Source organism: Hemibagrus wyckioides, linkage group LG06 (genome assembly GCF_019097595.1).
Source record: "Hemibagrus wyckioides isolate EC202008001 linkage group LG06, SWU_Hwy_1.0, whole genome shotgun sequence".
Taxonomy (NCBI): Eukaryota; Metazoa; Chordata; class Actinopteri; order Siluriformes; family Bagridae; genus Hemibagrus; species Hemibagrus wyckioides.
The window spans coordinates 31,483,565-31,607,542 of record NC_080715.1 but is presented as its reverse complement, the minus strand read 5'-3'; the positions used below and the strand labels follow the sequence as shown (position 1 = coordinate 31,607,542).

At 37.6% G+C, this 123,978-nt stretch overlaps 7 protein-coding genes across 28 annotated transcripts; 3 read left to right on the top strand and 4 right to left on the bottom strand.

The window, feature by feature from the left end:
* Window positions 1-10,738: 10,738 nt before the first annotated feature.
* On the bottom strand, window positions 10,739-27,693 carry LOC131355305 (high-affinity choline transporter 1). 4 transcript variants are annotated; one of them, XM_058393688.1, is made up of 10 exons: window positions 27,555-27,693; window positions 24,271-24,355; window positions 22,310-22,517; window positions 21,659-21,772; window positions 21,030-21,185; window positions 20,150-20,298; window positions 18,652-18,795; window positions 17,591-17,744; window positions 14,117-14,334; window positions 10,739-13,393 (listed from the first exon to the last, which is right to left on the bottom strand). In XM_058393688.1, the coding sequence occupies exons 2-10, from the start codon at window positions 24,349-24,351 to the stop codon at window positions 12,743-12,745; spliced, it is 1,875 nt and encodes a 624-aa protein (XP_058249671.1). In that variant the 5' UTR covers window positions 24,352-24,355; window positions 27,555-27,693; the 3' UTR covers window positions 10,739-12,742. The 4 variants fall into 4 exon arrangements, with proteins under 4 accessions (XP_058249671.1, XP_058249672.1, XP_058249674.1 ...); XM_058393689.1 differs by having other exon boundaries at window positions 14,117-14,295; XM_058393691.1 differs by lacking the exons at window positions 20,150-20,298; window positions 21,659-21,772; window positions 22,310-22,517; window positions 24,271-24,355; window positions 27,555-27,693 and adding an exon at window positions 19,252-19,395 and having other exon boundaries at window positions 21,030-21,130.
* LOC131355306 (claudin-14-like) lies at window positions 25,249-30,151 on the bottom strand. Its single transcript, XM_058393693.1, has 2 exons — window positions 29,920-30,151; window positions 25,249-28,329 (listed from the first exon to the last, which is right to left on the bottom strand). The coding sequence occupies exon 2, from the start codon at window positions 28,152-28,154 to the stop codon at window positions 27,402-27,404; it is 753 nt and encodes a 250-aa protein (XP_058249676.1). The 5' UTR covers window positions 28,155-28,329; window positions 29,920-30,151; the 3' UTR covers window positions 25,249-27,401.
* Window positions 30,152-35,655: 5,504 nt separating this feature from the next.
* rpe (ribulose-5-phosphate-3-epimerase) lies at window positions 35,656-49,660 on the top strand. The gene is made up of 6 exons (XM_058392974.1): window positions 35,656-35,841; window positions 37,135-37,214; window positions 40,107-40,246; window positions 47,206-47,340; window positions 48,427-48,513; window positions 49,451-49,660. The coding sequence occupies exons 1-6, from the start codon at window positions 35,720-35,722 to the stop codon at window positions 49,571-49,573; spliced, it is 687 nt and encodes a 228-aa protein (XP_058248957.1). The 5' UTR covers window positions 35,656-35,719; the 3' UTR covers window positions 49,574-49,660.
* Window positions 49,661-57,606: 7,946 nt separating this feature from the next.
* Window positions 57,607-88,400, top strand: LOC131353922 (uncharacterized). Of its 18 annotated transcripts, XM_058391032.1 has the most exons (21): window positions 57,608-58,111; window positions 64,751-64,837; window positions 66,945-66,962; window positions 67,861-67,917; window positions 69,103-69,147; window positions 69,635-69,685; window positions 70,021-70,053; window positions 71,854-71,931; window positions 72,046-72,087; window positions 73,313-73,369; window positions 75,114-75,191; window positions 76,003-76,101; window positions 78,129-78,164; window positions 78,260-78,385; window positions 80,646-80,717; window positions 80,887-81,057; window positions 82,999-83,091; window positions 83,247-83,339; window positions 83,480-83,572; window positions 83,759-83,867; window positions 84,632-88,400. In XM_058391032.1, exons 1-21 carry the CDS (start codon window positions 58,022-58,024, stop codon window positions 87,709-87,711), a joined length of 4,608 nt encoding a protein of 1,535 aa, XP_058247015.1. In that variant the 5' UTR covers window positions 57,608-58,021; the 3' UTR covers window positions 87,712-88,400. The 18 variants fall into 18 exon arrangements, with proteins under 18 accessions (XP_058247020.1, XP_058247024.1, XP_058247015.1 ...); XM_058391037.1 differs by lacking the exon at window positions 83,247-83,339 and having other exon boundaries at window positions 57,607-58,111; XM_058391034.1 differs by lacking the exon at window positions 70,021-70,053.
* A 765-nt stretch (window positions 88,401-89,165) lies between these two features.
* LOC131353924 (leucine-rich repeat flightless-interacting protein 2-like) lies at window positions 89,166-93,039 on the top strand. Its single transcript, XM_058391052.1, has 4 exons — window positions 89,166-90,906; window positions 91,310-91,389; window positions 91,542-91,646; window positions 91,784-93,039. Exons 1-4 carry the CDS (start codon window positions 90,900-90,902, stop codon window positions 91,889-91,891), a joined length of 300 nt encoding a protein of 99 aa, XP_058247035.1. The 5' UTR covers window positions 89,166-90,899; the 3' UTR covers window positions 91,892-93,039.
* A 1,959-nt stretch (window positions 93,040-94,998) lies between these two features.
* plbd2 (phospholipase B domain containing 2) lies at window positions 94,999-107,864 on the bottom strand. The gene is made up of 12 exons (XM_058393365.1): window positions 107,615-107,864; window positions 104,691-104,784; window positions 104,389-104,541; window positions 103,911-104,011; window positions 103,074-103,288; window positions 102,890-102,984; window positions 100,279-100,439; window positions 100,023-100,118; window positions 97,388-97,459; window positions 96,075-96,227; window positions 95,780-95,942; window positions 94,999-95,603 (listed from the first exon to the last, which is right to left on the bottom strand). Exons 1-12 carry the CDS (start codon window positions 107,782-107,784, stop codon window positions 95,433-95,435), a joined length of 1,644 nt encoding a protein of 547 aa, XP_058249348.1. The 5' UTR covers window positions 107,785-107,864; the 3' UTR covers window positions 94,999-95,432.
* A 1,921-nt stretch (window positions 107,865-109,785) lies between these two features.
* On the bottom strand, window positions 109,786-117,381 carry LOC131354813 (leucine-rich repeat flightless-interacting protein 2-like). Of its 2 annotated transcripts, XM_058392858.1 has the most exons (10): window positions 117,237-117,376; window positions 115,968-116,060; window positions 115,720-115,812; window positions 115,487-115,579; window positions 115,192-115,300; window positions 114,044-114,093; window positions 111,914-112,034; window positions 111,431-111,510; window positions 111,173-111,277; window positions 109,787-111,047 (listed from the first exon to the last, which is right to left on the bottom strand). In XM_058392858.1, exons 1-10 carry the CDS (start codon window positions 117,267-117,269, stop codon window positions 110,940-110,942), a joined length of 885 nt encoding a protein of 294 aa, XP_058248841.1. In that variant the 5' UTR covers window positions 117,270-117,376; the 3' UTR covers window positions 109,787-110,939. The 2 variants fall into 2 exon arrangements, with proteins under 2 accessions (XP_058248842.1, XP_058248841.1); XM_058392859.1 differs by lacking the exon at window positions 115,720-115,812 and having other exon boundaries at window positions 109,786-111,047; window positions 117,237-117,381.
* Between the last annotated feature and the right edge of the window lie 6,597 nt (window positions 117,382-123,978).

The following is a 123,978-nucleotide window of genomic DNA, read 5'->3' as shown; positions in this document are numbered from 1 at the left end:
AGCAATTTCAGTTGTATGGTGTTCCTGTTCAGTTAAACAGGCTTAGAAATGTGAAAAGGAAAACTCAACATTGTACTCAAGCCATAATGTAAAATGCATACACTACCGCTCAAAAGTTTGGGATCACTCAAAAATTGTATTGTTTTCCAAGGAAACACACACGAAATTAGTCTGAATAGAAAATATAGCAAAAGAACAGGACATGCTGACATGTCAGAGATATCAATAATGATTTTGATGGAAATGGTGAATGTTTTCTTCAAATTCTGCCTTTTGCAGCAATTACAGCCTGGGCATTCTAGCTGTAAATTTTTCAAGATAATCTGATGAGATTTTACCCCATGCTTCCTGGAGCATCTCCCACAAGATGGATTGGCTGATGGAGTCTTCCTCCGTAGCTGAAATCAAGCTGAAATATGCAAGTGATCCCAAACTTTTCAGCGGTAGTGTACTTTATGAAAAAAGCTAAGTAACATTTAAATGGGATGCTTCCAAATGTTTTGTACAATTTTAGGGGTGCCAAAGGTTATGACATGGCTGTGTTAAATATTTTCATATAAATAAACTACTTACTTACAAGTAATTGTTAAAAGTTTGGGGTTAAGCTAATGAAGTCCCTTTTCAGAACTTTAACCCATGGTCCCAGTAATATCTGAAATGGCATTTCATTCTTCAGATTTTTGTCTGTGGAATATTAAATGTTGTTTGGGGAGGAGAGACAGGCTCCCCTAAATGACTTTCTCTTTATTTGACAAGCAGCCATGTGTCACTACCCAGGACGTCCGAAGCGTCTGTCTGGCAGGCTTCTGATTTTCAAAGCACCACATCAACCCCCCCCCCAATTTATAGATACCATAACTGTGGGACATGGCAGCTGATGTTTCATTTAAGCTTTCATTTTGTTAGCCCTCACCCTCTGTGCACATTTATGCATGGTGCATGGTGTGGTGAGAGGAAAGGGACATCAGAATTAACAAACCAAATGAACAACACTTTATGCTAATTTTAGTAACTGTGATGGAGAAACTGGAGGTCCTTCTTGCCACCAGAATTGCCTGTTTGTGATCAGTGATAATGAATAATCAGCTCAGAGCCATATGAATTTGAGTCTCTGGCAGAGGGTGAAATATTTATAGTCAACATTATTGCACTGCCTGGCCCAGGCCAACATCTTTCAACAAACCAAAGACACAGATCAAATTCCCGCAGCCAAACCATATACCTAGTAGCTTACAAAAATTTACAAACACTGCAATACTTGTACAATATGAATAGTCTGTGACCTAATTTTTCTGCTAGGGATTTTGCTGCTCAGACAAAGCTCAATGTTGCCGGTGTTGCAGCAATTTGCTCTGGTCCCTTATTCTTCTAATGAAACACTTTCAGTATTTAATCACAGCAATTTACACTGATCAGGCATAACATTATGACCACCTGCCTAATATTGTGTTGGTCCCTTTTTGCTGCCAAAACTGCCCTGACCCATCATGCCCTGCGTATTCTGACAATCAGAACCAGCATTAAATTCTTCAGCAATTTAAGCAACAGTAGCTCGTCTATCGGCTCGGATGAATTGCTGCCTAATATATTTCACCCACTAACAGGTGCCATGATGAGATAATCATTGTTATTCACTTCACCTCTAACTGCTCAGAATGTTACGCCTGATCAGTGTACATCTCACATAGCTATGCTTGTTAGCCTTTGATATTTTTTATGGGCTTGCATCACTTGGCATTTTTAAGCTGGACCATAAGGAAGTAAAATATATAATTATCATATAATATAGGGAACACCGATTACTTTCATGAAACAAAAATGACCCTTTACACCTTTCATACTCTCGTTTTAACATTTCATCTGTTGTGTTTTGTGCTGTTACTGTTACTTCTCCATTTAATCTTCATATTGCTGTTATAAATTGTACCCTACCCCTTAGTCGTCTTTCATATTTCAGAGCAGCGTTCCCTTCTCTTGGTTCTCTTACTCTACAGATGTGCTATAGTGCAATCAGAAAGAAGTAAGAGCAGCTGAGATTAAACGGAGAAACCACAACTTGATGCTGATCTCCTCTCCTACATACTCCTCTTCTTATATTTGTATGGGCATTGTCTCAAAGCAGCTTTACAGAAATCTAAAAACACAGAAAAAAAAAATTATGGAGTTAAGTTACTTGAAAACCTTGAGAGGAACCAGGCTCAGAAGGGAACCTCATCCTCATTTGGATGACACTGGACAGAAAATAATGGAACTGTAAATAATGTCCTTTCTACAAGATCAACCAAGAGCTCCTTTCTTCTTTAATGTAACTGCCAATGTCTTCAACCTATAAGAAAATTAAGAAAATCTATACCTATCACTATAACAATTTTACGCCCTCTTTCCTTTCTACCAATATGTTTGTTTTTTGACAATCCCATTACTGGATCCTATGTAAATGACTCAATAACATCTGATAACATCTGATAACATCTGATCATGTAGATGTCTATCTACAGCAAGTGGTGCTGGACCAAGGTGAAGAAGATAGTAAAAGAGCTCAGCCATCCCATCATCTGTTCTCTCTTGTGTTCAGGGAAACCCTGTACTGTATATGATTGTGTATGTGACAAATAAAATTTGAATTAGATTACCTCTATGCTTCTCCTCACCAGTCTTCTTGTCCATTCCTCAGGGCATTGCTTTCTGTTTTTCATCGTTTGATTAAAAGAATTTGAGAATATGAGGAGAATAATAACCAGTTGTGATGTAAGACTAGCAGTTTCATTATTTTTAAACCAGTTGAGAGAATGCAGAATTTGTCAGTCACTCAGCAGCATGGAAATCTCTCGAAAACAAGCCAAGCAACCAGGATTTCTCTCCTTATGGACAAGCCAGGCCTGTTCTGCCAGGTGAATGAGATTGATGCTCTTGATTTAGCAGAGAGGCAGATGCCTGTTGAATCTCTCTAGGGCACTGCACATTTATAAACATCTCTTCATTCCTATTGGAGTTGCTAACCAGCTGTGTCAGTCAGTCAGCTCTGCTCTGATGGAGCACTGTGTTTTTTCCCCTGACTGTCAGGTGGCAAAGTAAACGCAGCACTTCTGTCAGAGAAACATCTCTCTCTCTCTTACAGTGTTGTGCAATTCACTAGGCCACACTAATTAACAGAAAAATTCTACCTCACTAAATGGTTTCTCTGCTCTGAGGCCTGCTCTCTGATACAGTGATTCAGTGCTGAAACATAAAAAGACATGAGAGAGCATAAGAGAAGTCTATAATACATCATGCAAAAAGTTTACATTGCTAGATATGCAGAATGTTTCACTGTAAATTGTCTGTAGCATGGAAATAACCTGATTTCACAAACACTCTTTCATTTTTCCTTTCGTTTCTAACTAAAATTGAGGTGTTCTCCTCAACTCTATGCTGTTAGTTTGCTGTACATTGAAAATATAACTTTTAGCCCTACATAAGCGCAGCATTTTTGTATATTTCTGTTATGAATGTTTGGGTGAAAAGACATTTTGAGCTAGAGAACAAAGCAATAAAGGCAGTCCAAGGGTTAGGGACATAAGAAAAAGTTAAGCAAAAGTTGAAAAGACATGTGAGTGTTAGAACAAAGAGGTATATGAATTGTTACGTATAACAGTATTATGTACAATGAATTAACTAACCAGTACTGAAAATAACGCAGAATGAAACTGAGTTTCTATATTCAATAATAAATGAAACTCCCATGTGTAATCTTCTAATTATAAAATTAACTCTTACAGCTTCAGCAAAGTAATGAGTAGACCTGATACTTTAGACATAAGAAACATACAAACCACTGGGAGAATTGGCCAACATCTAAATTCATTTATTCAATTTAATTCAATTCAATTTATTTGTAATGCACTTTTAACAATGAATATTGTCTCAAAGCAGCTTTACAGAAGTATAGAAACACAGAAGAAAAAAATGATAAGCTATTTTATCCCTAATGAGGAAGCCTGAGGCGACATTTTATTGTTAAATAATTACATTGCTAATCATAAGTTCATAAAGAAAGTACTATGGGAATGTTGCTTCATATTTCGCAAAACAGCTTTGAAGGTCAACTTGGTCTCATGTTAGCCATCCATTGAAAAAGGTGTTTTACACAACAGACCTGGTCTGAACACAAGTGTAATAGCACATGCATCTGTGAATTACATTTGGTGTACACTACCAGTCAAAAGTTTGGACACACCTTCTAATTCCATGGTCTTTCCTGATGTTTCAATGCTGAAGGCGGCTGAAATACACAGTAATGTCGTTTGAACAGTTGATATTGAGATATGTCTGCTACTGATGCTCTGTAAAGCCTTCATAACGGCTCTAATCTGAGGTGCTGTTAATTGGTGATTTCTGAGGCTGGTAACTCTAAATGAACTTCTCCTCTGCAGCAGAGGTCAGTTTTGGTCTTGCTTTACTGGGATGGTCTTCATGTGAGCCAGTTTCATCATGGTGCTTGATGGGTTTTGCAAATGCACTTGACAATACTGTTCTTGCAAGAACTATTCCAGAACACCTGACCTTCGTGTCTTAAAATAACAACTGACTGTTTTTTGTTGTCATTACATATGGATTACTTAAGTCCATGTGTGTTATTTCATAGTTTTGAAATCCCCAGTATTGTTCTAGAATGTAGAAAATAAATCCCTAAACAAAAAACACTGAATTAAATGGTGTGTCCAAACTTTTGACTGGTAGTGTATGTGTACCTAGAAACATACAGGAACACATCATAAAACATTAGATTGAATTGAAATAGATATCAGTTACCAATTCAATGAGAAAATAGGAGAAGCTTTGGTTAACTGTTGTGAAGGGATTTTTCTTCATTGGGAAAATAACTCTTATTCTTCAGGTGTTCCTGAGCTCACCATTGATCTCACACTTATTTAAAAAAACCAAATGTTTATACTGATTCTTTCTGTTCTGCTTCACTAGCAGTAAAAGCTCTTTGGACTTTATATTTAGAGTTAACAGCAACTGATTTCAGATTTCAAATGCCATACTTGAAAGCACACAAGTGGCCATGGAACAACTAAGTTCATGTTTATTATGTAATTTCAACTCCACTTGTAGAAGAAAATTATTGTCTCTATTCAAATATTTATAGACTGGACTGTTTATGTATATACATTTATATGTATATGTGTATAGAGTATGTACAGTGTATATAAAACAACAGACAACAGACAAAACCGGTATTTAATTTAGCTGCAATGCCTCTGATGGGACTGCTAAGGCAAGAAAATAATTATTTGCAAACCTATACCATCTGCTGCTCTTCCCACTAACACACCTCCTCTGTGGTCATTAATGTGGCTGGTTTTAATCAACTCAAGGATACTCCATCCTCACAACTGGGGCTTCATTTTTCTCTTGATCCACCCAGCAATTTCTTTTTCATTTAAGAGAGTTCACTGACTGCTTCCTACCATTTTAGTGACTCAACATCCTATATTGGCAATCACACAGGAAGCCTTGGGCTTACTGTGTGTGTGTGTGTGTGTGTGTAGGTGAGAATCAATGAAAATCAATAGCTTGAAAAAACTATACAGCTCACTGCTGTGGTCTTTGCACACACTATTTCTCTTCATAATCTCAGAAAAAAACCTTTCTTGAATAGCAACCTCCCCTATGCATATAAATAAATAAATGTAGGGAGAAACAAGCACATGGTTGGATCTGTTTAGGGTTTATCAAGAGGCCAAACAATATGACTGACTGACCTTCAAAACACTAATTGCTATAACGTGTTGACAGAGGAAGGTTGAAAGCAATTGTTCCTACAATGATGATATTAATTCTCATCTTTAGGGGATGGAGGGAGCTGGACATTTTAGAGGTCCATGCATGTCAGTTACAATATATGAAAAAGGTACTATGATAGTTTAACATTAAAGTCACTAAGTATCAATTGAATAAAAATGTGCAAAAACAGAACAATATTTGTACATCCCAATCTTCTGTATTTTCTGTAATTCCCAGTTTATGTTATGGTCATAGACTAACATCTACCTATATAGACGCATAAATTAATTGAAAGAAGTCCATAAACCAGCCTTTCTACAGACAAAAAAATCACATGTACCAAGTATTGTAGCCTTATGTCAGACTTATTGTAGCATTCGGCAGTTATCCGATCATTTTCTGCCTTAAACACAATTTTGTTGAGAATCACTGAATCTCCTGTAGCTACACCAATGGATTGTGGGCTCGGAATCAAGATTAACTGTAGAGCAAAATGTTTTGCTGAAATGATTTTTTTTTCTTTCATGTACTTTTTGGTGGAGAATGAAAAGAACACCTCTATAGCAGCAGTTCATTCATCCTGCTAACAAACCTGCTGCCAGTGGGCTTTTTCGTGGCGCTCCATTTGTGCTTTACAGGAGCATCATTTAAAAATGACTCATGATGCTGCAAGATGCGGAGGTGGACGTGATACTTCTGATGGATTGGTTGCCACTGAACGGTTATTTATGTGATTATTTTTCCAAGTTTAACTCAAGCATAAATCACAGGGAGGCCAGACTCGGGTGCTACACTGTCACACTTTTGCAAAAAATAAATTGAGCTGATATGGCTGGGGCTGATCCCAGTTTGCATATATATATATATATATATATATATACACACATATATATATATACACACATATATAGATATATATAGATATATATATATATATATATATATATATAGAGAGAGAGAGAGAGAGAGAGAGAGAGAGAGAGAGAGGTCTTGCTCAACCTGAGAAACCATTATTTAGACTTGTTACATTGTGTTTGTATTTTATTTTTAAAACTATTAAATTAAATTAACTATTAAATTATAATGTTTGTTACATTGCAAAAGGATACAACATTGTGTCTAACTGTTCTCATTTCAATACTTTTTGCGACTTCTGTCTTGTAGATTGGATAGCACACTGTATTCACAATGTTTCATGTTGCCATGGTAATGCATAGACTGACCTTAGCAAGTGTTGTAATAATTTTAACATTACAGACTAAATAATAAATGAATAAATAAAACGGGAGTATAAAAGATTTAAAAGCATGGGAATGTTTTCAGCAAATTATCCACACCATGGAATTGTGTGAAATAAAGCCTTTTGTGCAGTGCAGTGCATGAATAGTCAACAAATGTTGCTACAATCCAGTCCAGATGATGTATAATGTAAAATCATATTAATGCTAACAACTTTTTCTACATTTATTTTAATTGGAATTGCAAATGAATTTTTCAATAAGTGACCATTTAGTCAATACTTGTCGAAGATGCTGTGTATATCACAAGCAACCGTGTGATATTACAATGCCATATATTGTCAGTTTTGGGCTGGAAAAGTTAACAAAGCACAAATACAGATGATTATGGCTATTGTTTTATACTGTCTTATAATACCATGTAGGGTAAATAGCATCTATTGAATGGCTATGGGAGAAATTAATGGCAAACTTTTGCGAATGAAATGTGTCTGACAAGCTGTCACTAGTGCTGATTTTGCACAGAAGGCTTGTCACAGCTTCACTATTGCTGGCAGGGTCCTGAGACGAATTACTGAAGTCAATAATTTGCACCAGCTCACCAGTCCCCAATGTCAGGAGGGTAAATTGAGTCAGCTTTATTACTTCAGTCAACATACACAGTATTGAATACAAGGTATAATCCAAAGGAAAAGGATCCCAGTAAAAATATTTTGCTATATCCATTCGGCTTAAAAGTGACATACGCGTTCTATGTTGTAATTATGATCATGAACCACTTCTAAATTGATATTTTATTTATTCTCTGTTGATGCACTTTTTAAAGTATGAGTAAGAAGCATAGAGTATTCTAATAACTCTACATCAAACCATTCTGTGTTTGCTGGTTTGTATTATTTGGTACTGCCCTCTGTCTTCTGTTTTACATCAGGAGATTTATAAAGGCTCAAAGCACCTTTGAGTCATCAATCTGTAACTGTCATTATGCAGTTCCTTAATTATACACAGCATGGCACACCAAAACAATTCCTTACATTTTGAATTTCATAACAAATTCATTATCTGCCCATGTAGTAATATAATCAGAGATGCCTTTACACTTCCATCCAGCATCTTGAAACAGTATCTTGTCTGTTTAGGTTTATTGTCTGCCAAATCCAAACTAATAAATCTCTGAAGGATTTATATTGCCTGCATTCACACTTCCTAATAAACTGTCCAGCATTGCCCGTGGGCTGTAAAGGAAAGCGCTCAGCAAATCAATGGTCAATTATTGTAGGCAATATTTCAGATATTTCTGAGATTTTTGCTGCAAATAAAATTTATTTGTGTTTGTCATACATCATAAATGGGTAAGTGTGCAGGAATCATATTCACCCATTTTAGCTCAAATAAACAGCCCTATCCAAATGTCTTGAAACAGTAAGACCAATTCTTTGGTTTTTGCCTGACTGACTGGTGTTTCTTGTGACTTATTCATGCCATGATATTTTGATTGCTTAAACAATTGATACTCTTGATATCTAGGTTCTGGGTTTCAACTGTGAAGACTGCATTTTTGGTTAAAAATGATCAAATATTATGAAGACCAGAGAGCTGTCTATGGGAGAAAAGCTAGCTCTCTTAAAGATAAGAAAAGAGGATAAATCTATCAGAGCAACCTATCTTGAAAAATAAAGACACCACTGGTATACTTAAAACCAGACATCAACAGTTGATGACAGAAACATTGAGAGAGCTGTAAAGAAAAAACCCAAAACAACAGAAAGTTGCATCACCAACAACCTTCACAGGGCAGGGGTGAAGTAGTAGTTAAAGCAGTAGCCTTGATAAAGTTATTTGTCTGAAAATTGATGGTGTATTATGTAATATGTAATATATTATGTAATATGTGGCTTACATTGCTGACCTGCAAACATATTTCTCTAATATTAATTTTTTTTGTTGGACAACTAGTGTTTGGAAGCAAAATATTACACTTCAACGTGAAAAGCATTTTAAATAAGAAAGTTAAATATTAAAGGGAATATGATATGCACAGAGACTACTGGAAGGATTCAAAAAGACACAGATGAAAAATAAGTAACATTCATATTAAAAATTCAAGAAAAAATAAATCTCATGTCTCGAGCATGGCCCCTAGGTATACACTGAATACAATGCAGATACATCTTTACAGAATGATCTTTAAATACTTTATAGGGACATTGGAATGTTAATCTTAATTAACATGCTGCAGTCCACAATGCTTCATTAACCATGAAGAATTTAGGTTTAGCTTTGTTAATTATTATTATTGTGACTTTATTAATTATTATTATTATTTATACCTCGCAATATGCTGCACACATTATTTTCCAAATAATGATCTACTGCAGGTGTAATTGTTTTCTCATAATATCTAAGAGTACCTTTGATTATCTCCTTCTGCTTACACATGACCTCCTTCTGCTTACACATGACCTCCTTCTGCTTACATCATGACCTCCATCTGCTTACACATACCCGTGTGTGTCCATGCAACCTGCAGTGCCTGCAGAAACTGAAATCAAATAACTCTTCCTGTCCATGTTTAACCATACTTCCATGTAGATTCACATATTTGTCTTCGTTTATTAAAATGAAATTGCAAATTACAAATAATTTAATTGTTTAATGTGCCTATCTCTTCTTATGATATATAATATATAGTCAAAGTATGTGGACTTCTCACCATCACTACTATATGTGGTAATCCTACTGTTGCCACAAAACTGGAAGCACACAACTGTTTAAAATATCTTTACCTGTTACCTGTTCCAGCATAACAATGCCCCTGTGCACAAAGCAAGCTCCATGAAGACACAATATGTTAAGATGAGCTTGATTGTCAGCACCCTGTCTTTAACTCAAAACTACTCTGAACACCTTTAGGATGAACTGGAACACAGACTGAAGCCTCTTTACAGAACATCAGTATCAGATCTTACTAATGCCCTTTTAGCTGAGTGAACACAAATCCCCATAGCCATGCTCCAAAATCTGATGGAAATTGTTCCTAGAAAAGTGGAGGCTATTATATCAGTGAAAGGGGAATAACGCTGGAATGGGATGATCAACAAGCACATATGAGTGATTGGTCAATTGTCCACATACCTTTGGTCATACAAAGTATTCTATTTCTTCTTTAATCATTATTTTGTTACTATTCAATCGAAAACAGTGGTAAACTTTCATTAACTGGGCCACAGCTGTGAATCAAGGCAAGTCTTGTAGGCTGCACATTACGCACTACCATCTAAATATTCATTAGCTAGATTAGGATGCTAAACTTTTTAAAAGTCAGCTCTTGTGTGATGGATATTCTAGGAGAACATAAATATAACCCTAACATTCTAAACTTCCACAATCTATTAGACCAGGCTGCACATTAATAAGATTTTATATGCTAAAGGTGATTTAAAGTAGATGAAACAGATCATTAACTCCTCCTCACTTTTCTTTCCTGTCCTCTGTTGCATTCTTAAACAAAGAAAATCATGAGAAGGTAAGTAATGTCATCATTTTATAATTTACTTGAATTCATTTGTACATGTTTGTTCAATTGTTTTTCAGGTACAATGAATTTGTCTTGGTGTATTGGTGCATGGGATATGAAGGGACAGACAGCTTGTATGTGTTTGGGTAAAATGAACATTTTTTGTTTTATTATATTCTTTTTTTTTTTTTAACAACCAACAACATTTCTCAGAAATTTTAATTTTTAAACAGCTTTCATGCGTCTTAACCTGCTCTCCAATGATCTGTCACATTGCTGTTGGGTGACTTTATGTCACTTCTGCCACAAAAATTTAAGCAGCTCAGCTTTGATGACTTGTGACCATCCATCTTCCTCTTGATCACATTCCAGAGGTTTTCAATGGGGTTCAGGTCTGGAGGTTGCCATTATTTTTGGAGGTCACTTGATGTCATCCTATGGTTGTTGAGCAACATTTGAATGAGTTGGCGGTCATCCCGGTCAGTGGAGAGTCGTTTTCACCATCTGCCAGTCTGTAGCTTTGTTGTCTTCAATGCTTGCAGCTTGATCTTGTTCTTATGAAGCGCTGTCTTTGACATTTTAAGGATGGACACAACCTGACACTCACTGTATCCCTCTGCCTGTAAAACCAGTGTAAATCCCTTTTTTCCTTACTTTACTTTTCAACTCTCTTGGCATGGTCAATAGTTGACTCTGATTACTTTTGAGGTACTACTAACACTGTTTTTGCCATTCACCTGGTCCTGTTGGAAGAGGATAGTGATGACAACAGCAGTGGTCTTTATACTTTTCCTTGTTAAATAAGATTTGGTTCAGGTGAAGATTTGGTTTTGGTTTCATCTCAGTCAAGTTCCTCCACTCCAAAATGGTGTGCAGTCATGTTGGAACAGGAAGGGGTCATCCCCAAACTGTTCCCACAAAGTTGGGAGCATGAAATTGTCCAAAATATCTTGGTATGCTGAAGCATTAAGAGTTCCTTTCACTGGAACTAAGGGGCCAAGCCCAACCCCAAAACCTGAATTCAATGATTTGGAGGAGTGTCCCAAATCCTATTTTTTAGATGAAAACCAGAAAGAAAATGTCCATATTTGTCCTGATGCTGTGAGAAATACATTGTGTGATATCAAGAAAGGTTTGCAAGAAAAGAAATTTAACAGCAAATTCTTTATCAACATAAACACACTGCATGATACCATTTTTAAATACGTTTTTAAACTTATTCCATCACCAAAACAACTATTTTTGGTAATTGATCACAGCGAATATTATATCGTTCTCATCATAGCACAAGATTACAGAGAGAACATATACACCACTAAATTTGCTTCTCTAGTGAAATCAAGTTTCTTTTAATCACTAGTTTCTTTTAAAAATCTTTTAAAGATTTTTGATTTTTGAAATCATTTACATCAACATCCACACAATTTAAGACCCAACACTACTGAAAAAAATGTCTGCTGTAATGACAGAACAGTATAACAAGCCATTGTCTGGGGATTGATCGATCACAAGAAAGCTCTACTACTCACTGTTAGAAACACTGTAAGAACAGTAATATGTTTTTGATCTTATATATATATATTACAGACATAAATGACAAAAATGAGTTTCACGCAATCTGTCTTGAAATTCCTAATAAATGACTTGTGACCACGCTCCCGCCAACTCTAAACAAACTTGACAGAGGCATAGAAAACGAGCAAAATATGGAGAACACTGAAGAATTTAACAAGAGCCTTTTTTTAACTGAGGAGGATTTGTCACTCACCTTCTGTCATGCCCATACACTTTAATGAGGAATATATACTAAATATTTGTGTCCTGTGTTTATGCTGCACATTTAATCTGAGGTTGATCACTGGCATTGTTTCTGTACCTGTGCATTAACCTAGTGCATTAACTATTAACTGTTTAAAAGAATGAAATTAAAATTTCTGAACTGAAAAATGTTTTCTACTCCTAAAGCACCTGAAAAGCATAAAAGCATAAAAACTATAAACAGTTACTAATTATATCAAAACATTATGAGGAAACAGAATATAAATAATGTATTATAATTGCTCTTATTTTATTTTCAGTTGACTCACCCTTTTTATTATGGTTTGCAAAGCTGCAAAGACATTTAGCTTCAACATGCCACATATTCATTTTAAGAATTACTTTCTTAACAGATGTTAAAAGATGTTCCACTCAATCAAACATCAGTGACAGAAACTCCCTATTCACATTCATTATTCAGTTCTATACTGATTTCTCCTTCATCAATAAGCACTTCCGTGTTTATGAATGTTCCTGCCAAGGAGGATGCAGTCCTTGGTTTAACTGGAGTCATTTCTGACATTATGATGTTGTCATTGCTTACAAGAATTGTCTTGTCCATGATTTCCTTGCTGTGCTTGGCAACCACAGCATTCAGAATGTCATACTTTGGAGAGAGTGTGCCACTCTCAAAGAGATACTTGGCTGTGTATGACAGGACAGCATTACCCAAAAGTGAAGCTAGCATGGCTACAGTCTTGAAAGGGAACTTCTGCACCACAACATGCTCCACCTCTTTGGTCAGATGGTGCACCTTCTCTTCTTCATACCAGCCTGGATAGTAGATGAAAGGTGGAAGCTTGAGGTAGGGTTCCCCACCACCGATTCTCAGAAGCAAGCCAAAGATGTAGCCAGATACTGAACCATAAGTATTGGTTCCTTTAATGAAGAGCACACTAATTAGCTGAGGAAAGATGATTACGTAGACAAGATCTGAGCTCAGGTACCACAGGCCGTAAACTGTTCCGGTCAGGAGAGCCATGGCTGTGGCCAACGCACCAAATACAAAGATTGTGATTCGCATCACCCAGACAATTTCTCGGTCAGATGCCTACACAGAAAGAAATGACAGCTGAGTTACTCCAGCTGAGTTGCTCTCAGAATATTACTGGAGATGTATACCAATACCATGTACAAGTTTATGCCAAATCACTTAAAGTGAATTATATGTAATGAGCAAAAAAGCAAAGCATTTTATTTCTGAATCGAAACAGAAACAAGAGATGAATGAGGAAAACAAGAAAGAATATGGTGGATTTTACTGGTCATAAAACTTTGGGACTATGGTAATTTGGTCTTAGTTAAAATATAACAAAATAGTAGAATAGGACATCTAAATTCCCATTAGAATATATGTTAAATGTGAAATTTTATATATATATATATATAATTTAACATTTAACATTATGACCACACTATACGGCATTTCAGTAGGGTTAAAGTCAGGAACAAAATTCACCTGCTGCTGCCATAGAAAAAAGTAAATAAACTCAACTCACAAGTATTCAATGGATTACCTTTGATTTTTGAAAATTTATAAACTGTTCAATATCTAAAACGTATTATAACAATTGGAGTTAAAAAGACAAAATAAGTTCACATAATTTAATAGGGATAATTATTTAAAGCAATTTTGTTTTGACACAGACACACAAATAAAATAAAATAAAATTGTACTGCTGTACAATCATGGTCTTGGTCTGAGAGACAACACATACTAAGCACTGAATACAAGTGGTGAGTGTGTGTGCCCTGGTCTGTTAGCTGTCCTTACCGACTGACGGAAAGCAAGCTGGTATATGTTGCGTGCAAACATTGAACTTGCTGAAAGAATTGACGAATCTGCAGATGACATCACAGCAGCTGAAACGGCCCCCAAGCCAAAGAACGAGATGAAAGGTGGGCAAAGATGTTGAAGCACAATAGGCAGAATCATGTCGGATTCATCTTTCTCTGTCGGTGGCACAGAGCCATATGATGTCTGGTTCCAGTCTGACAAATGTCCATTATTGATCATAATGATTAAAATGTTTGTTGTTAAACACATTTACCACTGTTTTAATGAAAAGCACCAGCAGTGCAAGTTTCATGATATTACACAGAACATAGCACGAAAGTCATTTCCATGCAACATCTATAGTAACCATTATTATATATATTATATTAGTATATAATATTTAGTACTATATAGTTTAGTATTATATAGTATTATATATTAGTAACTTTTGCTTTATACTTGCTTCTGGCTTATCCTTGGATCAAAAGCTTATATTAAGCAAAATTAATTAATTTTCTGGCCACTTCTGAAGCAATGTTTAATCACTCTCTATGCCTACTAAGTTTATGTTTGGTGTTCCACAAGGTTCAGTTTTAGTTCCACTGCTTTTCTCCTTATATATGCTACCCCATGGTGGAATTATTTGCAAACATGGTATTAGTTTCCACTGTTATGCCGATGACACACAGCTATATGTTTCAGCTAAGTCAGATGACAGACAATGGCTTATTAAGACTGAAGAATGTGTAAAGGACATTAGACAGTGAATGCTCACTAACTTTCTCCTGCTTAACTCTGACAGACAGAGGTGCTTGTACTAGGACTATTCAGCTGGAGGTAAGCTTTCTGATTACAGAGTGACTGTGGATGGTCTTTCTGTTTCATCATGTGCAGTGAAAAAACCTTGGTGTGATTATTGACTTCATGCTTTTGTTACCTCTAGGTTGTAAACTGTAAAGTCTTACTGTCTGGATGTTCCAGTAGGAGCATAAACAAGCTCCCGTTAGTCCACAACGCAGCTGCTAGAGTCCTAACTAGAACCAGAAGATATGAACACATCACTCCTATCTTATCCACACTGCATTAGCTCCCAGTCCCAATTTCACATTGATTATAAAATCCTGTTACTGACCTATAAAGCACTGAATGGTCTTACGCCACAGTACAAGAGTGAACTTTTGGTTATTTATTATCTGCCATGCCTACTTCGATCAAAAGGTGCAGGCTATTTGGTAGTACCTCAAGTAGCAAAGGCTACAGCAGGGGCATAGCTTTTTCTTACAAAGCCCGACAGTTATGGAACAGCCTTCCAATTAGTGTTGGGGATTCAGACACATTCTCAGAGTTTAAGTCCAGGCTGAAAAGACATTTATTTAGTCAAGCTTTCAATGTATAGTTTTTCTTAGGTAAAGGAAATTACCTAAATTTACATTATTTACTGTCCAGTGCTACCCAAATGAAGATGGGTCTCCTTCTGAGTCTGGTTCCTCATATCATTTCATAAAAGCTTCAGATTCCTGTTTTAGCTCATCCACCTTCAAGCTTCAATGTTTTGTGCATGCTGAGATGCTTTTCTGCTCAGTTGTATAAACAATGATTATATGAGTTACTATATACTTCCTAGCAGCCCCAACCAATATGCCCATTCTCCTCTGACATCTCTTATCAGCAAGGTGTTTCCAACCACAGAACTGTCACTCAGTCTGTAATTCTTTTGTTTTTCACACCATTTAGTGACTGTGTTTAAAAATATCAAAAGATCAGCGGCTTCTGAAATTCTCAAACCAACTCATCTGGCACCAATAGCAATGCCACTACTAAAGTCTCTTTCTCTCTCTCTCTCTCTCTCTCTCTCTCTCTCTCCCTTTATCTCTCTCTCTCTCTCTCTCTCCCTTTCTCTCTCTCTCTCTCTCTCTCTCTCACACACACACACACACAACAACTATTGAAAACTACAGAAAACTAAAAAATGTTTTCAATGTCACTTCAAATTATATTTATCACAACAACCTCAGTGAAAGTAGAATCTTTTAAAATTCACATGAATTTCAGAATTGCTTAGTATTTGGAATTTCCCTTTTTTGCTGTATGCAGAGTGCTTCTGAGGCAACAGTGAAAGCATTGGATATTGATGTAATAGCTGTATTCAGAAGAATGCATTCATTCCTTGTAGTTCTAAAGACCAGAGAGTATGAGCTCTTTCTCCTTAATGTTCCATCATATCACTGCTCGCATAACACTTTGAGATAAACTCAGACACCCAGCACATGTGGCAGGGCATTCACTAACTACAGGACAACCTAATTTGACTGAGACAGTGAAGCCTCCATTCCAGGTGTACTGAACTAGATCTGTGCTCAGTTTGAGGAACACAGCTCCATCACCAAAAAAGCCCAATTGTGTCTCTACTTTCTGCAAAGGCCGAGAAAAGTCCATCTCCCACCCCCTCGTCCTGACTGTGTTTTACAGGAGGAGTATTGAGAGTATCCTGAACAGCTGTATCAATTTAATTCAATTTATTTGTATAGTTCTTTTAATGGACATTGTCTCAAAGCAGATTTACAGAAGTATGGAAACATAGAAAAATTATAAATTTAAAGATAACCCTAATGAGAAGCCCGAGGCAATGGTGGCAAGGAAAAACTCCCTGAGATGATATGAGAAAAAAAAACCTTGAGAGGAACCAGGCACAGAAGGGAACCCATCCTCATTTGGGTGACAGTGGACAGTAAATAATATAAATTAATTATCACTGCCTGGCTGGGAAATTTGCACTCTCTTGGACTGCAAGACCCTGCAGCAGAAAGGGAGTACAGCTGAAAACATCACCTGTGTCTCTCTGCTCTCTATCACAGTCATTTACATCACATGTTGAATCTGCCAACGGCATTGTGGATGACCCCATGCATCCCTCATACAAGTTCTTTTTTCTATCTTTACCCTCCTGCCAGCTTAAAAAAGCTACCAAAGCATCTGGACCCTAACAACCAGATTGTTTCTCATCCCACAAGCCATCAGACTCCTTAATTTCTCCTAAACACACAGACAAGCATAGCATTGTGTAACAACGATAATACTATAATACATATAATACAATGTATTATAGACAATTAAATCACTTACAGGAAAGACAATAAAGAACTCCTGCTGTGATGCACAAGGCATTATGGGTCATGGGTAATGATAATAACATAATCCTTTAGGGGCCTTGATTTTAGTTTGTTGTGTCTGCATGTGGAATATCTCAAATTGCTATATGCAAGAGTGCCACAGATTTTAGCCCTTAGGTTCCTTATAATTCATCCTGGAAGTAGACCACTGTTTAGTGCTAACACAGGCTAACATTGTCTTTCTTACTTCTACTGTAACTAAAGGGCCCAAATCTGTTTCAGCATGGCACTGACCAGTTGCACAAAGCAAGCCACATAAAGTCATGGTTGGCTAAGGTTATGACCAGGTTAAATGCCTTACCTGTAGATGCCCCTATGGCACCAATTAGAATGGAAGGAAGTGCCATAATAAGGCAGCCAAAGGCAGCCAGGAATGAGAGTAATTGAGCGTAAGTAGCTGAAGAAGCAGAAAGAACTCGTTGAAAATAGACCTGCCAGGGAATCCCCCCCAACATCTATAAAACACAAAACCACTATAGTAAATACCCAGTGTTAAAAATATTTGAAATAAAGAAAATGCTTCTGTGTGTAAGGGTCTCAACAGTCTCAACAGCCTCAGCCCATACACACACAAGCACTTTATTTCAAATATTTTTAACATTTTATACAAAATTAAGAATCATAATTATAGGGATCAAAATATGAAATTATGTTTTCACCAAAAATAATATTAAAATTAAGTTTTAATTTTAATTCAAAATATCTTATCTTGTCTGAAATGCAACTTCTAACAGAATTAAATTCCAGCAGTAAAGCACTGCTCTGCTGCCACCATTGGATTATATATGGTCAGCTACAGGTTAAAGATTACTGGAATAAATAATTTCAGAATATTCTTTTTTTTTTAACTTTCTGTCTAGTTCTCCTGAATCAGAGGTGTCCAATCATATCCTGAGATTGTTGTTGTGGTTTAAGATTTTCATTCCAACCAAGCGGAAGACTTTACAGATAAGATTTGACAACCCTGTTCTGAATAAAAACTTTTGACTGTATACCTTTGTTTAAAAGTAGAAATTGGAAACATCTAAACTTAAAGAACGTCTCTACCGTGTTTCCATACTATTTAATTTTGCCCTCTTCTAAAAAATTCAAGTATCAATTTTTTTATGTTTTTAGTTTAAGACAGTGAAAAAAATAACCTGTTTTTGAATGCTAATTGTAACTACAAAGAATTGCAATGGTATAAGGGGAATGAAACATACTGGGATGTGCTGACATGGATGTGCTCTGGGGTGGTGACAGTAACTCCACTTCATCACATCTCCCTGTCACTGATCATTTCTAAAATACTATGCTCTATTCTATTAATAGTACCATACCCTGTTCTATTAGTTTAGATTAGATTAGATTAGATTAGATTACCAGAAGGCAAAAGTTATCTGCCCACATCCAGCCATCTGAAGAATGAATTTTTCCCAGCCACGGGGTCTGAAATACTTTTGTCACTGCTGTTACACTGATGTCTGACACTGCAGGGTTGGCTAAAGCAAAAGGCACACTCATCCACTGCAAAACAAGAAAACATTCTATTAGAATTACAAATAAATTCACTAGTACACTTAAAACTTGTGAGTGTATTTTGTTCTGAAATAAAATTTGATTCTTAATCAGAGCTTCAGTTAACGTGCTGTTGTTACCATTCGAAACCACAAAATAAAATCCTACAATATAGTTTACAGGTTTTCCCCAGCTTTTGGCAATATACGCTAGCTGTCAAAAGTATAAACACACCTTCTTATTCAATGTTTTTTCTTTATTTTTTTATTGTTTTCAACATTGTATATTAATGCTGAAGACATGGAAATGATGACAAATATGGAATTATGTAGTTAACAAAAAGTAGTTTAAAAAAACAGAATATATTTTATATTTTTGATTATTTAAAATATTTGATGACAGATTATTTGATGACAGCTTTGCATACTCTTGGCATTCTCTCAGTCAGCCTCATGAGGTAGTTACCTGCAATGGTTTTCCAACAGTCTTGAAGGAGTTCCCAGAGATGTTGAGTACTTGTTGACTGCTTTTCCTTCAAACCATCTCAGCTGGATTTAGATCAGGTGATTGTGGAGGCCAGGTCATCTGATGCAGCACTCCATCACTCTCCTTCTTGGGCAAACAGTTATAGTAATAGCAAGTACAACCAGATGGGATGGCATGTCGCTGCAAAATGCTTTGGTGGCGATGCTGGTTAAGTGTGCCTTCAATTTTGTCACCAACAGTGTCACCAGCAAAGCACCCCCACACCATCACATCTCTTCCTTCATTCTTCTCAGCCAGTTTCATCATAGCATTTGATGGTTTCATCAACTGCACTTGGGGTTACATTCAAAGTTCTTGAGATTTTTTTGGATTGACTGACCTTCATTTCTAAAGTAATGATGGACCATTTTTTCTCTTTTCTTAACTGGGTGTTTTTGCCATAATATGGATTTGCACAATAGGGCTATTGACTCTGTACCCATCCTTCCTCTACACAAGATAACTGATGTCTAAAGCACATTAGGAAGGCAAGAAATGTCAAAATTAACTCTTGACACGGTGAACTTGCGAATCTGATGAGAGAATGCCAGGAGTGTGCCAAGCGGTCATCAAAACTAAATGTAGCTACTTTGGACATCTAAAATGTAAACTATTTTCTGGGGTTTTTAACTTAAATTTAAGATAATGTTGGTGCTGTTCTGCAATAAAGCTACTACACATTACGCACATTAACACATTACACAAAAAACACTATAAATATTATACAATATTGTATAATGTATAAACCCACATATTCCATATTTTTATAACTACATTAGTTTTAATTTATTTACTGAATAATTAGCTGAGACTTTAAAAACATGCTGTAGGGACTCACCAAGCCTACAAAAATGCAAAAAAGCTGAACCACATCTGTGTAAGCCACTGAGTATAACCCGCCCACCAGTGTATAAAAGATGGCAATCAGCGCTGATATTATAACAGACATGTTGATGTTGATGTCCACTATGACACTTAAGGTGGCACCTATTGAGGAATGACAACATTCAACATATTGAGGAATGACAACATTTGAGCATACTTACAAATATGTATAAAATTCATGTAATATTTAAATCATCCTGTCATTCTAAGCACTTCTTTTTATGTTTTTGCCTGTCTGAATCATCTGTTCCATCAGTCCATCTGGGTGTCACTCCAATTTTTCCAGTCCTTGTTGCCTGTGGGTCTGGGCCTCTTTCTCCTGTGTTAGTTTTAGTTAGGTCTCATTAAGAGACCTGATTTAAGATGTTGGTAAATTAAATGGAATGGCTTTTTCCTACTTACATGGATTTGTACCACTGTTTTGCTTATGTGGCTTTCTTGAACTGAGATTAATCTGGCATTACCATATTTGAATATTGCTACCCTAGTTTTCTTGTTTATTTATTTTTTATGTATTACTTGTAGATTTTTCTGTTTACTACCTCTAGCAGTAGTTAAGGGTATGGGGTCTGTCTATTGTATCTGCAGCAATTTACTATAAATTAGACTTAGTCACATGTAATCTTTTACCAGGTTCAGTTTATCTTTTGATTACTGTCTGTTTACACTTGAGTTTGAACTGTAATTATACCAATCTTGAGATATAAACAGTGCCAGGTTACACTTAAAAGTCTTTTAGCTACTCTTCAGACAAATGAGAATGTTTTACTTCATCTTGTGGGAGGGTGAACAATTATTAAGCATTTACAGCTATAACATAGCTTTTTACATACCCAGCGCGGACAAAATGGCTGCTGACCAGAAGATTTCCCCCATCAGTGCAGGTATAAAGAGAAGACCACCCATTCTTTTCCCATAAAGCTGCTGAAAGGGATCAAGCATGGTCACGTATCCCCTAGACCGCATCGGCTTGGCAAAGAACAAACCACCTAAAGCACAAAGACAGAAGAGATTCATAACACCTAAAGCACAAATATGTTAATCATGAACCTTGTTCCTTGAATTGCATACATGCTAACCCTATCAAAGGCAAACATGAACATTTAATTTTCTAATTAAAATTAGATTTTAATTACTAAAAACACTTGCTGACTGATTCTGCCTAAAGTTCTTCTGGGATTCATCCCTTTACTTTTTCCAATAATAGGGCTATTAATAAAATGTTTGACTCAGCAACATGGCTCTGTGGTTGAGTATTGGCTATATATCCTGACAAAATCAATATTAGACAGTTGAGTTATTTCTAGAAAGTGTCAACTGAAGTGAGGAGCCTAGGCAGCAGCAACTTGCATTAGCAACAGACATTGATGTGCAAAAATAATAATAATAATAATAATAATAATAATAATAATAATAATAATAATATTTAAAAAAAATCAGGAGAGTAATGTGTGAGACGTACCTACTACCAGGCTAAGTGCATAACCAAAGGGTGCCTGTGCCCATGCCAGCCCATAGCCAGGCAAATACACATATTCTGCTGTTCCATTGATATATCCACCACCAACCCACGTGGCTAGAATTTTTCAGAAAAAAAATAAAACATGCATACAAATCACTATACTTGCATACAGTGCAATTACAAAGTGTGTGTGTGTGTGTGTGTGTGTGTGTGAGTGTCACTAGTCTGTATTCTATTATATTCTTCTTGTATATTATGCTAAATAAATGCACTTCAGATACAAACAATAATACATTTGCTATAATTATCTTCCCATTAAAACCAAATAAAAGTTCGAAAGTATACGGGGCCTGAATGATGTTTTATTTGCATGTATTTTTCTCTTTACTTTAAAAATCCATTAATAAACAAACCCTTAATAAAAATCTAAAAAAAAAAAAAATTAAAAATTAAAAATCCATTAATAAACCCTTTTTACCCACAGTGTAGACTACTACAATACATTAGAGTCGAACATAATATCTGTCCAATATTATTTAAACAAAGGAATACGACCTATTAATAATAATAAAAAAAAAATCAGAACATCAACCCCATTTCTAAAGGAGATTTTTTCCCCCAGCCTCAATTCCAAAGTCGTATTGAACTTACCGGTCATAGTAAATCCACCGACAAACAGCCCAATGTCCCGTCCTCCCACCATTATAGATTCACTCTGGTCTGTACTGTCTCCAACCCCAGACTTTTTGTTTTTCCAGGCTGCCCAAATCCCAACAAATAAGATGAGTAGGTAAAAGAGCGCGATCGCCACCAGTCCTTCCACATGGATGGCCATGTTCAGGTGCACTTCATGGAGGAGCTGCAGGAAAAATACGCACAATGAAGCGCAGGCAAAAAGCAGAGCGCATTCACACCCGACACTCCGGCTTAAAGAGCTGACAGTTTCAGATGCTTTAAAAAGCTCACCTTCTCACATTTATTCAGACTAAGAAATGTAGGTTTGATTTGGAAGAGAAAAAAAAAACCCTGGCATGGTAATACATATGGATATCCATCTGATTTCGTCAGAAGTCTGCAGACGTCACTGAGCTAGGCGATATGAAATGTGGAAATTTAACTTTTATGACATGTACATAAAAGCGTAAACACATAAGGATTAAGGATTACAGATCAGGGCCAAAATTGTGCATAACACAAACAAAGTTAATTGATTTCTGTATTCGATGAATGAACGTATCAGGGTCTGTTTAACTGTGTATTAAATACTAATTCATGTACTAAACTATGGTCTGGATAGATGTGCAGTTTTACACAGTGAAAATGAGCTTTTTCCATGCTGTGTACCATATTCACATATATGAATAGTGACACAGGACTTTTATAGTTGCAACATATTAGTTGTAGATAAAAAATAGGTTAAAAAAAACCCCAAACTATCACACTTTATTTATTTAAAGTGCGTAGAGCTCAGAAAAAAAATGTGGACCTCCTTTTTCTTCTTGGTAGAAAAGAACTATGCAAATATAAAAATCTTTGGACCACACAGGCACCATATCATTCAGAAAGAGGCACAAAAAAAATAACTGGATGATAACCTTGGTTTGAAAGGTTCAACTAAACCGAAGACAACAAGAAAATAACTGGTAAAGAAGTTGGAGGCATCAAATGCCAGAATATGCATATCCACTATTAAGATAGTCCTACATTACCTTGACCTGAAAGGTTGTTGTGCAAGAAAGATACCCCTGCCTCAAGAGTAGTATAGCAAACCAGTCGGAATCTTGCAGGTTGAACTGTTCACCATAATGATCAGTCTTATGCAGGATAAAAAAAGAGTGAGGTGTTTAATCTGAAGAACATCATTCCAACTGTGAAGTATGGGGATGGCAGCATCGTGTTGTAAAAATAAATGTCCATATAAAAATCCACTTTACTTATTTTAAATGCCTAGTTATGTCTAAGGCTAAGGGTGCTGCAGAATCTCAGCTTTTTTCCAATTTAAACAGCCTAAAATATCTATCATTCCATATAATAAGGTCAGCTTTGAACAAAGCAAATGAGATACTAAAGGAATTATTAAAAGAGTTAAGTATCAATCTTTAAATGTGTTTTGTTCCAATGATTCCCACATACAGTAAATGGTCCAAATCAGTCTGTTGATATGCATCATCCAGCTGTAAAAGACAGACGGTTCATTTAAATGGATTGTTTCGGCTCATATTATGTCTATTATGGCTTTTATAATACATTCATGTTGCTGTTTATGCTTCATTTGTTGTTTGCTCATCTGGATTAAATTTTATATTTGTATGTACGCATGTATATTTAGTTTAATTGGGTTGGGGTTGCCGTGGAAAAAAAAAAAATACAAAGGGGTGCCATGCTTTCAAACAGTTTGGGAACCACTGGTCTAGGGGGCACTGTGCCTTATAGATTAGCCTACTCATCTAACACCTCTGGGGTTGGGTTTGTTTCCTGTGCTTTGGGGTCACCTCCGGGTACTCTGGTTTCCTCCCCCAGTCAAATGACATGCTTTGTAGACTGACTGATATCTCAGTGTGTGTGTGTGTGTGTGTGTGTGTGAGTGTTTGTGTGTGTATGTGTAATTGTACCCTGTCGTGGGTTGGCAAGTTGTCCAGGGTGTCCGCTGCTTTGTGCCACAAGTCCCGTGAGATAGGCTCCAGGCTCCCCATGACCCTGTGTAGGATATGTGGTACAGAAAATAAATTGATGAACAGATAGGATGCAATAATTTAGTGGAAATTCTAACTAGCTTTAATGCTGGTGACAATCCACTGCATGGCATAATCACACATACACTCACACACCCATTCACACACTACAAACAGTTTACACACAGCTTATAAATGCAGCTTTTCTGTCCCTACTCCTACTCATGATCAAGCTTTTGTTGGTCAGAAACTAATGAATAAATATGACTAGGGCAAAACAAGATGATCACCACATATTAAACTGATTCCAGGAATACAACACTTCACATCAATACATTTCCTTAATTTGACACCTTCTGTGTCCACAGGGTAAATATAATTGTACAGAAATCTCATAAAGCCATTGCTGCCACCTTGTGTTGATCACTACGTAAAGAGTGAATGCACAAGCGACCTCACACACACACACACACACACATACAATTTCAGCTCATCTCTTCACATCTTATTTCATTTCATTTCATTCTATGATTAAAGTTTTGAAACATGACAATGGTCCATCCTTGAATTGTTAAAGCCAGTGAATGTCTTAAAAGTCACAAATCTGAGGTTAATGTTGTTTACATACAACTTTACTGCACTAATCAGAAAATCTGAATTCAGTTGGTTTATGACTTCATGATTTGTTCTAGGACAAACATTTATTTATTTTAGTTTCATTGAAAAATTGCTGAAAATTAGTACACTGTTTTTTTATATGAATAATTAACTGGTTCATTTAAGTAAAGTTAAAGTTAGTGGAAGTGAAGTTTCCACTAAAAATGCACCAGATGCTTCTTTAATTAGAATTTATATGTAAATAACCCAAATATTGTATACAGTGTATATGTACTTGAAAACACACAACCAAACAAAATAAAACTTGCATGTCAGAGCTATAAAATCCACACACCCCATTTCTCTGAACAGGTTGCAGACTTTGCCGTCCCATATTACGCTCCCCCAGAACACCTACATCCAATCATCAGACTTCTGTTCACACAAACCTGCTCCTAGTCTGACATACACTTTAAACCTGGAACATTCATTCACAAAACTTTGTGAAGTAAATTCTCAGGTTGTCCTGTGCTACTGACTTTACCAAGCCTTGTTGTGACATGTTTGGTACTCTGGTTCTTGATTCTGCCTGTACATAGATTCCTGTGTTTTTGCCTAATCTTGTTTGCAATGTTTGTTGATTGCCTGACATAAGCCTGTTTCTTGTCCTTGCTGAGTGATTTCTGGATTTGTCTGTATTGCCTCCATTAAAGTCTTTAACTGCACCTGGATCTGTCTCAGCATACTGTTCATGTCAAGGTGGGATGGGCATATATTATTTTTGCACATTAATTAATTACTGGATCTTAAAATAGAAGTAATATACAAATATAACATGTGTATGTGTTTTAAATCACTGCATTCTTTAAAACCTCTTAGAACCTCTTTTTATGCTACTGCATCATTAGTTGATGCCATTCTTGTGTTCATATATTTTGTTGATTTGTTTCGACTCAATCTGAGTCACTGTGCATGCTCTCTGTGGGATAAATTTAAATAATAAACACAGCTGTGTTCAGATAATGACATACACAAGGCATATGGTGTCTGAATGACAGTTTTATATTTATTAAAATTCTGACAAAGAAAATCATTGTAATTAGTTCATTTGGAATATTTCCTTGGCTCATTCAGCAACAATACTGAAACTAGAATGAACATAAATTTACCTCATGATCTGAAGATCTATAATATTTAAATATACTCTAGTACTAGCATTGAGTACTGACATGGCCCTGCTCTTAAACAGCCATGGTAATTCCTTCAATATACGTAAAATGCATTCCATTTCAAGTGATCCATTTATGCAATTGTTAGCATTTGTGGAATGATTACAGTAGTTATTTTTGTTTTAAACTCTATGAAATGTGTGGTTGCTTGTAGGGGTGTAATGATACACAAAATCCAAATTTAATGTACGATACTCTGGGTTATCATTCAATGTTCAGTTGATGAAAACAGTCAACATTATAAAAGTACTATAATTTAAACTTAATAATGACAGTTTGTATGATCCATATAGACTATTAAGAACATATAATAGCATTAGTATTAAACAAGATTAAACATGACTAATTAAACCTTAACACACTGGCCAACATTACACGTTAGTATACAAGCATATTGGCTCGTGAAATCATTGTGCTTCCAAAAGCCATTTTTTTAAACCTCCATAGCCTCACCCGAGATTAGGAGTATGCTACTGTTTCAGAGATGGGTGTGAGTGCTTGAATATATTTTTCACCTCAAGCAATGTAAATGTTCTTTTATGCTGAACAGCCAAAATTATGCAGTCTGTTGAAAGTCTTGTGCATTTACACTATATTATTATGCTTACTTGTTTGCACAACTATTGTGTATATTGTTTACACTATTGTGTCTGTTTCTTTTATGTTAAATATATTTATCCATCTTTCTATTTGCGTTGCCAATTCTTGTGAGCTGCTAGACAGGAAAGCTGGACAGATAATTGGAACAATATAGACGCCCTATAATCAATTTTGCAGGACAGGATTCTGCCTAAACTGCCACTCATCATGACCAATGACTGTCACCCCCTCCATGAACACCTCATCATTCAGTGGAGCTCTTTCAGCTTCAGACACAGCTATGGTGCAGCAAAGATACCCACAGCTACCACACTGTACAACTCCCTTGCCCTGTGTTAGTTGTTCAATAATAACATTCTTCCCCTCACACTCCACCTCAATGTATTTATTATAATGTATTCTTTTTCTAATAGATATTGTAATTAATTATCAACACCAACTTTACTTACTTTTGTTGCTACGATCTCATTTTAATCTGACTTAATTTAGTTTACTAAGCATGGGTATTGTAATGTTATTTAAAATTAAAAAAAAAAAAAAATTTTGCTGTTTTTTTTGTATTATATATTTTTATTTATATAATTGTATCAATGAATGCTATTCAATTTTGTCAGAACCTTTACCATTTTTACTGCAATTTTTACCTCAAGTTTTACTTTTAATACTACTTTCACTAATGCTATCACTGAACCTATATCCACTGCTGGAGGATAAAGTTGGTGATGATGAATGATCATTTTCAAAGCCAGTGTTTGTTTGATAGGTTGTCACATGCTGTAGTAAATTTGGGCCTGGTACCTGTGGATCTGCCACCTTGTGGCTTACATAACTTCGTACATCCCATGATGCAACACATAGCATCCCGCCGCCGAAAATACTGAAAATAGCTGATGAGAAAGAGATGTACACAGCCAAGCCGATCTCATACTTCATCCCAGCAGCAGAAAGGAGATCATATGCATCTATGATGACATCACAGGTTGTCCAAGATGTAGTGATAAGGCAGAAAATGCCAGCGAGGATGAAGAATAACCCCCCACTCACAGCTATGTAGCCCTTGGCATGGGACTGTTGGGCACAGCGGGTACATTTCATGCCTACAGCTGAAACTATGGCAGCCAAAATTGAGGTGTTGCAGGAAAGCACCATTAAAATCCGTGCAGCCAGCAGACCTTTAGGCAGAGAAAGCATTGATCGGTGGAATTCACACTGATAAATTCCAGCTGTGTGGCTAACACACTCCATCCATAGACCTTTCATATAGTATGAAGCAGTGATCAAATTAGTGCTAAAATAAGCTGTTTGGCGCCATTGAGGAAGCACTGTTGATATCAGAGTACCAACCAAGCCCAGGAGTCCCAGGAAGAAGCCTAGGAGCTGTTGTGCCATGGTTTTCATCACTGCTGTGTAATGTGTAGTGGCATTACTTGGAAAACCCTCCTTATTAATGGCAGAATTGTCTCTTAAATAAAGTTCAATTCCCTGATGAGTGTGGAGTCTTGTCAACTACTGCTTGTCTGTGTGACTCTAGTGATAAGTCTTTATGTTCTCTGGTGAGTAGGAACAGCAGAACCTGAGAGGCAAAGAAAAAAATATTAAATGTACAAAATAATGCTTATTGTATTCTTCAATGCTCTCAAATAAAATGTATATAATAACACATGAAAGCAATCCTCACTGAATATCATATACATAGCAATATTAGTTGAAATCTTTTCTAATGCTCGATCATATACTGCTAGTCGAATGGGTCAAAACTGGCTGATTTCCCTGCTACTGCTGTAAGTTTGGAGATTGCAAGGAAGCCTACTGCCTGGATCAAAGCTCCAGCTGATGCAATCCATCAACCAATTATCTTCTGAAAAACTAGAATAGGATCTGGGGAGATAGAGCTGAAGCATGCCATTTTGCTGCTGTAAATGAAACATGCTTATAAAACAAGATTATGCTAGACTTGTTGACTTTCGGTGCAGCTTACTTTCCTGAATTGGAGGGTGTTTTGTGATATGAAGCGAGCTAATTAATGGGATGGAAAATGGTTGAAATTGTTTGGCTATTAGACAATACAAGTGAATGTGCTAAAATATTATATGATTATTCAATTTACTTGCATTTGATAGATTCATATGTATATCAGAGCTCTGGACAAATCCTGTAGCTAGTCTGTTTACATAGCAGTTTAATCATATGCCCAAATGTCAAATGATTTTTTTTATATATTAATCTATTTATAATCAATTATAACTGATAACAATCCATTTGTAATTGTTACCTCGATTCAATTCAGTTGTTGACTTTAAATTAAAGTGTTGGTAAAAATCATTCAACTGTTGCACCTCTAGATAATAGTAATAAAAATACTGGGTAAAACATGCTAATAAATATATTTTTTTTTTAAAAATATCTGTGAGATTTCTAATGCTAAATGCAATACACAAAAAGCACCAGTCTGCTTAATAACCTACTTAAATAACAATGCCATAATGACACTCATTTTAGCTCATAAAATAATCTATACCAGCATGAATCTTCTTACATGCACAGCCTATTTATCAGCACACACAGTACACAATAGCCCAATAGTCTTCCATAAATAATTTCATGAGTGGGCTACTTATGTGCCACTGTGGGCAATTTCTAGTTTGCCCAAAAGGTCTAAGGCTAGAAAACTAATAAAGTTTTAATACTAAGATAAACAAGAAATTCGAGAACTATTTTTCCATGTGTTGAGTCGATCTGGAAGTCCTGATTTAGATGTGAAAAGCTCCATACAATCATCACAGTAAAAACAGAAAACAATCAACCCATTGTTTCTAACTGGGTCATACCAAAGTAAAAATGTCCATTCTGCAGGACATGGAGAACATGCAGATCATAATAGCTCAGTTTTAATTAACGCATACAGCATACTAAAACTCAGGATGATGAATTCATCTAGACCAAAAAAATAAATGGTTGCACACATTATCAATGCCATAAGGGGGAAATGTGGTCTTTGTTATAAGAGCCTAGTCCAACTAATATAGGGGACACAATAAATACTATTTGAAAAACAATTACATACAATGATTAACATCATAATGCAGGTTAATGATACTAAAGTAATTAAACTAAAGATAAAAAGATTATATAACTCTGAAACACAAAGTAGTTTTTTTCTTACCAGCAACACAGCCTCTGGCAATAGATATAAAGTGTGTCCACCTCTCAGTGAATGTAACATTGCCTGTTAGTTCTTGTACTGTCTCCTTAGATAAAAAAAATTATTGAGCTTTTGTTTGTTTCATTCATTCCACAGCTAGGCGGAAGAGCCACGCCAACATTGCCATCTGAAAGAAAGGCTCTGCCTAGACTATGAATGCCCATTTATTTCTATTGCTGCCCACTGAACAATGCTGTACAGGGGTATATCTTTCACTGCTGTGACTGATGTGCACTGGCTTTTAATAAAACTTCCGTCCCTATTAGAGGAAGCCTGCTCAGTATTCTCGTTATGAATAACACGTTCTGTTTCAATTACAATGTCCTATTTCTTTAAATAAACTGTGTATATTGCTCATTTTTTTAAACAGTTAAACACAGAAGCTTTAACCTCCATTGAGGACCTGACAAGGGACAGTGCCAATAGGAAACTGTCCAACAAGTTGGAGCCCAGAGAAAAAAATTGTCAAGAACCATGACTTTGCAAAAAGGTTTAATTTAATATTAAATAATCTGAATTCTAGTCTAAAATTCTATTACGTTATGTTTTACATTAAGGATATTAATATGGTAGTTAGCACATAGATAACATCCATATAACTGTTTGGTAAAGGAACTGCGTATGTAGGCAAGAGTCAATACTTATTCCACAGCACATCGGAAGTCTCCAATCTGAAGGTGATAATATTTTCGGGGAGCACGGATCTGAATATTTAACATTGGATCAAAATAAACAGTTATATTAATGCAATTGGATGCAAACACAGGGTATATTTTTATAATAAAAAAAGGTCACAGGACAGAAACAACAAAACAGTCACAAAATTAGAAACATGCAAAAGTATAGGAACATAGAAACAGGGACAATGATTGCCAGGCACAAAACACTAGTCAAACCGGCAAGGTCAACAGAAAAACCTGAAGCACAAGCACGGTCACAAACCAGAAACACTGGCTCAAGACAGGGGTGTGTCCTCAGCCCCCTCCTCTATTCCCTCTTAACCCATGACTGCTCCCCCACCATCCTACCAACATCATAAAATTTGTTGATGGTACCACCACAGTAGGACTAATTACAGACAATAATAATGAGCCTACAAGGACAGCATCAGACAGATGCTGACATATGCTGAGATGCATGATCTGTGTTACTCTTTGTGTCTCAGAACTACTGGAAGACAGTGAAAACAATGCTCCCTATATTCGCTGCACCCTGCAAGCTCGAAAGGGTCATCATGGAGCGGTTCTTACAAGCTCTGCTGGGGGACCCAATGTCAGTGAGCCCATGCTGGCCAAGCCTGACCCTCCAATGATCCGAAGAGCAGACAAGCCCTGGTTAGCAGGATGTGCCCTCCACAACGTGACCCCACCCAGGGCATCCACTGTCACCACTGAGGAAAATAGCAAGCTCATCTCGGACCTCCTGTTCTTTGGGAGCACTGTAACCTTGGCCTGGCCTGCAATCCTGACCCACACAGCAAAGCCAGTGCGGATTTTATCACTATAGTGTGTTCATGTCAATGTCTGTGAAATTCCTGTCGCACAGGTCAGAATTTAGAAGCGGTGGGGGGTAGGTGGGAGTGGCTGCCCCTCGTGGGACTGATCCCTGAACTTCCCATCCTGCTGCTCCTGGGGAAAGACTGGCCCAGTTTTCCTTTGGCCCCTAATTCAAAGAGCAACAAGGCACGCTGTCAATGGAAATCAGCAGCTGCCCGAGTTCAGAGGGTCTGCAGAGCCTGAAGCAGAGGGGATGTCTGGACCATATGAGGTCAGACATGAGAAGAGCTTTGGGCATGAGCAACTGTAACTATACAAATTGAAGGAGCAACTATACAAATTGAAGGAGATGATGTGGATCCTAAACAATCACAGGATCCTACTTCCTGGTCCAGGGTGGACTGTGGTATCACCACACAGGGCGACGGGGCCAGCTTTTAACTTTTTGTACTTACAAGCACAAGAACACCTTGCATGTAAGGTGAGTTTTCCCAGAACTCGAGTTTTCCCAGAACAGCCTGTCGCTCTGCAGCGCGCTGCATTCTTCAGGTTCACCACCTCTGGACTGAGCCTATCTGTGGACTGAGATGTGGGGCACTTCCTTCACAAGGCGCTTTTTCGCTGGCTCTGATGGCTCAGTATTGTCTTCCTGTTCTGGGAGGTCTGTACTGTCTTCTTGTGCATTGTTATACTGGGCCAAGAATGTCTTAGCCACTTCCATTTGGAATTCAAGAAATTGCATGATGCCCTTTCTTGGTGCACAATGTGAATACAGCAGCAACTGAATGCTCCCCCAGATAGTCGTGCAGTGTGAAAACATTCCATGGCTGATGTGAAGAGAACTCTTCAGAGTGCAGAGTTAACCAATGAAAGTCTGCTGGACCAGACAACATTCCTGGCAGAGTGCTCAGGGAATGTGCAGATGTCTTCACTGACATCTTCAACATTTACCAGAGTAGCGTCGTTGTTCTCACGTCCCTCAAGACTGCGACCATCATCCCCGTGCTGAAGAAGTCTACAGTTTCCTGCTTCAAGAGGCTTGTTATTAGGCACATCAAGACCCTGCTACCACCCTCACTGGACCCCTCGCAGTTTGTGTATCATCCTAACCATTCCACAGATGCCATCACCACAACCCTCCATCTGGCCCTCACCCTCCTGGACAATAAGGACTCATGCATACAAATGCTGATCATAGACTTCAGTTCAGCATTCAATACAATCATCCCTCAGCACCTGATAAAGAAGCTGAGCCTGCTGGGCCTGAACACCTCCCTCAGCAACTGGATCCTAGACTTCCTGACTGGGAGACCTCAGTTAGTCCGGATCAGGAACAACATCTCGAGCACCAACACACTGAGCACTGGGGCCCCTTAGTGCTGTGTGCTCAGCCCACTGCTGTTCACTCTGCTGACTCACGACTGTGCAGCAATGCACAGCTCAAACCCACATCATCAAGTTCACCAATGACACAACCATGGTAGGACTCATCAGCAAGAATGACAAGTCAGCACATAGAGAGGAGGAGCAACAGCTAACAGCCTGGTGTAGAGCCAACAACCTGTCTCTGAATGTTGACATAACTAAAGAGATGGTTGTTGACTTCAGGAGAGCACATAGTGGCCATTCTCCATTGTACGTTGATGGATCCTCTGTGGAGATCATCAAGAGCACCAAATTCCTTGATGTTCATCTGGCAGAGAACTTTACGTGGTCACTCAACACCAGCTCCATCAGCAAGAAAGCCCAGCAGCATCTCTACTTCCAACAGTGGCTGAGGAAAACCATCTCCCTCCCCCCATCCTCAACGTGTTCTACAGAAGGACCATTAAAACATCCTGAGCAGCTGAATCACTGCCTGGTTTGGGAATTGTCTCGGATCTCAAGACCCTGCAGCGAATAGTGAGGACATCTGAGAAGATTATTGGAGTCTTTCTCCCCTCTATCATGGACATATACACCACACACTGCATCTGCAAATCTAACAGCATTGTGGATGACCCCACACACCCCTCACACACACACTCTACCCTCCTGCCATCTAGAAAATGCAAGTCAGTGATTCAGATCACTGCTGTTTAGGCCAGCAGAGAAGGCCTTGCTGGCCCTGATGGCCCACCACTGCTTAATACATTATTTCTTATCTAAACTCTTGGCATATTTTTTTATATTGTGATTAATGCATTGTTTATTTTATTATTGTATAGTTAACTGGGGGCAACATGGTGGTTTAATGGTTAGCACTGTTGCCTTACAGCAAGAAGGTCTTGGGTTTGAATCCCTTTCTGTGTGGAGTTTGCATGTTCTCCCTTGTGTGGGTTTACGCTGGGTACTCCGGTTTCCTCCCACAGCATATACATTAGGTTGATTGGTAATTCTAAATTGCCCATAGGAGTGAGTGTGTGTGGTTGTTTGTCTATACGTGGCCCTGCGATGGACTGGCAAACTGGACTATACCCCTGCCTTTTGCCCAATGTGCGCTGGGATTGGTAAATTTAATACTAGTAAAACTAGTAACAACATTGCGCATGAGCGCCCTCTACTGCCTGATTATGGTAATATAGCATTTTCCCAGGCTTGTGGAACTATAAGTAACTGATTGTAGTTCGGGTGAATGAAATGAAACTCAGTTTTAAGCTTTTAATTGTACACACTATTTCGTTGGAGGACTGTATGTGTGTACGTCAAAATAATATAAATTATTTTCAGCTCTGAAAGTTTGGATTTTTAACGTCTGTCATTAATCTATGTTTACCTCAAATCGCATACATTTAATGTTTAAGGTGAGTTTCCTTTATCAAAAACTCCCTAATGGTCATTTAAACAAAACCTAAAAATAACCATTAGAGAACGTTCTGTATAGGTTCTCTTTAGGTTGTAACAAAAAAAAAAACATCCTGCAACGTTCGTGGAAGGTTATTTTTTGGTTACAAAAAAACCCATTAGAGAACGTTCCTAAAACGTTATTATTTGGTTCCCCCCAAAAAATAACCAAACGGGAACCATATGCTAACGTTAGGGGAACGTTCTGTGTTTGCTGGGGTATTGTGGCTGGTTATGTAAAGACAATTATAATAAGTGATGTTGGTAGACAGAAATTAACAGGGAATAAAGAGAGATGGAATTAAAACACAAATAGATCTATTTAATCTCGAGATGGACTGCAGGAAAGCCTATTTTAAACACTTTTCTTTAGGCTGTGGTTGGAGGTGGCCCGAAGCCAAGAATGAAGACATGCATTAAAATGGTAGAGCTAAAATTTATTTTTTTTAAAAGTAAAATACTAAATGCAAAAATGCATAAAAGTTTAAAACTGCCTCTGAGTAGAAAGGAAGATTTTTTTAAAATGCCTTTGTCCCTATAAATATATATATATATATATATATATATATATATATATATATATATATACAGCTCTGGAAAAAAAAAACTAAGAGACCATTGCAAAATAATCAGCTTCTTATGTTTTTTTCTTACAGGTCATGTATTGGTGAGATGAAGAGTTTTGTTTCATTTTTTGTGAACTTCTGACAATATTTCTCCTAAATTCAAAATATAACTATTGTTATTTAGAGTGTATATTCAAAGGAAATGACAACACATCAAAATAACCCAAGATCATGCAGTATATGCAGAGCTTTAATAACTCAAATAAAACAAAATGCAAATCATTTGTAAACAAAATGTGTTAATGCTTTGGCTAAATAACATTAAGAAATCGGTATTTGGTGGAATAACCCTGATTTGCAGGCGTTTTAGCTCCATGCTCTCCACCATTTTTTCACATTGCTGTTGGGGAACTTTATACCACTCTTTTTGCAAAAAAGCTCAGCTTTGCTTGAGCGTTTGTGACCATCCATTAATTGTTAACTAACTGTAGTTAGTTGGTTCACTTTTGTACGTCACTCTGGATAAGAGCATTTACCAAATGCCAGAAAATGTAAATACAATGGTTCAAAATTCAAGTCTCTTGTTTGTGTGTTTTTTTGTCATATATGAGGGTTCAACTTATTGGTTACTGCTGTCTGGTGGACATTTACTGCATATCTTTCTCTGCCTTTTTTAAAGAAAAAAAAAACAAAAACAATAAATGCCAAATATGAGCATTTTGTTTTGACCGGAACCGCGAGAACAGCACTATTTCGAAACGGAAACGAGTCATAGCACTGAGTGCAGTCACCGCGGCAGTTTACAGCGCGCATGCGCAGATCGCGAAACTAGCAGCGTGTTGTACTCGGTGAGAGAGAGAGAAGAGAGAGAGAGAGATGGCATACACAGCTAAAATTGGGCCCTCGATTTTGAGTAGCGATCTTTCCCAGCTGGGGAGAGAATGCGAGCGGATGATGGAGTGCGGCGCTGACTATTTACACCTGGACGTCATGGACGGGTGAGCTGTAACAGTTTGTTCATTTTTTGTTCAGTGTTTTTTAAGCCTGCTGAGTATCCCTCCGAAACACGAGCAAGTTAAAAGTCCAACACGAGCAAGTTAAAAGTCCAACGTCCAACGTGTTTAAGGTTGATTTAATAAAGTTTTGCTGTATCAAAAGCGAGGAATTTAATTTTATCAGTCTCTTCGGAGATGCTTATATTAGTTTTTTATTTATTTTTTCATATATATATATATATATATATATATATATATATATATATATATATATATATATACACATATTTTAGAACAAATTTTTCAAGAGTGTGTGTTTTAATATAAACCTATTGCATATACGACAGGGTGTAAAGTCAAAATGTTCCTCCATGTTTTACATTAATACGGTTTTAATATTTTAGATATATTAGGACAATTGAATTTGCAACTTCCAAACTTTCTTGCCATCTATATCCCCAAGTTGTTGAATATTTACATTTAAAGGAAAAATGGCTTATCTTGTTTTAGGTTTTTATTTTTAGGTGGCACATTTACATCAACATCATCTAATATTATGTTGTCTAAGGAATAGTATTCAAAAAATAGTAACAGGGTTATTAACCAATATATTCAAAATTCATTTTTTGTTAAACTCCAGATTAATTACAGATTAAGTAAAATTGTAATAAAAAAAAAAACACTGTTGTTTGCTGGTGTTTCATATTTCGCCCAATATTTTAGAATAATAAACACTGATCTCAATCATATCAAGACCAGAACCAGTACATGAAGTTAAAAAAATCTCTGCAATAATCTCTTAGCTTACATCCGTGGCTCAATATTTCACTTATTCCCCTCCTCCTTGAGATGTTTTTCAGGGGAAAATAAAACATTTAATCTACCTACAATCCTGCAGTACATCATTTAATCATAGTTGTGTTGTGTTTTATGCGTCCATTGTTTCGTTTAATTTATTGTAATTTAAGATTGTAACTGATGAACTCAAACCATGTTTCATAATTTAGAGCATCTTGAAAATATATTCCTTCTGAACATGCTGTACCCAGTGCATGATTTGAGCCATTTTAATACTTGTTTTGTAAGAGTAGTACATCTTAGCTATATATGCATCTTAAATAATATTTAGTACAATATGTTATGGTGTAGTATAATATACTATAACATAATATAGCAATCATGAAAATGTTATAACCCTTATATCTCTGAGATTTATTTTGAGATTTATTTGGGCTCAAAACAAAGTAGGACTAACAAGTAAGCGATCTAACAAGCAATTCTCCAACCTATCTGAAGGCATTTTGTTCCGAACATCACGTTTGGCCATCCGATGGTAGAATGTCTCCGGAAAGCTGTGGGCCCAAATCCTTTCTTTGGTAAGTTGTAGTTTGAGCATTTATCATTAAACTCTTTAATGCGGTGTTGCAGTGTTACTCGTATGTTACAAACGGGGAACTTCGTAATATTGACACATCCACCTTCCTGCATACAAAATGGATGCTTTTGGTATTCTCTTGTTTTGCCTAGTGTTATTTCTAGAAATATGATCAAGCAACTGAAGTATGAAAGGCATAAAATAGCCGTTATAGTCAGGTAAGATCATATACAGTCAGGTAAGATCATATACAGTGGATATAAAATGTTTTAAGAAAGAATAATGTTACATTCTAGCTTAATACCAATCCAAAGCACAAGATGGTCAACATTTCAGAATGACCCAGTCTTAGCCCAGATCTAAATCATATACAAAACCTGTGGAATAATTTGTACAGGGGAACTCCTTTACCTTTGATAGATCTGGGGTATTTTTCCAAAGAACAATGGAATAAAATCACCTAATCAAGATATGCCAATATTTTGACATAAAATATGCTGTATTACTAGCAAAAGGTACACATTAGAGGTTCACATTAAAGGTGGAAAAGGTCAGGTTTGATCTGAGTTTAATTTTTTTTTTATTGCAAAAGCCTACAATTTTAATAAGGAGATATGGACTTTTTTTTTTAACGTCCACTGTAGGTCACTTTATAGATTTTTCTGATTTCTGTATCCCATTTGATTTTCTAAATCTTTTTGGCTGCTCTCTTCACGAAAGCCAGAGAACCAGCACCACTGAGCAGATATTATTAATCTCATTACATTTTGTGGTGCTGATTCAAGTAGATCAGGTATGGTGGTTCAAGTTTAATTGCAATTAATAGCTGGAGAGATGAGTATGCACACTGTGTACTTCCATGCATTTCTGACCCCTAAGGCAAGCAGACATTTTGGACACTTGATGCTTACACAAGCTCTCATCTGCTCACTTCAGTGTCCTTCCACATCAAGCTACACAAAGTATACTCTTTCTCAGCACTTTTAAGTGTTGCACATACACCACACAAGTTTACTTACACACACACACGACATAAAAGATTAGTACAAATGATTAAATATTGATTATTACTTAATGCTAAGGTTGATAAATGCATACTTTACTTCCACAAGTCTCATGACCATGATAAAGCTCATATTTTCTTTTTTAACACTCAAAGCATACCAACAAAAAAAATTGTTTCTGAAAATACTGGTGTGTTGCCAAGTTAAAGCTTGATTTGTCTGCATGCTAAATCTCCAATAATGGATGCTAGTGGGCAGTCAGCAGCTATATGGTTCAGGATACGTGACAGGTCTTCTGACAAGGGTCTTTGACTGCATAGAGAAGTCAAAAGTAGGGGATCACTATGCCTTTTTTTAGGCATTTAGATGCAAGCTCCACATTTTAAAATTGTAGTACTATGCTATAATTATGTACTGGTAGTAGCAGTGGTTGCCATATAACCACTTCATAACCAATTTTTCCTGTGCATTTCTGCTCAACAACATGAAAGCCAAACATTTTTATTTGTGTAATAAACATTACTGCTGAATCCATTAAATTCAACCATCTAGCTAATATTATTACTATTGGAGATTGGTTTAAATTTCTAGCTGTCTGTTTTTGGGAAAAAGTTACGGATGATTAATTCATTTATGCAATCATTTAAAATGGGAATGCTTTTGATCATCAGGGACTGGGAAACTGGTCAAAGTGATGGGTGCAATGGATCAATCCAAACACTAGAAGAAAACTAAGAACCATCAGCAGGAATCTGGAGACTGAGGCAAGAGGTTCAACTTCCAAAAGCACATTGGCATGCTGTCATAGCAACATTGATCCAAGAACCTGAATATTATACAATAACCCAGTCAAAGTCCAGAACTAAATTAGATTTAACCTCATGCTGACCTGAGAAATGTTGTTTACCAAAATGATCTCCATTCAGTCTGATAGAGCCTGAGCAAAATTGCTGAGAAGAAAAGGGCAAAAATATCAGCCTCAGGATGTGCAAAGCTGACATAGCTTGACAATTGGAGTCTGGCGTGTGGGTGTAAATTACTGTGAATTGATTTTATTGTAGCATATTAAGGCATTATCCAGCCACTTGGTTGGTTGCCATGAAAGTTGTTATTTGCATGCATGGAAATATCATGATGGAATACTGACCTACTGTATCTTCTGCAGGTTTTAAAGTCATATTTTTTCCAAATGCAGCTTGAGTGCAATAAATACAATTTTAGGCAATATAATATAAACAGTAAAACAATCCCTTCCAGTATTCCCTACCATCCAGTTCTTTTGTTTTCCATTGTGCTCCCCCTTTTATTCTTGTGTATAAATGCAACAGAAATGGTTGAAAAATGCTTCAGGTTTTTCCCACTGCATCTTGTGCTTGAACCACACACATAATTGCATTAGTGTAAAATTGATTTTATGTAAGGTAAAATTGAGACTGTAGTTGCCATCATAGTTATGCAGTATATTGAATTTATACTTTTTTTTTCTTTTACTCCCAATTAAGATACAACCTTAGGTGAGGTAAATAATAGGAGCTCAATAAAAAAACTGTGCAGTAAATTTCCATAAAGGAAACAAGGAGTTTGCACTTGTATGCTTTATCAGTTCATTTGCAGTTGCCTGTGTTGCTGTACTGTTCAGAGCATTTGCATTTTTACTGTTTGCCCTCCTTTGGATTTCAGAGACAACTGAGCAGTTGTTTTTCCCTTCTCATTTCTTTTGCAAATATCACATTTAAATATAAAATTCTGTGATTTAGTGCTAGTAGTGCTTACCATACACTGCTGTTTTCACAACATTGCAAGTAAAAAAAAAAATCTAATGTGTGCAATGCAATTATTTTGAAATGCCTACATTTGCATAAAATGAAGTTCCTTTTTTTCCCCCCTAGACATGCACATGATGGTTTCCAGACCAGAACAGTGGGTGAAGCCAATGGCAGCAGCAGGAGCCAACCAGTATACATTTCATTTGGAGGCCACTACGAATCCTGGAAACCTCATCAAGGAAATCCGTGAGAGTGGCATGAAGGTTTGGGCTTCAAGTTTTTAGTGTTTTTACTTTTTTTTGTATGAGCTGTACCCAGTCCTGTTAAATTGCACCTGAAAAGGCTTCACTGGCACAAAGTCAGTTCATCAATTTGAACACCTCCGTGTTACAGCAGTTTAATGATGATAATCCATACATGTTTTGTATGCAAAGTGGAAGAGGGAACTTCACTTAATTGTATGTCACATTTTTGTAAGATTTTTAAAAATCTGTAGTAATGTAATACATATTTTATTCTGAATAATTTTGCAAAGTCACTGACAAATGCCCAAAATCGAAGGCAAATCTTTGTGACTTTGTGGGAACAGTTTGAGGATGACCCCTTCCTCTTCCAACATGACTGCACACCAGTGCACAAAGCAAGGTCCATAAAGACAAGGATGAGCATGTTTGATGTGTAGGAACTTCACAGAGTCCTGACCTCAACCTGATGGAACACCTTTGGGATGAATTAGAGCGGAGACTGCGAGCCAGGCCTTCTCATCCAACATCAGTGCCTGACCTCACAAATGCACATCTAGAGGAATGGTCAAAAATTCCCATAAACACGTTCCTAATCCTTGTGGAAAGCCTTCCCAAAAGAGTTGAAGCTGTTATAGCTTCAAAGGGCGGGCCAACTCCATATTAAATTCATGTGCAAACTGGGGCAGATGTCCCAGTTTTGGCCTGGGTCACAGTCTCCACTCTAATTCATCCCAAAGGTGTTCTATTGACTCAGGACTGAGTCAAGTTCCTCCACACCAAACTCTCTCATCCATGTCTTTATGGACCTTGCTTTGTGCACTGGTGTGCAGTCATGTTGGAACAGGAAGGGGTCATCCCCAAACTGTTCCCACAAAGTTGGGAGCATGAAATTGTCCAAAATGTCTTGGTATGAAGCTGAAGCATTAAGAGTTCCTTTCACTGGAACTAAGCGGCCGAGCCCAACCCCTGAAAAACAACACCTGAATTCAGTGATTTGGAGGTGTGTCCCAAAACTTTTGGCAATATAGTGTAATTTTCTTCAAAATTTCTTGCAATGAATAGCCTTCATTTCTAAGCACATCAATAGACTGGTGTGTTTCCAAAGAAAGTTCTTTCTTTCTTGCCATTTTGAGCCTGCAAACAAACTCACAACTCCTAATGCATCAGATACTAAACTACCCTAAAGAATGCCTCTTTTATTGCTCCCTTAATCAGTTTTAAGCCTTTCTTGCACAATTGCAAAAGGGTTTTCTAATAATCAATTAGCCTGATGAAATGATTAACTTTATCAAACATAACATGAGATTGAAACAAAGGACAGATGGTTGTTGATAATGGGCATCTGTGTGATAATGTATATTTGATGTTAAAAGGATAAAAATTGGTTTTTCTTTGGAGAACAAGGAAATTTCCAAGTGATTCCAAACTTTTAAACCTGTGTGTGTAAATACATTACATTTACACTTACGTTTCTGGCATATCTGTGTTGGGAGGATTTTTTAAATACATACAACAATATATAAAACTGACAGGGAAAATAAGCTAGTTTAAGTGTTTCAGGAAGAGGTAGGTCTTCATCTGTTGTTTGATGACGTCTAGGGGAAGTTCATTCCACCACCTGTCAGAATAGAAAAGAGTCTTGACGTATACCTGCCTCCCACCCTAAGAGATGGTGGGACCAGTCTAACAGTGCTAGTAGATTGGAGGTGGCGAGGTGCAGTGTGAAGAGTAAGAGCTTTGAGGTAAGAGGGTGCTGGTCCATTCTTGGCTTTGTAGGCAAGCATCAGTGTTTTGAATCTGATGTTTGCAGGTACAAGAAGCCAGTGGAGGAATGCAGCAGTGGGGTGGTGTGTAAGAAATTAGGCAGGTTGAATACAAGTCACGCAGCTGCATTGTGGATCAATTGCATTCAGAGTTAGACCTGCCAGTAGAGAGTTAGAGTAGTCTCAAAATTACAAGAGACTGAATAAGCACCTGAGCAGCCTGTGTGGATAAAAATGGACGAATCCTTCCAAACCCACGTAAGCGTGTCATGATCCGAGCAGAAGCCGTGGTGTCTGAGGGAGGGAAGGAGAAGATAAGTTGAGTGTCATCATCATTGCAGTGGAAAGAGATGATGTGAGGATGTAATTTTGCCAAAAGAGTAAGTATAGAGGGAGAAAAGGAGAGGCCTTGTGACCTGGTGGAGCCGGGGGGTTGAGTATTGAAGAGCTTATGAGGGTCTTGTGCAGAAGCTTCAAAGTTTTTCTTTTAGGAGTCAAGTCTTGGCAGAAGTCGTGTCCAAAGTGAATTTGGACAGGAGTGCATGGTAAGAGGCCAGATCTGTGTTGAATTGTGATTTGTGATTTTTTTTTTTTTTTCCCCCCACCGCTCATTGTAGTTCTCTCCAATTGCTGTACAGCACATCTGACAGCCAAGGAGCAGGACAAAAAGTCTATCTGGGACATTTAGTGGACAGAGGGCAGAGGAGGTCAATGGTTGAGCTATGGATCTCTGCAGCTCCTACAGAGTTACCATGGCCTCTTGGCTGCTTCTGTGATTAATGCTCTCTTTGAAGGGAGCCTTCTTCACACTGCATGTTTCAGCTCTTTCCACAGATGTTCAATAGGATTTAGATCAGGGCTCATAGAAGGCCGCTTCAGAATAGTCCACTGTTTTGTTTTTCGCCATTATTAGGTGTTTTTAGCTGTGTGTTTTGGGTCATTATCCTGTTGGAGGACCCATGACCTTTGACTGAGACCAAGCTTTCTGACACTGGGCAGCATTGGGATGCTCCAGAATGCCTTGATAGTCTTGAGATTTCATTGTACCCTGCACAGATTCAAAACACCCTGTGCAAGATGCAGCAAAGCAGCCCCAGAACATAACCGAGCCTCCTCCATGTTTCACAGCAGGTGCAGTATTCGTTTGTTGGTTTGCTTCATTTTTGTGTCCGCGAACATGCTGATGTGACTTGCCAAAAAGCTCCAGTTTTGTCTCATCTGGCCAAAGGACATTCTCCCCGAAGCTTTGTGGCATGACAATATGTATTTCGGCAAATTCCAGTCTCGCTTTTTAATGATTTGCTTTCAACAGTGGAGTCCTCCTCGGTAGTCTTCCATGAAGTCCACTTTGGCTCAAACAGCTACCGATGGTTCGATCTGACACTTGATGTACCTTGACCTTGGAGTTCACATCAAATCTCTTTGGAAGTTGTTCTGGGATCTTTGGTTACCATTCCTCTTCGATTTATCATAATTTTTCCTCTTGTGGCAACGTCCAGGGAGGTTGGCTACAGTCCCATGGACCTTAAAGTTCTGTATAATTTTACTTTAACTTTAACATGCTTGTCTATAATTTTCCTTCTAATCTCCTGAGACTACTCTCTCCTTAGCTTTCTGTGGTCCAAGTTCAGTGTGGTGCACACCATGATACCAAACAGCGCACTTTAGTTTAACTTGTCTCTATGGTCAAATTATTTTCAATCTTTTCTAGGGGGACCATCATTTTTATCCAGGCCAGTTTCATTAGGTTTTCTTTTTTTCTTTTTTAAATGCTCCTGTTGAACCCCAAGTCAAAAGCTTTGTCTGATTTTCATTAGTCAATTTTCAGTACATTTTTAATTATTATTACTTTGGTCAGTTTCAAGTTATTTCAGTGACCATTGTGGGGTTTTTTTCTTTAATGGAAGGGTACCAACAATTTTGTCCATTTGTCTGTATAACTGGGAAGATTGAATGCTTGAAGGGTTTCTATTTGTCAAGGATCCTTCTCACTGTAAAATGTTGAATTTGGTAAATTGTTTGCAGAAGGTCTTATAACCCTTCCCATGTTGCTGAACAATAACTGCTTCTCTGACATCATGGCTGATGTCCGTCCTTCATGGCATGATGCTGACCCATAGTGACTGATTAAATGTAAGCCATCCCTTCCAACTATAGAGCATGGTTTCACTACCTTGGCTCCTGGTCTTGAAGCATAGTCAATGTTTGGTCTCATAATAGTGTGTAAACCTTTCTGTTTGCATCTTGGGGGACCAGACCATTTGTCTTTGAAGCTTAATTTGATTAATCTTATCCTAAATTTATAAATTTAAACCTAAATTTATCTGCCTGATAATTGACAATTACCAGGCACTCAGCCCCAGGGCAGAGTTAAGTCTCTCCAGGAAAACAGAAACAAAATGACTTAAACTCTATTAATTTTATATGCTATATTTGACCAAAGTCAGCTTAATGCAATTGTACTTATATAGTGTTTTTAAAAGGACATTGTCACAAAAACAGCCTTAAAGAAATTCAGTTATAGATTTATCCATATCGAGTAATCCAGATGCAGTTCCTTGAGAAGAAACTGTCTCTGTCTTGCAGTTTTTGCACTAGGTTGCACACATGCACTTTGGGCTAGACTAACTTATCTTTTTAGTCCTTTGTTCTGTGTTGTATTATTCAGCTCTGTGTTGTTGTGTAGCACCAGGGTCCTGGAGAAACGTTTTTTAATTTCACTGTATAATGCATCAGTTACATATTGCTGTTATATATGCTCGAAATGACAATAAAAGCTACGTAACTTGATTGGACTCTCTTCCTCTTATGTTGTATGTGACAATGAGTGACATACATGGATTCACTCATCCACTGAATGCTATAAATACAAGCAATCCTAAGTGACTGATATCCATACTGTAGATATTGTCAACACACTAATTTCATTAACTTCGTCAGTATTTTAGCACAAATTTTATAGTTTTAAAGTGAGGTTATCCACTGAATAATGACCAAGGTGAGTGTGCTATAGGTTATCCAATTGAGATAAATCCATAAAAACCTTTAGGGTGTACATGTGGTTCCATCCACAGCAACCTCGCAGTATTTTACAGGCTGTCTATCTGGGCCTATCTAGTAGCAGCAAGCGATTGTCAGCTGAAGAAGGCAGGAAAAATATAGAATCAGGATGCATCAGGCCAGAGTAGAGGGCAGACAGGGTCAGAATCATCAGACAGCAGGAGTAATGTGTTAGAGAGAGAGAGAGAGAGAGAGAGAGAGAGAACACAGATTATGTATGCTTGTGTGTAGTTTAGTAGAGAAAGTACAATATGAACAAAGAGTAAACAAGCACACTGACAAGACTATGACAGCATCTAGACATCCCAGTTTACCTGAACACTTTATAGAGAAAAGCTGAGACTGTGTCAGAGTCCCTAAAACTAATTGGAAAGCTGTTCCATAACTGTCAGGCTTTGTAAGAAAAAGCTCCTTGCTATAGTTGTCATTATTTTAGGTACTAATAAAAAATCTCCATGTTATGATCAGGTGTGGCAAGCAAGTACAAGAAATTGTACTCATAGGTAGCATATATACAGATCAGAGCAATGGACCAAGAACAGAGCCTTATGGAGCACCATATTTTAGTATGCATATAAACATGACTATTTTATTGCTCACTGTGATCTGTCAAATCAGTCAAATTAGCAAAGAGCCATTTTTCTTTAAAAATGTGATGAAGTTGTCTTATTTTATGTTCTCTCTCTCTCTCTCTCTCTCTGGGTGTGGGTGTGTGAGATTGCATGTTATTACTAAAGCTAATTTCATTTAAAAAAAAATGTGGAAATAGGAAATTGTCTAAGTGACCGTAAGTTCCCTTTTCATGTTCTGTGCTTGTTTTGTGCATGCATAATAAATGTGTAACTACAGACAGACTGCAGTCTATTTTATGCAGATGTAAGTATTTACATTTTTAGGAAAGTATTTAAAACAATGTATACACAAAATTTTTAGAACTTGGTACAGAGACTTACCCAATAAATAAACAAAAACAAAAAAAAATGCATTGGCACAAACAACCAAAACATTTCAGAGGATTTGTACTTCTATTTTCTTATAGCTGTCTTCCAGTATCTGACTGCCAGAATAAAAGTTTAGTAAAAGTGTAAATATATACACCAATCAGGTATAACATTGTGAGCAGTGCCAGGTGAAGTGAATAACACTGATGATCTCCTCATCATGGCACCTGTTAGTGGGTGGGATATATTAGGCAGCAAGTGAACAATTTGTCCTCAAAGTTAATGTTAGAAGCAGGAAAAATGGACAAGCGTAAGGATTTGAGCGAGTTTGATGAAGGGCCAAATTGTGATGGCTAGACCACTGGATCAGAGCATCTCCAAAACTGCAGCTCTTGTGGGGTGTTCCCGGTCTGCAGTGGTCAGTATCCCCAATTTTAAATTTCCCCAATTCAGTGAATGGATTTATCACCTATGTCGGCAAAGTAGCTACACAAAATGGTGTCTCGACTCTCTCACTAATCGAGGCCACTGAGGCGCAGGGTCAAAAAATCGGGAAACGTAGATTTAGATGTAAATGGCAGTGTTTGTTTCTAAAAATTATTTTTACATCAAAAGAAAGGTCATAATCTCTACTTTCAGACTGACTTACAGGCTGTAGCTGGTCACAAATATTTTGAGCTGATTTTGGGAACTAATTTCTCAGCGTAGTGTGGTCAACCCAAAATAGCTCGCATTTGACCTCAGACACATGCGGGTCAGGCGTGACACTCGGGGAAAACACAATACACAGAATGCGTTGCAACATAAACACATGGCACTGCTAATCACATGGGCAGATGGCCAACTTAACAAAGAGCAATTTTTTGGACAGTTGGTATATGAAATTATCGATTTTCACCCTGATTACTGATGAGCAATAGGCTCTGATTGTAGTTGCTAATATTAAAGCACCTATGACTAGCAGTTTCTGAAATATTCAAAGCAAGTTACTTGTGTGCCAACAAGCATGCCATGGTTAAAGTTGCAGATTCTGATTAGATAACTGGCCAGGTATTCAGCTGTTCCTATTCATGTGGATAGTGTGTGTGCATATGAGAGAGAGTATGTATGTTTGTTTTTTCTTCTTCAAACTATGATCTGATCTTCCTTGTTTTAAGCATATAAGTTTTTACTGCTATAACCTACATATGTTATTTAAAAAAATGTTTTGCAGGTTGGTCTGGCTATCAAACCTGGAACCACAGTTGAAGAATTAGCACCATGGGCCAGGCAAATTGACATGGCCCTAGTTATGACGGTTGAGCCTGGATTTGGAGGGCAGAAGTTTATGGAGGACATGATGCCAAAGGTGTGTGTGTGTTTGTGCACATTTTTTTTCCTGTCCATTACAATTGCACTGAATATACTACCTTTTGGAAAGTGGAAATGTTAGAGCTTTTTTGTTTAAAAAAAAAAAGGGAAAAAAGGTACCTGACCATTGCATCCATATGTGATTCTTGAACGTCCCGTTCCATATTTACTCCCCCTTTGTTGTTATAATAAACTAGATGTGGGAGAATGGCTGTTGGGGTTTATTCGAACAGCCACAAGAGAATTAGTGAGATCAGACACTAATGTTAGGTGAGGAGACCTGAGGTAAAGTCTGCAGTTTATTCCAAGGTCAGGGCTCTGTACAGAACAGTTGAGTTATTTCTCTCCAGCCTTGGTAAACCATGTCTTCAGGGAGCGCACTTTATGCACAGGGGCATCGTCAACTAGAACAATGTTTGGGTCTCACAGTGACAGAAATTGTCACCACATATGGATGTGATGGTCAGTTGTCTGCAAACCTTTGGACAGTGTAAGAATGTAAAACATTTACCGTGACAAAATATATTGTGTCTAAAACCTACACACTGTTGGAATGAAACGGGCATTCTTATTGACATAGTAAACATGGCTTAAATACAACTCTGTTAGTTTATAGAGAGCACAGCTGACAATCAATGCCATGGACATCTTTTAAGGGTTACCACAAATTTTAAAGCACAGTTCTGTTTCACATACATGCTACATCAATGTCCTTTATATGAATATTTATAATGTTATGCTATTTCAAAACATATTCAGGGTGGGTGTGGATTAAAACACCAAGCTCTGAAACTGAATTGAGAATGTATGACAAACCAAGTAAAAATAAAGTAATGAAAACCGTGAAAAGGCCAGAACGTCAAGGCCAATTCTTTAGTTTGTTATATACAGAAAATCTTTGGATTTGAGACAGCAAACAAAAAAGGTGTCATGTTCTAAGTTATTTAACTCATCAAAATAAATCTAAGGAAAATTAAGGCTGGAAATCTCATATGTCAAGAAAAAAGAAAAGAATCGGCCTTGTCATTCCAATCATTTCCAAGAGCAGTGTATATTATAGTTAATATAATTCTATTCCCAACAGGTCAGTTGGCTAAGAAGTCAGTTCCCTTCTCTAGATATTGAGGTAGATGGAGGAGTTGGACCAGACAGTATTCATCGATGTGCTGAGGTATAAAATGATTAATATTGTGCCATATTATGAAGCTCACACAAGAACGTGTTCTAATGAAATACCTGAATAAGATTTCTATACCATGTAAGTAGCAACATGTAACTTTACTGTCAGTGTAAAGTTCTGAGCATGGTCCTGTTGAGACTTGTGTTTAAAGAGGACATGTTTCAGTGGAAAACCAAACTCTTGCCACATTTCTCTTAATAATCAGCTGCAAGTTTTATATTGCTGGACTTGCACAGTCTTAACATCAACAATGTTACAAATTTGTCTCCAGTGATTGCTTGATTATAAACAACTTTGATTAGATATTAGTAATGGACTGCATTTACTCAATTATAATTGCATTGAATGGTACTTCTAGAAGTAGTTTAATTACTTATCAGTACATTCAGCTGTATTATTCCCCAAAGCAGAAACAATAATTAATGAAAACCATATGTGAGACATACATCAAATAAATAAAATAAAAATAGATAAATATCTGCAAGTAGACATGAGCATTTTACTTAATAAACACCAATACAAGAAGATGTATTAAACTAATGAGAGAGACACTAGAAGAGTAGCATTGGACATTTATGAGGCAGTTGAATTTGCTTTCTATAAGAAGACGGTCTTGATAACATTCTCTATAGAAATTGCAAGCTAACACATATTCACATTTTGGGTGTTTAGACAGAATATAATCGTTTAGATGTGAACTTAGAAATATGTTTTTAGTCCTTAAAAAAAGTAGCTGAATAAAAGGCCACATCAGAAGGCTAAAGATATGCAGGCTATTAATCACATGACCAGATCATCTCTGCTGACCATCAGTTATGATTGAACACTCAACCATCTTCTGTAGCTGTAAAATTTGGTCAGGAAGTGCAATGGGCTGAGATGTTGTAGTTCTGTCTTTAACTTTTGATCCCGGCTTTTTCTTTTTCAGGCAGGTGCTAACATGATTGTGTCAGGCAGTGCTGTAGTGAGCAGTTCAGACCCTCGATCTGTAATTGCCCTCCTCAAAGATGTCGTCCTTGAGGCCATTCAGAAACGATCTCTTGACCGCTAATATCACCTGTTTGTATCTTTTTTCCTGAACTTTCCAAAATCAAACCAGATCTTTCTGAATTATTTGAATAAATGAGTGTAAGCTAAACGAACTTGTTAATTACCTTGGGAGTCAAGACGGAGATATCTATCTCTGTTTTTTTTTTTTTGGGGGGGGGGGGGGCCGGGGTCTGGTGGGGTAGAGCCTTTAAGACCTTATAGTTAATGTTTGCCTTATTATCAATATTTTTTTTTCTTTTAGCCTTTGTTTTATGATAGTGGAGGAGGACTACTAGAACAAATTGCTCTACAACTGTTATACCACTAAATATAAATTTTACTATGACGCTTTGAGGTAATTATTTAGAAAATAATTACTGAGGAATATAATAGCCATTAATTAGCACATTCCATTCATTTTTTCTTTAAGAAAATGTGAAACAACTTAATGTAAATAAAAGCTATGGTACATGTTTGTGTATATTAGTGCTTTTTTTAATCAGATAAAATGACATTGGTGACAGAGTAATGTTGCAGTGAATAATTTAATATTGCATTTAGACTCAAATCTGTTAATACAATGTAAAATGTGGCTTTGAAAATCGGCCCTGTGGTACAGTGCTTTCAGACCACAAAAAAAAGAACAATATTTTTTATTATTATTTATTTTATTTTTTTGGGATTTAGCTTCATCAGTGGATGTCACCCCAAAACGTTTAACATAACTGTATTTCCCAATAGTCTGTCAATATTTTCTCGTGCTTCCAACTGGACGAATTCCTGTCTTTGTACCATAAAGAATCAGTGTTCAGCTCTGAAAAGTAAGCAGTTTCAGTTTTCTGAAAATCAATTTGTCATGTAGCAACACCTCATATAAAAAAATATGAGATTAATCTATTATTATGTGTTTCAGTAACAAACCTCTTTTCTCCATTGAGTCCAGTGATGGCTTTTTGTGCTGCTCGGGTCGCATCAGAGTGCAAAGTAGAAGAAGAGAAATCAATATGGTGTAGAGAAGAGAAATCAATATGGTGTAGAGCTTCATAGTCAAATCTCTGGCATGGAGGGAATACCTACTACCTCAAAGGGAATGATGAGGAAAATAACCAAATATTCACTGTGAGGGGGAAAAATACAACAGAGGACAACAAAAGCCAATAAAATGTGAGGGAGAAATTTGGTAAAATATCCAAACACTCTTAAAATGCACAGAAATCTTAAGGTTACCTGCCAAAATATTTAAGGGCAAATTATCTGTGAAACATTCTTAAATGTAACTCTAGTTTTATTTAATATGACTGTTAATATTAAAACAAACAATCTGTAAATCCTGATGGGTAGAAGAAACCCAGTAGTTTGCCACTCACATGTATTTAGTCCACTTCTCAGGGTTTGTTGCCTGTTCTCCTAGTACTGTGCTGGAAGAATAGATGTAAAATGTGGAGCTCTGTCATGTAGTCTATCAGAAGAAAAAACTTGTGTTGAAGAATGACTTCAGATGTCCTTCATTGTAGTGCCATGATCTTGGAACCCTAGCAAAGTGGGGAGTTCATAAGAGTAGAGCTTCTCTTTGTTGGGAAATGATATTGTTGAAACGTTTATATGCCCATGAGGGCATGACTAACATGCACATGTGACCACGAAGCATTCCTCCCTAATCATCCAAAAAGCACATCTTCACACTTCTAGCTATGGAAGGTCTTTTTTTCTGAAGTGGGAATATAGATGGAAACCAACAAAGCAATTATTTTTGCCATGTAGACACGTAATGAAATTATGAGCAGTAGGTGTAATTTGTTAAAGTATATTGCTTATAGAAATGAATGGCACTAATCAAGGTAATGTTACATCAAAGGGGAATTAAGTTGTACACAGAGAGGAATAAAAACAATACCTTCAGGAGGAAGAGCAATCTCTCTTCGTTTTCTTTCAATCCACTGAAACTAGTGACTAGTGCTCTCAATATTTTCTTTTTTAGAATACATTATGAAATTTGTGGTGTACTGATGTTCACAATAGAGGCTGAAAAGGGTAGGGGATATTATTTGTGTGTTCTACACATCAAGCACTGATTAAGCTTAAGCCAGAATGTAATATGATTAATACACAAGTTAATACTCAATAGGTTTATATATTATATACGTAAACACATAAGACAGAACCTAATAATTTGAAGTAACACTGCAGCAGTCTCTATTCAATTACACGTAATCATTCTGTGTAAATATTATCAAACTAACTTGTGTAGTTATCCACGCATATTTAAAATGGTATGTCTGAGACGAAGCTGAATTTCATAAATAAATGCAGGGTATATATACACACACGCACACTTGCTGTACACAGAAATAAAACAATGTATACCCCATGACATCTAAGCTATGCAAGCTGATGGCACTGTAGTGTAAACAACTGCATGAAATGATGAAAATCAGAATGAAGGACAAAGATTTTATGCTCTGTGATAATGCTTACAAGTCACAAGTCATCTGCCTGTAGTCAACTTCTGTCAAATAAGAATGAATATTCCAGGCTACAACATATTTAAAGTACCTCAGTGCTCATATAGTCATCTAATTTTTGCAAAATCAGCACCTTTAGATACGAGTGAGATATTTTAGTGATCATGGCTCATGCTCAACAAAGTCTCTTACAAATCTGTAAATATAGTGCTAAAAGACCATCCAGCATATGCATATCACTTGTATGAATTCCCTTTAGTGTATGATCCCATAGAGTATGGGTATATGATATGAAGCCCCTTTAATCCACTGTCCTTTTTTTTTGTTTAATATATATAGTGATTTAGGAACATCACCATCCTTTCTCAAGCACACAATTTCTGTCACGCTCACTACACTTTTTAAATAACATTAAACATTACGTTAAAGTTGCTTTGTGAAAATGCCCTTTGTTACAAGCGCTATATAAATATAATAGAATTGAAATGAATTGAGAGCCTTTAAGACAGTTGCCAAGACAGAGTGGACCAAGGTCAGAGATGATCAGTTTAGTGTTCAGAGATATAAAGAAAAAACTGTGGCTTAAAGGATTCTGGCAGCTAAAATGTTCATGACCGCACAGAAAAAGACTGAACAAGTATGGCTTTCATTGTTAAAGCCCCTTAAAGAATATGGATTAGGTTTGCAAAATTGCTTCTGAACAAAGCAGAAAAGTTCTGGAGCAATAATCTTTGGACTGATGAGACCAAGGTGGAGATGTTTGGTCTTCATTGCACAGCGCCATGTTTGGCAAAAATCAAATGCAGCTTATCACCACCTCATATTAACTGTCGAGTATTGTGGCAGATCATTTGGGTTTGTTTTCAGCCACAGTACCTGAGAAAGTTGAAACAAGTTGAGTCATTGAAACAACGATAAACTTCCATCTGTCCAGCAGTTTAGGCTGCGCCAAAATGAGGTCATTTTCTTTTACATCACGTGGATGGCCGGGTGCATGTGCTTCGCTTACCTGGAGAACACATGGCTCCAGGATGCACTATGGGAAGAAGGCAAGCTAATGGAGGCAGTGTCATGCTTTGGGCAATGTTCTGCTGGGAAACCTTGGTTCCTGCCATCCATGTGGCTGTTACTTTGACACGTACCACCTACCTAAGCATTGTTGCAGACCATGTACTGTACACTCTTTCATGGAAACGGTATTCCCTGATGGCTGTGGTCTCTTTCAGCAGGAAAATGCACCGTGCCACAAAGCAAAAATGGTTCAGGAATGGTTTGATGAGCACAACAACCAGTTTGAGGTGTTGACTTGTCCTCCAAATTCCCCAGATATGGATAAACAAGTCCGATCCATGGAGGCCCCACCTGACTTAAAGGATCTGCTGCTAACATCTTGGTGCCAGATACCACAGCATACCTTCAGGGATCTAGTGGAGTCCATGCCTCGACAGGGCTGTTTTGACAGCAAAAGGGGGACCAACACAATATTAGTCCATTCATAATGTATTCTTAATGTTATGCCTGATCGGTGTATGGTCAAAAAGTGCAATTTTGTAACCAAGATCTTGTGAGCTTATGAGCAACTTACTTGCAAGCAACTTATGAATATGAGCATCAGAGTGATTTCTATCTGTAGCAAGTAGAAATAGCCCTAAGTCATCTTTATGGTTTCTAAGTAGTACCATCCACAGTAATTCCATTGGTCTTCAAGCTATCTATGTGGGTTATAATCATCAGCAGTGTTTCCAGGTAATAAGGCTCCAACCAGAAGTATGGCATCAGGAAGGATCAGGATCAGGTGTCAGGATCACACACATAATACCTGAGCCAGGAGCAAGTCAAGCAGTACAAGCAAGGAGACGCAACCCTGCCATATTGAACATCAGAATGAAGTAAAAGTCTGATCTCTGTGACTTTTTGACTTTTGACTGCTGTTCTGATTATACAGAATGGTGCAAAGAAAAAATGAGTGAGTGACAGTTCTGTGTGTGGAAACACCTTACTGATAAGTGAGGTCAGAGGATAATGGACAAATTGGTTTGAGCGGCCAGGAAAGATATTGTAACGCATATAATCACTCTTTACAACCAGGTTGAACAGAAAAGCATCTCAGAGGTGGATGAGCTACAACAGCCAAAAAGCACACTGGTTTCCACTCTTGTCAGCCAAGAACAGAAATCTGAGGCTTACCTAAACTGGACAGTTTCTAGTCATTTTCCAGACTTCACATGTGCAGTTGGAGAATTTAACTCTGCCCACTTATTCAATTCACAAAATATGCAAAACTTGAGTACTTGTCCTAGTTTTTGTCCTTTCTTCACAGTTTTGGTGTTTGATGTTTGTAAACAACATGGCCAATCAATTCCAATGAGGTGGTGCTTTACTCAAAAAACTGTAACATCATGATTTTGCATGGATTTGCAAGAAACTTGAACTCTATATGCTGCACCCCTTGTCCCATTCAAGAACACTAACAGGAAGGCTGGTGTATAACTGGGGTGCTCTGCCCCCTGCTGTAGCCTTAATTATTCCAGACCTAAAAAGAGCTCCACTCTTTTATTCAAAGTAGGTGTTGCACATAATAAAAGACCATAAATTCAATCAGGTACTGCAGTGGATGTATGTCTTTAGCATTTTATAATTCTTTCATCATTTTACTGAGATACAACACAGGCATTATTTATGTTTATTGCTTACGTTATTAATGCCCTTTATTTTTTCGGTTATAAATGCCAGCCAGAAGGGGAATGTGAATTATGTGAGCTACTTGTTGAATTTGCATTGTACAGTATTACAAGGGAAAGTATTTTACATAAGCTATCAGAGGGTGAATGGTAATACAACCACCATGTGGGTTACACAGTGGCTTGTGTATATTCACACCTGTGAACTGTCTGTCCACCTTTCAACTCATATACAGCTTAAAACATCTGTTTTACCAAACTATCTGTAAAAAAAACTATATGTATACAAACTCTATCATACATCTATATCAATCTCTGCACCTTTATCTATCAAAAAAGCTATTTAGGCTGACTAAACAAATTCAATTCAATTTTATTTGTATTGCACTTTTAACAATGGGCATTGTCTCAAAGCAGCTTTACAGAACATAAGAAACAAAAGAAACAGTGCAAAAGTCCTAGATGTTAGACAAAATCATCCCTAGCAAGGAAGCCTGAGGCGACTGTGGCAAGGAAAAACTCCCTTAGATGGTTTGAAAAAGAAACCTTGAGAGGAACCAGACTTAAAAGGGACCCCATCCTCATTTGGGTGTCACCAGAGAGTGTGATTATGAACAATGTCCTTTCTACAGTCATGTACATTCAGTTGCAGTTGTGTGATGCAGATACAGAATATGTAGAATGTTATTGTGTGTATTAATTAGGAGGTTGTTGTCGTCCTCAAAGTCCACATAGGGTTGGCATCGTTGCTTTAAATAACCAGATCTGCACAAAGCAGTATCCAGCTGGAGCTGGAGCTGGATCTCTAGATGCTTCAGGATGGGTAGAAAAGGGGAAACAAGTGGAAAGGAATTAGCGTAGCTGCTGTTTATAATATTAGCAAGCACTAGATGATAATAGGCATTTAATTAAATGTACTGGAGTACAGGGTTATGGGATGTATGTATGTCTTTAATATTTGTTTGGTTTTCATCTTTTTAAAACCTATAAGTCACAAACATTAACAGGAAGGCTATTCCAGGTATCGGTAACAAAAACATTTATAACAATTTTCATATGTTACTGCTTGCATACACTGTAAAACATAACATCCCAATTACCTTATGTGAACTTATTTTTTCACTTTAACTCCAGTTGTCAGGACACATCTTGAATATTGAACTCAAGTTTTTCCTCCCTTCCATCCATCCATTCTCTACACCACATATCCCAGAAGTCTCAGAGAACAAGGAAGGGCACACTTTGAACAGGATGCCAGTCTATCACAGGGAACAATCACAAGCACACCTACCTGTTCACACACTATGGACAATTTAGAGATGCCAATCAGCCTACAACACGTCTTTGGACTGTGAGAGGAAATTGGAGTACCCAGAGCACATGGAGAACATGCACACATAGTGAAGGCATGAATCGAATCCCCATCCCCAGTGGTGTTAGGCAAACATGCTGAACACCAAGTCACTGTGCACCCCACTCGAGTTTATCAATATTCAAAAATTAAACATAACTAAGTCTTCACTATTTGTGAGTTGAAACAAAGGTTATCTTCAAGTTGAATTTCTGCAAGTTTTAAAGCAGCACCTGAACTTTCATTTCCAATTTTAACCATCTTGAAATGTCTTGTAGTGTATGAAAACCTGAACAAGAATACCAGAAAGAAAGAACACATAGACACATTCCTCTTTGGCTGCGTTGGTGCATCAAATAAAGAAATGTGTAAAAGGCCAATGTTATACATGTGGGTTTGACTGGTTTTTCTTTTACTTACTTTGCTTTGTTGCCCCTTTTTTATACTGAATAAAATAAATTTTTATATGAATAAAAACTGATTTACAGTTTTAATATTTGATATCTTTTCAGCATTTGAATTCCCAGTTCATACTGGCTGCCACCGTACACCACAATTACCTATAAATCTTTTCATTACGTTGCAATTTAGAAGCTTTAGGCTCAGCTCAACTTAAGCTTTAGAACTGAGGCCACAAAGCCTTTAATATCACCACATATACATTACAGCACTTTTCTTTGCATATCCCAATTGAGGAAGTTGGGGTTAGAATGTAGGGGGCAGTTATGATACAGGGCCCAAGGATGGCAGCTTTGCTTTAAGCAAAAATCTTTAGTTATTATGATTAGAGTCATCTCATTAAAATAGAAACCAGATGCTCCTTATATAATCTAACATATAAAATTCTGTGAAATACACACAGAAAAGCATTTTGTAAGGTAGCCTGTTTAGAAATGTTCCATAGTTTCAAATTTATAGCAATTAAAATGAACACTGTAGAACACAAGACAAGACAAATGCACCTGGTGAAGATGGAGTTTCAACAAATATGAAAGTATCAAATCCAGTCTCATTCATGTTGGGTCACAGTCTAGCTGGAGATACCAATGTCCAAGCTTACCGTCAGACTTGCTTAGTAATAGTGAAGCAATTTGCTGATTTAATAAAAAACCAGAATGTTTTCTCAATTGGTTCCAATTTACCACTAGATGTCAGGAGGCATCAGGGTGGGTCATCAGACAAAACCCTCACCTTCATTTTAATTGCTTTATCCAATGTCCTTCTAACGTTTAAGAGAGAGAGAGAGAGAGAGAGAGAGAGAGAGAGAGAGAGAGAGAAAGAAAAACGTGAATCTATATAACCTGCAGCAACCTGAGATGGGAGATGTTGGTAGGGTAAAATAAATAAGAACATTAAAAATACAACTTTAACTTTAATGCTCGCCATGTGCATGTGAAAAGCACGGTCTTTTTCATTTTTATTTTTTTTGTTGCCATGCTTTAATGTTATGTAAGTGACGGCCATGTGACATGGGAAGAGTAATGATAAGGTAGCTGTTTTTAGCACACGTATCAAAAGTAGTGAGGAGGGGGAGGGGGTGCTGGAGGGGTGTGTGGGACATAACCTCACCACGCTTTTCTGTTACAGAGGAAGGAAACTGACGAAACTGAACGTCGCAGACTCTACTGTAGCTTTATTCGGAGTTAAATGAACGGAGTGGGACGGGTCGGCTCGTGGGTACGATCATGTGGACGTGGTAGCTCGACTCTGTTGAAAGATCGTTTTAAACTTTAGGGTTTTTGCCTAATTATTCGTCGGTATTCATTTTTGACAATTACCTCCAGAAAAGGAAGCGTGCGCAGAGCGGATACACGCGCGTCTCTTCCGCACCGGAAACTCTCGAAAAGTTCTACATTTTTTTTGGGGAGCTTTTTCTTACACTTAAAGAATCTGTGTTTGGAAATGCGGCGGTTTTCATGAAGGACTACCTTTTTCCATTCTTAAACTGAGTATAAAGTGAAAACAACCGACGTCCGATGGCTTCTCAGGGGCCGGGACGCAAAAGAACTCCTAATAGAAACGCGGTTACTCCAGAGGAAGATGCCCTGAATGTTATAGCACGAGAGGTATGTATGTATGTATGTATTTATTTATTTAGGTTATAGTTTTAAAAATAACCCAGACACATACGACTGGTTGTATCTTGACTGCTTCTGTGGTCACTCAGGGGTTTGGGGTTTTTTTTTTTTTTTTTTTTTTTTTTTTTTTAGTACTCATGTTCTGCCCCCTAATTTAGTAGCACTCAATAATTTACAAGCCATTGGTATTTTTATTTTTTTTTTACTATCTTTATTTTGTTGGATTTATTGTACATAATAGTTATTCTTGTGTTAGTTTCTTGTGCGAGCTTGTGAGGATCCCCAGGCGGACACAGGTCAGCACAAAGCTGACATACAGCCACAGGTGTTGTGTAACAGATGGTAACACACATGCTGGGTTTACACAGTTTTACATAAAATACTCATTTCAGGTGTAGAGAAAGTACTGTACATGTTACACGATCTTAAACAGCACAGCTGACCGCCTAGTGTTTTATGTAGCACCATCCAGTTCAATTGTCCAGTTATTGTGGAAAGGCCATTCTTGATTTAGGCCTGGCTTATATGATCTTGTATTACTGATAGCATAATAAATGTATTTGTTATTGATATTGCATATGGGTATTATGCCGGTGTTTCTTGAACACTGAATGAATCCACTGTATGAAAATGGTAAATATATTTAGCCCAATATATTTATAAATGAATGTACAAGGAAAAATTATGCCAAGATGTCTGTTCAGATGTTGATCATGTCACCCAACTTACCATATAAAACTAAACCCTGCATGTACATCTTACTCTTTGAGCTATGCACTGCATGTGCTCTTGGTGACCAACGATAATGTTGTATCGGTCATGCTGTTTTGGACTCCTGGCCTTCTGCATTTGAACTTGTGAGTTCTTGACAGTTGGGCAGTGCTTCTCTGTTGCACCACTTTTTTAGTGTTGCATGCATACACACACACACACACACACACACGCATGCATGCATGCATGTGCACACAGTATCACCAGACTAAAACAACACACAGACATAGTTATGGTACCATTCAGAAACAAACTATCCCATACATTTCATTTCATTTATTTAAAAATAGCATATTAATGATTACTACATAATATATTAGGGTACTACATTACATCAGTCCGATAGAGTATATCTTGTATAGGGTATTGCTTGCAGTCTAGCTTGGTTCTAATGTTGTCTACAACCCCTTCATACACCATTTGCTAAAATCTATGTTTGAATGTTTACCCAAAGTAGTCTAGAGTAAAGAGGTGTGTGTGTAGTTTTGGATTTCAGAAAGTCTTGATAGTAGGACAGGATAAGAAATGTTACTAAAGGTTCCACACAATTTTAATGTGACTGAAATGTGTTTGGTAGGATAGGTTGAGACCAGGGCTGCCATTAAGTGCTTGGAGTCCAACACTGATTCTGTAACAAGAGTTGTAAAAATAGAAGGCCCTTACCCTGTCAGCTGTCAGCACTGGCAGCTGTGATATGAGGCTCAGCGCGAGGCCTAGAATTTCTACATAACATTTACATTTTTAGGGTCATATGTATATCCCATTTTGACCATTTTGCAAAAATGAAACACTTTAAAGATTCAATTTAATTAAAGACTGTAATTACAGAAGCAATTAACAAACATCTAAGAGTGTCACTTTTCAGGGAACCCCAGCTGAAATGCTGCCAAGGCTTGTATCCAGGATCGTGGTTGTTATTTTCAGCAAAATTGAGACTCTACTCTAAATAAAACAAATCTGAAGTGGTGATAAACATTTATATCAGGTTCTACTGTTTAGTCTAAGTTGGAGGGCTTTTATCGTGCTAAAAGATGATGTAAGTTTGAATGCCGTAGTGAAGTCAAAGCTATCCGTGTGGATCTCGCTGAAAATGTCCAAATAAGGATAATCAGCAGCAGCTAATTTTCCAGTCAAAGAAGAAAGCAACAACTAAACACATAGCAGCACCGAATAACACTAATAGTTTACATTCTTCAGCAATTTGTTCAACCAGCTGTTTCAGTTGATCTGCTCTGCATTTGTGAGGTTTCCCTGACTGATGTTTGCTTTCCATGAATTTGCCACTATTTAAGAGAACTATTTCTATGTCTCTGACCTGTCTGTGTCCTCATTTGCCCAAGAATCACAGATGGACTGCATGTGCAATATAAAGTTATCTAAATTATTAAACATGTTCTTTTTAATGGAAATAAATTAATGAAGTTGCAATTATGGGGAAAAATACTTTTCAGAGCCATAGAGGATTTACAGAATTTTATAGATTCTAACTCAAAATAATCTTTTCTTTTTTCTTTGATAATTATTTCAGGATAAAAATCTTGAGCATTACACCTTCACTTGTCCTAGTGTTAATTTTTTTTTACTGCTGTTAAGCCATCTCTCTCTCTCTCACACACACACACACACACACACACATACACTCTAAGTGAACAATTAAACCATACCCCCAAAGATAATACCTAGTGCATTTTACCTGATAATCAATACTGTGGTGAATCCAGTTCAGTTCTTCGATGTCCTAACCTGTACTAGAGAGCGTGGCCTGCCACCAAAGGAGCGTCAAAGAAGCCGCACATGTACAGTTAAGGCTAAAAGTGTATACAGACATAGGCTACAGACATTCAGACTCGCAGCTCCATGACTGCCACACAGTTCTTCTGTTAGGATAACTAGGAATCTGCTTTATTTCCATTTAAAAAATAATGCAATTAAAAAATAGATAAGTAAGCTTTTCAGTGGGTCAGAGGTTTACATACATACATACATACATACAGTATTTTCTGGTGTTTCCTTTTTAATTTCTTAACCATGAATCACTCTCTTGTTGTGGCATTCCACCAGCTTCCCACAATGCCATTTTCGCCGGTTTCCTCCTGACAGACCTGGTGGTCAAGTTGTTAGTCCTCCTTGCTCAGATGTTTTTCAGTTCAGTCCACAAGTTGTGTGTGGAATTTAGGCCACTCTACTACGTTCACTTTGTTGTCTTCAAGCCATTTCCTTACAATATTTTATTTAGTATTTCTTTTTGCTTAGGATCCTTGCCTTGCTGGAAGACCCAGTTCAGTTTTAGCTTTCTGCTTATGTCTTGCTTCAGTATTTCTAAACTGAAATAGCCCCACAACATAATTTTCAGGCATCACATTTGGGATGGTGTTCTTAAGTTTGAAAGCCTCACCCTTTTTCCTCCACACAGAATGCATTATCATTATTATTTTTTTTTTTTATTAGTATTATTATTATAGCCAAACAGTTCAACTTCACTCTGGCTTCATGCTGGTCTTGGAGCACAGGCTTCTTGCACAACACCCTTTGCCATGAAAGACTCTTAATGTGAGCATACACACTTTGGTAAATGATGCCTCCAACTGATTCACCAGATTCTTTCTTGTTGTCTCTTTGTTCGTTCATCCCTGGAAGTTGGTTTGTGCCTCCTTTGTGAATGATACAGCATACAATCGTTCGTACACAAGCTAGTAGTGCCTTCCATTAGGCCTCTTTTATCAAGCTTGATAGGAGTGGATTTATTTGTAAATCACTATTGCTATTTATGAAAAGTTTAATATGACATTTGTATCCTTCTCCTGAGTGCGTGAAAATCTGCACAGTAAAAGACTAACCAGAGTATACCTTGATTGATTGGCTTTACATATCATTTGTAAGAATTACTGCACTTTTATATACTGGTTCTGGTGTCAAGTTTAAACTACTTATTTATTTATGTTTACAGCATTTAGCAAACACCCTTATCAAGAGTGATGTATAAAAGTGCTTTGAGGTCTCAATCAAAAACACATCCTTATGCTAGTTCACCAAGTCAGGGACTAAGAGCATCATTGAGAATATTTCATAAAACCAGTCACTCCATATTATTACAAATCGTTAAAGGATATAAAAAAAAAGTACAAACCCATAAATTAAGACAAATATGAATAGTCATTTAATTATGACAAAAGATTGGCGCTCTTGAATGGTCTGTTCTGTCGTAAATACATGGCGCACTTGGAAGAAAATTGTGTGTATGTGCATGTAATATATATATCGCCTTTTAATTGCCAGGCCTGGCAATTAAAAGGCGATTGCCATTTATCAACATAAAATAATAACATAATTCATTTATTAATACATGAACACAGAGAAAAATTTTTTTTTGAGGAAATGGGGCAACACAAATGACCCAAACTTTTGGAAGCACACCTTTTTGCATTTATCAGAATATACTGTACAATGATGTTTGTAAGGAGTATAACATCACATTAATATTTCAAATAAAATTGTCTGTGTGTGGGTGAAAACGATATGTTTGAGTATTTAAATGGTGAATATATTATTGAAAATATAATAAGGACCAAATAGAGTTCATTGACGCATACTCTGTTTTGTGTGCATGTTTGTGCTTTAATGGTGATTCTGTATGTAACTGAGTTGGTCTTGAATGAGGTCTTTTCACATCAGCTCATTTTCTATGAATAGTACAGGAAGGGTGTGATAAATGACTCAGCTATCTAACTTCCTGTTATGGTAAAATGAGTTCACTAATTTGTTGTGTGTAGTTTCTTGGGGGTTTTTTTTAGCACAGTTTTGAAGAAAATCTATAAAGAAAAAGCATTGTCATGTTTTCATAGTGTTTTTTTTTTTTTTTTTTATGGCTCCAACTCTAGGTTGTGGAAGCATTATATTGTCGGTATTGTCCTTCTGTCTGTCCATCCACCTGTTTGAGATTCTCATGAGCATGATCTCTCATCATTATTAAACTGGCAAATGTACTGATTAGATTTTGGAATTGATCCACAAAGGGTCAAAGTCATAGCAAAGATTTGTTGTTGCACGCATTATTGTTATCCTTCGCCTGCTCCCTGTTAGGGGTCGCCACAGCGGATCACCTGATCCACACATTTTTGATGTGCTGGCACGGGTTTTACACCTCATACCCTTCCTGACTCAACCCTTCCATTTTATCTGGTCTTGGGAGTGGATCTTGCCACCAGGTGTCTGCATTGACTAAACAAGTCAGTGGCATCACCAACTTCCTCCACAGGACAAAGTGAGGGTCTTACAATCCACCGTTCAGTTAAGACTTATAAAGCAGAAATATAGAGGCTATACCACATAATGCAATCATCTCATGAGCAGTTGGAATCAGAAGGGCAGACTGGAATTCACAAAGAAATAAGATGATAGATAAAAGTTCTGGAACGGAGATGACCCTTTTTGGTACAGACCATCGACCCAGCCATCCAAAACATACAAGCTCATCGGTCAAGCATGGTGGTAGTAGTTTCATGGCTTAGGCTTATATAGCTGCTTCCGGGACGTTCTCACTAATCCGTATCGATGATGAAGCTGAGTGCGATATCAGCCGAATAAATTCAGATTACAGAAACATTTTGACTGACAATTTACTGAGAAATGCATCAAATTTAATTGGGAACATCATGCAGCAAGACAATGATTCAAAACACACTGTCAACTCAACACGACTTCATCAGGGGAAAATGTTTTAGACTGGACAAGTCGAGCAGCAGACCGTAACCCAACTGAGCAGCATTTCACTTCCTGAACTGAAGGGAGAACCTCCCCTGAAACACACAATATAAACAAAATACACAAACAAAGCATTAAAAAAAAAGAAGAAGCCAACAATTTGCTGAGATCAGTCAGTGGCAGGCTTGATGCAGTTATTGCAAGCAAGGGATATCACCCAGATGTGGATGAGGTTCCCTTCTGAGCCTGGTTACTCTCAAGGTTTCATCTCAAGGAGTTTTTCCTTGCCACAGTCGCCTCAGGCATGTTTATTAGGGATAAATGTTAGAGATAAATAGTAACTTAACTTTAAATAAAACAGTAATATTTATAATTCGCACATGGACAAAACTGTTGGTACCCTTCCAAACGAAAACTGACTAATGAAAATCAGAGACTGCTTTTGAGTTGTGGTTCAACAGGGATTGCCTCAAAAGTTTGTGCAACAAAATATTAAGTTAAGAATACCGTCAATACCGTTTCATGAGTTTTTTTTTTTTGTTGTTGTTTTTTTTAATATTTCTGTTGAAAAATGATGTCTGAGTTTCATTACTCAATTTTCAGTAACTTTTTATTAGTATTTTATAAGTTATTTCAGTGACCATTGTGGGGGTTTTTTTCCTTAAAGGAAGGGTACCAACAATTTTGTCCACGTTTGTATGTTTCTATACTTCTGTTAAGCTGATTTGAGACAACATCCATTGTTAAAAGCGATATACAAAAACATTGAATTGATTTGAATTGACTCTGCAACCAAATATTAAGTGTTATTTACATTCATATACTTAAAGTCTAATCTGTATGTTGTAAGGAAATAAAAGATGAAAATTAAAACTCTTGTCTCATATGCTGTATAGCACAAACAATTAAACTGACCTTCCCGACCAAATTTCTTAGGGAACTGTGTAAACGTTGAATATCAGGTTTTAATTCTAATAAATCATTTTATTGTATTTATTTTTTTGTAGTTTTCTCTAGATTTTATTTTCACAGAATTGCAAAATTATGTATGTAAGAATATGAAAATTCATACAGCTTTTTTAAAAAAAATTTTGGTTTTGTTTTAAGGTGTTAAGTGTTGACTGATTATAATAAATCAATTTCTCTTTCCTTCAGGCTGAGGCCCGACTTGCAGCCAAGAGGGCCGCCAGGGCAGAGGCCCGTGAGATCCGCATGAAGGAGCTGGAGAGACAACAAAAAGAGGTGAGGACGGGTTTATAATGAATAATTATATACATATAATTATAACTCATGCAATCAGCAATGTAATATTCACTTACCGTTAATTTTCAATTATAATTCATTTTAAAGTTTTAATGTGAGTATTGCATTTTTGTATTTCTGAGGATGAGACAGATAATGCTTTGACATTTGGCATCTCTGAGAAGTAACTCAGCTCAGAACAGAATAGCACAAAGAGCACAGCATTGTTGGATCATTGAAATAAAAGCCAACAAAAAGCAAAAGGAAAAAAAAAGCTTTATTTGTATGAGATACAATTCTTCTCCCATGTCAACCCAGCTAGTTTGTATCAGATCAGAAGTACTGTTTAATTTTCAGTTTTAAATATCAGTCTTAGCCTAGAACAAGTTTCAAGTAATTTGGAGACCATGATACAGCCAACCTTTGGAATTTGGGGGACTTGACATGGACTGGCCATATGGCAAACCGCTCAATTCATTTCAGTTTATTTCTAGGGCACGCTTAAATCGGCTGAAGCTGACCAAAGTGCTGTATAGCCGAGAGGAATTGAGATTAAAAAGGCACATCAACATTACAGTAAAAGACAGGGTGACAAAAAACAAGACACACTAAAAGATAATAAAATAAACAAGGCGTAAATGACGTAAATGGACACATGACGTAAAATACTATGGGACACGGTCGTATGCCAAGGAGAAAAAAATTGTTGACATTTTAAAATCCAGTGTATAGATGTCACATCTGACATACAGTCTCCTATTCTTGTACCAGAAAGAAGTCTAGCGGCAGCATTTTGAATAAGTTGCTGATGACCTTTGGTTTTCTGGTTCTCAGTGGAGCTGTAGAGTTAAGGATATCTGTGCAAGTGGAATTGAATATGTCAACTAACTCCTCCAGATTCTTGCAGGAAGTGGAGGAGTCAGTATTCTAGCAAGAAGTTTTAGAAAACAGTCTAGAGGTAGAGGGTTTATATGTCCGGAATAATAGCTGAGGATTGTCATTTTGTGAATGATCATGGTAATGTGGAGTCAGAACAAAACTGGTCTCTGGAAATCACCAAGAAGCAGCAATAATAATAACTGCACCACAAAGGAAAAAAGTTTTTTTAACTCACAAGCCAATCTGTAATCCCCCCCCCACTGCAGATGTGTAGTCTCGCCAGTAGTATGCTGGGCCCTGGCTCGTAGACTAGGAGTATATTTGGAAGAAATCCATGCATCTGAGCTCTAGGGAACAGCAGGAAATATTTGCTGAGAATATTTGCCTAACAGGATAGCTTTTTTTAAATAATAGTTTTCTTCTTGCCAGTCTTCCATAATGCTCTGCTTTGTTATGCTGCATGGTCCTGTGAGTAGCTTCTCCCATCATAGCTGTAGATTTCACTGGACCCTTAAGCGCTATATGAAATAACAGGTGGAGGCATTATGTTTTTAGATTGTTGTTGTCCATCATCCATCCCTCTTAAATGTCTATTTGAGATCCAGGGGTTATTGGGTTTGCCAGTTTGTGTCCGTTTAAAATCTCCCAAGATCTTTGTATGGGTCTTGGGTTTGATTTTGACATTTAGTTGGGCTGGAAATGTGGATGTTTCATCCACCCCTGCGTCATCCCTGGTCTGTGACATTAGCTCTTCTATGTGTGTCTCACTGTTGATGTGAAACACACCTGTACAACAAAGGTACTTATAAAACCCCTCAAATGAGCTGCTAGACTTTATTCTGGATGATTGTATGTTGTTGCCTATTATGTTACTTTCATAATGTTGCAGAAGGTTGAGAGATTATTACGTTTGAATTATGCAACAGGCATAATATAGCAAATTTTGCGTGTCTGTCTGCCCTACCAAATCTTGCGGTCAATGCTGTAGACTGGTCAGGTAAACTAAAGTCATCCTATAAAGGTTTGTGTCATTTTGAATATAACTTACAATTTTTAGACTCATTTCAAAATTTTTGTCTAATATTAATGTTTCTGTGTAAACCAAGTGCTTCTTATGGGAAAGTGTCAATGTTTTTTTTTTTCCCCCTCCGTCTCCTGTTGTTTTGGCTTTCCTGCTCACCTTCCAATCCTGCTTTTCTGATGTTCCTTCTGTCCATCTGTGCTGTAGATATATCAGGTCCAGAAGGTAGGACCCTTGCTTGTCCATATGGTCCAACTCCAGATATACTGGCACACTTTTTTGGAAATGAGGATATGCTCCAAACATTTAGCTAGTGCCAGAAGTAATTTTAATAGAACATTTGGATCTTTGTGTGTTTACATAATCTGTTGCGTATACCCTTACAAGGTGCCAATACATCTGAAGTTGACTGTAGATGTGCATCTACAACATGGTTTTGATATTTGCCTAGTTTAATCTGTGCATACTCTATAAATATTACAGCTACAGTCATGGGGGGGGGATACACCGTCCTGCAATTATGTTTTCAAAATGTTTTTATTTATCAAGGCCTAAATAACAATCATGTGTTCCTCACAATCTTCTACTAACAGACAGATCATCTCAGGAGACAAAAAACCCAGGACAGATTTCAATTTTTTTTCTCCAAAAAGTAAACCATCATTTAAAAATTAGAAGGTGAAAAAAATAAATGCACCCTATAATTCAGTACCATGTACAAAACACCTTTAACAACAGTAACTTGAAATAAACAAAATTGAAATTTTGGTCCAATCTTCTTTACAACTTTAAAGTCAAGTGGCTTTATTGTTATGAAACTATGTTCATACAATCAGCAATTCGCCCAATGACTGCTTATTCAAATATGTTGCCTTTTTTGTGGTCATCTATGGTTAATTGGTTGTTTATAGAAGTTAGTGAGGACCACACAATTGTTATTTAGGCCATGATGAATAAAAACCTAGAACTGGAGGAAGGTGTATCTTCTTTTTCTCATGAATGTAAGTATACACAGCTTCGAAAGCCTTCAGTTTGTATTCAAAACAGTTTTTTTCTCCTTCCTCAATGTTTTTTTCCTCTCTTTTTGTTCTGTCCTTTATTTCCATATGCAATCTTTCCTCAGAAATACTACGGACTGGAAAACCTGGACAACAAATGGGGGGACATTGAACAGTGGATGGTATTGCTAGATTTTGTTTGTGTGGAGATCATCTCTGGGGTTGAATTTCTCTGTCTTTTTTTAAATAGAATTGTGCTTATATATATATACATATATACACAATTCTAAAATGATAGCAGTTATTTTAGATTTTATAGATCCATTACCAAAGTCTTGTTTTATTAGTTTGCAAATCCATACAACAGTGTACCAGTTGTAGTATTGTAGTCTATTTGTAATGACTGATAGGAGTAAAAAGAAAAATGTCTAGAGGAGGGTATTTATATCATATGTTAACGATTCGGAGCTAACTGTTTAATCAGCTATTAAAAATAACTAAATAAATAAGTATATGGTGTGAAAATGGGACATTGTTAACAGCTACTGTTATTATACTCCTGTTTAATTGACATTACTTTTAATGTTGTAAAGTCAGGTCCATAAATATTTTTGGTGTCTACCACAGTAATATATTGTAGAGCATATTTGTGCCACTACTCCATTTAAGGGATTAAAGCAACTGGACAATTGCAAAACTGAAGGCACAATTTACAAGTAGGAAGTGAGGACAGCTGCAGTAAAAGGCTATGAAGCATCACCAGGGAAGAAATCCAACATCTGGAGATGTCTTTGTGTTCCAGACTTCAGCCATTCTTTTACCTCAGAGGATTTTCAACCACGTACCGAAATAATTCAATTTATGATCGTTAGTTTGATCAGTTACAGTCACTAAAGAGGGTGACCACGGATAAAAAAGAGCTGTAAGTCCTACACTGTTCACCTGATCCTGATTAAACACCCAGTTTAGAGATGAAAGTCTGTTTGAGTTTGAACTGAAGATAGATAGATAGATAGATAGATAGATAGATAGATAGATAGATAGATAGATAGATACTTTACTCATCCTAAAAGGAAATTTACAGCTTCCAGCAGTATCCACAAGCACAGGTAATAGATAAAATAAGAAGGAATATGACAAAAAAATACTAAAATACCCGAATATAAGGGTACAAAAATATAACAAAAAATATTACACAATTTAACAAAATATAGCAAAAAAAATACTAAATACAGAGATTTAGGGAATAAATATTAATAATAAAAATAAAAATAAAAATTGGGTTGAATTTGGTTCCCTTTCTCTTTGCATTTCCTTTACTCTTTGCTTTTCTCTCTCTATTCTTTCCCCTTTTTTGGTCCTAACAGGAGGACAGTGAGCGGTATACACGCCACTCACAGAGACATGTTTCGGTTTGTATATTTTTCTCTTCTGTTTCCTCGCCTGCTGATCCTTAATTATGCTTTCTGTCCTTTTTATGTTTACCTGGCTCTTTTTTTTTTTTTATAGCAGACTGGCGAATTCTTTTGGATGCTTTATAGAACATAAGCAAGCCTTACTGCAGCAGCACAAACTATACAAATACTATTTGTTTGAATAAATCTGTCATGTGAGGTGTCATATGGGTTTCTAATCATTATGGAAAACATTAGGCGCCTGTTCTCATGACACATCATGCAGATTTTGGCATCATAAACATTTTACATGGACATGAGTGCATGAACTCAGAGGGTCTGCCAATACCATTCAGTAGATCTATGGATTAATCGCTCTTGATGATATTCATTTTTTACCTAGCTGTGATGCAGCCTGCACTGCACAGCCATATTATATGCAAAAAAAACACAGAATATTGGATTAGAGTTGTCTAATTATTTTTTGACCTGCATATCTTTACAGGTGTCAGATGATGAAGAATGTATGTCGTTGGGGAGCAGGAGCAATGTACGGGTAAGTGGACAGTATTATTTATTTATTTATTTTAAATAACACGGGTACACTGTCTAGATGGTTCAGCTTCCACTGCAAGTGTTAAATTCACAGCCACCTGTATCACACCAGCCACAGAGGTGTGCATTGCCATTCTGCCCTGCCAGATGGAAATATCATCATATGAATGGAGTGACACCTTTGTTAGAAATTCGTGTGAACAAAATGTTTAAAAATATGAGCATGGTCGTTTTCTTCATGTTACGGACCTGTGGTTTTTGTGAGGATTGTATTATGATTTATTGTTTGATGGTTGAATGTTGAGCCATAAAAGCTGGTCCTGTTTCTGTGTATAGTTGGATTTGGATTCAGTTGGTGCACAGACTGGGGTAAGAATTATGCGAATGCTGTTTGTATGAGAATGAGGATTTTATTAGTAATTTACTAACCGCCTGATGTAAATCAATGGTTCTCAATTTCAGCCCGTCCTATTTTCCCTTAACCTACTAGAACACATCTGTTATAACTAAACAGCTCAATTCCAGGTCTTAAATTAACATCAGTGTCTTCAGAAAAGCTAAGCACTCCTGGGTTACAGTGTGGTAGTGACTTTAGCTGCATGGTTAAATATTCAACAAGTTGCATGGTTGAACAAAAGTGAACATTTTATAGAACGAGGGAATTGGTATTTTTCGTAAATTTCCCATTGGGATGAATAAAGTGTCTGTCTGTCTGGTTTCTTTTGTGTTTCTTCTTTGTGTTGTGCCTTGTTTTTTGTTCTTTCTTAGTAAGCTGTATAATATAAGCAGGTTTTTACTTGGTACTTTAGCTAGTGCTATGAGGAAGACTACACAGTTGTAACTTTAAAACATTAGCATTGATCAGGTCTGGCAAATGACCATCACGTATAGACACACATACATGAACATTGTTTTTGAATAATATAGTAAAACTTTGGACTTTATTTGTAGTTCTACTAAAACACATCCTGAGGAGATTGGAAAAGAGAGTACCCCTTTCTTCAGTTCTGTGTTTTTGAATAATAATGGTGTGGTCTAACAATTTTAGGTGACAAAAACCACAATGATTATACTAATTTATCCAGCATTCAGAAAGCAGGTCGGAAAAATAAAGTTCACCTTATAGTTCAATAAGTTAGAACCACTTTTAGCAACAATAACTTGAAGTACATGTTTTCTGTAGCAGTTTATCAGTCTTTCATGCTGTTTTGGCCCTTGCTTCTTTACAACATTGCTTCAGTTCATTGATGTTTGAGGGCATCATTTATGCACAGCTCTCTGAAGATCCCATAACAGCATCTCACTGGGGTTGAGGAATGGACTACGACTTGGCCAATCCAATCCTTGACCTGATCCAGTTTTGGCCCAGCTTAAACTGCCAGACATTTGTCTCTATAACATTCTTGTACAAAGAGGTATAAAGTTTCCCAGGTCCTGTAGCTACATATAAGCCCAAGTCCTCACCCCTCCAGCACAGTGCTTGACAGTTGGTATGAGCTGTTTTTGTTGATTTGCTGTTTATATTATCTCTTAGCAGTAAACAGACCTTGGGCTTAATCTGCTGGGACACAGAGTTTCCACTTGTCTTGAAGGTTCTTCATTTGTACACAGTAATTCTCATTGTTCATTGGTGCATTTCAAATTGTTTGTTGATGGCCTTATAACCCGCCCCAGATTGATGAATAATAGTTGCTTCTCTCAGCTCATGGCTGATGTCCGTTCTCCCTGACATGACACTTGAGTGCTCCAGAACACCAAAAGGACAAAAGTTCTTGATGATTACCTAATCCTGACTGCTAATTCCTCTCTTAATGATTGTGGAAGTGGGGTGTACTTACATTTTCACACCTGTATTTTAATGTTGGTTTAATTTGGGGGGACAAATAGCTACATATAGAAATCTGTTGTAATTGTTTTGTTTTATTAAAGGTGGTAAGAACCACACGATTGTTGTTTAGTACTTAAGTATTCTTTTACTTTCCGTTTCTCATAAATGTACCTTTTAAGCTGCATGTGTTCCTTGCGATTTAATGTTTGACTTGCAGTGCCCTTGACATATTAAACCAGGTCTTAAACACTAAATGGTTTCAGTGTAACCTGAATTCAGCAACAGTTTGCCATATTCTAATATTTTTCTTGTTTTTTCCCCCAACAATCAATCCCACGTAGTTATCCCATACATCTACGTTTAATTCTCACAAGAACACAAAGAAGAAGAAAAAGAAGACGAAGAACTCTTCTGATATTGTATGTTAGCCACACTGGAGAGTCTCAAAGATTTTTAAGCATATAGTTGCCTTTAACAGTGCAAAAGGCATTAATGTTGCATGTTCCTTTGTACCATTATTTTTCCCCCAACAGAGTAACGGCTACGACAATGATTACAGAACGAATTCCAGTCGGGTTAGTATCACCACTAACCATGTGCTGGAAGGTCTTTTGTATGTTGGAGAATACCACACTGTTATTTAAGTCATTTTTAGCATGATAAATGCTAATGCATTGATAAATGCATTTTGCAGGAGTGTTTCCATCAAGCATGAACTCACATTCAGAAATTCCTTCACTAGGAGATGCTAATAAAAATTAGTTGATGATTCTGTTAACTAAACTGTAGTGAGATACATGGGTTGGCTCAAAGGAAAGCTAATAACCATGCATGTTGTGTGACAGATGATACTAGTAGTTTAAACCTGTCTGTGTCGGGCTCTAACACTTGACTCGTTGTCATGTGCCTCGGTAGTATTCAGCTTCTCTGTGGTGTTGCATTAACATCAGTTAGAAAAGCTGCATTTTGTGCATGTTGACTTTCCTCCTATGGACACTAAGATCACCTATGTTTTAGTAAGGAATACTAATACACGTGCCCATTTATGCAGTTATCTAATCAGCCAAAGATATAGCAGCAGCACCATGTATACTATACTGCAGATAAAGGTCATGCGGATACATACATTAACTAAAGCTCTTGACCTGTATCTTAATGATTGTATGCATTGTGCTATTACAATGTGATTGGCTAATTGAATAACTGCAGAAATGAACAACTGTACAGGAGCTAAAATGGATGGTGTACATCAAGCCTTCTTGCTTCACCGGTTTTCACACAATGTTTGAGTAATTGCTATGAAAATCCAGTGGAATCATGCAGCACTTGGCTTTTATGTCTGCATTGTTGAAAATGAAAAGGAAACACATGATCTCGTCAAAGCAGCTGTATTTGTCCTTACCAGACATAAAGAGACATAAAGAAATATATTATACATGTAGCTCACAGGTACAGTTTGTAAAAACTATAATGATTATTTATATTAGTATTATTATCTATCAAAAATACTTTCAAAACTAATTAATCTTAACTACCAATTATGTGTAATGTCTTACCTGGCAGCATGGTGGCACAGTGGTTTGTGTTGCCATCTTGCAGCTCTGATTCAACGATTCAGTTTTGCATCTTCTCTCTGTGTCTGTGTTGGTTTCCTCCCGGTTCCGTACATGCTAGGACATGCATTGGCTGCACTAAACGTGAATGAGAGTGCATAAGTTGACAATAACTTGTACAATAAGAGTGTATTTGTGTATGTTATCTTTCTGTTCACTCTGTCATGTTTCTTTCATGCTTATTTAGGGATCTTTATATGAAAGCAGTCTCTGCAGTAGCTCTCTGCGCTCCAATACTCGTACTGTAAGAAAGATGTCTGATGTTTTCATTTACTTGTGTGGAAACTAACAGTGCATGCTTTGCTAAAACATCATTATTTTGCATCCAGTGACATTATGTAAGGAATTAAACTCTTGGGGGCATGCATTTTGTAGGAAAATTATCCACAATGGGGTGACGTGATATGGCCTCACCAGAGGTCAACAGAGTTATCATTTCATCACGTGTTATTTCTCTTAGACCGTTGTGATTGGTCAATGATTACAATGACTTATTACCCATTTATTGTTATATGTATTGCATTATTGCTTGTCTGCAAAACCATTTTATTGTATCGTCACCTATGGCTGCTATAAACAGCTGTTCACGCACCAGACACTTTTTTAAATGTTCCTCTTAAAGTTGATAGAACAAAAACAGAGAAATACACCCAGTTCTTGGTCATGAAGATTCTCTCATGGCAGAAATCTTACTGTTACAAGATGAGACTCCTTCAGTGGTACTCTTTGAACAGAATGGTACACTCTTAAGTGGTTCCTAAGAGAAAGCTTCACAATATCAATGTTAATTTCTTAACTTCTGTAAGAGCTGTCCTCTCACTTAAATTAAAGGCACCTTCTGATTTGAGAATTCACGAGTACTATATTCACCATAACATAATTCAGCGTTCAAAAGTTTGTGGACACCTGAACGTCTCACTGATACATGGTTTTCCCCCTAATGGTTGTACTCACAAGAGTCTAGAATGTCTTTATAGCATTCCTTCACTGGAACTAAGAGAGTCAACAGTGTTCCAGTATGACCATGACCCTGTGCACTAAGCCCCTGAACTCCACAAAGACACAGTGTTGTAACAATGTGGTTAAGGCATTAGACTACTGCTCGGAAGACTGTGTATTTGAATCCCAGCACCAGCAAACTGCCACGGCCTTTGAGCAAGGCTTTTAGCCCTCAGTTGCTCAGTTGAATAATTGTGCTGGATAAAGGTGCCTGCGAAATTGCCATAAAAAATTAAATGGTGGGTTAAGCTTGGAGTGGAGGAACTGGAGTGTCCCGCACAGAATCTTGACTCTGACCCACTGAACAGTTGGAATGAACTGGAACACCGACTGAACCCCAGACCTCCTCACTCTTACATCATCAGTATCTGATGTCACTAATTCTCTTGTATCTGATTGATCACTAATCCCCACAGACACACTCCAACATCTAGTGGAAAGAAGAATGGAGCTCATTATACCAGTGAAGGGAATAAATTTGGAATGAGATGTTAAACGTGGACATGTGGATGTGATGGTCGGGGTGCATAAACTACATGTGCATGCATTGTTGCGGTTGTCATTTTTAAAACTTTTTTAATCAGTTTAGTCCATTAACTTGTTTAGTACTTTTTGAATGTTTGTTTTGAATATTTTGCTGGGTTGCACCTTTTCATTCTCCAATACTGAGAGTAAGAATCAGCTGTTTGACTGATACAGATGTGATAGCTACTCTCTGCCCACTTCTGTCCATGATCTGGCAATATGACAGTATAACAGCAATATCTCTGAGATTTCTTTTTCGAATGTCTTCAAAATAACAGTTTTAAACTCTGATTGGAAGCAGCTGATTTGACGTTAAAATTCTGGACTGTTTTGGATCGGTGCATCTCTGTCATGGATTGACTCTGAATTGTTGGGAGAAATTATTATTTACCAGAGTGCTGCAGTTGTCCCAAATAACCCCAGCCATATTTTTGGTGTGTGTGTGTGTGTTCACATTCCCCTAGTTGTCAGAGTATAGTGGCCTATTGGGCTCAAGCTCCAGAGCATCATCCAGAGCGAGTTCCAGATGTGCTAGCCCAGTGGTGAGCTTCTGTTTCACTACCATTTAGGCATCAGGGTTTATGGTGCAACTTAATCTAGCGTTTACCGAAACGTCACATTTTATAATTGCTGTCATTTTGAGAGCCGAATAGGAGGCTGGCTGTACTAATGAAATGCCATCTATTTGTTATGCTACTGGTAGCAATCAAAACCAAGTGATTTAAAATGTTATCTTATTATCATTACAAGTAGATTAGTGTCACACAGATGCACCACTGGACCGGAACAGAACACTCCTGATTGTATTGCTTCACTTCAGATAGACCCTCTAGTTAATGCTGTCCTACATTAGCTGTTGTTATTGTTTTAGGATCTGCACTAAATATTGCTAACACTAGTAAATTTGAGTTAGTTAGCTAACTTACCCTCCAAAAATGGCAGTTTATTCTTCTGATAAAACAGCATAGGATTGTTTTTCTACCCAGTTCTTGGATATTAATTTCCTTGATGCACTCTGAAGGGTGGGCTGTGCATGAGAAAAAATATATGCCAAGAAATGCAAATTTGGAAAGTTTTCAAGGGGACTGTACACATGGATCACAGCTTATTCTACTGACTTTGTTTTATTTTTCCCTGACAAAAGGTGAGTAATTTTAGCCAGTGTCACCAGTAGTTATTTTTTCATTGTACAGCAAAGCCTGAAATTCGGCCCCAAATATGGTAAGCACACATGACCAAAGCGCTAGGGTAGCCTGTTTGTGTAATTGCATTGGTGTCTACAGTTGTTTATGTAGCTGAAACACTGTGTGTGTCTTTCTGTATATATTTTTGGTGTCTCCTGGTGGTTTCCAGGAAAATAGCAGCAGCTCAGGGGCCAGTTTTTTACGAAAGGCAGCTAGCAGCAGTGGCCTCAGAGACTTGGATCATGTGACCATTCCTGATCTGCCAAATGTGAGTGGCAAACAGCTCAGTGTGTGACAGCATGTTTATGGTGTGAAATAAAAAAAATTGTTTTGGAATAGCATGATCCAGCTGAAACAAGAGCTGCATGGTATTGTTGTGTTTGTGTCTTGGATGCTGGAAGGTCACATTGTTTTTATTATATGAAATGCTTGTGATCACTGACAGTAGTATCAAGAATTGTAGAGAGATGGAGTTTTTCACAATGGCTGTCAAGTTGGACATTTAAACCAACGTTTGTCAATTTTATAGTACGATCAAATGCTTGGTTGTGTGATTAAAATTCTTTTTTCGTCTGTGGTATAGCACAGTCCCATATTCAGTCCAAAGTCCATAAATTAAAAAGTGGAAGGTGTTTGCTACCACCAAGACTCTGCCTGGATCTCATTGTCTCACCTGGATGGCAGAGCGAGCTGAGATAGGCTACCTCTGTAGAAGTTAGAGGACTTTATGGTGAAGATTGCTTGTTGTGAGCATGTAGAAAATCTCACCAATGGGCAGAGTATCTGAGAAATGTTCTGAGAAACAAGCCACTCATCAAGATCCTCAAGTCTCATTTGAGATTTTCAAAAAGGATTAGAAGATCTTTAGGCTAAGCAGGAAAAGGTGTTATGGTCAGATGAGACCAAAATGTAACATTTTGGCCATGACACTAAATAGTACATCTGGCAGAAATTCAACACAGCTCAACGTGCCTAGACTAAAGCTTGGTGGTAACACAACATCCTGTTGTGGGAATGTTTCTCTTCTGTATGAACTGGGGCACATGTTTGGATAGAAGGGGCAATGGATGAAGCAAAATATAAATTCTTGAGCAAAAACCTACTGGACTCTGCCAGAAAGATGAAGATGAGAAGATGATTCGGCTTTCAGTATGACCATACACTGACTAAAAGAGGAAAAGGGGAATGTCCTGACATGTTTTAGTCCGAGCACAGACTTTTTAACTCGGCTGAAAATCTATGGAATTACTTTGATAAAGCTGGAAATAATCTTTTTTGTTCTGTGCTTTTCACTTGAGGCACTTGAGCAAAATGTGAATACAGAAAATAAACTATTTAATTATATAAATTAAAATATGCGTGAACACGTCACCATTTTTTCTCAGTAAATATATTTCTAAAGGTGTTAGACATGAAATTTTCACCAGATGTTGGTAACAATCCATGCAATCCACACATGCAAAGACGTCAAACCATAGACGTCCATAAATTAAGTTATGTGTAATAATGTAAAATGACACAGGGAAAAGGTATTGAACACGCTTACTGAAATTTATTTAAAACTTCATACAAAAGCCTTTGCACCAAGTCATGGCCAGTTTATGGTGAAACGATGTTCTTTCCACTTCCGGATTACGGCCCCAACTGTGCTCACTGGAACGTTCAGATGTTTTGAAATCCTTCTGTAACCAATGCCATCAGTATGTTTTGCAACAATAAGGTTGCGAAGGTCCTGAGAGAGCTCTGTTTTGATCCATCATGAGATGTTGCTTGTGTGACACCTTAGTAATGAGACACCATTTTATAGGCCATCAGATGGGACTGAAGCAGCTGACCAGGGGCAGGATTGCTTTCTAATTACTGATTGATTTCAGTTGCTGTCTTGGCTTTCAATGCCTTTTTGCACCTCCCTTTCTTCAATTTGTTCAATACGTTTTCCCTGTCACATTATTACACACAATTTATGGACATCTGTGGTTTGATGTCTTTGCATGTGTGAGTTTCATGTCAATAGCACCTTTAGAAATATATTTACTGAGAAAAATGGTGACGTGTTCAATACTTATTTTACCTGCTGTCTATAATTCTTTTCTATTCACACAGTATAGTGCACACATCTCATAAGTCTAAAGCTTACATTTTTTTAGACCTGATAAATAATTTCTTTGCCATTTGCTTCTCATGTTAACAAGCTGTTTTTATATGTGCATACGTATGTGTGTGTTTTGCTGTGTGTGGAAATGCAAAAAATAACAAACTGCAATTTCTTTAATTTTTTTAATCCTTTGCTTACAGTTGGATGAGGGATTGGACAGAGATTTTTTCGAAAAGGTTAGCAAGGATACTTTTTCGACTATTGAAAATTTTGTTGAAAGGATGGTATTAACATCTGAAATTGACATGTAATTCATTCATTTTCTTTTGAGGGCCCCTCTCGAGCGTCTACTCTATCCGCCGCCACTCTGACTTCACTGGGCGGGGCTTCCTCACGCAAAGGAAGTGACAGTTCCTCTGTCACTGCAGATACAGAGACATCCTTACAGGATATTAAGGTAACTTCTGTGTTACTGTTTTATCCACCACTGCCCTTGCCCCTTTATTTAGCAATTTAAGATTTTAGTTGTGTCTTACTTCTGTATCATACTTTATTTGCTGCTGCTCTTGATTGAGGATAAGAATCACTCGGTATTCCTATCATGTTTTCTCTGCAGCATTCAGTCATCAACTGTGATGAATGTTCATGATGGCCTGGGAGTATTCTCACACGAGTAGATAGACTGATGATTTTCTAAACATAGTGTTGTCAATATTTTTGGTGAGAAAATTATTCAGTGGGTCTAGCCACTGTGTGACATGTCTGAACTGCTATCCCTAACACAAACAGATTTACCAGTTTTACTGGCTATCACTGTATACAGCCAGATAAAAGTTGCATAAGCAACTTCATATTTGTGTCTTTTATTTGTTTATATAGCAGTTTGGACAAACTGTTTAATACCAAGTCCTGCTGGTGTTTCATGTGGAGGTTGGAGATGTTCTGTATCTTTATGAAATGTTTTGGATTTTTTAATGTACTTCAAACTGGGGGGTGGTAGCTAGTGGTTAAGGCTCTGGGTCGTTGACCAGAAGATCAGGGTTCAAGCTCCAGCACTGCCACCGTTGGGCCCTTAAGTAAGGGGCGCTGCAGCCATGGCTGACCCTGTATTCTGACCCCAACCCCCAAGGATGGGATATGCGAAGAAAGAATTTCACTGTGCAGTAATGTATAATGTGACAAATAAAGGGTTGGTTACTTAAACTGAAAATCTGTCCCTGTTGCACAGATGGTGCTTCTATGCATACATTTCTGGTAGACCCCAATATGATTCTAGTCAGCTTCAAACTCCAAGACAGCACTCATGGTGCAAGATTATAGGTTATCCCCAGTGTTTTACATCACCGAGCCTACCACTGTTCTGTCTTGTACATAGATGGAGAACTCACACTCTCACTCAAGTGTCCTATCACAATACACTAGTGTGTAGTGTGCTGTAGTTCAATACACATGGTAGTGTGCTGTAGGTCAGCCCCATAATTTCAGGATGCTGTTTATCTCAGTCCAATGGGTCTGATAGGTAGCAGCCATTGAAAACGTCAGTAAAAATAGGGCTTTTTTGTAGGTGTTTCATCTTCCTTTCTGTAGATTTCCCAAACCCTGAGGCATAGGATTGCTGTGAGATAGGGCATCTGGGTGTTCACCAATTGTATACTCCTTTGACTTTAGTGGTGCCTTAAAAGATGGCAGCGCTAATCACGCAGATTTCTTTCCGTGGCTTTTCTGGCACTTATTTACTTCCTTTCACTTAAGTGGGGCCTCAGCCTTAGAGAATGAAGTGCACTGAGATGCGCAGTCTTGTCCTGGATGTGGAGAGTGGATTATTCTTTTCTGTGCACATCAGATCATTATAAATATCCTGGTACTGCATATGACTCCAAACCGTTTAATTTTGACTCCTATGTACTCAATGGCAGAACTTTCACATGATTTTTTATTATTATGCTGAAAATAGGCTCAATAGAATATTTATCATAGGCTAATGAACAATGATGGAGTATGGACTTTTTCAGTGACAGTACAGATTTGTTAGCTTATTACCATATAAATACAATTACGTGAGAGTAAATAAAACTAATCAAGCTTTCTGGACAGCTAACAGACATCCAGTTCTAGTAGCTCATAGTAGTAAATGTGCTTTGCATGTGTTAAGTGTAGCTGTGTTTATAATAATCTGATAATCTCTGTGTTCTGTTGTATGTTGAGATTTTGCTCCTGTATGTAAGCAGTCACTGCTTAAGCTTTCTGTAGTGAAGTCAGTTGAATGCTGGAGGTTAGTACGTCATGGACATCTTTCAGCATTTACATACGAGTGTGTACATTAGAAGGCAGTGTGATCTGTACAGTAAAATATGAAGATTGAAGTCTCACTTTTTACTGCAGAGAATGTATAGAGGAAGCAACAGACTGGAGCATGATCCTTTGTAGTTTACAGTAAACTCTCAAGTCATCACAAACCTGAATCTGTGCTACATCATAAGTCGGATTTGAATCCTTCTGCATTAAGACTAGAGTTTTAGAAGCCTGTGGAGGGAAGTCTAGAAAAGCTTGAGTTTATATTTTATACACAGTTTATTCTGTATTGTCGTACTTGTTGTACTTTTTTTTTTTTTTTATCACATTCTTTACAAATGATTGTCTGCTCCTTATCTCATCACAGCTGTCTCATGTCAAGCTCATTTCTTCATTCTCAATGATCTTCCATACTGTTTGTTTAGGAAATTCATGAACTGAAGGATCAGATCCAGGATGTCGAGGCCAAATACATGCAGAGCCTCAAAGAACTCAAGGTACACTTGAATAACTTTTTTTCTATGTCAAATCAAGGCTGTTATTATGATGCCAATTTCTGTGGGGTTTCACTGTTGCTATGTTAGTACGTATTTGCGTCGTCTTTATATTTGTGCAGTTGAGTGTGTGTGTGTCTAAACAGTGCTTGTGTTTTTATATCACTTTTAGGATTCTTTGGCACAGATGGAGGAGAAATACCGCAAGGCCATGGTGTCTAATGCGCAGTTGGATAATGAGAAATCTAATCTGATATATGAGGTGGATACTTTGAAAGACTCGCTGATGGAGCTAGAAGAGCTTCTTGCTGAGACTCGGCGAGAGTGTGAGGAGAAGAGTAAGGTATGTTAAATTGAGAGTTAGGCCTGAATGATGAATAACGTTTTTATTATTGAGTGTTCTGTGATGAATAAATGATTGATCATTTTAAAAATTGAACTCGACTTTTTAATAGGTCATAATTAGTCATGCCTTATGACCTCGTGCTCTGAGGGTGTCTGTGTCTGTACAGTTCAGGATTTGTCAGTAGGTGTGTTGCCAAATCTAACTAGCTTTGCTGAGCATCTTTGTTATACCATTTAGTCCCAATGTTTTAAAGAGCAGCTGATTAAAGACTCATTTATTTACTCATTGTTGTATTTGGAAAAATCTCTATGTAGTTGTGGTTCTGTTTCTCCTCTGTATCTGTCCCTGACCATTTGAAATCACCTCTGTTACAGTGCTCTGAACATTGACTTGTCTATGTAAATTCAAACGACATTAAGATGCCATCGTCTTTTTTTTTTCCTCAAGCATTTTGTACAATATAGGGCTCATGGGCATGTGAATATGCAAAGGTGAACCGTCAATGTGTGCAGTGAAAGCTTCTTTTATCAGTAAATGTTTTGAAGGTAGAAACAGCTTGAGGACAGAGGAGAATGGCCAGAAAGGTTTGAGCTAACAGGAAGGTTACGGTAACATCATTCTTTACAACTGTGGCAGAAAAGTGTCTTAGAAAGCCTTTCTCTTTGAGGTGGATGTGCTACAACAGGGGAATATTGCATCAGGCTCCACTCCTGTCAGCCAAGAACAGAAGTCTGAGGCCACAGTGGACACAGTCACCCAAACTGGACAAACCTGGCAATGATTATCCAATTCCAGTTAGCCTGTGTGCACTGAAGCCTCAGATTCATGCGTTTGGCTGATTGGAGGGAATCCCGATGTGGTCTTCTGCTTTCACTTGTCCAAAAAGAGAGCAGACTGATGTATTAGTATGTGATTAACATTCAGGATTCAAGAGATTTATTTGGCATTCGTAAACGTACAGACAGTGAGGGTGCATAGGCATTTGTGTTTAAAGCTTTTAGAATCAGCGGAAGAGATTAACGGACTGACCCAATATTCATAATAAATAAAAAAGAGAGCTATAAGGCTGTACATAAAGTAAACGCTGTAAATTGTAAAAAATAATTATCAAACACATTATCACATTATTATAAGGATTATTTGGAATCACTGGAAGATGATCCTTCAGTCAAATAAGGGAGGTGGTATTGTGATTTCAAAAGTGAATTAGATTAGACCTTGACAAATATTTATACACCTTTAACTAAGCCTTTATTTTAACTAGTGGTGTCTGGTGTTAGCTCACTTAACTAGGTCAATATATGTTTGAAACAAATTTGAAAAAATAAAATTTTAAAGAAGATTGGTGAGTAAAATGTAACGTCTCATCATCGTATGTCAACGTTCCATGTACGTCGGGGACAGATTCTGAAATACATCTTTTACTTTGACCGCTGAGAAATTCGCTATTTGCATGCCATTATGATGAAGTGAAAAAAACAAATTAAATAAAAAAAAATAATTAAATTAAATGGGAAAATAAAGAAAATATACAAAGTCAGGGTTTTATGCATTACTCTAAAAGGTCACCTAATTTGTTGTGTTCAACCTTGTACACAATTTTAAGCTCCATATGTAGATAATTGTAATTATTTTAATTGTTCAGAAGTAAAAGCGTGATGAATGTAGCAGTTTTTCACAATAAAGCAGTATTAAAACAATGCATTCAGTGCTAAGAGGTGTGTGTGAACAGACAGGACTGCGTCCCTTTTAATGTAGATGTTGAAACAATATAATGTATTAAAAATGCAGAATTGTTCATTTAATAAGAGCTCGATTCTCCCAGAAAATTGAAAATCCGGCAACACTAGACTCCCAGTAAACTCTTGATGATGTTGGGGATAGATCAGGGCACACTGCTGTTCTACCTCTTTTACAACTGTGGAATCATCCTTTCAGGATCTGGAGCGAGAGAAGCATGCCCACAGTATACTGCAGTTTCAGTTCATCGAGCAAAAAGAAACACTGAAGCAAAGTGAAGAGCTGCTGACTGTGAGTACTGTGTTTATGACTGTCCTGAAACAGATCCTTTAAACTCACTGCCGTTTAAAATTCTTTAGTATCTTTTGCATTCTTTCTTCCTTCTATGCTTTTTTGCTTCTTTCTCTCCTTACCCTGGGTTCCATATTGCTTCATACTGCTTCCAGGAGATTCGTCAATTACACTTCAAACAAGAGGGCTTTGTTAGGGAGATTTCTGACCTGCAGGAAACTATTGAATGGAAGGATAAGAAAATTGGGGTATGCTGCATGAAGCTGTTGTGTCATAAACGCATTCACTCAGAGCACAGTATTGTCTGAACAGGCTGTACTAAATATCACTACACCTGTGTGTTTGTGTGTGCTTCATCTTTTTCACAACACTGTTGGATTCCTCTCAGGCCTTAGAGAAGCAGAAAGAGTATTCTGATGCCATTCGAACTGAGCGGGATGAGCTCAGGGATGAGGTGGTTCAACTCAAAGACATTTTAAAGGTAAATGTAAAGGGGAAATGCAAACATACCCCTTGTAAGCCCCTCACATACCTCTCACATAACCCTTTTATATTTCTTGCCCACTGCTTACATACTCTCACCTACCTTCATCTACATCACCATAACAGTGTCCTGAACATCAAGCTAAACATGTGGACCAATTTAATCCTAAAATATTCTGTACAGAAACATGGCATTGTCCTTGGACCAGACCTGTGCACCAATGGAGAAGTGGAAGGAAATGTGAGCAGTGGGTCTGCCTGCACCGAACTGCAGCATGGGAGCAGTGTATTAGGTAAGCTTTCATTGGCCAAATATACAAGTAGATATCTTTTTTGCTCTTGCGTTATGCCAGCTTAAGCTAACAGATGCTTTTGGTATCATGCACATTTTGGGCTTTTGGCATGTTGACTGTGATTTCTGAACGTTATCTCTAACAGCTTGATTTTGCGTTAAATTCCACTTATTCTGAAATGCACTTTCTATTTCCCTCCTGCATTTGCAAGCGTTAAAGTTACAAAATGTGATGCTTGAAATGCTGCATCTTGTTCCTGATGGCAGAAGTGGTCTTATGGGAACTTCTATGGGATTCTATTTGCCCCCTCAGTATCTTTCCTGACAAGTTGATAAACTTAGCTTTATTATATCAGTGATTTAGATCTGTGCTTAATGCCTTGTGCATGTCAACAAAGCTCTTTGTTTCCCCCTTTATGATGATGGATGACCATTTTTCATGTGTACAGATTCACATTTGGTCAAAGGCAACAGCTCTTAGGTGGAGCATGAAAATCACTGTGAAGTTGAATTTATCTAGTCTCTTGCTTTCCATGTTTTAATGGATTTTACAACAAATTAGACATATTGGTGCAGCATGTTTCTCTCTCTTCAGTATTCACATTTGGTCGGTAGCTATGCTTTGGAGTAGCTATGCTTTGGAGCCTGACCTCCTCTCTCATTCTTCCTTCCCTTTTTCATTTCACCTATAAAATTGTATATTTTAAAAAAGCAGACATTTTTTTCTTATTTCCTTTTCCACTGATTCCTCAATCAATCTCCCAGGCACTCAGGAGTTGCAGCTGTTTAGAGATGAAAATGTAGGGGGCTCCAGAGGTGGCCAGTTCCAACACCAACAGGATTTTGACCATGAAGTTCAAGAGAATCACCTGCCTCCATCTGTCTCTGGCAGTTCTTCTGAATCTCCTGTAGTAGCACATTATAATAATGGGGGTTTTGGAAATGATTTCAATAACAGCATAGCAAAAATTCAAAACAATGTTGAAAAACCTCAGGCTGCGTGTGAGGGTAAAGCAGAGGAAATTTCAAAAGATAATGTTATTATTGAAGGCATGAGAACAGATCAGCAAGAGATTCCACTGCATGATAACAGAAGTGAGACTATAAAAGAGGAAAATCAAGATTTCACAGAAAAACTCCCATGTGAGATAGCAGAAAAGGATGTAGTCCACCTAGATGAAACTGTAGTTGGAGATTCTCAGATCAAAATGATTTCTGACAGTTCACCATCAGCAAAAATAGACACAGCATTGAATTCCCAAAGTGCCAGTGTTTCAGGAAAAAAGAAGAAGAAAAAAAGGAAAAATAAACAGAAACAAAAGCAGAGCTCCGATGAAAAAGCAGTTCGTTCAGAAATTGGGGATGAGAATGAAAACCAGCTCGCAGAGAGCAGTTCAGTTCAGACAGTAGAGGAAAACTCAGTATGTTCAGAAGAAGCACCCATAAATGAGAAAGTACCAGATAACAGGAATGTTGATGAAAACATAGAGCTGATGCACAAAGAAGCAGAATCTCTAGAACTACAAAGACCTAATACCGGCCCTGGATCAATCAGTAATCAGACTGATTGCATGAGCAGCGCCGATTTTTTCCGAACTGCGGACTCCGTAAAGGAAATTAAGATTGACGTCCCTGCTTACGACGATCCGCTGGAAAGAACTACTGAAGAGTTAAATGCCTCTATTGGCAAATACAAAATCTTAAGCAACAATGGTGATGCTGAGCTGAAAGACATTGTTGCCGTCTGTGCTGATTTTCCTGAATCTGGTTTTGAGGTAAGACCTGAGAAAGAGGAAACTGACACTACCTCAGATGTAGTGGAAATGGAAACAGTTGATGGGATGATTCACCTTGATAAAACATACGCCCTTGCCGAAACATCCACAGTCACGCAGCTGGATGACGCTGTAATTACAAATGAAGTATCCGAAGAGGGGCAAGAAATAGCCACAGACACACAGCTGGATGATGCTTTAGTTACAGATGAAATGCATGAAGAGGGGCAAGAAACATCCACAGTCGCACAGCTGGATGACGCTGTAATTACAAATGAAGTATCTGAAGAGGGGCAAGTAATATCCACAGTCACACAGCTGGATGACGCTGTAATTACAAATGAAGTATCCGAAGAGGGGCAAGTAATATCCACAGTCACACAGCTGGATGACGCTGTAATTACAAATGAAGTATCCAAAGAGGGGCAAGTAATATCCACAGTCACACAGCTGGATGATGCTTTAGTTACAGATAAAGTACACAAACTGGAGCAGGATACTTCCACAGTCACACAGCTGGATGACGCTGTAATTACAAATGAAGTATCTGAAGAGGGGCAAGAAACATCCACAGTCACACAGCTGGATGATGCTTTAGTTACAGATAAAGTACCTGAATTGGAGCAGGATTCTTCCACAGTCACACAGCTGGATGGCGTTTTAGTTACAGATGAAGTGCCTGAACAGGGGCAAGAAATATCCACAGACACACAGCTGGATGATGCTTTAGTTACAGATGAAATACCTGAAGAGAGTCAAGAAATATCCACAGTCACACAGCTAGATGATGCTTTAGTTACAGATGAAATGCATGAAGAGGGGCAAGAAACATCCACAGTCACACAGCTGGATGACGCTGTAATTACAAATGAAGTATCCGAAGAGGGGCAAGAAATATCCACGGTCACACAGCTGGATGATGCTTTAGTTACAGATAAAGTACCCGAATTGGAGCAGGATACTTCCACAGTCACACAGCTGGATGGTGTTTTAGTTACAGATAAAATACCTGAAGAGAGGCAAGAAATATCCACAGTCACACAGCTGGATGGTGTTTTAGTTACAGATAAAATACCTGAAGAGAGGCAAGAAATTTCCACAGTCACACAGCTGGATGGTGTTTTAGTTACAGATGAAGTGCCTGAAGAGGAGCTCGAAACATCTGCAGTTACACAGCTGAATGAGGCTGTAGTTGCAGATAAAGTACCTGAAAAGGAGCAAGAAACATCTGCAGTCAAACAGCTGGATGATGGTTTAGTTACAGCTGAAGTACCTGAAGAGGAGCAAGAAACATATAAAGAGACACAGCTGGATGACACTGTAGTTACAGATGAAGCACCCAAATTGGAGCAAGAAACATCCACAGGCACACAGCTGGATGACGTTTTATTTACAGCTGAAGTGCCTGAAGTGGAGCTAGAAACATCTGCAGTTACACAGCTGAATGAGGCTGTAGTTGCAAATAAAGTAGCTGAAAAGGAGCAAGAAACATCTGCAGTCAAACAGCTGGATGATGGTTTAGTTACAGCTGAAGTACCTGAAGAGAAGCAAGAATCACAGGAACCAACACAAATAGATCAGGAATTCAAAGTAGAACAGGATGAAGGTGAGGTAGAGTATGGAGAATCTTTTGAGTGTCATCAAGAACACAATAACATTCCTGACCACAAGGTACAGACAGATGAACAGAATGTCTCAGCAGAGATAGCGGGTGTAACTGCAGAGCAGATAGCCACAACAGGGGGAAATCAGAACGAAAGTCAGCAACACTCTTTAACAGGATATGAGGAACAAGGACCTGAAGGCTGCGAAGAAACGGGGCATTTTGAGCACAGTGAAAGAGCCAAGCAGGAAACAAGTCCTAACGATCTGCTTCCTGAGACACGAGAGTTAGATGAGGTGGCTGATGATGTTGTTCTGCAAGAAGCAGGTCAGAATATGAGAGAGCAGGAAGTCAGTGAAGTCAAAGAGGGTACGTCTGAAACAAACAAGGAGGATGCAAAAAGTGGCTCCAAAAAGGAAAGCAAGAAAGGGAAGGGGAAGAGTAAAGAGGACTGCAAAATGTCCTAATGCTGTGCCAAAGAAAAAGTGTGTCGCAAAAGTAAATGTCTTAAAATGTCTTGGAGCCCAACTAAAGTGCACTTCAATGAAAATTTGTTTGAAAAGTTTCTTCTACTGAGTCATTTCATGAATGCAGAAAAATCACACAATGAGTATTTATTAAATCGAGACCAAAATTATATTTAAGAAAGGAATAATCTTGCCTTTGAACTTTGAACTCTTGTTGCACTTATCTTAAAACACCGCGCATTTCATCCTTTAAGTGTTCTGCTGTATGATCGGTGTGTAAGATTCCTATATCAGGAGTGTGTGAGATGTAGACATTTCTAAAAAAAATGTCAGATTGCAGGTTGAAATGACTTGGAGTTCAATGGTTTGTTTACTTTGCACTGTAGTTCACACAATGTTTTGTCTCTAAAGATTTAGCATTTTGCTTTTTGCCTTTTCGTACACAATGCAATAAAAATAAGGATTTTTGCAGGATTGCTTTTAGGGACTTTTGGCTTTTCACATTATACTGATTTGTATGTGCCATATTGAAATAAAAGCTTCCTAATGAAATGTCCCTTAGAGAATTTAACATTCCATTCACCGAGATCACTTTTCAGTCTGAAACATTCTGTAAGCAATGTCAAAAGTCTTGCGAGATTGTATTGCCATGATGAAAGACCTTTAAAATAAAGTATTATTAATTTAAAGTAGGCTCATGTATGGTTGTGTGTGTGTTTATACAGAATGCTTATACTATCTTACTTTTTTAAATGTGCCCAAACCTGACAGCATTCAGTAACAGGACCCTGCTGCATGAAGTGTTTTTAGTTGTTCATTCCTGAATTTTCTGCATGTTTTCCATCCTCACCCTCCACCCTCCATATATATATATATATCATTTGCATGCGCTGAATCCTTCTTCCCATAAACCTGGCTCCACCTCCTGTAAGTCTGATTTCTTTTCTTTTTTAACCAATGTTGTGAATGTGTTGAATAGATGGTGTACATCAGTTCTGAGTCATCTTTCATTTAGCATATTTATATTAACTCCTAAATAAAAGAACTGGGTGTGTTTTAAAACCTCCAGTGTTTTGGTCCTTTAGGACTGACCAGAGCTTTTTTAATACATACCTATAATACACTGAAAATGGTTAATATATTAGTCACTTAAAGAAAATAAGATAATAATGTATAGATGTATAGAAAAACCTGTTATGTTCTGTCTATAAATTCTTGATCTGCTTTTCAGAAATCCGTCTAAGGAAACTGGTGGATGAACGAGAGAATTTGATTGAACAGGTAAGAATCTCACCTTTATTAAATGCTCACTTTATTTGTTGCACTATTTAAGAATGGGGGTTAATTGAAAATGTTATTCAGTGCTACATGATCTACATTGATCTGTATTTCACAGGACATTGCCACGTGTGATAATTATTGCACCATGTTTTTGTTTTTTTCCCCCCAGGATCTGATGTGAGATATTGATCTTTAATAACTGACATTTTAAATGGAGAATGCAAGTATATTGTGAAGCTTTGGTGATTGTTCTTTACTTGCTAACATTTGGAGTTTTAATGTATAGTTTTGAGTGATGTATGGAATTGTCCATATATGAAAAGGTCTTCATTTTAAAGCCACTTGAAAGTGATCTGAAGTGGAAGGGTTGAAGTGTAACACATCAAGGGAATAAGTGGAATGGGTTTACTTTGTGGAGGATGTTATAAATATTAGAATACTTGGTATATGTATTTGGTATAAAATTTCATAGCACAGTGTTGTTCCTGAGGGAGCGATAGAATTTTTTTTTGGGGTTCACTTCAGAGAAGTAGTCCAATTCACACTGCTGTCGCTGCCTGTGAGCTGATACCGGGGAAGAATTATGCCAAAAGAACCACACAGGGTCAATGCTCTTCAAAGCTTATTGAGACAGACAGGGAGTATTTATACAAATCAAAGATCTTTGTCATTATGTATGTGCAATAAAACAATACGCATCAAAGGTGTCAGCAGAGGTGGTGGCAGATATCTCTACAGGTGGGACGCCGACGGAGTGAAGCAGAACAAAGAATTCCTTGGTCACAAAGTGTATTGTGGTCATAAGATAAGGTCATAGACAAAAGACATCAGAAAATCAGCACAGAGCGTGCCAAGATTTATTCCAAATCTATCAGGGAGGTAATAGAATTAGTTTCTTGGACAAAGACATGCGTTGTAGGCTGATTGGCATCTCTAAATTGTCTGTAGTGTGGCAGTGTGAGATTGTGTTCTGTGATAGACTGCCATCCTGTCCAGGGTGAACCCTCCCTAGTGCCCCGAGTCTCCTGGGACTGACTTCAGGCTCCTGTTGATACAGTAGGATAAATGGTTTAGAGGATGGATGGATGGATGAGTTGAATAGTTTAATGCTGCAGGTTTACTTGCATGTTTTGTGGATTTTTCCTAATTAGCAAAATTTTATCTATCTAATTGCTTTTTTAGTTAATTTTAATACCGATGTAAAATATAAAATATATAAAATAAAAAAGTAAAAAAAATATATGTAATTTCGAACTTAAAATTATGGTTGATTTTATCATGTAATAAATTGTTTTGAATGTTTGTGGGATTTTTACGGCATTATCATTGTGACCAGAGAATGTTCTAGTTTTAGGGAAAATCTGTCGGTGAAATAGCTTAATATTAGGAAAATTCTGTTACACTGTCATACGTGTTGATAACCGAGGCATTCCTGTCTGTGTGGAGTTGTAATAAAAATAACAAAATAAATAAAAGTAGTAATAATAATACAGTGAAGAAGTGGTCAATATCAAGGGCCTTTATCCTCACAAATGTCTGAGCTTTACTCATAGATCATCTGCATAGTAAGAGTTTATCGCAAAATAAATCTGTCTTCAGTTACACTGGATATCAGTAATCCTGTGTGGGTCATTAGTAATATGTAACTGTAAAATATTTGTAAAATGTGAAACCTGACCTCCTGCTTGACTGTAGTGTGGAATATAACAGAAGTTAATGTATAACAAAATACATTTATTCCTTCGATCATCAGCCATTGAATTTCTGAAAAATGACATACACTTTATATCCAGGTAAAGAATCTAAAAGAACAACTTGAGCAGAAGAAAAAGAGTCATAAAAGAGACGAGAGCTGCAGTCCGGGCGGACAGGTCCAGGAGAACAGCACTGACCCAGATATTGTGGACATGCAGAGTATGACACAGTTTTTTATTGTCTTTACAAGGAGAGATGGCACAGACCCAATACCAGGACATGTTTAAAAGAGACATGATTATATTTTATCCTAGGATTTATTTTGTGTATACTTTGTGTTTTACATAGTTGTTTTGTGTGAAGGGATTTAATCAGATAAATAAAGCTGATTGTCAAAGGATTCAGTATCAGCATTGGACATGAAAACGTGGTATTGTGCCATATTTATTTACATATAATACTAAAGCCTACCACAGTCCACCTAACCTTAACCTCTGTACACTGAAGAAGGAATAAAAGCAATTTTTCTCAATTATTTTTATTTAATAAATGGAAATGTAATGAATTTGCATAAAATATGGAGTTCTGTATTTGAAAAATGTTAACTGATGCTTTGTTTTAGGAGATGCTAACAGGCAAGTAAATGACCTCAAATTTAAGCTGGTCAAGTCTGAGCAGGAAGTCACAGCTTTGGAACAGAATGTGAGTGATCTTTTTTTTTTGTCTGCTTGTATGCATCATGAGTCAACTCCTCGATAAAGACCTCTTAACTGGCACACAGAATCTGTATTTTCCTATTGGACTGTTATAGGCTTATATCAATTCATCAAATCCTCTTCCATGTCCTGTGGCAGGTAACAAGACTTGAAGGCCAGGTGACTCGGTACAAATCTGCATCAGAGAATGCAGAGAAAGTGGAGGATGAACTAAAAGCAGAGAAACGCAAACTGCAGAGAGAGGTCTGATTTTATCCTAACTCACCATTTGATAAAAATATCCCAAATACAGCAATGTGTATAATGATTTTAAATGGTGTATATAAATGACTGATTATTATTATTATTATTATTATTATTATTATTATTATTATTACCAGCTCCGATCTGCATTGGACAAGATTGAGGAGTTGGAGGCAAGTAACAGCCACCTGAACAAACGGCTGGAGAAGATGAAGGTGTATCGAGGCACGACAGCATCACCCTAGTTAGCCTCTAACTCTGAGCTCAACCTCCACTGTGCCATTCACTGACTTCTCTGAAGCATGTTGCTGCTTCTCTGTACAGTTTCCCATAATTTTATGATGAGTTCAATACACAAAAAATGCACTGACGCACTACAATATGATATTGTGGCATTTGTATTGTATTTATATTTATTTCAGGGTGAGTTCATGGTTGAGAAATTATACAAAGGTTTCATAGGAAGTATGGGGAAACCTTAGTGAAGCTGATACCTGAAGGTTGCAAAGCTTTTTTGGGACTGCTTTAACATTTGGTGGCAGTTCCAGGGAGTGAGGGGAAAATACATGACTGAGTTTATATTTTGTGTAGTAGACCGGTGACGAATTAAAGGAAAAACAAAACCACAGAAGGTATGTGGGTAAGGTGTTGGGCAGCCACAAGCTGCAGAACAAATTCAGTCCTTGGTATAAACTCTCCAATTGTCTGGAACTGTACAAGAGGAATGAACACTATGCTTCCCAATGATAAATGCTAATTCAATTAGCTTAAAGTGGTGATGGTGGTGGAGAGTGGTGTATATTATAACAGAATCTCTCATAAGTCGGTTGAGATTTATTTTCATCTTCACTAGTGAGTCTTTGTGTCCTGTGAATGAGAGCTTCGCCATCCTGGAGACATGGTCTCAATAGGATAGAAATGTTTCATCACTGGAGAAAGGTCATCATTCAGTCAAGCCGACCCAAACTCTGCCAGAAAACACAGCATCACCGAGCTTTATTCTTTCTGAATTTCTTCCAGTCTGTATGTGATTTTTTTTCTTTCCCCCTTTTGCTTTTGTCTTTTCCTCAAACTGAATCTAAAGCTGCTGGTAAAGGTCACTCCCTGAACCCCCTGCAAACGTGCACCATATAATGACATTTAATGCTGCCATATTCATGGTAATAAATTTTGTTCTTGGATGAAGATTTTATCTTTATTGCTTCAAATAAAAACTCACCAGCAACCTTGACAATAAACAAAATGAATATTAAGCACAAAATGCTTGTTTGAATGTTTTCAGATGAAGAGAGAGATTTCTTGAAAGATGCTCTAAAGTGGTGCTGTTCTGCCCTGTTTAGAAAGTTTAAATCCTTTGTAATGGAAATTTTAATGTATACTGTGCAATAAAATGTTCAATAATGAACAGTCATGTTTGGTTGTTCCACATCATCTTTACATATTCCAACTCAAATCTAGAAAAAATATAGAACAGAGGCCAAAAACCCATAACCACAAGCTAACTTTAGCTACGATACCCACAGGGATTCTCAACAAGCATTGCACACATGATCCTTATTATCTTTCCTTCTGAAATCACAAGCTCCTTCTAAAATGTTGAACGGACAGGTAGAAATATTTGTCATTGTTCTAGTCTTGCAGCAAAAATTTAATTCTACCCCAAATGGCCTAGTTTGTAGTGTTACAGTTCAGCTTTTTAACATGTTTTGATCAGAATTGCAAATCAGGAAAACTTTTATTCTCGTTTTTTCAACTAATCTCCATGCGATATAGTCAGCAGTCACCAGTGTCTGAAGCTTGGTGATTACCAAGATTGGAATACACCATCTGTATTTCTGTTCAATTGATTAGCATTTAGTTATAAAATGTGAAAAAATCTTTATTGTGGTTGGTTGACATTCGATTACGATGATGTAATCTTCCTTAAGGCTTTAGTCCTAATGGGTTTCTCAATACAGGAGAGTCATGTGCACACTCCACACAACTATCTGGCTGGAGTAGGTAGAGAGTGTACTAGTTTGTAAGTAAATGTTTTCTTAGTTCACCATCTTTAGGTCTTTAGACTGTGTTTAACCCCGGTTGATCGTAGTTTTAAACCCCACTTTTAACTCCAGTAGAGGAATGTTTCAGACGTTATTTAGAAATGGGTTATAAAACCTGCTCTGAAGCAAAAGCAGCAACACTTTTATGGCGTGAACTCCACACTGCAGTTCTAAACCTGACCCAATGTGGTGTTAGAATGTTCTGGCTTGATTCTTAGCAACAGAAACCTAATAAGAAACTGAACAGTGCCTCTGTGCCTCATATCAATAAAACACTTGTTAAATCTAAACATCATCTGTTAATGTCAATATCTAAAAAAAGACCAGCAATTCATTGTCAATAATCATTTAAACTTTTACTTTAATCATTTAATTCCCTGTGTCTCCTATAATGTTATACTGAAATTAATGCATCAGATGTAGTTTCATATAAAAGAGAGCCAACCTCATTTACAGTACTCCCAGATATATTCAAAATATGTAAAACCCACAGCAACCATAAACTGCAGTTGTTGTTGATCTCTCGGCTGCTCCGTACACGTGTGAGGGGTCGCCACAGTGGACCAACTGGTCCACACAACAACTTGGCACAGGTTTTACGCTGGATGCCCTTCCTGATGCATCCCTCCCATTTTAATCCGGGATTTGGACCGGCACTGCATCCAGTGGCTGGGGTTTGGACATTGGCTGGGAATCGAACACGGGTATTCCGCATGGTAGGCAAGAAACCTACCACTGTCAGAGGTCAGAGTGCAGTGTCAGCCATGATACAGCGCCCCTGGAGCAGCGTGGGTTAGGGGCCTTGCTCAAGGGCCCAACAATGGCAGCTTGGTTGCTGGGGCTTGAATCCCGATCTTCCAGAGCCTTTACCACTTGAGCCACCACCACCCCATGAAGGAAGGGCATCTGGCATAAAACCTGGGCCATGCAGGCAATTAGCACGCGAGTGACTGGGATGCAGAAGTTGCTGGGAGGCGTTGCCTAGGCTCCAATCAGCTCCACGTTGGTCTTTTTGGAACAAAAACAGGATGATTCTTTCAGACATGCCTTCAACTAAGACAGAGTAGTTGATGTTCAGCCTAAGGTCACACTCCCCTACCCCTATTTTGCAGTTATTAAACATAAGGAGGTTATACCAAGTGAAGCAGGGCACTCAATCACTAGAGATGTGGACAGAGTTTATTACAGCACTGGCCATCTGCCAAGTTACTGCTACTAACCTCAGACTGAAAAATGCATAGTCGTTAGCTCTCATATAGATAATGTCTTCAAAAAGCCATATTTGCCAAAGAACATACTGCACACAGAAGTTGATTGTTTAAACAAGAGTGTATGCTTTTTATTCAAGATTAGATACATTTCAAAGACAGTAAACTTAAAATCAAGCATTAAGATACTCCACAGATCACAGTGTGCAAATAAAACTTTTCCTTTGAACGAGTTTTTTATAAATCTCCAATTGAAACCTGTACAGTTGAAGCTAGTACAGTTTAGAAACAGTTTATATTTCAGTCTGAACAAAGCATTGTCAGAATAAAAAGTTACTGAATTCCAGTAACTGAACTGAACACGTAAATATAAAACTTTTGGTCATAAATTTGAAGTTCATCATTTGATGATGACACTGATCATCACAGAACCTAAAAGAGGTGTGTGGGGAAATAATGACTTCCTTATAAGTGAAAAATATACAAACAAACCTGAGGTTGGCTGATGATATACAGCATGACATACAATATATCTTTTATTCAGACCATTTGACATGAACAGTAGGGAAATCCCAGCGGTCTGGGTGACCCGTGTGCATTAAACTGCTGTAAGGAGATGTGCTCCATTCAAAAACAGGCACCTGGTCACATGTTGGACCACTAACTGCCAACATCTCATACTGCCTGAATAAACCATAGGATGTCATCTGGAAAATAAGAGACAAAGAAAAGAGGCAGAGAGAATGAATGTTTCAGAATGCTTAGGCATATTTAAATGTTAGCGTGAAAAGCAGTCATATCACACACAATATCAGTATTATCATTTGCATTTTTTCCCTTAATATGACATTTAAAAAAAAAAAAAACGTAATAGATTTCTTGCCTTCATGTCTGTTCCACCATGAGGCCGCTGTCCAAGAGCTCCAAAAGGGTATGTGCCATTAGCTGGGTTCAGATCAGATCGTGCAGAGATTGCATTCTCGCCATTTTGGGCTGGAATACAGCCATCACACTTTGACAAAGGGTCATTCTTAAAGTTATTGTACCTGTGCCACAAGAAAGAAAGATTTGAGAAATGAATTAATGCAGAAAATCCACATGAGGCTAAATGAGGAAGGATAATTTAGTCTCTCCTCCAATGAAATCAGACACGATTTGAGATCAGAGCAGATTTGTACCTCATTAGGCGCATCATGGACTCCATGTCAGTAACGAGGGATTGGTTGCGGCGGAACATCTGAGCTCTTGGATTGTCACTGAAGGAGAACCATGAGCCATACTTCTTCACCAGATCTGGACCACCACTCGCATTAAACACCTCATCAAAATACCTAGAACAACCCAGAACAATGTGTATATACACACACATTATTATGTACATAATACTATATGTTCTAGATATGAGGCTGTAGATATGTTACTAGATATGAGTATCTGCAGTTTGTTATTGTCATTGGCAAGTATCAGGGTTTTAACCTAGAGTTTTGCAATAGGGTAATGAGTTGGATTAGTCCAACCGTAAGAATACTAGGGACTGAATGATCAGGCTGATGATTATCTTAGATTGTGAATGATTAATATTACAATATACACAATCTCTGTAAAAACAGGCTGTGAACACAGTTTAAGACGTTTTGTCAGGTGTGGTGAAACTGCTCAAACATTGCATCCCAAGTTGTTTTATGAACCTATACTTGAAATTGGGGGCATTAGGGTTCCGGTAGTGTACTTTATTAAACTTAGTTTGATAAGGAACTTTGCAAGGAAACATAACAGACAACTTAAGCCAAAGACATCAATGGGAAAATGGTTTGGTTGCTCTGTCCAATAACTGCAGAATAGTCTAAAATGGCAACAGGGAAGGATCTTGTGGGCTCACTACCTGTCTTCCAACTCACTACCAACTCTGCTTGTGGCATCAGCAAAACAAATGTAGAAGCCAGGCATGGGAGGAGTTTACAGTGGCTATGGGAAAGCATTTTCAGGTAGCATCAAGATGTTATGGCAAACATTTTGGCAGCTCATGAGGGGAACAGCAATTCAGGGAAGTATCGACTCTACTGTGGATATTGTTTATTGATGAATGGAGCACTCTGATGAACTCTAACTTCATGCCAGGTGTCCATGTCTGCGGTTGAAACTGTGGCCAGATCTCATCCATGTCTACAGCCTTGTCACTTTCCCTAACCAAAGATGGTTATAGATAATGTGGTGTGATTAACAGGTGTCTTCAATACTACAGATCTAGGACTGTGTCTTTGGGCTGGCAAATTGGGATGTTGGTCCTTATTATTTATAAAAGAGGACCAGAGGATGTGCAATTATGGGTTTTTATCATGCTTCTCAGAACAACAAGGTTCCTCTGCACTCTTGATGGGATAAATGTCTTACTCTTCTCACTCTCTATGAGGAGTTTGGCAATCATAAAATGAATGAATGAAATGAAAGGAATCCCTATGATTACAGAAATATATGTTGAGCTAGTGCTTACGCAATATTGTAGCTGGCCCAGTAACTGGTGTTATAGAGTTCTTCAGTTTTGTCTGCAGTTTGGATCATCCCTCTGGAAAAGAAAGAGATCAAGTATGAAGGATATACTGTTATAAACTTCTGTTCAACCACAGTGCCAGTACGACTTACAAAACTTTAGAGAATTACTCCTTTTTGTCTATATTTATATGAAAAATGCAGTTTCATGGTTTCATGGTTATTGTTCAAGATCCATAAGAAAAAATAAGATACACTTGAATAAATCTCAGATTTATTTAAATAAAAGATTTAATGCCACTTCCACAGAGGACATCCAGATAAAGCTGCTCTACATTAATCCTACATTAATAAAGGGGTGTGTTCAATACAGCCTGCTTAAATTACAGCTTTTACCCACTCTGTATTAAAATACAAGCCCTGACTGGACCCAAATAAAGACCCCATATCTGAGTTGGTATAAGAAATAAAAGACAATATAAAGGTAATTTTGGGTTCCACCAAATTATAATGACGAAAAGGACAAGATGAAAACTCATCAGAACACTGTCAAAAGACACACAACAACGTTAAAGAAGCTACAGGAACATCTGACCAGTGCTGGTCATTTCCTCCAACAACAATCTCTCATATTCTTCTTGTCTGGTCTACAGGGAAGGCACCAAGATGAAAGCCCTTTATCGCAAACACAAGATTCAGTGACAGGAAACAGGAAAGGAAGTGGAAGATTTGAAAGATCTGTGTATTTGTCTGAATGACACCCTAGATCCCAACAACACCTACAATACTGGTAGCAACTTGAGTGTGTGGAGCAATATCTGGCTGTAAGACTTACCTCATGCCCAAATTATTCAACACATTCTTTTGTTTAATTTAAACCTCATAGGTTTAGAACTAGGTTTTTCCGAACTATTGCCTTTTTTGTATGTTTAAGACACACGTTTATTTGTTATTGTTGTTGTTTCATAGCCTATTTAATGCTTTTTACATAATTAAACATTTGAATATATATTAACATTGCATATTTTTTAAATATAATTTATATTTTAAAAACACTGCTTGTTTTAAGGAATTTGGGATAAAACAGGATCAAATATGTACATCTTGGCTAAACATAATCTCAATTTTGTTAACTCCACACTTGCAATCTCTGGACAATAGGGCTAGTGTTGAGCCAATCACGAGCCTGAAAGGGTGAGGCTTTTAATCCAAAGAAAAACAACCAATTTGAGATTGGTTGTTGACCAATTGCATATTAACCAAGCGCATGTAGACTTTATATTATTAACCATATTAACCAAGCGCATGTAGACTTTATATTATTAACCATATTAACCAAGCGCATGTAGACTTTATATTATTAACCATATTAACCAAGCGCATGTAGACTTTATATTATTAACCATATTAACCAAGCGCATGTAGACTTTATATTATTAACCATATTAACCAAGCGCATGTAGACTTTATATTATTAACCATATTAACCAAGCGCATGTAGACTTTATATTATTAACCATATTAACCAAGCGCATGTAGACTTTATATTATTAACCATATTAACCAAGCGCATGTAGACTTTATATTATTAACCATATTAACCAAGCGCATGTAGACTTTATATTATTAACCATATTAACCAAGCGCATGTAGACTTTATATTATTAACCATATTAACCAAGCGCATGTAGACTTTATATTATTAACCATATTAACCAAGCGCATGTAGACTTTATATTATTAACCATATTAACCAAGCGCATGTAGACTTTATATTATTAACCATATTAACCAAGCGCATGTAGACTTTATATTATTAACCATATTAACCAAGCGCATGTAGACTTTATATTATTAACCATATTAACCAAGCGCATGTAGACTTTATATTATTAACCATATTAACCAAGCGCATGTAGACTTTATATTATTAACCATATTAACCAAGCGCATGTAGACTTTATATTATTAACCATATTAACCAAGCGCATGTAGACTTTATATTATTAACCAAGCGCATGTAGACTTTATATTATTAACCATATTAACCAAGCACATGTAGACTTTATATTATTAACCATATTAACCAAGCGCATGTAGACTTTTGACCCACTGAAAATCTGATATAGCAAATTAAAGAGAAAAATAATAGTACTTTGAAATAAAGCAGACACCATATTTAACACAGAAAATGTATGGTAATATGAAATCTTTCTGCCCACGCATACAACTAGCTGTGAAACCCCTGAATTATTTCTCATTGGCATCAAGGCTACACTGGAGGAGTTCATAACCAAGAAGCTGAATGTGGCAGAATGGCCCAGTCCAAGCCCAGAAATCTGATGTAGAATGTGGGGCAAGATATCAAACAATTTTCCCAAAAAGACCATCCAGATAGCCCTTTACCCAGTCATTAATGCTTCATAAATGGAAGGAAAAACTAATGGAAAAATGTTTATGTTCAGACTAATTAAGTACAACCATGATAGTTGAATGTCAAACATTCATTCAATGTTTGTCTGTTAAACCTTTTTGTGGGCAATAATAGCTCATTTGTCTGCACTGGTCATAACAAATGATTATTAATATCTAGTAGAACCAAATGGACAAATTCTGAGTCCAAATTATGATTTACTTACGGTATTTGCTCAAGCACAGTTAACAAGCCTTTGTTCAGATTGGGTCCGCCTGGATTGAAACCCTTATAGTCAACTATCATCCACTGGTTGTTGTACCTAAAGTAGGGGGGGGGGGGGGACAAAAACAATTACAGCAAAATTTGCGGTACGAATTTTTTTTTTTTAAGCCATGAGCTTAAGTGTCTCTAGCAAAAGAAACAGATTCATGTAGTGCTTCAGTCTTGATTATCAGCGTTTATGTTTGTGCGTTCCTCACGTTCCACTGTTGTATTGACTGAAAATGTCGGCCCACTCTTTCCCAGATCGAGCTAGTCTGTTCGCCACAATGTTCCTCAGCCACTCCATGACAGAGGCTTGAGGCTTCACAAACTTCCACAAGTCAGAGTTACTGTTGCCGATTGTAGTTTCCATTGTAACCTGAAATGAGAGGCAACATTGGAATGCCCAAGAAATGTCCAAGCATACACTTTCTTTTAGTTATGTACACAAACTACTTTAGTATACATAATGGAAATGGTAAGCTTAGTGGTTGAGATGTGGGGATACTGATCAGAAGGTTGCAAGTTCAAATCTTAGGACCACCAACCTCCCACTGCTGGGCCCTTAAGCAAGGCCCTTAACCTTCAACTGCTCAGTCAAATGCTATAAATGTATATATACACTTTGTGCAACCCATGTTTGAAATAATTGCACATAATTTGCCAATGATTGAACAATCAGTTCTCAAAGATAATGCATCGGAAGCAGGGGAAAATGGACAAGCAAAAGGATGAGAGACTTTCATAAAATTCAAATTGTAATGTCTAGATGATTGGGTCAGAGCATCTCCAAAATGGCAGATCTTGCAGTAAAATGCAGTGGTTAGTACCTACAAAAAGTGGTCCAGTGCCTTGGGGGTTTCCTCCTGGTACTCTGGTTTACTCCAAAGTCAAGAACTGTATGATGATTAGCATCTCTAAATTGTCTGAAAGTGTGTACGCAATTGTTCCCTGCCAATAAGACTGGAATCCTGTTCAGGGTCTTCCTCTGACTTGTGCCCCGAGTCTCTTAGGATAGAGCACAGGTTCCCTGGGAACCACTAGGATAATTAGGGAATAAATGGATTTTGTCCCATTTCATTCATTTATTGATTTATTATTTCAAAGTGGTGTGAATTATTTTGTGAGTATTGTTGCTTATCATGTACATTCACACTTGAAATTGCACCATGTCACAAAAAAACTGGGTTTGTGAACCTGAGAGTTCAACTTTCTTCAGTGGCCTTTCCCTAGATGTCCGAACAGCTGAGTCACTGTCTTCAAACAACGCTGAAAGACCTACCTCTTCTTGAATCACTTAAACTATATTTTTTGCTATATTTCCTCCCACAGAGTTTTTTTTCTGTGACCCATTGAATCATTGCTGATGTATTCAATGATAGAGACTTCAAAACTCTTTTGTATGTCGCTCTGGATAAGGCCAGAAATGTAAATGTAATGTAAAGGTTTCTAATTAAGAGGTAAGAGAGTGTGCATAGAGGTGCTATACAATTAAATGTGACTTGACAGCAGAGGGATACAAATCCACAATCCAAATCCAAAGCTCTGGAGGAAACACACCTATACCTACTGAGCGGATACAAAGACCTACAGCAAAGCACAGGTTGATTCATTACTGAAGAGATACAACTCACAGATTAGGTAGGGTTCACTCACAGGGCAGAGACAAACACTTTGGGCAAGGAAGAGTTTATACAATACTGGACAAACCTACAGCTATATGCTTTCCATTTACATTTCTGGCATTTGGCAGACGCCTTCATCTAGAGCGACAAAAGTGCTTTTTGTTCATTCCACCACCTCAGTCTCAAAACAGAGAAGAGTCTAGATATATACCTACCTCTTACCCTGAGTGATGGTGGGACCAGTCTAACAGTGCTAGTAGATTTGAGGAAGCTAGGTGCAGTATGAGGATTAATAAGCGATTTGAGGTCAGAGGGATCTGTTCCATTCTTGGCTTTGTAGGCAAGTGTCAGTGCTTTGAATCTGATGAAGCTACCGCAAGCCAGTGGAGGAGCACAGCAGGGATGTGGTGTGGGAGAACTTAGAATTGCATTCAGAGGTAGACCTGCCAGTAGAGAGCTGCAGCAGTCTAGTCTCGAAATGACACGAGACTGAACAAGCACCTGAGCAGCCTGTGTGAATAAAAAATAGTCGAATCCTTCTGATGCTGTTCAGAAGAAACCCACATGAGCATGTGACACTATAGCCTTCCCATATGATAAATGAAACTGCAGAACGTTTGACAGACCAAGCAACCAGTGTTCCTAAATTTTCATACCATTTTGGATGAACAGACAATGGATCCACCTGTTAGCATCACCGATGGGTCCAACATGCCCACTACCCATATGTAGTATTTCTTTCTGGGTAGAATCTCATAGTGTCAAACTGTGTGCTTTGGGGCACATCATAAGGGGGAAGCAGTGACATGGGGATCACTAAGTACAGTAATACAACTCCTAGCCATTTTTATTCTTAAACAAACAATTTAAGACAATTCTCACACACATGCTCAGTAGAAAGTCATCATCTCAGTGTTAAACTATTATTATTTTCAAATAAGTATTATCACAAGAGTTATTTTCATCATCATCAGCCTAAAGAATACTACAAGTGAGAAGTATTAGTATTTCCTAAATCTGTAAATAAATGGAAATAATATAAATGTGTCATTATATTTGACATATTTAATTGAATATTTTTTTATTTTATTTTTTTGAATAGCAGTGAACATTATTTTGTTTAACAGTGGACAGTGTCACAAAGCAGCTTCACAGGAATATAATCCACATCATTATTTTCATGCAAACATAAACAGCATCTTACCAGACCACTGCTGAGAATGTAGAAATCATCTCCTGAAAAGATGGAGCCGGGGTAAGAGGAGAAAGCCTGAGTACTCCCAGGAATCAACGTATGATCTGCAGAAACGAGTGGATGAAAGAAGTGTGTTTAAACTCAGTCAAGTTGCCCGTATCGGAATGTTTAGCTGAGGAAAACAGAGATTCACCTGTCAAAGATGTACGGAATGAAAAAACATATTTCTTCATGATCCTCAGCATTGACTGATAGTTGTTCCATGTGTCATGCGAGACAAGAAGCTCTTTGTTACCCGGCAGGAGTTTGATTAGAGCAGAGCAGGATCCGGATCCCACTGTGTGTGATTGACTGGATTTGTTCAGTGCAGCCTCCAAATCCTCCAAGTCTCCACCCATCTGGAAAAGTCTGGGTTATGAATTGAAACCAGAGTGAAATTCTGCAAAAAAGCTCTACAAACAAAAACACTTCATTCACTTGATCCTGCCAGATATTGCACTTTTATTACAGAGAAAATGGCTCACGTCAAAGTGTACCTTCTTATCAGCAGATGATAAATAATGGGAACTTTAATTTTGGAAACTGTGTTTAATATTGTTATTTGATATTTTTATCAATTAGCCAAATGAAAAACTGTCTCTCAGAGCCATATGCTACTCGGCTTTGTGACCAAATATGTTTGTTAACTCCCTGGGCAAGCTGAAAATGTTCAGCATAGGTTCTTACTTTTCCTTAAAAAAGTATAACATTAAACAAATAAAAAAACTACGGACCTTCTGCATCACATTGTGAACTGAAAAATTACATTACCAATAACTGACCACTAAAGTTGAGCTTTCTGGTGTACCAGAAGCGAAATACTGGATACGAATGGTTTCATATTTCCGGTTTAAAATCTTAAAAAGAAAATCAATATTCAAGGCTAAAATGTTCTGCTTGTTACTGAATAAATAGCCGGAGTAAACAGAGTTCTGAGATCGTGGTGTCAATGATCCCCCCACAGAAAAACAAACTTTTACAAGCCACTCACAGAAATCCTAAAGGGTTAAAGTAGAGCTCTGTGTCTGGAAATGTCCACTGTCCACTATAACCATCTTCCAAACCTTTCAGCTGCATCAGAGACAAATGGACCTGAAGGAGAGCAGAGATTATTTAGGAGCCTCGGTTAGTATGTATCGGTGTATGGAGAAACATAATTCCTTCATAGATATTAACCAAATTCGCTTATCTAGACTTGGGTGTAGATACAAGTGTCTGATCTCTCTTAAAAAAGCTCGTATTTCATTTACATCTATGAATTATTATTTCCTAGGAAAAAAATATCTCTAGCCTCCTATGGCATTTATTACACAGACATAGATTATATAAATATATACATATAAGCTTTATTTTCTCAAAGAGGACAGAATTCATCCAAGATGGGTTTTATTATCCAGAACCAATGGGAAACAGGAAAATTGAAGGGTCACTAATCATCAAAACTAAAACAGGAAAGGAAGCGGGCGTACCTGATGCCAGTAAGGCGACTCTGCAGCCATCTCAATTTGCTCTTTCACCCACTGTAGATTAGTGGTAATGTATTCTTTCAGACGTTTACAGTAGCCCAGGTCATCTGATTCACAATATCCCATCAGCGTATTAATCCAGTGCTTATAGATGAGCTAACGTTCATGCACACACACACACAGAGACAAGAAAGGTGAAAGAGAGATCATGAGAGATTGAGTGTGAAGATCCTGATAAATACAGACCTAATCAGATGAATCAGTTCAGCTCATGAGTAACAGTAATTCAATTTTCTGCTAAATACCTGTGAAGTGATTGCTCCCTCCACAACTCCAGCACTATAAGCTTGCATCATATCGTTGTACTTCCCATTTGTAACAACCTCCAGGTATGACCACCTGAAAAGGATAGAAAAAAATTAGGTATTTTAAAAAATGTATTTTAACGTGCACAGGTGATATTTACTTAACAATTTACATCAACAGCTTTACAGATACCAAGTGGTGGGAAAAAACTCCACGAGACAAGCAAGAATCCAGATACAAAAGACAATGCATCCTCTTGTGGGTGACACGAGTGTGAGAATAAATCATTGCTTCTTCCTCTCGATGGAGCCATGGTGCCCCTTTATTTTTATATGTGAAAATGCCTGCCTTTCATAAGGGTGAGGTTGTGGCAGTCATGGGATTGTTATGTTTTCTATTTGCACATCCCTTAGCTAAGGAAAATTAACCACAAGCTTGAATATTAACCCATTAATTTGCAGACACAGCGAGTTGACATTGACTCACTGAGAGGGAAGTCATATCTTATTCTCCATAACTGTCAGGTTCAATTGAACCGTTTACACATTTTCGACAGACAATGTGTTAAAACCTATAGTTTTTCACTTTAGTATTGGGAAATCATGCAGTAGAAATCAATGAATAACTCCAATAACTCATTCTGACAAACTCTTGGAAGGTGTGATAAAGTGATTTGTTGTAAGATTGCTGTAGTTCAACAGGTTACACTGTAGATGATGTTTTAACATCTTGATCTCTGCATGAATAACCCCTAGTACAGAGTGTCTGACTACAGAATACAGACAAGTGAATGTGTGTAATCTCATTAATCCAGTGTCACCCAGGTGAGGAGGAGGTTTTTCTTTTGGTTCTCTCAAGCTTTCTTCCTCATGTCATCTCAGTGAGTTTTCACTGTCGCATCTGGCAAATTCATACTTTTAAGTTTCTAATGGATATTTTCAACAAAATCATTTCCAAACATTTATCCCAGGCAGGGTTAACCTTACAGTAGTACTCAACTCTGTTTACTGTTAGAATTTTAAATCTTTCATCACTTGAATTAAGATTATATTTAATTTTAAGCACAGCCACCACAAGACCAGACTTCATAACAAAAGTTGTTTAATACTGTTTCAAATCAAATCTTTGCATAGCTATGACAGGACACACTGGTAAGTAACAATGCCTTGGAAAAAAACAAAAAAAACATAATCTGAAAAGAGTCATCATAATATGCTAAAATAACTAAGTTACATTAGATCTGACATTACCAACACATTTTCAAGGAGGAAAAGTGTGAGCTATATATTTTCTGTCAAAGTGTTCATAAATAGAAGTGTGCCTGGTAAAGGTAGCTAGCAGCAGGGACGATTTTAGGATTTTCATTTAAGTGGGGCTCAGTCCCCAATGAGGGTATAATAGAAAAAATAAATAAATAAATAAATAAAATAAAGGTTTGACTAACAGGGTGGGATGGTAAACTTAATGCAGCATTCCACTGTATTGCATAGATGTGTATAACATTTGAGTACTGAACAAGCCAAATACGAGTCTTCCTGATCTCTCTCACACACACACTCACACACACTCTCACACACTCTCCCACACTCTCTCCCACACACTCTCTCACACACTCTCTCACACACACACTCTCACACACACTCTCACACACACTCTCACACACACTCTCACACACACTCTCACACACTCTCTCACACACTCTCTCACACACTCTCTCACACACTCTCTCACACACACACTCACACACACACTCACACACACACTCACACTCACACTCACACACACACTCACACCCTGACCCTCGCTCTGTAACGCCGCGGTCTGCGGATTGAAGAACGCGCTGAAAGACGGGAGGAGCCGAAATCTGCCGGAGTTTTCATATGAAATGTAAAGGGGACTGAGGAGATCACTTATTCGTGTACAGTTTATGGACAATCGCAGAATTTTAGGGGGCTTTAAAATGGCCTAGCGACGCCCATGACTAGCAGACTAGCTAATTTGTTGTGAATGTTATGAATACAGGTCTTGAGTACTCTATGGGCTCGATGAATGCGCAGGCGCGTTTCCACATAGCAGCTACAGTAAATCAACTGACCACTCCGTCACTTTTTATTAAACAGAAACGAGTAATATATCATTCCAAACTAAAGGGTCTGTTTTTATTTCTGTACACTCACAATAATGACAAAAATTTTACATTTTAAATATATTATAAAATAAAGAAAAACTAGGTTACATACCTGCAGATGCATTTTAACAGCCGGAAAACTAATTTTGCACTGAACTGTTATATTTGCCCCTTATTGGATTTCAGGATGAAATTATTTTTAAATTTCCAGGACTGAAATGCATTTTTATCACTCGCCATGGTGGTCACTCTCAGACAGTGTATTAGCCTAAAGCTTTCCGAGGCAATGTGGATTAATGTAACTGGCAGAAGCGCCGCAAATTCAAACCAGAGAACCAATCAAAAGCATCAGAATAGCACCGCTTTAACAAACTCTAACAACAAATTAATATTTATTCAACATATACTAGTTTTTTTTTTCAAAATAAAATATTCAGATGTAACTCTATTTGTAATCTTTAACATTTGCATAAGTAACTGTAATTACATATTTTTCTAAGTAACTGTAACGAGTTACTGTTACATTTATTTTAAAATTAAGTTACGTAACGCCGTTACATGTAACTAGTTACTCCCCAACACTGTCTTGTACACCTTCCCCTTGATTCTTGCTGAACTTTTTCTATCCCACAGAACTCCCGACACCTTTCTTCACCCATTCCAACCTGCCTGAACTCGCTTCTTTACCTCTATTTGTGATTAATGACAGATTAATAGAAAACGGTTAATGACAACAAAAAACAAAAGTAAAGAAAAGAGCAACAAGCAGTGAGGTGTCTGAGATCACAGGCCTACCCCGTCTTAACAATGTCATCTGTGAAGTTGGCGAATGCGACATAATCTGTCTGAATGCCCTCCTTTAACTGCAGTTTTCCGGTCTGCTGGTTAACTACAGCAGACAGCAGGTGTGTGTCCGCAGCTGAGGTCACACACACGAACAGGACAAACACCAGACAGCGAAACATGACCGCGTTTCTTGCGACTGTCTGAAAAACTCTTTAATTTACTGCTCATGTGACCACGCGCCCCAGCAGGAGTCATGTGACCTCTTCTCACAGCGCGTGCTGAACTTAAATTTTTAGTGGGATGTGTTGCAAATCTCCACATCCCCAGAAACAGAGCAGGCACCAGGGTTGCCAGATTGGACTGAAGATTTCCAGCCCAACCACAGCTTAAAACCCGCCCGTTAAAAAAAAACAGCCCAAAATGCATACTGTTATAACTAATACAATAACAAATAGTTATAACAGTTAATAACTTAATAACTAACGAGTACAACAACCCGCTAATCAAGACTGAAGTCTGATTGGACAGGACTCTCCTGAACCTTATTGGCTAAACTGAACCATATAATTAAAACGTCAACATTACATATTACACTTTATTGTAAAGTTCGTTTGAATAGAAAATTAATAAAATATCATGTTTATAGTCAAAAATAAAAACCCGCCAGCTGCCTCAAAAACCAGCCCAGATTTTATCAACCTGCTCAATGCACTTTTTCCCGGTGAGACGTGACCAAAAGAAGCCCAATTGGGCGGAAACCCGCCCAATCTGGCAACACTGTCCGGCACTTGAACGCCACAACTGTGAGGCTTTTTCAGCAAGCTGAAGAGGTTGCCAGTTGTTCACCACTGCCTCTAGTTCTTACGCCGGTAGACGGCGCATTGAAGCAGTTTATTGTCACTTGCTCATGGCTCAGAAAATTCTGCATTTATTTCCTCTTACCCAAAGAAGCTTGTACATTTCTGAGATACTGTATAATGAACTATCAAAATAGTAGCACCTGAAACAGCTTGAGCAGTTCCATCAGAGATCTCTAAGGTCAATCATGGGCAGAGTGACAAACCTAGAGGTTTTGGACAGAGCCGGCCTGGTCAGCACTGAGGCCATGATCATGAAGGCCCAGCTTTGCTGGACAAGTCATGTCCTACAAATAGACAGTTGTGTTCTTTATCTCACACCAGATTCTCTGTGTCTGCTGTACTGTGGCAGTGGAGGCTTAAGTGGTTAAGGCTCTGGGTTGTTGCACAGAAGATTGGGGGTTCAAGCCCCAGCACTGCAAAGTTGCCACTGTTGGGCCCTTAAGCAAGGCCCTTAACCCTCTCTTCTCCAGGGACACTGTATCATGTCTCACCCCACCCATCCAAGGATGGGATATGTGAAGAAAGAATTTCGCTGTACTGTATATGTGACAAATAAAGGCTGTTTCTATTCTATTTCTGTGGCAGAGCTTGAATCTAGAGCTGCGGACTGAACTTGCTGGCAAGCAGCAACCAACCAACCAGGCCTATAGGATGTTTAAACAGTGTCGCTGTGAAACAGTCATTGTTGCCAGATGAGGGAGGAAGAACCATACTGCTCCACTGATAGCTGTCTATCTACACTCTTATCTCCAGAGTGTGTACATCTTAAATGGGACTTAAGGAAGATTACATCATCGTAATCGAATGTCAACCAACCACAATAAAGATTTTTTTCACATTTTATAACTAAATGCTAATCAACTGAACAGAAATACAGATGGTGTGTAGGCCATGTCACTTAACATGTTCTTGGTAATCACCAAGCTTCAGACACTGGTGACTGCTGACTATATCGCATGGAGATTAGTTGAAAAAACGAGAATAAAAGTTTTCCTGATTTGCAATTCTGATCAAAACATGTTAAAAAGCTGAACTGTAACACTACAAACTAGGCCATTTGGGGTAGAATTAAATTTTTGCTGCAAGACTAGAACAATGACAAATATTTCTACCTGTCCGTTCAACATTTTAGAAGGAGCTTGTGATTTCAGAAGGAAAGATAATAAGGATCATGTGTGCAATGCTTGTTGAGAATCCCTGTGGGTATCGTAGCTAAAGTTAGCTTGTGGTTATGGGTTTTTGGCCTCTGTTCTATATTTTTTCTAGATTTGAGTTGGAATATGTAAAGATGATGTGGAACAACCAAACATGACTGTTCATTATTGAACATTTTATTGCACAGTATACATTAAAATTTCCATTACAAAGGATTTAAACTTTCTAAACAGGGCAGAACAGCACCACTTTAGAGCATCTTTCAAGAAATCTTTCTCTTCATCTGAAAACATTCAAACAAGCATTTTGTGCTTAATATTCATTTTGTTTATTGTCAAGGTTGCTGGTGAGTTTTTATTTGAAGCAATAAAGATAAAATCTTCATCCAAGAACAAAATTTATTACCATGAATATGGCAGCATTAAATGTCATTATATGGTGCACGTTTGCAGGGGGTTCAGGGAGTGACCTTTACCAGCAGCTTTAGATTCAGTTTGAGGAAAAGACAAAAGCAAAAGGGGGAAAGAAAAAAATCACATACAGACTGGAAGAAATTCAGAAAGAATAAAGCTCGGTGATGCTGTGTTTTCTGGCAGAGTTTGGGTCGGCTTGACTGAATGATGACCTTTCTCCAGTGATGAAACATTTCTATCCTATTGAGACCATGTCTCCAGGATGGCGAAGCTCTCATTCACAGGACACAAAGACTCACTAGTGAAGATGAAAATAAATCTCAACCGACTTATGAGAGATTCTGTTATAATATACACCACTCTCCACCACCATCACCACTTTAAGCTAATTGAATTAGCATTTATCATTGGGAAGCATAGTGTTCATTCCTCTTGTACAGTTCCAGACAATTGGAGAGTTTATACCAAGGACTGAATTTGTTCTGCAGCTTGTGGCTGCCCAACACCTTACCCACATACCTTCTGTGGTTTTGTTTTTCCTTTAATTCGTCACCGGTCTACTACACAAAATATAAACTCAGTCATGTATTTTCCCCTCACTCCCTGGAACTGCCACCAAATGTTAAAGCAGTCCCAAAAAAGCTTTGCAACCTTCAGGTATCAGCTTCACTAAGGTTTCCCCATACTTCCTATGAAACCTTTGTATAATTTCTCAACCATGAACTCACCCTGAAATAAATATAAATACAATACAAATGCCACAATATCATATTGTAGTGCGTCAGTGCATTTTTTGTGTATTGAACTCATCATAAAATTATGGGAAACTGTACAGAGAAGCAGCAACATGCTTCAGAGAAGTCAGTGAATGGCACAGTGGAGGTTGAGCTCAGAGTTAGAGGCTAACTAGGGTGATGCTGTCGTGCCTCGATACACCTTCATCTTCTCCAGCCGTTTGTTCAGGTGGCTGTTACTTGCCTCCAACTCCTCAATCTTGTCCAATGCAGATCGGAGCTGGTAATAATAATAATAATAATAATAATAATAATCAGTCATTTATATACACCATTTAAAATCATTATACACATTGCTGTATTTGGGATATTTTTATCAAATGGTGAGTTAGGATAAAATCAGACCTCTCTCTGCAGTTTGCGTTTCTCTGCTTTTAGTTCATCCTCCACTTTCTCTGCATTCTCTGATGCAGATTTGTACCGAGTCACCTGGCCTTCAAGTCTTGTTACCTGCCACAGGACATGGAAGAGGATTTGATGAATTGATATAAGCCTATAACAGTCCAATAGGAAAATACAGATTCTGTGTGCCAGTTAAGAGGTCTTTATCGAGGAGTTGACTCATGATGCATACAAGCAGACAAAAAAAAAAAGATCACTCACATTCTGTTCCAAAGCTGTGACTTCCTGCTCAGACTTGACCAGCTTAAATTTGAGGTCATTTACTTGCCTGTTAGCATCTCCTAAAACAAAGCATCAGTTAACATTTTTCAAATACAGAACTCCATATTTTATGCAAATTCATTACATTTCCATTTATTAAATAAAAATAATTGAGAAAAATTGCTTTTATTCCTTCTTCAGTGTACAGAGGTTAAGGTTAGGTGGACTGTGGTAGGCTTTAGTATTATATGTAAATAAATATGGCACAATACCACGTTTTCATGTCCAATGCTGATACTGAATCCTTTGACAATCAGCTTTATTTATCTGATTAAATCCCTTCACACAAAACAACTATGTATAACACAAAGTATACACAAAATAAATCCTAGGATAAAATATAATCATGTCTCTTTTAAACATGTCCTGGTATTGGGTCTGTGCCATCTCTCCTTGTAAAGACAATAAAAAACTGTGTCATACTCTGCATGTCCACAATATCTGGGTCAGTGCTGTTCTCCTGGACCTGTCCGCCCGGACTGCAGCTCTCGTCTCTTTTATGACTCTTTTTCTTCTGCTCAAGTTGTTCTTTTAGATTCTTTACCTGGATATAAAGTGTATGTCATTTTTCAGAAATTCAATGGCTGATGATCGAAGGAATAAATGTATTTTGTTATACATTAACTTCTGTTATATTCCACACTACAGTCAAGCAGGAGGTCAGGTTTCACATTTTACAAATATTTTACAGTTACATATTACTAATGACCCACACAGGATTACTGATATCCAGTGTAACTGAAGACAGATTTATTTTGCGATAAACTCTTACTATGCAGATGATCTATGAGTAAAGCTCAGACATTTGTGAGGATAAAGGCCCTTGATATTGACCACTTCTTCACTGTATTATTATTACTACTTTTATTTATTTTGTTATTTTTATTACAACTCCACACAGACAGGAATGCCTCGGTTATCAACACGTATGACAGTGTAACAGAATTTTCCTAATATTAAGCTATTTCACCGACAGATTTTCCCTAAAACTAGAACATTCTCTGGTCACAATGATAATGCCGTAAAAATCCCACAAACATTCAAAACAATTTATTACATGATAAAATCAACCATAATTTTAAGTTCGAAATTACATATATTTTTTTTACTTTTTTATTTTATATATTTTATATTTTACATCGGTATTAAAATTAACTAAAAAAGCAATTAGATAGATAAAATTTTGCTAATTAGGAAAAATCCACAAAACATGCAAGTAAACCTGAAGCATTAAACTATTCAACTCATCCATCCATCCATCCATCCATCCATCCTCTAAACCATTTATCCTACTGTATCAACAGGAGCCTGAAGTCAGTCCCAGGAGACTCGGGGCACTAGGGAGGGTTCACCCTGGACAGGATGGCAGTCTATCACAGAACACAATCTCACACTGCCACACTACAGACAATTTAGAGATGCCAATCAGCCTACAACGCATGTCTTTGTCCAAGAAACTAATTCTATTACCTCCCTGATAGATTTGGAATAAATCTTGGCACGCTCTGTGCTGATTTTCTGATGTCTTTTGTCTATGACCTTATCTTATGACCACAATACACTTTGTGACCAAGGAATTCTTTGTTCTGCTTCACTCCGTCGGCGTCCCACCTGTAGAGATATCTGCCACCACCTCTGCTGACACCTTTGATGCGTATTGTTTTATTGCACATACATAATGACAAAGATCTTTGATTTGTATAAATACTCCCTGTCTGTCTCAATAAGCTTTGAAGAGCATTGACCCTGTGTGGTTCTTTTGGCATTATTCTTCCCCGGTATCAGCTCACAGGCAGCGACAGCAGTGTGAATTGGACTACTTCTCTGAAGTGAACCCCAAAAAAAAATTCTATCGCTCCCTCAGGAACAACACTGTGCTATGAAATTTTATACCAAATACATATACCAAGTATTCTAATATTTATAACATCCTCCACAAAGTAAACCCATTCCACTTATTCCCTTGATGTGTTACACTTCAACCCTTCCACTTCAGATCACTTTCAAGTGGCTTTAAAATGAAGACCTTTTCATATATGGACAATTCCATACATCACTCAAAACTATACATTAAAACTCCAAATGTTAGCAAGTAAAGAACAATCACCAAAGCTTCACAATATACTTGCATTCTCCATTTAAAATGTCAGTTATTAAAGATCAATATCTCACATCAGATCCTGGGGGGAAAAAAAACAAAAACATGGTGCAATAATTATCACACGTGGCAATGTCCTGTGAAATACAGATCAATGTAGATCAGGTAGCACTGAATAACATTTTCAATTAACCCCCATTCTTAAATAGTGCAACAATTCAATTCAATTTATTTTGTATAGCGCCTTTTACAATGAACCTTGTCTCAAAGAAGCTTTACAAAAGAAGAAAACAGAGAAAGGGGAGGAGAAAATGAAAAATAATAATAAAAAATAAAAAAATAAAAAAAACTAATTAACTAGAAATAAGAATAAATTATTAAATTCTATAATTAGTCTATTTTATCCTATTTATCCTACAAATAAAGTGAGCATTTAATAAAGGTGAGATTCTTACCTGTTCAATCAAATTCTCTCGTTCATCCACCAGTTTCCTTAGACGGATTTCTGAAAAGCAGATCAAGAATTTATAGACAGAACATAACAGGTTTTTCTATACATCTATACATTATTATATCTTATTTTCTTTAAGTGACTAATATATTAACCATTTTCAGTGTATTACAGGTATGTATTAAAAAAGCTCTGGTCAGTCCTAAAGGACCAAAACACTGGAGGTTATTATAATGTGCTACTACAGGAGATTCAGAAGAACTGCCAGAGACAGATGGAGGCAGGTGATTCTCTTGAACTTCATGGTCAAAATCCTGTTGGTGTTGGAACTGGCCACCTCTGGAGCCCCCTACATTTTCATCTCTAAACAGCTGCAACTCCTGAGTGCCTGGGAGATTGATTGAGGAATCAGTGGAAAAGGAAATAAGAAAAAAATGTCTGCTTTTTTAAAATATACAATTTTATAGGTGAAATGAAAAAGGGAAGGAAGAATGAGAGAGGAGGTCAGGCTCCAAAGCATAGCTACTCCAAAGCATAGCTACCGACCAAATGTGAATACTGAAGAGAGAGAAACATGCTGCACCAATATGTCTAATTTGTTGTAAAATCCATTAAAACATGGAAAGCAAGAGACTAGATAAATTCAACTTCACAGTGATTTTCATGCTCCACCTAAGAGCTGTTGCCTTTGACCAAATGTGAATCTGTACACATGAAAAATGGTCATCCATCATCATAAAGGGGGAAACAAAGAGCTTTGTTGACATGCACAAGGCATTAAGCACAGATCTAAATCACTGATATAATAAAGCTAAGTTTATCAACTTGTCAGGAAAGATACTGAGGGGGCAAATAGAATCCCACAGAAGTTCCCATAAGACCACTTCTGCCATCAGGAACAAGATGCAGCATTTCAAGCATCACATTTTGTAACTTTAACACTTGCAAATGCAGGAGGGAAATAGAAAGTGCATTTCAGAATAAGTGGAATTTAACGCAAAATCAAGCTGTTAGAGATAACGTTCAGAAATCACAGTCAACATGCCAAAAGCCCAAAATGTGCATGATACCAAAAGCATCTGTTAGCTTAAGCTGGCATAACGCAAGAGCAAAAAAGATATCTACTTGTATATTTGGCCAATGAAAGCTTACCTAATACACTGCTCCCATGCTGCAGTTCGGTGCAGGCAGACCCACTGCTCACATTTCCTTCCACTTCTCCATTGGTGCACAGGTCTGGTCCAAGGACAATGCCATGTTTCTGTACAGAATATTTTAGGATTAAATTGGTCCACATGTTTAGCTTCATGTTCAGGACACTGTTATGGTGACGTAGATGAAGGTAGGTGAGAGTATGTAAGCAGTGGGCAAGAAATATAAAAGGGTTATGTGAGAGGTATGTGAGGGGCTTACAAGGGGTATGTTTGCATTTCCCCTTTACATTTACCTTTAAAATGTCTTTGAGTTGAACCACCTCATCCCTGAGCTCATCCCGCTCAGTTCGAATGGCATCAGAATACTCTTTCTGCTTCTCTAAGGCCTGAGAGGAATCCAACAGTGTTGTGAAAAAGATGAAGCACACACAAACACACAGGTGTAGTGATATTTAGTACAGCCTGTTCAGACAATACTGTGCTCTGAGTGAATGCGTTTATGACACAACAGCTTCATGCAGCATACCCCAATTTTCTTATCCTTCCATTCAATAGTTTCCTGCAGGTCAGAAATCTCCCTAACAAAGCCCTCTTGTTTGAAGTGTAATTGACGAATCTCCTGGAAGCAGTATGAAGCAATATGGAACCCAGGGTAAGGAGAGAAAGAAGCAAAAAAGCATAGAAGGAAGAAAGAATGCAAAAGATACTAAAGAATTTTAAACGGCAGTGAGTTTAAAGGATCTGTTTCAGGACAGTCATAAACACAGTACTCACAGTCAGCAGCTCTTCACTTTGCTTCAGTGTTTCTTTTTGCTCGATGAACTGAAACTGCAGTATACTGTGGGCATGCTTCTCTCGCTCCAGATCCTGAAAGGATGATTCCACAGTTGTAAAAGAGGTAGAACAGCAGTGTGCCCTGATCTATCCCCAACATCATCAAGAGTTTACTGGGAGTCTAGTGTTGCCGGATTTTCAATTTTCTGGGAGAATCGAGCTCTTATTAAATGAACAATTTTGCGTTTTTAATACATTATATTGTTTCAACATCTACATTAAAAGGGACGCAGTCCTGTCTGTTCACACACGGCTCTTAGCACTGAATGCATTGTTTTAATACTGCTTTATTGTGAAAAACTGCTACATTCATCACGCTTTTACTTCTGAACAATTAAAACTAGAATGCTGCATTTCCAGAAGAAAATGCGAGTGTGATTGCGAATATGTTGCTTAAACTATTGCAAGACATGCTCAAATAATTAAAAAAAAACCTCCTCCCTCACTCTAGCTGACGTCACACACACACACACACACACACACAGTAACGGTCTAAAGTCCGTGAAAAATCCATTTAAAAATCCATCTAAAAAAACTATAATACTTATCAATATGAAAACTAATAACACACCTAAGCAGTATTTTAGCGTTGGAAGCTGGTTTGTAGCTATTACTGTTTACGCGATATGTTGCTTAAACTATTGCAAGACATTCTGAAATAATACACAAATACAACTCCGAGCGGGTCTCTGAGCGGGTACCATAAAGGATGAAAGCTATCACTGGCAAGTTAACTTATAAAGATGAGGTTTACATCACAGCACTTAGTGCTACACTCGGTTACAAATATAAAAGCTATACATGCTTAAACTATTGCAAGACATTCTCAAATAATAAATACAAACTAAAGTCACAGTTAAAATATGAAGTCTAAACGCACTAGTGTGTGCGCTGGGAACAGTTTAAAGACCATGCGTCCAACCTCTTCCCTCACTCTAGCTGACGTCACACATAACGTCAGACATTTAAAAATGCATATAAAATAAACTATAATACTTATCAGCATGAAACGTAATAGCACACTTAAGCACGGGCGCGCTAACAAATAAGCTAAACTGCAGCTTATAATACTACTGAGATCAGTGGAGTAAAGGTAGTAAAAGCAAGGTGACTTATAAGCAAGTTGAAACATGCTTTATACAACTCGCTGCACGGCACCTAGCGCAAGCCTCTGTTACATACACTATATTGCCAAAAGTATTCGCTCACCTGCCTTGACTCGCATATGAACTTAAGTGACATCCCATTCCTAATCCATAGGGTTCAATATGACGTCAGTCCACCTGTTACGGCCCAAGGTTGTGCCGGTGTTCTTTTCTCTTTCTATCTCTTCCTGCTCTCACCGCCTCTTAGGTTCCCCACCCCCTTGGAATCCCATTCGTCAGCGGAGACATCTATCATCATTAAGCTGTGTGACGTCACCGCGTTTGCTGCCAATCCCTGAGATCCGCGTCAGTTTAAAAGAGACGCCTGTGTGGACGCTCACTCTCTTCTCTCTTGTTTTTCTTTGCTCTCTCCCTTGCCTACCTCACTTCACTCTGATCTACTGCCGGGAAAAGAGGACAGAAAGTTACTGGTAACTGATTGTGCTACACGTAGGAAAGTGATTTTGTATAGAGACACTAGTATAGGAGCAAGCGCCTCTCCCTGTATGTTTTGTTTGGGTTAGTTAGAGTAGTTTAGATAGGGCGTGGAAACGCCGAAGACCTTTTCTTTTCCCTTTTATTTTCCTAGATAGATTAGAGGATTGTGGCGAGTTAGTTTTGTTTTGTTATATTTCTTTCTTTCATTTGGCGCCGCTGTGGATCCTCTCATTTCCCTTCTGGTTGGAAGATAAATTATTGTAGATCTATCTATTCATGTTTTTTTTGTTCTGATTCTGCCATAAACAATAAAAAACTCTTTTTATCCTTGCAATACGGTGATTCGGCTGTCAATTGCTACCAACCTCACTTAAATGTGTCACCACTTAAATGTTACTCCTGGTACCCTTAGACCTACCATCTTGAGGTCGTAACACACCCTTTGCAGCTATAACAGCTTCAACTCTTCTGTGAAGGCTGTCCACAAGGTTTAGGAGTGTGTTTATGGGAATTTTTGACCATTCTTCCAGAAGCGCATTTGTGAGGTCACACACTGATGTTGGACGAGAAGGCCTGGCTCTCAGTCTCCGCTCTAATTCATCCCAAAGGTGTTCTATCGGGTTGAGGTCAGGACTCTGTGCAGGCCAGTCAAGTTCATCCACACCAGACTCTGTCATCCATGTCTTTATGGACCTTGCTTTGTGCACTGGTGCACAGTCATGTTGGAAGAGGAAGGGGCCAGCTCCAAACTGTTCCCACAAAGTTGGGAGCATGGAATTGTCCAAAATGTCTTGGTATGCTGAAGCATTCAGAGTTCCTTTCACTGGAACTAAGGGGCCAAGCCCAGCTCCTGAAAAACAACCCCACACCATAATCCCCCCTCCACCAAACTTTACAATTGGCACAATGCAGTCAGACAAGTACCGTTCTCCTGGCAACCGCCAAACCCAGACTCGTCCATCAGATTGCCAGATGGAGAAGCGCGATTCGTCACTCCAGAGAACGCGTCTCCACTGCTCTAGAGTCCAGTGGCGGCGTGCTTTACACCACTGCATCCGACGCTTTGCATTGCACTTGGTGATGTATGGCTTGGATGCAGCTGCTCGGCCATGGAAACCCATTCCATGAAGCTCTCTGCGCACTGTTCTTGAGCTAATCTGAAGGCCACATGAAGTTTGGAGGTCTGTAGCGATTGACTCTGCAGAAAGTTGGCGACCTCTTCGCACTATCCGCCTCAGCATCCGCTGACCCCGCTCCGTCAGTTTACGTGGCCTACCACTCCGTGGCTGAGTTGCTGTCGTTCCCAAACACTTCCACGTTCTTATAATACAGCTGACAGTTGACTGTGGAATATTTAGGAGCGAGGAAATTTCACGACTGGATTTGTTGCACAGGTGGCATCCTATCACAGTTCCACGCTGGAATTCACTGAGCTCCTGAGAGCGACCCATTCTTTCACAAATGTTTGTAAAAACAGTCTGCATGCCTAGGTGCTTGATTTTATACACCTGTGGCCATGGAAGTGATTGGAACACCTGATTCTGATTATTTGGATGGGTGAGCGAATACTTTTGGCAATATAGTGTATATAAAAACTGTACATGCTTAAACTATTGCAAAAAATTATCGAATAATAAACACAAAATAAAGTTACAGTGAAAATATGAAGTCTAAACGAACCAGCGTGTGTGCGCTGCTTAAATATCAGTTTAAAGACGATACGACTTAAAAAAACTAATATATAATATATAAATACAACTCCGCGCGGGTCTCGAAGCATGGGAGGCGGACGCTCTACCAAATAAACTAAACTGCACCTTACGGCACCTACCGAAAATCCCCGAGAAAGACCGAACTGTACGGAAAAGTGAAGTCCGTGAAAATGCATGTACAAATTAATATAAAATAAACTACAATACTTATCAGCATGAAAAGTAGTAGCACACTTAAGCATAACATGACGAACATTTTAGCGTTGGAACCATGTTTTTAGTTATTACTGAAGTTGTATTCATTTCCAGAAGGATTTTTTGTTACATAATACTGAAATCCTAGGCGAATTTTAGGGGTCTCCAGCATGGGAGGAGGAAGCTCTACCAAATAAGCTAAACTGCCACTTGTAACGTCATTGAAATGGTACTAACAGTGGTATTAATACTTTACATGCACTACCGCTAGCCACCGTCAAATAGACAATATATTATATACACGCTAAATATATCAAATAATAAATACAAACTAAAATCACAGTTCAAATATGAAGTCTAAACGCACTAGTGTGTGCGCTGGGAACAGTTTAAAGACGATGCGTCCAACCTCTTCCTCACTCTAGCTGACGTCACACACACGCGCGCGCGCGCACACACACACACACACAGTAGCGGTCTGAAGTCCGTAATGCACTTAAAAATCCATATAAAATAAACTATAATACTTATCAGCATGAAACGTAATAGCACACTAAAAGCACACTTAACGATGTCTATCATAAGGGCACATTTACACGTTAACACTACTTCTGGCAAAAACAAAACAAATAAATAATAATAAAAAAAGGGGGGGGGGGTGTCAATTTATCCAAAGTTTAAGTATTTTTAACAAATGAACATACAGCTATTAACTGCTATCAGTCTGCATCTTGCTAGCTAATGCTAGTTCAAATTAGCTAGCATACCAACTTCCCGATTCAAATTGATATTAGCTAACGTTTGCTAGTTAGATTGCTAAGAAGAAACGTAGACGAGTATAAACAAACTAACCTTACCTTTCAAAACTGCAGCTTATCCGTGATCCATGCCTGGATATGTTTCACCAATTCCATCTTTATCCATGGAGTCAGAATAAGTAAGAGAGCCTCTGAGAGTCAGAGAGACTTCCGGCTACAGGTGAAAAGCAAACCAACCGCTGGAGCATAACGGACGTGGATTTCCATTGGAAGATACCATTAGACCAAGAGGGGTGGTGTAAAAGTTATAAACATTGTAAAATACGAGAGTGATGATTTACAATTTAGATAATAATTTAAGAATAATTTTGAAATGTACCTCAGTTCATCAGGTTATTCATATGGACATTATACATTATATTCCCGCCGTTTTTACGGACAATGGTCGGATCGTATTACTTTTGCTTTTAGTAACTTTCAAGATGCTTTGGCGATGCGTTATCTGCTGCGTTTTTATTACTTTATCTTTGAAATGGTTATTGAGCCATATCAGTAGACAGCACAGATTTCTGGTTGCTCTGTGGTATTGACGGGTGTACTGAGGAATATAGAGTCTACAATTCCTTTTACCATCATGTAAAGAGAAGACACCCTCAACATCTACTTGAAGGCGCCCGATCAGGTGAACGTCCATCTGAGGAAAGCCAACTACCACTGCAACAGGTAGGTTAAAGTTACCATGGCTCTAGTTGGAACTTTTGGTCACTTTTTCATAGTCAGATCCGACTAATACAATATTTATAAAATATTTGTTTTAGCTTTTATTTATTATTAATGTTTAAAATGTTTGTATTAATATTGATCTGGAAAAAAAAGTATTAATAGGAACAACACACTTAAATAACTATATTGGTTAAAATGAATTACAGTTTCAAATCTGTTTGATATGTGGTACACAGGACAGCATTCAATCTGATCAGCTTCTAGCTGGCTCCAGCATCACTGATCAGCAACTCAATATACCAGACTCAGATGAAGGGCAAAGGGGCAATGACCAACATGGAGCTGTCATGGTAAGACAGTTTGCTTAGTTTATGGCACTATACTGAAATTAACCTTTTTTTTCCATACTAAATACTTGGTCATACCTATAGCATTTATAGATTTCACAAATACTTATCCTGTCACATTATACTTGTCATGAACTAGTAATATCCTGTCTGCATATCAGGATACTGCATTCAATGTCCACTCTTTTTGGGATCTGACAACACATGCCACTGCTTTTGTGATAAATGCCAGAGCCAAGCATCGTCTCTCACAGGTAAGATGTGTTATATGATGCAGAGCTGAGCAGACTTTGTTGTCGTTTGGTAATGGTTGAATTTGTATTTATTGATATTGTTCATCTTACTACTGTTGATCTCTTATGTCAGAGTTAATGAATATGGCTTAAGTAAAATCTGTACTGATGACATCCCCATCCCATCTCTGTGTGTGTGTGTGTTTTCAGAAAAGCATGAATGGCATTGTTTCGGGGGTACAGCAGTATCAAACATCACTGTTGGACAACCTCAGGAAACAGATGGAGACAGTGCTAAAGAAGCATTTGGGAAGCACATCAAGTCAACTTGAAAAAGAGGCAATGGATATATTTAACAATTTCATTGACCCTTTTGCTGGTGTCGCAACAACCTTTCGACAGGACCGTGTTATTAATAAGCAGTTTAGCTACCTGGAGGCAGAGGAAGTATCGATTGCTCAAATCACATGCAGGAAGAAATGTGGAGACCTTTTCCTCAAAGACAAAGTATTTCATTATGTACTGTTAATCAGAAGTTTAGAACAGTCCTTATCCCACCCAAGGATTTTTGTCTGTGGTTGAAATGGGACCCCAAAGGTGCAAGGAAGGTTTTTTTCATGACATTGTTGATGGTGCTATTCTAAACTCGCATCCCTTATTTTCAGTGAAACCGAATGCATTACAGATTGTTCTGTACACGGATGAAATAGATATCTGTAATCCAATAGGATCCTTTGCATCAAAAAACAAGTTGTTAACTGTGTATTACACGCTAGGAAATATCAATCCAAAATACAGGTCTAAACTGGCTAGTATCACGCTTCTTGCAGTTGCTAGATCAGCGGATCTCCGTCAGTCTGGTGTAGATGTAATACTGAATAGAATCAAGGAAGACATGGATGCATTGTACACTGGGGTTAAAATGCAAACTGTTAATGGAGAGAAGACAATATATGGTGCTATGGTCTCTCTCTGTGGAGACACACTGGCACAACATGAACTAGCAGGATTCAAAGAGGGCGTGGGCTTTGCCTACAGTAAATGCAGACACTGTGAGTGTTCTTTTGAGGACATGCAGTCATACTTCAGTGAGGATGTATATACTAAAAGGACATTCGAGAACCATGTCAGACAGTGTGATGAAATAGAAAAGCCAAAAACGTGCTTCGCAACAGTCTGAGAACAATATATGGAATTAATAGAAGGAGCAAGTTAGTTGAATTCCCAGCTTTTGATATTATACAACAAACTCCGCAAGATATTATGCATGTGATTTTGGAGGGCATAGCCCCATTGGAAATCAAATGTGTTTTGAATCATCTTGTTCAGTCAGGACAGATTGATCTGGACTTTTCCTTATTCCCCTGTAGATGTTAGAGATCGTCCATCCCCAATTTCTATTAATACATTAATGTCAATTGATGGTAAACTAAAACAGTCATCTGAGCAAATGCTTGTGCTGCTAAGGATATTGCCATTTGTTTTGGAGAATTTGGAAGTCTATGCTTATAGACAATTAATAATTGAGCTAATAGAAATTGTACAGATAGTGTTTGCACCTGTTATTAGCATTGCAACTGTGTCTAGGTTGAAGTTACTCATTGAAAATCATTCGAAGTATGGAAGGAGCGTTTTCCAGACCACAGTGTTCCACCTAAACAGCATTATTTGATACATTTGCCATCACAGATAAAATCATTGGGTCCGAGGGTTAGACATATGTGTATGCGTTTTGAGTCTAAACGTTGTTTCTTTAAACAATGGGCATCCAAGCTCAATAGTACAAATATTTGCAAGTCTTTGATAAAACAAAACCAACTAACTATATGAAAGCTGCCAAAATGTTAACACTTCAATGCACCTAATTTTTTCAAATGAAGGGAGATAGGGCCTGTATCTGAGGTTAAGGATCTACAATATTTGCGTGGAAAATTGAGGGACTTCCTAGGTTTCAGTGAAGTTAACCATGCTGTATCAGTCAAATGGCTTGTGATAAATCGTAATAAATATGTAACTCAGAAGTCCATGATCTTTGCCAAAGTACAAAATGATAATATGCCAGAATTTGGACTGGTCAAAAACATATTTCTTGTGGAGTCTAAGCTTTATTGTATAGAATATCGACCATTTCAAACTATACACTTTAATGAAAATGTCATGGCTTATCAAGTTGAGGTCCCACATCTTGCACAGGCCACTGAACTAGTGGATGCTGAAAGGTTGTTTGATTTTACCTCTTATTACACAATTTGCAACAAGGGCCAAACTTATGTTCAAGTCAGATATCATCTTGGGGAAATAATGGAACTGTACAACATTTCAAATAACTTGTAGTGTGCTCCCCAGATACAAAAAGCCTTAATGCTCTTAAAGCAATCTTGTAATCTTGGGCTGGTTAAG

Excerpts from the sequence above, each read along its gene's own strand:
- plbd2 (XM_058393365.1), bottom strand. The coding sequence starts at position 107,784 with ATGTTTCGCTGTCTGGTGTTTGTCCTGTTCGTGTGTGTGACCTCAGCT. Across the intron at positions 104,012-104,388 it reads AGTCGCCTTACTGGCATCAG|GTCCATTTGTCTCTGATGCA; the intron begins GTACGCCCGCTT and ends GCTCTCCTTCAG. Across the intron at positions 95,943-96,074 it reads TCCATGATGCGCCTAATGAG|GTACAATAACTTTAAGAATG; the intron begins GTACAAATCTGC and ends CTTGTGGCACAG.
- LOC131353924 (XM_058391052.1), top strand. Across the intron at positions 91,390-91,541 it reads TCACAGCTTTGGAACAGAAT|GTAACAAGACTTGAAGGCCA; the intron begins GTGAGTGATCTT and ends GTCCTGTGGCAG. Across the intron at positions 91,647-91,783 it reads AACGCAAACTGCAGAGAGAG|CTCCGATCTGCATTGGACAA; the intron begins GTCTGATTTTAT and ends TATTATTACCAG.
- LOC131353922 (XM_058391032.1), top strand. The coding sequence starts at position 58,022 with ATGGCTTCTCAGGGGCCGGGACGCAAAAGAACTCCTAATAGAAACGCG. Across the intron at positions 83,092-83,246 it reads AAAGTGAAGAGCTGCTGACT|GAGATTCGTCAATTACACTT; the intron begins GTGAGTACTGTG and ends TACTGCTTCCAG. Across the intron at positions 83,868-84,631 it reads GCATGGGAGCAGTGTATTAG|GCACTCAGGAGTTGCAGCTG; the intron begins GTAAGCTTTCAT and ends TCAATCTCCCAG.
- rpe (XM_058392974.1), top strand. The coding sequence starts at position 35,720 with ATGGCATACACAGCTAAAATTGGGCCCTCGATTTTGAGTAGCGATCTT. Across the intron at positions 40,247-47,205 it reads TCCGTGAGAGTGGCATGAAG|GTTGGTCTGGCTATCAAACC; the intron begins GTTTGGGCTTCA and ends AATGTTTTGCAG. Across the intron at positions 47,341-48,426 it reads TGGAGGACATGATGCCAAAG|GTCAGTTGGCTAAGAAGTCA; the intron begins GTGTGTGTGTGT and ends TATTCCCAACAG.
- LOC131355305 (XM_058393688.1), bottom strand. The coding sequence starts at position 24,351 with ATGGGGAGCCTGGAGCCTATCTCACGGGACTTGTGGCACAAAGCAGCG. Across the intron at positions 21,773-22,309 it reads CGGTGGATTTACTATGACCG|CCACGTGGGTTGGTGGTGGA; the intron begins GTAAGTTCAATA and ends GAAAAATTCTAG. Across the intron at positions 20,299-21,029 it reads AGCCATTTTGTCCGCGCTGG|GTGCCACCTTAAGTGTCATA; the intron begins GTATGTAAAAAG and ends ATTCCTCAATAG.
- LOC131354813 (XM_058392858.1), bottom strand. The coding sequence starts at position 117,269 with ATGTCACTTAAGTTCATATGCGAGTCAAGGCAG. Across the intron at positions 116,061-117,236 it reads TCATATGCGAGTCAAGGCAG|GATCTGGAGCGAGAGAAGCA; the intron begins GTGAGCGAATAC and ends TCATCCTTTCAG. Across the intron at positions 111,511-111,913 it reads AGATATTGTGGACATGCAGA|GAGATGCTAACAGGCAAGTA; the intron begins GTATGACACAGT and ends GCTTTGTTTTAG.
- LOC131355306 (XM_058393693.1), bottom strand. The coding sequence starts at position 28,154 with ATGAAAACCATGGCACAACAGCTCCTAGGCTTCTTCCTGGGACTCCTG.